The sequence below is a fragment of the Oncorhynchus nerka genome, linkage group LG17 (genome assembly GCF_034236695.1).
Source record: "Oncorhynchus nerka isolate Pitt River linkage group LG17, Oner_Uvic_2.0, whole genome shotgun sequence".
Classification (NCBI taxonomy): domain Eukaryota; kingdom Metazoa; phylum Chordata; class Actinopteri; order Salmoniformes; family Salmonidae; genus Oncorhynchus; species Oncorhynchus nerka.
In genome coordinates, this window is record NC_088412.1 from 47,888,676 (window position 1) to 48,032,854 (window position 144,179).

General features: G+C 44.2%; 1 protein-coding gene across 1 annotated transcript; it reads left to right on the top strand.

Moving 5' to 3' along the window:
• The first annotated feature begins 6,293 nt into the window (after positions 1-6,293).
• LOC115145346 (leptin receptor-like) lies at positions 6,294-93,976 on the top strand. The gene is made up of 20 exons (XM_029686846.2): positions 6,294-6,554; positions 20,021-20,078; positions 21,344-21,396; positions 24,551-24,796; positions 26,246-26,375; positions 33,408-33,589; positions 50,870-51,027; positions 51,260-51,404; positions 72,561-72,836; positions 73,578-73,674; positions 78,637-78,866; positions 84,577-84,728; positions 86,381-86,534; positions 87,344-87,426; positions 87,698-87,911; positions 89,072-89,278; positions 90,862-90,945; positions 91,501-91,603; positions 92,088-92,163; positions 92,838-93,976. The coding sequence occupies exons 2-20, from the start codon at positions 20,068-20,070 to the stop codon at positions 93,672-93,674; spliced, it is 3,438 nt and encodes a 1,145-aa protein (XP_029542706.2). The 5' UTR covers positions 6,294-6,554; positions 20,021-20,067; the 3' UTR covers positions 93,675-93,976.
• The last annotated feature ends 50,203 nt before the right edge of the window (positions 93,977-144,179 follow it).

Below are 144,179 nucleotides of genomic sequence, written 5' to 3' on the forward strand. Positions count from 1 at the left end.
GTGCTTTCATAAGGTTTTGAAGTAGCTCCTTGTCTTCCAATGGTGGCTCCTTGGGAGGAGCTGGTCCCAGTCTGCCGGGTCAGTCATGGTCAGTTCGTACTATCACGACTCAGGATAAAACCCAGACACAGGAAGCAGACAGTTATAATCTCAGAAAGTCTTTTAAAACAGGGGGCAGGCAAATGGCAGGTTAAGGGCAGGCAGAGGTCAGTAATCCAAGTCAGAGTCAATCAGGGACAGAACAGCAGGCAGGATCAGGGTCAGGACAGGCAGAATGGTCAGAACCGGGAAGACTAGAAAACAAAACTTGAGAAACAGAAAAAATGGGAAACACGATGGAATGACCTGACAAGGCAAGATGAACTAGCAACAGACAAACAAAAAATGCAGGTATAAATACAGAGGGGATAATTGGGAAAAATGGGAGACACCTGGTGGGGGGTGAAGACAAGAACAAGACAGGTGAAACTCGTTTTTATGTTATCCAGAGAGTTGGTGACTGCAACCATGTAGCTAGCTAGGTAAACAATGAACCATTATCCCAGCTCATGGTGTTAGTACCCTGCATGAATCTACAGGTAGCTAACCAACCAGGTTCAATGTTAGCTAGCTAGGTAAACAATGAACCATTATCCCAGCTCATGGTGTTAGTACCCTGCATGAATCTGCAGGTAGCTAACCAACCAGGTTCAATGTTAGCTAGCTAGGTAAACAATGAACCATTATCCCAGCTCATGGTGTTAGTACCCTGCATGAATCTACAGGTAGCTAACCAACCAGGTTCAATGTTAGCTAGCTAGGTAAACAATGAACCATTATCCCAGCTCATGGTGTTAGTACCCTGCATGAATCTACAGGTAGCTAACCAACCAGGTTCAATGTTAGCTAGCTAGGTAAACAATGAACCATTATCCCAGCTCATGGTGTTAGTACCCTGCATGAATCTACAGGTAGCTAACCAACCAGGTTCAATGTTAGCTAGCTAGGTAAACAATGAACCATTATCCCAGCTCATGGTGTTAGTACCCTGCATGAACCTACAGGTAGCTAACCAACCAGGTTCAATGTTAGCTAGCTAGGTAAACAATGAACCATTATCCCAACTCATGGTGTTAGTACCCTGCATGAATTTACAGGTAGCTAACCAACCAGGTTCAATGTTAGCTAGCTAGGTAAACAATGAACCATTATCCCAGCTCATGGTGTTAGTACCCTGCATGAATCTACAGGTAGCTAACCAACCAGGTTCAATGTTAGCTAGCTAGGTAAACAATGAACCATTATCCCAGCTCATGGTGTTAGTACCCTGCATGAACCTACAGGTAGCTAACCAACCAGGTTCAATGTTAGCTAGCTAGATAAACAATGAACCATTATCCCAGCTCATGGTGTTAGTACCCTGCATGAACCTACAGGTAGCTAACCAACCAGGTTCAATGTTAGCTAGCTAGGTAAACAATGAACCATTATCCCAGCTCATGGTGTTAGTACCCTGCATGAATCTACAGGTAGCTAACCAACCAGGTTCAATGTTAGCTAGCTAGGTAAACAATGAACCATTATCCCAGCTCATGGTGTTAGTACCCTGCATGAACCTACAGGTAGCTAACCAACCAGGTTCAATGTTAGCTAGCTAGGTAAACAATGAACCATTATCCCAGCTCATGGTGTTAGTACCCTGCATGAACCTACAGGTAGCTAACCAACCAGGTTCAATGTTAGCTAGCTAGGTAAACAATGAACCATTATCCCAGCTCATGGTGTTAGTACCCTGCATGAATCTACAGGTAGCTAACCAAGGTTAGCTAGTTAGCTCAAATTTGAAACGTGGCATATCTGAAAATGTAGCTAGTTAGACTATCTTACCCGTATACATCATGGATGGAAGCTTCTCCTTGTCACGGATGCCATGGTTGCCCTTAGTTTGAAGATGTAATCTGGAGACAGGTGTTTTCTCCATCTCCTCATACTCTATTTCCACTGATTTCAAAACTCGGTCCTTCAGAAAGTGGAAAGCAACACTTATGCACTAAGAACACCTGCTCTTTCCATGCCAGAATGGGGGAGTGCTCTGCTCTCCTTTTTCTGTAGTCCACGATCATCTCCTTTGTCTTGATCACGTTGAGGGAGAGGATGTTGTCCTTGCACCACACTGCCAGGTATCTGACCTCCTCTCTATAGGCTGTCTCATTGTTGTCGGTGATCAGGCCTACCACCGTTATGTCCTCGGCAAACTCAATGATGGTGTTGGAGTCGTCTTGGCCACGCATTCATGGGTTAACAGGGAGTACAGGAGGGGACTAAGATCGCACTCTGAGATGCCCCCGTGTTGAGGATCAGTGTGGCAGATATGTTGTTGCCTACCCTTACCACCTGGGGGGCGGCCCGTTTTTTGCAGAGGGAGGTGTTTAGTCCAAGTGTCCTTAGCTTAGTGATGAGCTTTGAGGGCACTATGGTGTTGAACGCTGAGCTGTAGTCAATGAACAGCATTCTCACATAGGTGTTCCTTTTGTCCAGGTTGGAAAGGACAGTGTTGAGTGCAATGGAGATTGCATCATCCGTGGATCTGGGTCTAGGGTTTCTGGGATGATGGTGTTGCTATGAGTTTGTGCACTGTTCAGAGGGTAAATGGGCAAGACAAAATATTTATGTGCCTTTGAACGGGGTATGGTAGTAAGTACAGGTGCACCGGTTTGCAATGCTGCTGGGTATTTCCTGTTCAATAGTTTCCTGTGTGTATCAAGAATGGTCCACCACCCAAATCAAATCAAATTTTATCACATACACAGAGTTAGCAGATGTTAATGCGAGTGTAGCGAAATGCTTGTGCTTCTAGTTCCAGCCGTGCAGTAATATCTAACAAGTAATCTAACAATTTCTCAACTACCTTATACACACTAGTGTAAAGGAATGATTAAGAATATGTACATATAAATATATGGATGAGCGATGGACGAACGGCATAGGCAAGATGCAGTAGATGGTATAGAGTATAGTATATGCATATGAGATGAGTAATGTAGGGTATATATAAAGTGGCATTGTTTAAGTGACTAGTGATACATTTATTACATCAATTATTCATTATTAAAGTGGCTAGAGATTGAGTCTGTATGTTGGCAACAGCCACTCAATGTTAGTGATGGCTGTTCAACACTCTCATGGCCTTGAGATAGAAGCTGTTTTTCAGTCTCTCGGTCCCAGCTTTGATGCACCTTGATGATCTTTTTGGCCTTCCTGTGACATTGTGTGCTACAGCTGTCCTTGAGGGCAGTTAGTTTGCCCCCGGTGATGCGTTGTGCAGACCTCACTACCTTCTGGAGAGCCCTGCGGTCGCATGCAGTGCAGTTGCCGTACCAGGAGGTGATACAGCCCGACAGGATACCTTCTGGAGAGCCCTGCGGTCGCATGCAGTGCAGTTGCCTTACCAGGAGGTGATACAGCCCGACAGGATACCTTCTGGAGAGCCCTGCGGTCGCATGCAGTGCAGTTGCCGTACCAGGAGGTGATACCAGGAGGCAGAAATGACAGAGATTTGCATACCTGGATTGTACAATATTTGTACATTATTCTTTTAAAAATTCTTTAAGCTCTGTCAAGTTGGTTGTTGATCTTTGCTAGACAGCCATTTGCGAGTCTTGCCATAGATATTTAAGCCCATTTAAGTCAAAACTATGACTAGGCCACTCAGGAACATTCAATATCGTCTTGGTAAGCATGAATAATTAATTAATTAGAAAAAATGTATAAAAACTTCATTCTACTTGGACATCATGGGGTATTGTGTGTAGGCCAGTGACATCATGGGGTATTGTGTGTAGGCCAGTGACATCATGGGGTACTGTGTGTAGGCCAGTGACATCATGGGGTATTGTGTGTAGGCCAGTGACACAACATCTCCATTTAATAAATGTTAACTTCAGGCTGTAACACAACAAAATGTGGGACAAATCAAGGGGTGTGAATACTTTCTGAAGGCACTGTACATCCTAATACCAGTCACTTTGTATGTATACACCTCAACCACTCCAGTACCCCTGCACATTGAATAAGGTACTGCCATTGACCTGTATATACTTGCATTCTCATGTTTCTTCAAGTTATATTGTGCTTCCTCTGTGTGTTTTTAAAAAAATGTGATGTTTTATTATTATCATCACTGCAAGAGCTCTCAAGTAAGAATGTCACTGTAGTGTTTTACACCTGTTGTATCCTGTGCATGTCGCGAATAAACGTAGAATCTTGAAACACACACACACACACACGCACGCACGCACGCACACGCACATGCACACGCGCACACACAGACACACAAAGATCTGTCAAAGTCAAACTTGACAATGCAACCACATCTGCTGACTGTTAGACAAGGAAAACATTTAGAAGATTTTGTGAAAAGGTGGAAAAAATAGTTTTGTGTCCTTACATGCAAAACAGTCTTTTGTTACACAAGGACTAGGCTCCAGGCGTCGCACTGTGTTTTACTGATAAAGCAGACTGTCATCTCTGTCAGGGAACAAACACCTACCTCTGCTTTGGCTGTGTGCCTCTCATACTGAATCGCCCAGGGAATTAGAGATGAATTATCCTAGATGAATTATTATTATCCACATGTAGTATCTAATGACTTTACTGCCTCACAGAGGACCAGGTAGAGGTAGGATATATTACCTATTGTGTACATTTGTCATGTGATCTGATATTTATCATGTTTATGTAACAGTATAACTTTAGTCCGTCCCCTCGCACCCTACCCCTACTCTCTGCACACAGACAACAGTCACCCACGAAGCATCGTTACACATCGCTCCACAAAAGCCACGGCCCTTGCAGAGGGGAACCACTACTTCGGGAGGGGGGTTTGTGTGTGCGTACACTGTGAGAAGATGCACTGTTCAGAATCATTTCTGTCTAATAAAAAGTATAATAAAACACCTGTTTGATCAAATAAATATGTTTCTAATCTGAAGAATTAGTCTACGGAGATCATATGAGATTGAAGAGATAAGCTTCATATTTTAGGCTGTGGGAACTTCTTCCCTCTCCTTTGATCTGTAGTCTACACTGTGCTTTTGGCCAGTTACTATGGTGAGAGAAACTAGTTTCAGGACTTCAACACTGATGAGAAATCTCTCTGACCAACTGCAGTGGCTCTTTGAGAGAGGAGTTGGGACAGAACCCTCTGTCCTCACTTTAAATCAGAACGGCTGGGACTGTCCATTCATGCCAGGCATTGAGACCCTGATATACACCCTGTCTGTCTATTTACTTTCGGATCCAGTGACACTACGGGGTCTGGGATGGACAGATTTTAAATGGGTTGTTCAGGTTGCTCAGGACTGAAATTCGACTTTGGTGAGCTATCCAGCTATCAGCTATCCACCTCCATAGTGCGAGGTTCATTTGTCAATTCCAGGCAGGGTTGTCTCTTGTTATTTTGCAGAGAACAGTACAACAGAGCCTGGAGACTGGTGTCCTTGCTTCTTCTTCTTCCCTGATCTTTGTTTTGGGTGACGCAAACATCAATGTAATCCTTCGGTTTATGCTTCATCCGACAATAATAGCTACAATAGCTATCCCCCAGGTTGTTTTTGGGAGAAGATTTGAAGGGAATTTCAAGGGAATATGATTAATATTATAGAATAATGTGATAAAGAACTATCACCTCAGGGTGGTAAACATTAGTCCATAAGCATGCATCCCTTTAGAAAAATATGGTAAAATATGAATTATTATTCCTGTCTACTATATGCCAGTTAGACTAACACAACTACCATGAATTACACGTGTAGACTATAGCTTTCAGCTACCCATTAACTACACAAAATACGAAATGTTTACTGAGGCTACAAACTTTCCATGAATCAGCTATGAAATTGTCCTATGACATCACCTTGAGGATGAGATCACTCCACTGATGTAAGGTAAATATAGGCCTAAACATAATGAACCTTTTTCCATTTTAATAATGTGACATCGTACTCATAAGCAATTTCATGATAATTGTTCCCGTTTTTAATGATTATGTTAATGAAAATGCCTATGGGGCAAAATTATATTAATACGTTGTATTTGTATTAGACAAATTTCTACTTAATTGTGATTTGTTAATAATGTTATGTTGTATTGAACATGTTTTTTTATTATAATAGTGCTTTTAATGCGTATTGCAAGTGTTATTATTTGGTGCGGGATTGTTCCGGTGACGGTATTGGCTCACGCCACTCCCTTCTCCAAATAGAGTATAGCGTTCGTTGTGGCGCCTTTCAGTAACTTTCATATCGGGTATAGGGGACAGCTCTGGTGAGACACACCGGACTTGAATGATAAGGAACTGTAGCTGCCTTCCAACAATGTTATAACCGTTCTTTTTTATACAGTCTATAACAATGTAACGTATTATCTCTCATTTGTATTTGTGATAGATCGAGGCAAACTATTGGCTACTTATAAAGACTCAAACTTCGGTATTTGTACCCTAGTGATTCCCGGACCGGATAACTATCGGTTACTGTGCGGGACAGTGGCGATTCAGAGAGGAACCAAGATATCAAGTAAGGAAAACTATTAATTATTTTTCACTTTGACATTTTTTTTGTGAGATATAGCCTAGACTACTATCCGCAACTCTCAAGATCACCACAACATACCATGAATATTTGTGGTCCAGGTGTGAGAACGCAAGCGGATCCTCATCTTGATCTCTCTTGAAGTCTCTCAACTGGGAAGAAAGGCTACTGCAGATTTGTTTCTGCTTATCCATAAAGTGTTTAAACAAATGCCTTTGTTTGAGTCTTCTCATTTATCCAGGCTGTTTGCCTATAGCCTACATATGCATAGGCCTACATTTATTTCTGGTTAAAGATTGCAAGTTAAACAAACTCTTATAGCCATTTGCAATTTCAAGTTTGAAGTTTTATTAGTCGTATGTACGGGATACACATGGTATACACGTCCACGAGTTGTTTACTTGCACGTTCATTTTCGACAATGCAACAATAATAATAAATAATAAAATATAAACAAAGTAAATATCCCAGTAGAATGAACATTTTTAGCATAAGTATAATACAGGAATGCACCATTTTTAGTCTTATCTTCAAATCAAATGTATTGGTCATATGAGATGGGTGATGCAATATGTAAACACAATTTAAAAGTGACTAAGATAACAGAATATTGTGGAGTTCAGTTTATGCGTATGAGATGAGTAATGCTAGATACGGAAACATGATTAAAGTGGCTAGTGATCCATTTATAAAAGTGGCCAGAGATTCCTAATCTATGTCTATAGGCATATCCTATAGCCTCTCATGTGCTAGTGATGGCTGTTTAGCAGTCTGATGGCCTTGAGATAGAAGCTGTTTTTCAGTCTCTTGGTCCCAGCGTTGATGCACCTGTACTGACCTCGCCTTCTGGATGATAGCGGGGTGAACAGGCCGTGGCTCTGGTGGTTGGTGTCCTTGATGATCTTTTTGGCCTTCCTATGGCATCGGGTGCTGTAGGTGTCCAGGAGGGCAGGAATGTTGTCCCCGGTAATGCGCTGGGCAGACCGCACCACCCCCTGGAGAGCCCTGCGGTTGTGGGCGTTGCAGTTTGCGGTACCAGGCGGTGATACAGCCCGACATGATGCTCTCAATTGTGCATCTGTAAACGTTTGTGATGGTTTTAGGTGTTAAGCCAAATTTCTTTAGCCTCCTGAGGTTTAAGAAGCTCTGTTGCGCCTTTTTCACCACACTGTCTGTGTGGGTGGACCATTTCAGTTTGGACGTGATATGTACGCCGAGGAACTTGAAGCTTTCCACCTTCTCCACTGCGGTCTCGTTGATATGGATGGGGGGGGGGGGGGTGCTCCCTCTGCTGTTTCCTGTAGTCCACTATCATCTCCTTAGTGAGAGGTTGTTTTCCTGGCACCACACTCCTAGAGCCCCCACCTCCTCCCTGTAGGCTATCTCATCGTTGTTGGTAATCAAGCCTACTACTGTTGTGTCACCCTCTCATATTTAGAGGAAGGGGGGATTGGGGAGCATGTGTTTAAATTGTGCAGTATTTATCGATCATAACAAGAGACTGGCAGCAGCAGTTGTGATGTGTGTGTAGCGTGTGTGTGTGTGTGTGTGTGTGTGTGTGTGTGTGTGTGTGTGTGTGTGTGTGTGTGTGTGGCAGTGGCAGTGGCAGTCGTTGTCGATGTCATTTATATTCCATTCACCCAGTTCAATGTAACATCGATAGGTTTAGGCCACTACATGATACTCATCATGAGGTTGCTACAACCTAGCCAATGAATGAAAGTTTACAACGTAGGTGCACATCTAACTGATTTAGGGTGTAATCATTAGTCCAAAAGTTGAAAAGGAGACTTTCCATTGGACAAAGTCATAGCAGCCACATAAAAAAACAGCATGATCACGCCCTCTCCTCTCACTTTTTCTCTTCGCTTGTGGACTTCAGTGCACGACAAATCAGCTGTCTGTGACCAGACTGTAAAACCTTTCTAAGCCATATCATGACCGCTAACTGCTACACATAGCCTGCATCGTTGTCACCATATTAACGTCATAGTCAACATAGCTACTTGAACTAATGTGTTAGTTAACATGCTACAATCATGCATTACAGTGTACGGTCAGAAATCAGTTTAGTAGTTGCACTGGTTGGCCCCGGTGGCAATAAATTAATAAAACCAAAAGCTTAACTTGACTTGGAAGAGTTCCAGTGTTGGATAGCCATAGCCAGCTAGCTAACATAGCATCCCTCTCTGTTTTAGCCAGGTGTTTGAGTAGGCTAGCTAATATAGCATCCATCTCTGTTTTAGCCAGGTGTTTGAGTAGGCTAGCTAACATAGCATCCCTCTCTGTTTGAGCTGGGTGTTTGAGTAGGCTAGCTAACATAGCATCCCTCTCTGTTTGAGCTGGGTGTTTGAGTAGGCTAGCTAACATAGCATCCCTCTCTGTTTGAGCTGGGTGTTTGAGTAGGCTAGCTAACATAGCATCCCTCTCTGTTTGAGCCGGGTGTTTGAGTAGGCTAAACTAGAAAGCTGCATCTGATAGCTAAGTGAAAGTGAAAGTAAAAACAAATACAACCAAATATATCTCTCTCTCTCTTGCTTTTCCTTAATTTGGAAGAAAGTTAGTTTTTATAAAAAATTGTGTAATAGTGAAACGTTAAAAGTTAACCTTTTTAGATAGAACTATACTAAATATATTCACGTCACCAAATAATTGATTAAAACACATTGCTTGTAATGAAGGTCTACTGTAACCTCAACAGCACTCTGTAGGGTAGAACCCTGATGTAGCCGGAGTACAGCTAGCTTCTGTCCTGCTCTGGGTACATTGACTTCAATACAAAACCTAGGAGGCTTGTGGTTCTCACCCCCTTCCATAGACATATACGGTAATTATGACAACTTCCGGAGGACATCCTCCAACCTATCAGAGCTCTTGCAGAATGAACTGACATGCTTATTGTCATTGGGGCCTGTGGTGTAACTGCTAAACTGCTCGCTAACTGTACACTGTACTGCATGATGATTGGTTTACTAACGCGTTAGTTCTAGTGGCTATGTTGACTTGACGTTAGCTAATATGGTGACAAAGATGTAGGCTTGTGTAATGGTTATAATATGAAGGTTTGGCTTGTACATTTTTTTCCCCGCCTGGTCACAGACTGCTGATGTGTTGTGCACTGAAGTCCACAAGCGAAGGGGAAAGGTGAGAGGAGGAGAGAGCATAGATGCGACAAGGCATTATCCAAGCTTACAGGGATCATGCTGTTTGTATGTGGCTGCTATGAATGTAAGGTTGTGCAGACATGGCGATACTCGTATTCATAATCGTATCTGTAAATTGACAGTTGATAGGCGGATCGGATGATCGTTGTGATCGGAAAAAATAGAAGCGCTTTAATGTGTTCCTAATGTTTTTGTCCGCACACACATAGCAGTGTGTAGAGGGTGGGTGTGTTTGTCTGTGTCTGTGTGCCAATCAGCGGGCTAACACGTTTGCTGTCACTCAGTTAGAATGCGCATTAGTTTAAAAAAAAAATCGGTACCCTTGCACCACTTGTTAGATATTATGCACGATGATAGCTTGACAGCAACATCCTTGCCATGTGATTTATCATAGTAACAGGAAGCAGCATTGTAAATGATAAGACTGAAAACATGCAAGGAAAAGCGATCGGGTGAATGTATGATGCTATAGTGGACAGAGAAATACAACTTCACTCTATCCAATCAGAGCAGCAGGATCAACTAGCCAGTTGAGTTATTTAGACCGTGCATGAATGACTCAAAGACAGTACGGTGTGGTTCAGAAACTCTGACTGACTGACTGACATGAGAAAGCTGCTTGTTGGCAACCGAAAATAACTCCCCCAGATCACGGATAATTACAAAAAATACTGGGATCTTAATCGTATCCAGAAAATGTTTTGTCCGACTTTCCGGCACATCCTGATATGAAAGCGAACTGTTCCTGCGTGTGATCAGGGGTGTATTCATTCTGTCGATTCGGTTGAAATACCTTCCTTAAACGGAAGCAAACAGAACAAAACGGCGATAAACATAACTGAATTGGTCCAACAGAAAGTCTGGTTTGCAACTGTTGGACTAATGGATACAACCTAGATCAGCCACAGTAGATGCAGGCAAGATTGTGCGAGGCGGTATTGAATATGTCACTGTCTGTCACCTTGATTACTCAAATTTCTCTCCACGCACCTACGTTGTAAAATGTTATTCATAGGTTAGGTTGTAGCAACAACATGATGGATGTAGAGAAAATTAGAGTATCATGTAGTAGCCTAAACCTATTGATATTACATTGAACTGTCTGAATAACCATACCATTTTTTTTTGCCTTATTACAACCCATGTTGTGATAGTTGTGTTGTTTGCTCTATAACCTGCTAGTTCATATACCTTGCCACTGTGATATATAGGCTTTAGGCTGAGACAAGTAAGACACATTGGCAGAATAAATTCAACCTGTGTTTCATCACAAAACCGGAGAGAAACATCTGTCTGGTGAAGTCCACAAAGCATATTGCATGTAACAAACAGTTACATGACTTACAGCATGGTCAAGCAAGTTCACCTTTCCGACATTTTCAGACTACTAATTAACTATTGATTTAGAACCATGGAGAGTTAGGCTGCCGCAAGTCGCAAAGAAAACGGGAGCTGCCTCCAATATTCCAGCACCATTAACTTTAACATTTCAACATCATCAACTCACCTCTGCTTAGTCTAATACAGTGACAACTAAAAGATACCAAAGAGAATTGAGTCCAATCAACATAAGCTAAATATGATGAATATGTCCATGGTACTGATGTGTGTGTGTGTGTGTGTGTGTGTGTGTGTGTGTGCTTGCAAGTAGAAAAAACATGTTGACTCAACCTACTTGTAGAGAAGCCAATGCCGTCCTCCTCTCTTTCATGTTGCCAAAACGGTCTATGACTCTGTCATATAGTACACACTTTTATTTGTTGTTGTCCTAGGCTACCTGGCTCAAATGCTTGCTCGCTAGCCTAACTTCCTTTCATGGGCAACGATGAGCCAGGTAGTTAACATTCATCTACTACATCTAGCCACATATTGAACTTCCATCCTCTTAGGCCAGAATCGCTGTCAAAATTGGCAGTATAATCATTGGCCAGCACGGAGAATTAAGTCAAGCCAAGTAAAGTTCAAATCCCATCTCCATCCATTGCTAATTTAGGAAAGGGGCCATTGTAGCTAGGCACTGCATCTCAGTGCTAGAGGTGTCACTACAGGCCCTGGTTCAGTGGTCTAAGGCACTGCATCTCAGTGCTAGAGGTGTCACTACAGGCCCTGGTTCGAAAAGATACATTATTTAATGTTTTGGCATCCATGAATACACGCCACTGAGGTACAGGGAATCAGTGGTCAGTTCCTCCATGCGTAAAGAATGTCTTGGAAGTCCCTTGAGAGGAGGGAACTCCTTTAGTTGAGAAATCAACCAGGATTTCCTCCCGGTGATGCAAGCCCCAGAACACAGAGTTTGGAACTGGTTCAACCCCTTGACTAATTGGGAAGTGGCAAAATTCCAGAGAGTTTTACTTGTGAGAAACCAAGATTACACTGTGACTCACTGGCTTGGCGGAGTAGGTTATTAAGCTATACTCCCAGGGGCATGCAATTGAGAGGCTGAGATTTGTGTGACAAAAAACAGGCTTCACACCTTTATAGGTTAATCTACACTGACATTCTGGCTCTGGATGAAATTCAATCAGCAACCAAAATTAGATTTGAGAGATTTGATTTGGCCAGTGGTCTATGAGTAAATATGCATGAGGTGCCTATTCCAATGTGGGCCACAAATCTAGATTAACATTCATTACTTTTCTTGGTAATTTGATTATTGGTGATAGGCCTACTGTCATATCTTGTTATTGTCACTTGCAGAGTACAACTTGTTTTGATATGTGATCTAATGAAAATGAGGCATGAGGCTTGTGTGTACCAGCACGGGTTGTCATTGAAACGATTCACTTTTGTTTTTAATGTAGAGCCTGATCGTGCCCAGTGCTTCCTTCTCATCATTATGCTGATAGTCGTTTGATATAACACACACACGCACGCACGCACGCACGCACGCATACACACACACACACACGTTGTTATATCTCACTGAATAACACCTAGGCCTGATTGTTATCGTTCAGTAACACAAGTCATTCCTATGGATGGTTTAGGATTAGGCCACTCAGCTCTCATCTGCAGGTGGTCACTTGGTAGAGCTGGGCAGCTGTCCATCGTACTGTATTGTAACCTAGGATGTTATTGTTTTGATCCAGAGAACCAATGAATGAATGGATGCAGTCGTTAATCTGTGTTCATGTTTGGAGTCATTTTCATGAATTCATTTTCATGAACTTGCATGCTAAGGGTAGGAGGCTATTGATGTTTGGTATGGGAATCAGGTTCCTAGACCAGGTGAAAACACCTTCTCAATTACTAAGTGGGTAGAATAGGGCCTAGCTCTGTGATCACCTTAGCTTCAGAAAAGACGAAGTAAACCACACACAACAATCCATTTACATTTACCATTTGGATGTGCTTGTTGAGGTAGTCTGATGACGGGCTCATCATATGCTGCGCCTTGACTGTAAAAAGCGTGCCATTTCCCCTACATACAAATTCACACAGACAAAGGTCGGACAAATATCTCATGCTACACACTGAAAACATGCTGCTGAATGTTTTACAGCATTTGTTGCCACTAAAAACATCTGATTGATTAGGCTGTATGTCACATTGGTCCCGAAAACACTGCAAACAGTTTGCGAATGCTATGACAGAGATTCATGTCCATTGTCAAAGCAGACCACGATTTGGCTACATGTTCTTGTCTCAGCCATATCCCCTGTAGCTCAGCTCATTACAGTAATATCTTTGTGCATATTTTCCCTGGCTCTTCCCAGTGTTATTAATCTTGAGTTATCATTCCAGAATGATTTGAGTCATCCATGGGCAGTCTAATTAACTTAACTGGCTAGTTTGCCTGTCTGTAAAGAGAAGGGAGGGCTGTACGTTGATCCTGCTGCTCTGATTGGATAGAGTGAAGTTGTATTTCTCTGTCCGCTCCGGGGGGTTGTAAAGGTGTGCGTGCGCGCTGGGGACCCCTGGTAATAGTTTGGGAATGAGCCTATGAATGATCGCAGCAGCGACAGGGGAGCTTACTTTTCGGAAGAGTTTGAGGTTCCTCATAGGAGGAAGAGGAGGATCATCCTCCTCAGTGAATTTCTGAGAAATAAAAATAGTGTAACATTAAAAAGTTACCCTTTTTAGAAAAAACTATACTAAATGTGTTCACATGTCACCAAATAATTGATCAAAACACTGTTTTGCAATGAAGGTCTACAGTAGCCTCAACAGCGCTCTGTAAGGTAGCACCATTGTGTAGCCGGAGGACAGCTAGTTTCCGGAACTCTTCTAAGGTAAGCTTTTGGTTTTATAAATGTATTGCCACTGGGGCCCACCTGTGTAACTGCTAGTAACAACATTTGAAGTTGGAAGTTTACATCCACTCCACAAATGTCTTGTTAACAAACTATAGTTTTGGCAAGTCGGTTAGGACATCTACTTTGTGCATGACACAAGTCATTTTTCCAACAACTGTTTACAGACAGATTATTTCACTTATAATTCACTGTATCACAATTCCAGTGGGTCAGAAGTTTACTTACAGTAAGTTGACTGTGCCTTTAAACAGCTTGGAAAATTCTATAATTATGTCATGGCTTTAGAAGCTTCTGATAGGCTAATTGACATCATTTGAGTCAATTGGAGGTGTACCTGTGGATGTATTTCAAGGCCTACCTTCAAACTCAGTGCCTCTTTGCTTCACATCATGGGAAAATCAAAATACATCAGCCAAAAAGAAAAATAATTGAGACCTCCACAAGTCTGGTTCATATTTGGGAGCAATTTCCAAACACCTGAAGGTACCACAATCATCTGTACAAACAATAGTACGCAAGTATAAACACCATGGGACCATGCAGCCGTCATACCGCTCAGGAAGGAGACGCGTTCTGTCTCCTAGAGTTGAATGTACATTAGTGTGAAAAGTGCAAATCAATCCCAGAACAACATCAAAGGACATTGTGAAGATGCTGGAGAAACAGGTACTAGAGTATCTATATCCACAGTAAAACGAGTCCTATATCGATATAACCTGAAAGGCCGCTCAGTAAGGAAGAAGCCTCTGCTCCAAAACCGCCATAAAAAAGCCAGACTATGATTTGCAACTGCAGATGGGGACAAAGATCATACTTTTTGGAGAAATGTCCTCTGGTCTGATGAAACAAAAATAGAACTGCTTGGCCATAACGACCATCGTTATGTTTGGAGGAAAAAGGGGGAGGCTTGCAAGCCGAAGAACACCATCCCAACCGTGAAGCACGGGGGTGGCAGCATCATGTTATGGGGGTGCTTTGCTGCAGGAGGGACTGGTGCACTTCACAAAATAGAATGCATCATGAGGAAAGAAAATTATGTGGATATATTGAAGCAACATCTCAAGACATCAGTCAAGAAGTTAAAGCTTGGTTGCAAATGGGTCTTCCAAATGGACAATGACCCCAAGCATACTTCCAAAGTTGTGTCAAAATGGCTTAAGGACAACAAAGTCAAGGTATTGGAATGGTCATCACAAAGCCCTGACCTCAATCCTACAGACAATTTGAGGCCTACAAACCTGACTCAGTTACACCAGCTCTGTTAGGAGAAATGGGCCAAAATTCACCCAACGTATTGTGGGAAGCTTGTGGAAGGCTACCCGAAAAGTTTGACCCAAGTTAAACAATTTAAAGGCAATGCTACCAAATACTAATTGAGTGTATGTAAACTTCTGACCCACTGGGAATGTGATGAAAGAAATAAAAGCTGAAATAAATCATTCTCTCTGCTATTATTCTGACATTTCACATTCTTAAAATAAAGTGGTGATCCTAACTGAGCTAAAACAGGGAATTTTTACAAGGATTAAATGTCAGGGATTGTGAAAAACTGAGTTTAAATGCATTTGACTAAGGTGTATATAAACTTCCGACTTCAATTGTATGTTGACTTGACGTTAGCTAATATGGTGACATTGATGTAGGCTGTATGTAGCGGTTAGCGTTTAAGATATGAAGTTTTGACTTGGAAAGTTATTTTTACCGGACACAGACAGCTGATGTGTTGTGTTCAGTCCACAAGCGAAGGGAAACGGTGAGAGGAGGAGAGTGCGTAGATGTGAGAAGGTGTTGTCCAACGATCAAAGGGATCATGCTGTTTGAACGTGGCTGCTACGAAAGTGAACTGTGTTTGCGTGTGATCCGGGGTGTATTCATTCCAATGATTCTGTTGAAAAGCATTTCTTAAATGGAAGCAAACAGAACAAAACGGCGATGAACATACCTGAATTTGTCCAATAGAAACTCTTGTTTGCAACTGTTGGACTAATGATTACACCCTAGATCAGATAGATGCAGGCAAGAGGTGATACTGTTGGACTAATGATTACACCCTAGATCAGATAGATGCAGGCAAGATACTGTTGGTGATACTGTTGCTAGATGCAGGCAAGGTGATTGTTGGACACCCTAGATCAGCTAGATGCAGGCAAGAGGTGATACTGTTGGACTAATGACACCCTAGATCAGCTAGATGCAGGTAAGAGGTGATACTGTTGGAGATCAGATCAGCTAGATGCAGGTAAGAGGTGATACTGTTGGACTAATGATTACACCCTAGATCAGCTAGATGCAGGCAAGAGGTGATACTGTTGGACTAATGATTACACCCTAGATCAGCAGGCAAGAGTGTGCAAGGCGGTATTGAATGCTCCAATGTCTGGCTCCTTGAGCACTCAAATTTCTATCCACCTCTGTACCAACAGTACGTTGTAAAATGTTATTCATGGGCTACATTGTAGCAATAACATCATGGGTATAGGGAACATTTTAGTATCATGTAGTAGTCTAAATCTGTCAATGTTACATTGAGCTGGGTGAATGGAATATGAATGACTGTCATCCAATATGCTGTAAAAGAAACAAGGCCGTGCTCATAAAAAAATAATCATCCTCCCTCATCTTTAACGGCCCCGACTTCCACTGTTCTTATAATGGTGTTTATTGAGATGTTTTCCTTTCTTAATACTTGCCTCCCGTGCCTACCTTGGCTTTCTGACACAGTACCCCTCAACACAATCCAGGGGTTGATGGAAACACTAGAAACTAAATGGAAGGCGCCTTTCAGACTGTTGTTGTGGTACTCAGCAGGAAGCAAAGCAAATTGGACCCACTCCAATTTGCCTACCTCTCCAACAGATCCACGGAAGATGCCATTTCCATCGCTTTTCACACGGCGGTAACACATCTGGACAAGAGGCACACCTATGTGAGAATGCTGTTCATTGACTTCAGTTCAGAATTCAACACTATTGTTCCCTCCAAGCATGACACCAAGCTCAGAGCCCTGGGTCTTGACTCCACCCTCTGCAGCTGGATCCTGGAATTCCTGACGGGCAGACCATAAACTGTGAATATTGGACCATAAGCTGTGAGGATTGGCAACAACACCTCCTACACACTGACTCTTACCAGGGCCCCGCCAGGGGTGTGTCCTCAGCCGTCTGCTGTACTCCCTTGTCACCCACAACTCCGTTGCTTTGCACAGCACCAACTCCATCATCAAGTTTGATGACGACACCACGGTTGTAGGACTGATAACCAAAAACGATGAGTCAGTCTATAGGGAGGAGGTAAGTGAACTGGCATTGTGAAGCCAGGACAAATACCTCGCCCTCAATGTTAGCAAAACAAAGGAGTTGATTGTTGACTTCAGGAAGCAGAGGGTGGAACATGCCCTGATCCACATCAACGGGATTGCTGTAGAGAGTAGAGGTCAACCGATTATGATTTTTCAACGCCGATACCGATTATTGGAGGACCAAAAAAAATCTGATACCGATTAATCGGCCAATTTTTATATATTTGTAATAATGACAATTACAACAATACTGAATGTACAATGAACCCTTTTATTTTAACTTAATATAATACACAAATAAAATCTATTTACCTCAAATAAATAATGAAACATGTTCAATTTGGTTTAAATCATTTAAAAACAGTGTTGGAAAGTAAAAGTGCAATATGTGCCATGTAAAAAAGCTAATGTTTAAGTTCCTTGCCCAGAACACGAGAACATATGAAAGCTGGTGGTTCAATATTCCCAGTTCTTCAATGTTCCCAGTTAAGAAGTTTTAGGTTGCAGTTATAGGAATTATGACACGTCAACTATTTCTCTCTATACCATTTGTATTTCATATACCTTTGATTATTGGATGTTCTTATAGGCACTTTAGTATTGCCAGCCTAATCTCGGGAGTTGATAGGCCATGAAGTCATAAACAGCGCTGTGCTTCAAGCGTTGCTAAGAGCTGCTCGGCAAACGCAGTAAAGTGCTGTTTGAATGAATGCTTACGAGCATGCTGCTGCCTACCACCGCTCAGTCAGACTGCTCTATCAAATATCAAATCATAGACTTAATAATAATAAACACACAGAAGTACGAGCCTTTGGTCATTAATATGGTCAAATCCTTTCAGTGAAATATATAGAACCATTCCGTATTGTGTTGAACAGGTGGCAACCCTAAGTCTAAATATTGCTGTTACATTGCACAACCTTCAGTGGTATGTCATAATTATGTAAAATCTGGCAAATTAATTACAGTCTTTGTTATGAAGAAACACAGTTTGCAACGAGACAGGCGGCCCAAACCGCTGCTTATACCCTGACTCTGCTTGCACTGAACGCAAGAGAAGTGACAACATTTCCCTAGTTAATATTGCCTGCTAACATGCATTTATTTTAACTAAATATGCAGGTGTAAAAAATATACTTCTGTGTATTGATTTTAAGAAAGGCATTGATGTTTATGGTTAGGTACATTTGTGCAACAAATTAGCTTTTTTCCACAAATGCGCTTTTGTTAAATCAACACCGTTTGGCGAAGTTGAAGTAGGCTGTGATTCGATGATAAATGAACAGGCACCACATTGATTATATGCAACGCAGGACAAGCTAGTTAAACTAGTAATATCATCAACCATGTGTAGTTAACTAGTGATTATGTTAAGATTGATTGTTTTTTATAACATTATAACGTATAACATGCAGTATAACATGCAGTATAACATGCAGTATAACATGCAGCCACAAGGTCCTTTTGACGCTGCACTCGCGTAACAGGTGGTCGGCCTGCCACACAGTTTCCTCGTGGATTGCAATGTAATCGGCCATAATCGGCATCCAAAAAGGCCGATTACCGATTGTTATGAACCCTTAAAATAGGCCCTAATTAATCATCCATGCCGATTAATCGGTCGACCTCTAGTAGAGAGTCAGCAATATTAAGTTCCTCGCCGTCCACATCACAGAGGACTTGACGTGGACAAAGAGGGTGCAACAGTGTCTCTACTTCCTAAGGCGTGCCACCCTGGGTCATCTCCAAATACTTTTGCTGCACCATCGAGAGTGTCCTGACCAGTTGCATCACGGCCTGATATGGGAATTTCTATGTTCACGACTTCAAGGCCCTCCATTGTGTGGTGTAGACAGCCCAGTACATCACTGGGACCGAGCTCCCACCCATCCAGGATGTCTACTGGAAATGGTGCCTGAGTAATACCCATCTTAAAGGAACCCACACACCCCAGCCACGAGCTGTTCACTCACATACTGTCAGGCAGACTGTTTCGGAGCATGAGGTCTCATACCAACATGCTCAGAGACAGTTTATATCTATTGTACTAGTCAGCAGACTGCTGAACACTTGAACTGGACTGACCACCTGCTCTGATTCTCATTACCTTAACACACATGCACTCACTCACGCACATACCCACACATATCCACACACACACAGACACATACATTCATGCTACACACACATCACAACTTCTGCTACCAGACTCTTGTTATGATTGCTAAATACTGCACAATTCAAACACTTCCTCCCCAATCTTCCCTTCCCCAAAACACGAGTAAATATTGGACAATTAATTGTGATTCCTATATTATACTGATGCTAAAATGTTTATTCTATTCTACTAAGCCATTTACTTTATGTTCATATTCATATTATATTTTATTATTTCTTATTGTTGTTGTTATTATCTGAGTCACAGTGACATGTCATTTTTTAATCAACATTATTTATTAAAGTACAGAGTAAAAATCCACTCAAAAACGATCCTTTGGTGTGTTTTCATTGGTCCACTGTTGATACGGTCCCAAAACATTTTGCATGTCAGCAGTCAAGTTTTGATGCGTTTTGCGTCATATGATTTTTTTGTGTGGATTTTTCCTTTAAAGATCAATGCACAAACAAGTCACTCTTGATCAGTCGGTCTGCTAAATTACTCAAATGTAAAATGTGTTGTGTCTTCCCAAATAGTCCCTAAGGTCCTCTCTACCTTTGCTCTCTCCTCAGTGAGAGTCATCACAACTGCAGTGGAGGCCATGCTCGCCAACTAACTCATGAATACAATGTAAGTATGATTGTGGAATACTGTGGTCGTGGTGTGGTCAATCAATCAATCAATCAATCAATCAATCAATCAATCAATCAATCAATTTATTTATAAAGCTCTTTTTACATCAGCAGATGTCACAAAGTGCTTTAAACAGAAACCCAGACTAAAACCCAAACAGCAAGCAATGCAGATGTAGAAGCAATGTGGCTAGGAAAAACTCCCTAGAAAGCCAGGAACCTAGGAAGAAACTTAGAGAGAGGAACGAGGCTCTGAGGCGTGTCCGGTCAAATGTTCATAGATGACCAGCAGGGTGAAATAATAATCACAGTAGTTGTAGATGGTGCAACAGGTCAGCACATCAGTAGTAAATGTCAGTCGGCTTTTCATAGCCGAGTATTCAGTGGTAGAGTAGAGCGAGAGAGTTGGAGGGAGAGAGAGGAAGAGGGTCGAAACAGCAGGTCCGGGACAAGATTACGGTTCTATAGCCACAGGCAGGACAACAGGCAGCACGACCAGGTGGACTGGAGACAGGAACAGCCAGAAGTCGTCAGGCCAGGTAGTCCTGAGGCTCAGGTCCTCCGGGAAGGGAGAGAGAGCGAGAGAGAGATGGGAGAATTAGAGGAAGCATACCGAAGATCACACAGGACACCAGATAAGACAGGAGAATTACACCAGATAGGACAGACTGATCCTAGCCCCCTGGCACATAGACTATTGCAGCATAGGTACTCGGGGAAACTGTGGCCCCGTCCAAAGATACTCCCGGACAGGGCCAACCAGGCAGTATATAACCCCACCCACTTTGCCAAAGGGATATCAACAGACCCTGAGACGAGGCCGAGTATAGCCCACAAAGATCTCTCCCACCGCACTAGCCCGAGGGGATGCAAAACCGGACAGGAAGGACACATCAGTGACTCAACGTTGTGACTAAAGGCCCTGATGAAGCTCAGTGACACTGCTGACTTTAGTACCTACTGTAAAACACTCTCCTGTGAAACTAGTTTTGGGTTGAGTTAGCATTGGGTTGACAAGACTCTCTCTGCTTTCCTCTCTTCATCTATCTCTCTGTCTCTCTCTTTTATCGCATGTTCTCTAACTTGTCTTTCTTTATTCATCCATTTCTCACCTGTACATCTTTCCTGATCCCCCTTCCCTCTCTAAATTCCTCCCCATACCATCTCTCATCACTTACAGAACATTTTAAAACATTTGATCTCTCCCTCCCTCCCTCGCTCGCTCTCGTTCCCTCTTCCTCCTCTCTCTCTCTATCTCTGCAGGATCCTGTCTGCAATGCTAACATTCCTGGTGCATATCCTCATCATCTACCGTGGTGAGTTGAGTTCCTTCCCCATTAGAAGAATCATAACAATCTCACTTGCGTCCATCCACATTACCACCCCTACAACCTCCATGGGCAGATTCCTTCGCGTAGACCGAGAGAATCTGCCAAGACTGAATGGGATGCCTTAGATCAGAGCAGCATTAGTTCCGGATATGGCGAAGGCAGTGCTTAATCTGCTTTGCCTCGAGTGCTTTGTGCGTGTGCCCACACGGATCGTAAAGGGGGTTCTGCCTGTAATCGCACAATTTCACTCACTCTACCCTGGAATAATGAATAGCAAACATTTCAGAAGCAACGCCACATGCAGTTACATGTTACGTGTAGTTCCCTAGCGGCTTTTCGCCAGAACTAGGCCTAGCCATGTCAGCAAATAGAGTACGGTGCACTTGTATTCGTATACACAGAAACACAGGGCCTCTTCCTATACTTTCACATCCACTACACCAGGGTTTCCTAAACTCGGTCCTCAGGACCCCATGGTGTGCACGTTTAGTTGTTTTTACCCTAGCACTACACAGCTGATTCAAATAATCAACTAATCATCAAGCTTTGATCGTTTGAATCAGCTGTGTAGTGTTAGGGCAAAAAAAAAACACAAAAAATGACGTGGTTCCCGAGGACATAGTTTGGGAACGCAGCATCACACACTATCACGCCCCTTAGCTACTTACAACACAGTCCACTATTGCCAAAAATCAAAAGGGCCATTGAATGTTGCATTTCATTGGTGTGACACTGTGTGATGTAAGTAGAAGTGCACTGTTCTCTGCGGTTACCCATCCTTTTAATGTTGGACGTCATCTAATGTGTAAGGAAACAATTATTCTAATGGGTGGAATGAATCATAGTCTTGGAGGAGCCTGCAGAGGTTTGGATTTGTTGGGCAGAGGGGGTCTGGTGGGATGGAGGATGGTGAGGATAGTTGTTGTCATTCTCTTCCTTCGTCAGGGGCGGCAGGTAGCCTAGTGGTCAGAGCGTTGGACTAGTAATTGAAAGGTTGCAAGCTTGAATCCCCTGAGCTAACAAGGTGAAAATCTGTCGTTCTTCCCCTGAACAAGGAAGTTAACCCACTGTTCCTAGGCTGTCATTGAAAATAAGAATTTGTTCTTGACTGACTTGCCTAGTTAAATAAATGTAAAACAAATATCAAAAATACTGTAATGTCTCCCGGAGGCATTGTATCCCTATGACGTGCCTTCATATTGTGCCAATCACATTGTTTCACCTGTTTAAATAGGACCGTGTTCAGTATTTACAGTTGAATTCGGGAAGTTTACATACACCATAGCCAAATAAATTTAAACTCAATTCCTGACATTTAATCCTAGTAAAAATTCTCTGTCCTAGGTCAGTTAGGATCACCACTTCATTTTAGGAATGTGACATGTCAGAATAATAGTAGAGAGAAGGATTTATTTCAGCTTTTATTTCTTTCATCACATTCCCAGTGGGTCAGAAGTTTACATACACTCAATTAGTATTTGGTAGCATTGCCTTTAAATTGTTTAACTTGGGTCAAACGTTTCGGGTAGCCTTCCACAAGCTTCCCACAATACGTTGGGTGAATTTTGGTCCATTTCTCCTGACAGAGCTAGTGTAACCAAGTCAGGTTTGTAGGCCTCCTTGCTTGCACACACTTTTTCAGTTCTGACCACAAATCTTCTATAGGATTGAGGTCAGGGCTTTGTGATGGCCACTCAAATACCTTGACTTTGTTGTCCTTAAGCCATTTTGCCACAACTTTGGAAGTATGCTTGGGGTTATTGTCCATTTGGAAGAAAGTGCACCAGGCCCTCCTGCAGCAAAGCACCCCCACAACATGATGCTGCCACCCCCGTGCTTCATGGTTGGTATGGTGTTCTTGGCTTGCAAGCCTCCCCCTTTTTCCTCCGAACATAACGATGGTCATTATGGCCAAACAGTTATATTTTTGTTTCATCAGACCAGAGGACATTTCTCCAAAAGGTATGATCTTTGTCCCCATGTGCAGTTGCAAACCGTTGTCTGGCTTTTTTATGGCAGATTTGGAGCAGTGGCTTCTCCTTGCTGAGCGGCCTTTCAGGTTATGTCGATATAGGACTCGTTTTTTATTGCGGATATAGATACTTTTGTACCGGTTTCCTCCAGCATTTTCCCAGGGTCTTTTGCTGTTGTTCTGGGATTGATTTGCACTTTTCGCACCAAAGTAAGTTCATTACTAGCAGACAGAATGCGTCTCCTTCCTGAGCGGTATGACGGCTGCGAGGTCCCATGGTGTTTATACTTGCGTACTATTGTTTGTACAGATGAACGTGGTACCTTCAGGCATTTGGGAATTGCTCCCAAGGATGAACCAGACTTGTGGAGGTCTACAATTCTTTTTCTGAGGTCTTGGCTGATTTCCTTTGATTTTCCCATGATATCAAGCAAAGAGGCACTGAGTTTGAAGGTAGACCTTGAAATATATCCACAGGTACACCTCCAATTGACTCAAATGATGTCAATTAGCCTATCAGAAGCTTCTAAAGCCATGACATCATTTTCTGGAATTTTCCAAGCTGTTTAAAGGAACATTCAACTTAGTGTATGTAAACTTCTGACCCACTGGAATTGTGATACAGTGAATTATAAGTGAAATAATCTGTCTGTAAACAATTGTTGGAAAAATGACTTGTGTCATGCACAAAGTAGATGTCCTAACCAACTTGCCACAACTATAGTTTGTTCGCAAGAAATTTGTGGAGTGGTTGCAAAACAAGTTTTAATGACTCCAACCTAAGTGAACTTCAACTGTATCCTTAAGCTATAGAATCCCTCTGGTAAAGACTGAGGTTACCAGAGTTTATTCTACCGATGTTCTCTGAACAATAGTATTGCCTTTTTATAATACTTTTACCAACTTCATGAACATGTCTTGAATGATTGATCTTTTTAATGTATCATTATTGTCAATTTACGTCAATGACCTCCATTTAAATATTTTTGATTCTGCCTAGGAACAAATGCTATTGTAACGGTTGGAAATAAATATTGTGGGGATGGAATACCATGTGAAGAATCAAACCCATAACTCTGGTGTTACCAGCATCATCATGCCACAGCTTCTGCCCTGTGTCTGATGTCATTTCCTGTCAACCATGTTAACTTCCCATTTCTGCCTAAGGTGTTGTGTCTGTGGAGCCTATGCAAGAATCCCCCCATGGAGATGTTCTAGACCTCCCCTGGCAGACAGAGCTCTGCTGTGCCTCACCCCCAGCCCAGCTTCATCATGGGGGAGAGGGAGAGGACGAGGGGTCTGCGGGGTCCAGGAGGGCACCATCTGATCCGGGACACCCACACACACCCCAGTGCCTCTTTAGGAACTCCACAAGCACACTAATACCTCCCCAGGAGACAAATCCCAGTGGAGGTTAGAGTCATGCCCTGCATTAATGACATTACAGTTACCTGGGTGATAGTTCTCTCTGTTAGTCTTGGGCCCGTATTCACAAAGGATCGTAGAGTAGCAGTGCTGAGCCAGGATCAGTTCTGCCTTTTAAATCATAATGAATAGGAGTGGGGACCTGCTCCTTAATCAGCACTCCTCCGCCTACGTAGAAATTCCATTAAAAATCTGCCGTTTCCAGCTACAATAGTCATTTACAACATTAATGTCAACACTGTATTTCTGATCAATTTAATGTTATTTTAATGGACAAAAAATGTGCTTTTCTTTCAAAAACAAGGACATTTCTAAGTGACCCCAAACTTTTGAACGGTAGTTTATACCGGAGGTACACAATACCTGCGTCAGACAGAGTTATTCTGATAATGAATGAATGAATAACATCTTCCCATTCACTGTGTTTAATTCATCAAAGTGGATCCTGAGATAACGTTGGCCAGATTCAACGACTATTTTTCAGAATATATTCCATGGCGCTTTTGCTATGACTGTCCTAATTAGGTGTGGGTTTATTATTTATTTAACTAGGTGTGTGTGTGTGCGTGTGCGCGCTTGGGGTTGGTGAGCTCATACACTATATATACAAAAGTATGTGGACACCCCTTCAAATTAGTTTATTTGGCTGTTTCAGTAACTCCAATAACTGTTCGTAGGGAGCTTTATGAAATGGGTTTCCATGGCCGAGCAGCAGCACACAAGCTTAAGATCACCATGCGCAGTGCCAAGCGTCTGCTGGAGTGGCGTAAAGCTTGCCCTGCCTTTGGACTCTGGTGCAGTGGAAACGCGTTTTCTGGAGTGATGAATCACGCTTCAACATCTGACAGTTCGACTGATGAATCTGGGTAACGTGGATACCAGGCGAACGCTACCTGCCCGAATGCTAAGTGTCAATTGTTAAGTTTGGTGGAGGAGGAACAATCGTCTGGCGCTGTTTTTCATTCTAGACAATTCTGTGCTTCCAACTTTGTGGCAACAGTTTGGGGAAGGCCATTTCCTGTTTCAGCATGACAATGCTTCTGTACACAAAGCGAGGTCCATACAGAAATGGTTTGTTGAGATCTGTGTGGAAGGACTTGACTGGCCTGCACAGAGCCCTGATCCTCAACCCCATCGAACACCTTTGGGATAAATTGGAACGACAACTGCGAGCCAGGCCTAATCGCCTAACGTCAGTGCTCGACCTCACAAGTCACCGCAGCAATGTTCCAACATCTTGTGGAAAGCCATCCCAGAATAGTGTAGGTTGTTATAGCAGATAAGGGGGGACCAACTCCATATTAATGTCCATGAATTTGGAATGAGACGTTTGACGAGCACGTGTGCACATACTTGAGGTCATGGAGAGAATATTGGGTTTTACAGCGACCAGACAGACAGTCTTGATGCAAACATGCTAATTAAATCTCTCTCCAGCCACCTGTTGGGACATCCTGTGTCGTGTCGATGAGACTTGGGAAAATGTCATATGTGATCTAAAGCACCGCGCCACTTCTTCAGACACCTCCACTCCTGGGTTGGTGACAATTTGCTTGCAGCGCTTGGTGTGAGTATCAAGTTCAATTTAAAGTCCAGTGTTACTAGATTTCTATTAAATATGACCTATAATATATATATATATATATTTTCACTGATCAGTTACTATAACTTGCTGCTCCTCTCTAGAGTCTCTCTCCTCTTCCATTACTTTTTGTTATCCCTGTCTAGTGTTGGCCTTGGCCCAAAAACCTACCTGAGGCGATAAGAGCACAGGTGGATGTTTGAGCTGTGTGTGTGTGTGTGTGTGTGTGTGTGTGTGTGTGTGTGCGTGTGCGTGTGCGTGTGTGCGTGCGTGCGTGCTATGAGCCTATTCATCTCCCACAGCAGGGTTAAGCATGTGTGTGTAGGTGAATCTACTGCGGTGCAGGTAGCAGATCAATTATCGGCTGGTTGATAACACACCAGCACCAGGAAAACTGGGATTGCTGGCACCGTGCTAAATAGACAACAAGAACACACTACTGTTGTCACTCAATAAGCCTATGATACAGTCATTCAAACAGGATCATTTTGTTCCATACTCAAACGGTATATGAATTGTGTTTGATGTTTTAATGTTTGAATAGTTCAATGTCAACTTGTCAATCAATCAGATGTATCAGCAGTTGTCACAATGACTGTGTTAACAAAGGTAGCCCAATTGGTCTTTTGGCTAATCAGATCAAATATTTTGCTTATAATTGGGCAAAAGATCAGAATCGGGCTGCCTGTGTAAATGCAACCAAAGTGCTTTTACATACTCATTGCTTTCATGTGGATTGCACCTAGCCTGGTCTCAGATGTTTGTGCAATCATTTCAAACATGGCATGACAAGGAATTTCACATGATAGCACAAATAGATCTGGGACCAGGCTAGGTTGCACCCTGACCTGTGATTTGTCTATGATTTCCACACTACACTAGCCTATTATCTTTACTGTATGAATGTATATTTATTTAGGCTGACATTTGTGATGAGAACATGTTTGCGTCCCAAATGGCACCCTATTCCCTATGTAGTGCACTACTTTACAGCTGAAGTCGGAAGTTTACATACACTTAGGTTGGCGTCATTAAAACTAGTTTTTCAACCACTCCACAAATTTCTTGTTAACGAGTTTTGGCAAGTCGGTTAGGACATCTACTTTGAGCATGACACAAGTCATTTTTCCAACAATTGTTTTCCAGACAGATTATTTCACTTATAATTCACTGTATCACAATTCCAGTGGGTCAGAAGCTTACATACACTAAGTTGACTGTGCCTTTAAACAGCTTGGAAAATTCCAGAAAATGATGTCATGACATTAGAAGCTTCTGATAGAATAATTGACATAATTAGAGTCAATTGGAGGTGTATATGTGGATGTATTTCAAGGCCTACCTTCAAACTCAGTGCCTCTTTGCTTGACATCATGGGAAAATCAAAAGAAATCAGCCAATAATTGTAGACCTCCACAAGTCTGGTTCATTCTTGGGAGCAATTTCCAAACGCTTGAAGGTACCACATTCATCTGTACAAACAATGGTACGCAAGTATAAACACCATGGGACCATGCAGCCGTCTTACCGCTCAGGAAGGAGAAGCGTTCTGTCCTAGAGATGAACGTACTTTGGTGCGAAAAGTGCAAATCAATCCCAGAACAACAGCAAAGGACCTTGTGAAGATGCTGGAGGAAACCGGTATAAAAGTATCTATATCCGCAGTAAAAACAAGTCCTATATCGACATAACCGGAAAGGCCGCTCATCAAGGAGAAGCCACTGCTCCAAATCTGCCATAAAAAAGCCAGACTATGGTTTGCAACTGCACATGGGGACAAAGATCATACTTTTTGGAGAAATGTCCTCTGGTCTGATGAAACAAAAATATAACTTTTTGGCCATAATGACCATCGATATGTTTGGAGGAAAAAGGGGGTGCAACGCTCCAGGTGTCGTGGGTGTGGAGTCAGTACCCCACCCCCCCTTGGGTCTCCTTGGAGCGCTGTACCCATTCCTCCACCGCAGGAGCCTCGGTCTGCCTCGGATGCCATGGTGCCAGGACCGACTGGTTCCCCAACACACACTGAAAAGGGGACACATTAGTAGAGGAGTGGCATAGTGAGTTCTGGGCCATTTCAGCTTTCAGCCCAGGGAATGCATCTCGCCCACTCCCCTGGCCGATCCTGGCAATACGACCGCAGAAACCTACCCACCTCCTGGTTCACTCTCTCCACCTGCCCATTACTCTCGTGGTGATAACCGGAGGTCAGGCTGACCGAGACCCCCAAACGCTCCATGAACGCCCTCCATACTCGGGACGTGAATTGGGGGCCCTGATCAGAAACGATGTCCTCCGGCACCCAGTAGTGCCGAAAGACGTGGGTGAAAAATGCCTCCGCAGTCTGTAGGAGACGGCAGGACTTAGAGAACCGATCCACAATCACCAGAACCTTGGTGTTCCCCTGAGACGGGGGAAGATCGGTCAGGAAATCTACGGATAGATGCGACCATGGCCATTGTGGAACAGGGAGGGGTTGTAACTTCCCTTTAGGAAGGTGCCTAGGAGCCTTACTCTGGGCGCACACCGAACAGGAGGAGACATAAACCTTAACGTCCCTAGCCAAGGTGGGCCACCAATACCTCCCCCGAAGGCTCCCCACTGTCCTCACCACCCCAGGGTGACCCGAGGAGGGTAGGACGTGAGCCCTACACTGCATTACCATGTCCAGTGGAACCGTGGTCTCCCTGACCATCCCTGACCCTAATGGCCGGCTATCTAGGGAGTGCACGGGAAAGGGAGAATCTATCGGCACCAGCACCAACCCTTAACTTAAGGGCGAGTCTGCGATCCATAAAGTTCCCAGCTGCGCCTGAATCGTCTAGCGCCCTATGCTGGGAAGAGGGAAAAAAGTTAAGACAAACATGTGGCCAACAGGGGGTTCTGGGTGAGTTTGATGCTGACTCACCTGGGGTGATCGAGAAGCGTTCCGCCTGTCATCTCTACTCCCAGACGGACCCCCCCAGCCTCCTCCTCCGGTACCCCTCGGGACGGCCCCTCCCAACTCCATCGGAATGGGAGCGGAGGGGCTGGGTGGTGGAACACACAGGACCCTCTCCGAACGCCCGCGGGCAGCCAGTAGATTGTCCAATCGGATGGACATCTCGATTAGCCCATCCAGGGAAAGAGCAGTGTCCCGACATGCTAGCTCCCTGCGGATGTCCTCCCGGAGACTACACCTGTAGTGGTCGATAAGGGCCCTGTCGTTCCACCCAGATCCTGCTGCCATGGTCCGGAACTCCAGCGTGTAATCCTGGGCGCTCCTCTTTCCTGCCTGAGATGAAATAGTCGTTCTCCCGCCGCTCGGCCCTCTGGAGGGTGATCAAACACGGCACGGAAGCGGAGGGAAAACTCTTGGTAGTGCTCTTTTGCTGAGTCTGGACCATTCCAGACTGCGTTCGCCCAGTCCAGAGCACGACCCGTGAGGCAGGAGATGAGGACATTCACCCTCTCCGCTCCCGAGGGAGTGGGTCTGACGGTGGACAGGTATAGCTCCAGTTGGAGTAAAAAACCCTGGCACCCCACTGCCGCTCCATCATAAGCCCTCGGGAGCATCAGACGGAGAGCGCTGGAGTCAAGAGATGGGGAGTCCGGAGCCGGGGGTGCCGAAGGTAGAGAGAGGAGATCACTCCTCTCCCATCGGTCCATTCTCTCCATAATTTGATCCATAGCCGATCCGATGGAGGACGGTGGTGTGGTGGAGAACCCATTCCTCCATCGATGGGAGAGGGTTGGCCGCTGCTCCTGCTGACTCCATTTTCAGGTGCGGGATTCTGTAACGCTCCGGGTGTCGTTGGTGTGGAGTTAGTCGCAGGAAACAGAGAGTTCAATACTGTGCTATTTAATGCACTCACGCAACACTGGGTGCTCAAAAACAAATGCCCCAAACACGGGGGACAAAAACAGTACAGCAGAAATACACGACCAGGAACAAACACAGGGGACGAAAACAGTACAGCAGAAATACACGACCAGGAACAAACACAGGGGACTAAAACAGTAACAGCAGAAATACACGACCAGGAACAAACACAGGGGACGAAAACAGTACAGCAGAAATACACGACCAGGAACAAACACGGGGGATGAAAACAGTACAGCAGAAATACACGACCAGGAACAAACACGGAGGACGAAAACAGTACAGCAGAAATACACGACCAGGAACAAACACAGGGGAAAACAGTACAGCAAAATACAGGAACAAACACAGGGACAAACAGAAATAAATACACGACCAGGAACAAACACAGGGACAGCAAAATACAGTACAGCAGAAATACACGACCAGGAACAAACACAGGGGACGAAAACAGTACAGCAGAAATACACGACCAGGAACAAACACAGGGGACGAAAACAGTACAGCAGAAATACACGACCAGGAACAAACACAGGGGACGAAAACAGTACAGCAGAAATACACGACCAGGAACAAACACGGAGGACGAAAACAGTACAGCAGAAATACACGACCAGGAACAAACACAGGGGACGAAAACAGTACAGCAGAAATACACGACCAGGAACAAACACAGGGGACGAAAACAGTACAGCAGAAATACACGAAATACCAGGAACAAACACGGAGGACGAAAACAGTACAGCAGAAATACACGACCAGGAACAAAGCAGAAATACAGGGAACAAACACAGGGGACGAAAACAGTACAGCAGAAATACACGACCAGGAACAAACACGGAGGACGAAAACAGTACAGCAGAAATACACGACCAGGAACAAACACAGGGGACGAAAACAATAACAGCAGAAATACACGACCAGGAACAAACACGGAGGACGAAAACAGTACAGCAGAAATACACGACCAGGAACAAACACGGGGGACGAAAACAGTACAGCAGAAATACACGACCAGGAACAAACACAGGGGACGAAAACATTAACAGCAGAAATACACGACCAGGAACAAACACAGGGGACGAAAACAGTACAGCAGAAATACACGACCAGGAACAAACACGGAGGACGAAAACAGTACAGCAGAAATACACGACCAGGAACAAACACAGGGGACGAAAACAGTACAGCAGAAATACACGACCAGGAACAAACACGGAGGACGAAAACAGTACAGCAGAAATACACGACCAGGAACAAACACAGGGGACGAAAACAGTAACAGCAGAAATACACGACCAGGAACAAACACGGAGGACGAAAACAGTACAGCAGAAATACACGACCAGGAACAAACACGGGGGACGAAAACAGTACAGCAGAAATACACGACCAGGAACAAACACAGGGGACGAAAACAGTAACAGCAGAAATACACTTCCAGGAACAAACACAGGGACGAAAACAGTACAGCAGAAATACACGACCAGGAACAAACACGGGGGAGGAAAACAGTACAGCAGAAATACACGACCAGGAACAAACACGGGGGACGAAAACAGTACAGCAGAAATACACGACCAGGAACAAACACGGGGGAGGAAAACAGTACAGCAGAAATACACGACCAGGAAGAAACACGGGGGACGAAAACAGTACAGCAGAAATACACGACCAGGAACAAACACAGGGGACGAAAACAGTAACAGCAGAAATACACGACCAGGAACAAACACAGGGGACGAAAACATTACAGCAGAAATACACGACCAGGAACAAACACGGGGGAGGAAAACAGTACAGCAGAAATACACGACCAGGAACAAACACGGGGGACGAAAACAGTAACAGCAGAATACACGACCAGGAACAAACACGGGGGAGGAAAACAGTAACAGCAGAAATACCAGGAACAAACACGGGGGACGAAAACAGTAACAGCAGAAATACACGACCAGGAACAAACACGGAGGACGAAAACAGTACAGCAGAAATACACGACCAGGAACAAACACAGGGGACGAAAACAGTAACAGCAGAAATACACGACCAGGAACAAACACGGGGGATGAAAACAGTAACAGCAGAAATACACGACCAGGAACAAACACAGGGGACGAAAACAGTAACAGCAGAAATACACGACCAGGAACAAACACGTTCGTCTACTTCATACACGAAGGTTACAATAATTAATCATTAATTAAAGAAACAGGCTGTCTAATAAAGCCCAATTACTAACTAACAGGTGCTAACAATAAACATACAAGGAGGGAGAGGAAAGAAAATCAGTGGCAGCTAATAGGCCGGCGACGACGACCACCGAGCGCCACCCGAACGGGAAGGGGAGCCACCCTCGGTCGGACTCGTGAGGCTTGCAATGCGAGGAACACCATCCCAACCCTGAAGCACGGGTGTGGCAGCATCATGTTGTGGGGGTGCTTTGCTGTAGGAGGGACTGGGGCACTTCACAAAATAGATGGCATGATTAGGAAATAAAATTATGTGGCTATATTGAAGCAACATCTCAAGACATCAGTCAGGAAGTTAAAGCTCGGTCTCAAATGGGTCTTCCAAATGGACAATGACCCCAAGCATACTTCCAAAGTTGTGGCAAAATTGCTTAAAGACAACAAAGTCAAGGTACTGGAGTGGCCATCACAAAGCCCTGACCTCAATCCTATAGACAATTTGTGGGCAGAACTGTAAAAGTTTGTGTAAGCGAGGAGGCCTACAAACCTGACTCGGTTACACCAGCTCTGTCAGGAGGAGTGGGCAACAATTCACTTCAGTATTGTGGGAAGCTTGCGGAAGTCTACCGGAAAAGTTTCACCCAAGTTTAACAATTTTAAAGGCAATGCTATCAAATATTAATTGAGTGTATGTAAATTTCGGACCCACTGGGAATGTGATGAAAGAAATAAAAGCTGAAATAAATAATTATCTCTACTATTATTGTGACATTTCACATTCTTAAAATAAAGTGGTGATCCTAACTGAGCTAAAAGAGGGAAGTTTACAAGGATTAAATGAATTGTGAAAAACAGAGTTTAAATGTATTTGGTATGTAAACTTCCGACTTCAACTGTAGGGAATACCATGCCATTTGGGACACAGACCTGGTTTAAGTAAGACCTGTTCCCTGTCTATTTCAGATCACAGCCTGACAGTGAGGTAAACACCACGCATGGGACTGACAGCATGGACTGTGTGGGAAAGGATTCCATCACCTGTTCTATCGTCATCCTCGCGGTCAGCAGTATCGTCGTTGTAACAGCCAACGTGTCAAACACCACAGCAGGTCCCCTGATAGTTCTCATCGTCCCTCCGCGTCTCGGTAAGGAGTGGTAAATACATCTGATCCCTCCTTCACCCTCTTGTCTGAAGATGATAGAGGATGTTAATTGCTTTAATGGCCAGGTGGCTTATCTATCTGGACCTCAAATTCAGAGGCTAAAGGATATTGCTTAAACCTTTTTTTCATTAGTCCACTGTTGATACAATCCCAAAATGTTTTTCATGTCAGCAATCAAGTTATCAAGATATAGAACTTACAAAAAGCAAATTGTCATGATCATCATGATGTGGCAAGTGACAATTTGCTTTTGTATTTGATCGTTTTTGAATTGATTATTCCTTTAACCTTTTCATATATGAGTTCCAAATGTGTCTAACGGTCGCCCCAGCATGAGTTTTTCTTTATGATCGTGATGTCAGAATGCACTCGCTGTTCCAAAATGTGATTGTTACGCAACAGGACAGAACCTGCGCTGTGCTCAAACTAAGACACACGCTGCCTGCCAATTATCTATAGACTATATTTCAACTTGTCAATTTGAAATGATTTTCTTAGAGGATTTAATTGAGTTGTGTTCCACCTTCTCATCATTTCACATAGAAGTAGCCCATTTCACTGTTGCAGACAATTTATGTGTGAGGCTTTACCGACAACTTCTCTCTTCGATGAGAGCAACAACAAACCTCCCCAGTGTTTCCCCAGATCATGTATGCAGACATTTGCTCAGTCTGGCACAAACTTTTTCCACCTGGCACATCTCCTGGCTGATGTTCGCATTGCCTTCATTGTTGTTTACAAGTAATAACTTAGGACATGTGTGCGTTCCAGTCAAAGTAAGTTCCTTATTTTATGTATATCGTGTTGTCGTTTCTACTTTAGCATACTGTATGTATAGAGCATAATGTATTTACTGTTTTATTCACATTTATTCAGATTTTTTTTTATTGTAATGGACACGTATGATGTGTGTAAAATACTTTTATGAAGGTTGTGCTGATTATGATGAGCTAATGCTAAGCTATTTGCCAGCTGGGTGTGTTGACATTATACAATGCATTCTGGGTGTCACGTAAACGTCTGTCAGACCAAAGATATTATAACAAATGTGGTGAGGGATGGTTCACTCATCTTTCGGAGTAAACTTCCGGAAGTGAATTTAGAGAAGTGAATGATGGTAGACGACACACCCCCTTTCAACATGCATACTGAAAAAAGGCCAAACTCATCTTGTCTCCTCTTGTCTTGGTTGACAAAACAAACATGGCGGCGCATACAAACTACCCATCGTCGGAATAATTTACATTTTTAGAAAGTGTTTGACTCAATTATTTCGATCAATGGTGAGCTCACCTGTGATTTGATGAATTATAAATAGTAATTTCTATTAGCTAATTCATATTATGGTTTCTGTCAACTGAAAGTTAGCTAAATATGACTGCTTGTGTTAGGTCAATATTTTTGCCATCGGTACTATTGGCCAACGTGCAAACACTGGATAATAAAGTGGACGAACTAAAAACACTTATATCCTACTAACGGGACATTAAAAACTGTATTATCTTATGTTTCAACGAGTCATGGCTAAACGACGACATGAATAACATACAGCTGGTAGGTTATACACTGTATCTGCAGGATAGAACAGCAGCCTCTGGTAAGACAAGGGGTGTCGGTCTATGTATATTTGTAAACAACAACTGGTGCACGATATCTAAGGAAGTCTCGAGGTTTTGCTCACCTGAGGTAGAGAATCTCATGATAAGTTTTAGAGCACACTATCTACCCGAGAGAGTTTTCATCTACATTCCTTGTAGCTGTCTATTTACCACAACAAACCAATGCTGGCATCCAGAGATGGCGCTCCTAGTGGCCGGGGACATTAATGCAGGGAAGCCTAAATCCGTTTTACCTCATTTCTACCAGCATGTTAAATGTGCAACCAGAGGGAAAAAACTCTAGACCACTTTTATTCCACACACAGAGACTCATGCAAAGTTCTCCCTCGCCCTCCATTTGGCAAATTTGACCATAATCCTGATTCCTGCTTACAAGCAAAAATTAAAGCAGGAAGCACTAGTGACTTGGTCAATAAAAAAGTGGTCAGATAAAGATGATGCTAAGCTACAGGACTGTTTTGCTAGCACAGACTGGAATATGTTTCGGGATTCGCATTGACGAGTACACCACATCAGTCACTGGCTTCATCAATAAGTGCATCAATACGTGCATCGATGTTGTCGTTCCCACAGTGACTGTACTTACATACCTCAACCAGAAGCCATGGATTATAGGCAACATCTGCACTAAGCTAAAGGTTAGAGCTGCCACTTTCAAGGAGCGGGACTCTAACCCGGAAGCTTAAAAGAAATCCCGCTATGCCCTCCGACTAAACATCAAACAGGCAAAGCATCAATACAGGACTAAGATCAAATCGTACTACACCGGCTCCGACGCTCGTCGGATATGGTAGGGCTTGCAGACTATTACAGACTACAAAGGGAAGCACAGAGGAGAGCTGCCCAGTGACACGAGCCTACCAGGCGAGCTAAATTACTTCAATGCTCGCTTCGAGGCAAATAACACTGAAACATGCATGAGAGCATCAGCTGTTCCAGACGATTGTGTGATCACACTTTCCGGAACCGATGTGAGTAAGACCTTTAAACAGGTCAACATTCACAAGGCCGCAGGGCCAGACGGATTACCAGGACGTGTACTCCGAGCATGCGCTGACCAACTGGCAGGTGTCTTCACTGATATTTTCAACCTCTCCCTGTCTGAGTCTAATACCAACATGTTTGAAGTAGAGGTCTACCGATAACAATTTCTCAACACGATACTGATTTATTGGAGGACCAAAAAACGCCGATACGATTAATCGGCCAATTTTTATATATATATTTGTAATAATGACAATTGCAACAATACTGAATGAACAATGAAGCCTTTTATTTTAACTTAACATAATACATGAATAAAATCTATTTAGTCTAAAATCAATAATGAAACATGTTCAATTTGGTTTAAATAATGCAAAAACAAAGTGTTGGAGAAGAAAGTAAAAGTGGAATATGTGCCATGTAAAAAAGCTAACGTTTAAGTTCCTTGCTCAGAAAATGAGAACATATGAAAGCTGGTGGTTCAATATTCCCAGTTCTTCAATGTTCCCAGTTAAGAAGTTTTAGGTTGAAGTTATTATAGGAATTATGACGCGTTGACTATTTCTCTCTCTACCATTTGTATTTCATATACCTTTGACTATTGGATGTGCTCATAGGCACTTTAGTATTGCCAGCCTAATCTCGGGAGTTGATAGGCTTGAAGTCATAAACAGCGCTGTGCTTCAAGCGTTGCTAAGAGCTGCTCGGCAAACGCAGTAAAGTGCTGTTTGAATGAATGCTTACAAGCCTGCTGCTGCCTACCACCGCTCAGTCAGACTGCTCTATCAAATATCAAAACATATACTTAATTATAATAAACACACAGAAGTACGAGCCTTTGGTCATTAATATGGTCAAATCCTTTCAGTGAAATACAGAACCATTCCGTATTGTGTTGAACAGGTGGCAACCCTAAGTCTAAATATTGCTGTTACATTGCACAACCTTCAGTGGTATGTCATAATTATGTCAAATCTGGCAAATTAATTACAGTCTTTGTTAGGAAGAAACACAGTTTGCAACAAGCCAGGCGGCCCAAACTGTTGCATATACCCTGACTCTGCTTGCACTGAACACAAGAGAAGTGACAAAATTTCCCTAGTTAATATTGCCTGCTAACATGCATTTATTTTAACTAAATATGCAAGTTAAAAAAAATATACTTCTGTGTATTGATTTTAAGAAAGGCATTGATGTTTATGGTTAGGTACATTTGTGCAATGAATGTGCTTTTTTCGCGAATGTGCTATTGTTAAATCATCACCTGTTTGGCGAAGTTGAAGTAGGCTGTTATTTGATGATGCTGCGGTTATTCCGGTTATTGCATTCTACCCAGTCCTACCGCCTAACACACAGACAGTGAGACAGACCTGCCCATGAGCCACTTGAGATAGAAGATGTTTTTCAGTTTCTCGGTCTCCGCTTTGATGCACCTGTACTGACCTCGCCTTCTGGATGATAGCGGGGTGAACAGGCAGTGGTTCGGGTGGTTTTTGTCCTTGATCTTTTTGGCCTTCCTGTGACATCGGGTGGTGTAGGTGTCCTGGAGGGCAGGTAGTTTGCCCCTGGTGATGCGTTGTGCAGACCTCACTACCCTCTGGAGAGCCTTACAGTTGTGGGCGGAGCAGTTGCCATACCAGGCGGTGATACAGGCCGACAGGATGCTCTCGATTGTGCATCTGCAAAAGTTTTTGGTGACAAGCCAAATTTCTTTAGCCTCCTGAGGTTGAAGAGGCACTGTTGCGCCTTCTTCACCACGCTGTATGTGTGGGTGGACCATTTCAGTTTGTCCGTGATGTGTCCCCCGAGGAACTTAAAACTTTCCACCTTTTCCACTACTGTCCCGTCGATGTGGATAGGGGGCTGCTCCCTCTGCTGTTTCCTGTAGTCCACGATCATCTCCTTTGTTTTGTTGACGTTGAGTGTGAGGTTATTTTCCTGACACCATACTCCGAGGGCCCTCACCTCCTCCCTGTAGGCCGTCTCGTCGTTGTTGGTAATCAAGCCTACCACTGTTGTGTTATCTTCAAACTTGATGATTGAGTTGGAGGCGTGCATGGCCACTCAGTCATGGGTGAACAGGGAGTAGAGGAGAGGGCTGAGAACGCACCCTTGTGGGGCCCCAGTGTTGAGGATCAGCGGAGTGGAGATGTTGTTTCCTACCCTCACCACCTGAGGGGCGGCCCGTCAAAGTCCAGGATCCAGTTGCACATGGCGGGGTCGAGACCCAGGGTCTCGAGCTTAAGGGCTTGTAAAGCATTTCACTGTAAGGACTGTCCAAAAATGATTTTTGTTAGTGAATTCGTCATGACATACTTGATTGGGTTGATTGGATTGGGTTTTGAATTCGACAATTCTCAGTTGCCCACTAACACGGAATCTGAAGCTGTGGTTATTGCGTCCTACCCAGTCCTACCGCAGAACACACAGACAGTGAGACAGACCTGCCCATGAGCGCAAGTGGATCTGACTTTGTTTGCATAAGACAACACGTTGCACATTTTTTACTTGAGAAATACTACACCCTACACCTTTGCTATATGTTAACCTCAAATGAATGACAGATTTCTTGAGTTATCTTAGATTCATTCTTACTATTTTGAGGAAGTAATACTGGCTTTGTTCCTTTGGTGTCTCATGCGGGACAAACATCAGTAACTGGCAAATCAAACCACAACCCCAAGACTGAAATTGAATTTTTCTTAATGAGCAACAGAGAAACACGTGGAATCGGTGCGTTCATTTTGCAAAGTACCAGCGTGCTGTCTGGCAGGCTGGCACTGTTTATTATGTAGGCTAGCGGTATCTAGGGAGCCATTTGGACCATAATGAAACTAGAGAGTTATTGACTAACTCCCGCTTGGAGTTTGCCAAAAGGCACCTAAAGGACTCTCAAACTATGGGAAACACGTTTCTCTGGTCTGATGAAACCAAGATTGAACCCTTTGGCCTGAATGCCAAGCTTCACGTCTGGAGGAAACCTGGCACCATTCTTACGGTGAAGCGTGGTGGCAGCAGCATGCTGTGGGGATGTTTTTCAGAGGCATGAACTGGGAGACTAGTCAGGATCGAGGGAAAGATGAATGGAGCAAAGTACAGAGAGATCCCTGATTTAAAACCTGTGCCATAACACACAGGACCTCAGACTGGGGCAAAGGTTCACCTTCCAACAGGAAAAAAACCCTAAGCAGACAGCCAAGACAGTCCAGGAATGGCTTTGGGACAAGTCTCTGAATGTCCTTGATTGGCCCAGCCAGAGACCAGACTTGAACCCGAATGAACATCTCTGAAGACACCTGAAAATAGCTGTGCAGCGACGCTCCCCATCCAACCTGACAGAGCTTGAGAGGATCTGTAGAGAAGAATGTGAGAAACTCCCCAAATACAGATGTGCCAAGTTTGTAGTGTCATACCCAAGAAGACTCGAGGCTGTAATGGCTGCAAAGGGTGCTTCAACATTGTACTGAGTAAAGGGTCTGAAGATGTAAATATGTTATTTCAGTTTTTTATTTGTAATAAATTGGAAAACATTTCTATAAATCTTTTTTGCTTTGTCATTATGGGGTATTGTGTGAAATATCAGGAAAACAATTGATGAAGAAAACAATTTAATCAATTATAGAATAAGGCTGTAACATAATAAAATGTGGAAAAAGTCAAGGGGCCTGAATACTTTCCGAAAGCTCTGCATCTCAATTCTGAATAGTCCCCTTCGTGTCCAACCAACATGAAGGTAATTGACATTCATTCCGTAATCTACAGTAAAAAGTTATTTCACATTCACAGCCTGTTTATTGAGACATGAATGTATGAGAGTGCTAATTTATTTTATAATGAAACACAGAAAATAATAAAAGATAATGCTAATTAATCCATTCTCTCTTTCTGTCGGCTAGGCGGTGACATTGTCATTATAATACTCAATTATCCCCCCTGCCAATCATCATCAACGCGTCTCATAACGATGACATGTCTCGTTTCCATTTCATTCGATGGCCTACAAACAACGCCTGTGTCAAGTCAATCACTGGGAGGAAACACAAGCAACTCAAATGAACAAAGCTGTTTAAATACCAGGCAGAGAAATATGTTTAATTGTCAATTTAAATGCTGTTTAAATACCAGGAAGACAGTGTTGTGTTCGTGACCACCTAAAGCGAGATCAAGACCAAGGCCGGAACGAATCAGGTCCAAGTCAAGACCAAGACCGGAGGGTGGGTGAGACTGAGTCAAGACCAAGGCCGGAACGAATCAGGTCCGAGTCAAGACCAAGACCGGAGGGTGGGTGAGACTGAGTCAAGACCAAGGCCGGAACGAATCAGGTCCGAGTCAAGACCAAGACCGGAGGGTGGGTGAGACTGAGTCAAGACCAAGACCGGAACGAATCAGGTCCGAGTCAAGACCAAGACCGGAGGGTGGGTGAGACTGAGTCAAGACCGGAACGAATCAGGTCCGAGTCAAGACCAAGACCGGAGGGTGGGTGAGACTGAGTCAAGACCAAGACCGGAACGAATCAGGTCCGAGTCAAGACCAAGGCCGGAACGAATCAGGTCCGAGTCAAGACCAAGACCGGAGGGTGGGTGAGACTGAGTCAAGACCAAGGCCGGAACGAATCAGGTCCGAGTCAAGACCAAGACCGGAGGGTGGGTGAGACTGAGTCAAGACCAAGACCGGAACGAATCAGGTCCGGGTCAAGACCAAGACCGGAGGGTGGGTGAGACTGAGTCAAGACCAAGGCCGGAACGAATCAGGTCCGAGTCAAGACCAAGACCGGAGGGTGGGTGAGACTGAGTCAAGACCAAGGCCGGAACGAATCAGGTCCGAGTCAAGACCAAGACCGGAGGGTGGGTGAGACTGAGTCAAGACTGAGACCGGGAGGAGGACGAGAGTTACGAGACTGAGTCTCGACCAATACCAGAAAAATGCGAGTCCAATTCAAAACCGTCACTGTAATTTTGTCAAATTGTCACCATAATAAGAGTTCAAAATGTCCAGTATTTCTGTGTTCATATTTCAGAACAACATATGGATTCTTTAGACATTCAAAATGGGGGGGGAAATGCTTTCTGAGGGCAAATAGAGCCACTCTACAAATGTTTACTAAGCCTAACACAGCCTTCTACGCTTTTAGAGAAAGGCTAAGGATTTATAAAATAATACAAATAATAGTTGTTTTTATTTTTATCTTCAATTATGTTTTGATTTAATCTTATTTAATCCAATTAGGATATTTTCTTTGGTTTTCTCTGGGGAGATAAATCTAGCTAGCTAAGTCAGCCATTGGCTAGGCCTTCAGAAGCTTGATAGAAGGCACGTGTCATTCAACTGCATTAGTGCAACATTTTGGAGTAACAGTGGAATCAACCAATCACATTGGCTTGTAATGGGTGGGACCGTTTTTACAAAAACGTATGGAAACTTCTGCCTTCTCGAAGGCCGACAGATCACTGTGCAATAGCGAGCATTAGTTTTCCCACGGTCTAGCTAGCTAGATTTTGTTTTAGGCTAGTTTGCAGTGGCTGCATCAGATGTTATCGAAGAGGATGTTGTTTCTAATTGGTTAGCGTCTCCCTTTTCAGCAAGTTTAAATTATCATCATCTGGTGAGTGGAACTGTGCTTTTTATTGCAGCTCTCATCCTGTTATTAGCTATGTCCAATCAAAATAACTTATACTACATGACCAAAAGTATGTGGACACCTGCTCGTCGAACATCTCATTCCAAAATCTGGGCATTAATATGGAGTTGGTCCTCCCTTTGCTGCTAAGAGTCTCCACTCTTCTGGGAAGACTTTCCACTAGATGTTGGAACATTGCTGCGGGGACTTGCTTCCATTCAGCCACCAGAGCATTAGTTAGGTTGGGCACTGTTGTTGGTCCTGGCTCACAGTTGTGGTCGGCATTCCAATTCATCCCAAAGGTGTTTGATGGTGTTGAGGTCAGGGCTCAGTGCAGGGACAAACCATTTTTGTATGGACCTCGCTTTATGCACAGGGGCATTGTCATGCTGAAACAGGAAAGGGCCTTCCCCAAACTGTTGTCACAAAGTTTGAAGCACAGAATCATCTAGAATGTCATTGAATATTGTAACGTTAACATTTCCCTTCACTGGAACAAAGGGGCTAGCCGGAACTATGGAAAAACAGCCCCAGACCATTATTCCTCCTCCACCAAACATTACAGTTGGCACTACGCATTCGGGCAGGTAGCGTTCTCCTGGCATCTGCCAAACCCAGATTCGTCCATTGGACTGCCAGATGTTGAAGCGTGATTGTTTACTCCAGAGAACGAGTTTCCAATGGCGGCAAGCTTTACATCACACCAGCCGACTCTTGGCATTGCGCATGGTTATATTAGGCTTATGTGCGGCTGCTCGGCCATGAAAACCCATTTCATGAAGCTCCCGACAACCAGTTCTTGTACTGGCATTGCTCCCAGAGGCAATTTATAGAGCTCTGTAGTGAGTGTTGCAACCGAGAACAGACGATTTTTACGCGCTTCAGCACTCATCGGTCTCGTTCTGTGAGCTTGTGTGACCTACCACTTAGTGGCTGAGCCGTTGTTGCTCCTCAACGTTTCCACTTCACAATAACAGAGTTTACAGTTGACCGGGGCAGCTCTAGCAGGGCAGAAATGTGGAAATGTGGAAATGTGACTGGTTAGAAATGTGGCATCCTGTGACAGTGCCACGTTGAAAGTCACTGAGCTCTTCATTAAGGCCATTCTACTGCCAATGTTTGTCTCTGGAGATTATTTGGTTGTGTGCTCGATTTTACACACCTGTCAGCAACGGCTGTGGCTGAAATAGTCAAATCTACTCATTTGAAGGGGTGTCCACATACATATATATTGTGTGTGTGTGTGTGTGTAAAACATTGTTGCGTTTGTGTGCTAAACGTGTAATGTTTTTTTGCTATCGGAAGTAATAGTTGTACATTTCAGTTGAGAAATTCTTATCCTAATTGTTGTATTTTTGTATTCTTATGATTGGGACCTACTGGCTTATTATGTCCAGGTGAACAGGCTGCTGTCTTTCCATCGGCCCTATGCAGTGGTGTAGTGGGTCTGGCTTATTATGTCAGAGTGAACAGGCTGCTGTCTTTCCACCGGCCCAGTGGTGTAGTGGGTCTGGCTTATTATGTCTGAGTGAACAGGCTGCTGTCTTTCCACCGGCCCTATGCAGTGGTGTAGTGGGTCTGGCTTATTATGTCAGAGTGAACAGGCTGCTGTCTTTCCACCGGCCCAGTGGTGTAGTGGGTCTGGCTTATTATGTCAGAGTGAACAGGCTGCTGTCTTTCCACCGACCCTATGCAGTGGTGTAGTGGGTCTGGCTTATTATGTCCGAGTGAACAGGCTGCTGTCTTTCCACCGGCCCTATGCAGTGGTGTAGTGGGTCTGGCTTACTATGTCCAGGTGAACAGGCTGCTGTCTTTCCACCGGCCCTATGCAGTGGTGTAGTGGGTCTGGCTTATTATGTCCGAGTGAACAGGCTGCTGTCTTTCCATCGGCCCTATGCAGTGGTGTGGTGGGTCTGGCTTATTATGTCAGAGTGAACAGGCTGCTGTCTTTCCACCGACCCTATGCAGTGGTGTAGTGGGTCTGGCTTATTATGTCAGAGTGAACAGGCTGCTGTCTTTCCACCGCCCTATGCAGTGGTGTAGTGGGTCTGGCTTATTATGTCCAGGTCTGTCTTTCCACCGGCCCAGTGGTGTAGTGGGTCTGGCTTATTATGTCCGAGTGAACAGGCTGCTGTCTTTCCATCGGCCCTATGCAGTGGTGTAGTGGGTCTGGCTTATTATGTCAGAGTGAACAGGCTGCTGTCTTTCCACCGGCCCAGTGGTGTAGTGGGTCTGGCTTATTATGTCTGAGTGAACAGGCTGCTGTCTTTCCACCGGCCCTATGCAGTGGTGTAGTGGGTCTGGCTTATTATGTCAGAGTGAACAGGCTGCTGTCTTTCCACCGGCCCTATGCAGTGGTGTAGTGGGTCTGGCTTATTATGTCAGAGTGAACAGGCTGCTGTCTTTCCACCGGCCCTATGCAGTGGTGTAGTGGGTCTGGCTTATTATGTCTGAGTGAACAGGCTGCTGTCTTTCCATCGGCCCTATGCAGTGGTGTAGTGGGTCTGGCTTATTATGTCAGAGTGAACAGGCTGCTGTCTTTCCACCGGCCCAGTGGTGTAGTGGGTCTGGCTTATTATGTCTGAGTGAACAGGCTGCTGTCTTTCCACCGGCCCTATGCAGTGGTGTAGTGGGTCTGGCTTATTATGTCAGAGTGAACAGGCTGCTGTCTTTCCACCGGCCCAGTGGTGTAGTGGGTCTGGCTTATTATGTCTGAGTGAACAGGCTGCTGTCTTTCCACCGGCCCTATGCAGTGGTGTAGTGTGTCTGGCTTATTATGTCAGAGTGAACAGGCTGCTGTCTTTCCACCGGCCCTATGCAGTGGTGTAGTGGGTCTGGCTTATTATGTCTGAGTGAACAGGCTGCTGTCTTTCCATCGGCCCTATGCAGTGGTGTAGTGGGTCTGGCTTATTATGTCAGAGTGAACAGGCTGCTGTCTTTCCACCGGCCCTATGCAGTGGTGTAGTGGGTCTGGCTTATTATGTCCGAGTGAACAGGCTGCTGTCTTTCCATCGGCCCTATGCAGTGGTGTAGTGGGTCTGGCTTATTATGTCTGAGTGAACAGGCTGCTGTCTTTCCACCGGCCCAGTGGTGTAGTGGGTCTGGCTTATTATGTCTGAGTGAACAGGCTGCTGTCTTTCCACCGGCCCAGTGGTGTAGTGGGTCTGGCTTATTATGTCTGAGTGAACAGGCTGCTGTCTTTCCACCGGCCCTATGCAGTGGTGTAGTGGGTCTGGCTTATTATGTCCAGGTGAACAGGCTGCTGTCTTTCCACCGGCCCTATGCAGTGGTGTAGTGGGTCTGGCTTATTATGTCTGAGTGAACAGGCTGCTGTCTTTCCACCGGCCCTATGCAGTGGTGTAGTGGGTCTGGCTTATTATGTCAGAGTGAACAGGCTGCTGTCTTTCCACCGGCCCTATGCAGTGGTGTAGTGGGTCTGGCTTATTATGTCTGAGTGAACAGGCTGCTGTCTTTCCATCGGCCCTATGCAGTGGTGTAGTGGGTCTGGCTTATTATGTCTGAGTGAACAGGCTGCTGTCTTTCCATCGGCCCTATGCAGTGGTGTAGTGGGTCTGGCTTATTATGTCCGAGTGAACAGGCTGCTGTCTTTCCACCGGCCCTATGCAGTGGTGTAGTGGGTCTGGCTTATTATGTCCGAGTGAACAGGCTGCTGTCTTTCCACCGGCCCTATCCAGTGGTGTAGTGGGTCTTGTTTGAAGGAAAGGCGCCCTGTGTGAAACATCCTTTTTTCCCTCCATTTTTCTTTGGAGGGTGTGGTTACACTTTAATTCAATTGAGCAAAACAAATGCCCTCCAAATTGATACAAATCAGCATGATATCATTCTGTCAGGTAGGTCTACATTGCAATCAACATATAATTGGGAAGGTTTTTTGGGACAGCCTTTAGAAATGTCCATGCAAACAGAGCATGATGAATGCAAATAGCCTACTAACCAATACTAAAGACGAAACCTTTTCAATACCTGGTTTGCATACCCATTGTTGGCTTAGTTAGCATTTACTGGTAAATATCATCAGTTGAAACGTCTTTCCTACCTATCTGCTCCATGCAACAACCAGTTCTTGCTGCCTGAAGATTATATTCTGCTGAAACTAGGCTATGTGTGCTGTGTGCATGTGAATGCAATTCACGCGCTTTGTGATTGTGTAGCCTACTTTGTGCATGATTTCTCTATTGTACTACATTATTAATATGTTGTATACCTTCACTACACTACGTTGATATGCAACAGAAAGGATTATTAAGTGAGTATAGGCATTGCCAGCTTACACCTGCGTATAGCCTCCACTACACCACTGGCCCTTTAGTGTTTTACAAAAACTCTCCTACATTTCATTTATTTGATTTAACTAGGCAAGTCAGTTAAGAACAAATTCTTATTGACAATGATGGCCTACCCCGGCCAAACCCTAACCCGGACGACGCTAGGCCAATTGTGCGCGGCCCTATGGGACTCCCAATCACGGCCGGATGTGATACAGCCTGGAATCGAACCAGGGTCTGTAGTGACGCCTCTAGCACTGAGATGCAGTGCCTCATGTATTTTGGTTACTATCCTTTTAGCATCACGAGCCTGTCACACTAAAAGCCTAGGTCCAATAGGTTCACCACTGCACAAACATGTCTAAAATAGATATAAAGACTGTTACAACTTCCCCCTGTCTCTCCTTACTTCCCTGCCAGCTAGTCAAGGAAATTCGGACAAAGTTTGAGGATATTTTTCAATGAAAGTAAAGGACAGTAATGTTACGAGTAAAGTAGTAATCCCAGGTTTCAAATTGTTAAGATGTTAATTTTTCGGGAATGCAGCGCATGTCTCTGGCCTGGTGAAGTCTTTTATGCGCTGACTGAATGGAACCTGAATTTAGGAGTTTTTTACTCCGCTGGATGGGCGCTCACTGTCCAAGACCGAGTCACGACCAAGTAAAAATGTATCCACCGAGACGAGCCTGAGACACTCACTCAATATGTAGACCGGGACTTTGTCTCGAGTACTGCAACACCACAGGAAGATGAACTCAGCAAAAAAAGAAACGTCCTCTCACTGTCAATTGCGTTTATTTTCAGCAAACTTAACATGTGTAAATATTTGTATGAACATAACAAGATTCCAAAACTGAGACATAAACTGAACAAGTTCCAAAGACATGTGACTAACAGACATTGAATAATGTGTCCCTGAACAAAGGGGGGGTCAAAAGTAAGTCAGTATCTGGTGTGGCCACCAGCTGCATTAAGTACTGCACTGCATCTCCTCCACATGGACTGCACCAGATTTGCCAGTTCTTGCTGTGAGATGTTACCCCACTTTTCTACCAAGGCACCTAGCCCTTAGCCCCTAGCCCTTACCGTCCGATCCAACAGGTCCCAGACGTGCTCAATGGGATTGAGATCTGGGCTCTTCGCTGGCCATGGCAGAAAACTGACATTCCTGTCTTGCAGGAAATCGCGCACAGAACGAGCAGTATCGCTGGTGGCATTGTCATGCTGGAGGGTCATGTCAGGGTGAGCCTGCAGGAAGGGTACCACATGAGGGAGGAGGATCTCTTCCCTGTAACGCAGTGTTGAGATTGCCTGCAATGATGATGTGGTCTGTGGCACACCGCCCCAGACCATGACGGACCCTCCGCCTCCAAATCAATCCCGCTCCAGAGTACATGCCTCGGTGTAACGCTCATTCCTTCGACGATAAACGCGAATCCGACCATCACCCCTGGTGAGACACAACTGCAACTCATTAGTGAAGAGCACTTTTTGCTCTCCTGTCTGGTCCAGCGACGATGGTTTTGTGCCCATAGGCGACGTTGTTGCCGGTGATTTTTGGTGAGGACCTTCCTTATAATAGGCCTACAAGCCCTCAGTCCAGCCTCTCTCAGCCTATTGCGGACAGTCTGAGCACTGATGGAGGGATTGTGCATTCCTGGTGTAACGCGGTTGTTGTTGCCATCATGTACCTGTCCCGCAGGTGTGATGTTCGGATGTACTGATCCTGTGCAGGTGTGCAGGTGTTGTTACACGTAGTCTGCCACTGTGAGGACGATCAGCTGTCCGTCCTGTCTCCCTGTAGCGCTGTCTTAGGCGTCTCACAGTATGGACATTGCAGATGTGGCCAGGGCAATAAATTGCAGTCCTCATGCCTCCTTGCAGCATGCCTAAGGCACGTTCATGCAGATGAGCAGGGACCCTGGGCATCTTTCTTTTGGTGTTTTTCAGAGTCAGTAGAAAGGCCTTTTTAGTGTCCTAAGTTTTCATAAATGTGACCTTAATTGCCTACCGTCTGTAAGCTGTTAGTGTCTTAATGACTGTTCCACAGGTGCATGTTCATGAATTGTTTATGGTTCGTTGAACAAGCATGGAAAAGTGTTTAAACCCTTTACAATGAAGATCTGTGAAGTTATTTGGATTTTTACGAATTATCTTTGAAAGACAGGGTCCTGAAAAAGGACTGAGTTTTGCTGAGTTTACATCTTATTGTCAAATACCAGGAAGAAATTGTGAGAGGCTCTCTTCTATAAACTATAACTCTACTCTGCCCTGTTAATGGATTGCGATTTCAGTGACTAAATCAATTTTGAGGTATTAATTTTCCTGACATGAGCATGGCCTTATTGATCGGTAATCAGTATACGTCCAGAGACCATAAAATATATTAAATACATTTTTTCCCATCATCAATCTACACATTATACGCCATAATGACAAAGCAAAAACAGGTTTTTAGACATTTTTGCTAATTTATACAAATGTACATAAGTATTCAGACCCTTTACTCAGTACTATATCAAAGCACCTTTGGCAGCAATTACAGCCTCAAGTCTTCTTGGATATGACGTTACAAGCTTGGCACACCTGTATTTGGGGAGTTTCTCCCATTCTTCTCTGCAGATCCTATCAAGCTCTGTCAGGTTGGATAGGGAGCGTTGCTGCACAGATATTTTCAGGTCTCTCCAGAGATGTTTGATTGGGATGATGTCTCTGGCTGGGCCACTCCTGTGTTGTCTTGGCTGTGTGCTTAGGATTGTTGTCCTGTTGGAAGGTGAACCTTCACCCCAGTCTGTGGCACTGAGCACTCTGGAGCAGGTTTTCATCAAGGATATCTCTGTACTTTACTCTGTTCATCTTTGCCTCGATCGTAAGTAGTCTCCCAGTCCCTGCCACTGAAAAAACATCCCCCACCATGAGGCTGCCACCAACATGCTTCACCGTAGGGCTGGTTTCCTCTAGATGTGACGCTTGGCTGTCTTGTGTATTTTGGCTTCCTCTGGCCTTCAATGCTGCAGATGTTTTTGGTTACCCTTCCCCAGATCCAATCCTGTATCGGAGCTCTACGGACAATTCCTTTGACCTCATGACTTTTTACATTTTTAATTTAACCTTTATTTAAATCATGTACAATCAATTGAATTTACCACAGGTGGACTCCAATCAAGTTGTAGAAACATCTCAAGGATGATCAATGGAAACAGGATGCACCTGAGCTCAATTTCGAGTCTCATAGCAAAGGGTCTGAATACTTATGTATTTTCACTTCGTCATTATAGGGTATTGTGTGTAGATTACTGAAGTTCTTTTTTTCATCCATTTTAATTAAATGGATTAAAAAGCATTTTGAAAATCTACGCCTGGTAACCCGTTCGATCACCAGGCGCATAATGAACAGAGAAGAGCGGACTCTGTCGTTTTTCACCAGGTGCCAAACAGTGCAATGAACAGAGAAGAGCAGACTGTCGTTTTTCAGGAACATTTTCTCAAAACGTTCCAAAATGACCAGTGGTGCCCCCCTTAGGCAGAACCCGGGTGGGGGGTGCTCACTACCCAGAATAAGGCGGCTGTAATGTAACAAAATGTGGAAAAAGTCATGGGGTTATGACAACTGGCACTGTATGTTTCTGCTGATTTCATTATCTGGCTGCCCTGTATGAAGCCTCTGGGACTCTATAACCAATGCAGTTATCAGGGACAATCAATGTGTCTCCAATGGCTGTTACATTACTGTATGTGCCTGAGGCCATTGTTGACGCTGTATTATAGAGATATATTCAGTTAACACTATTAACATTTCCCTTTGCTGTGGGAATTGTGATTGAATCAATACAATATTAGCCACCTCCAATGCAACATACCGAAAACAAAATGAAGTATGCAAGACTTATTATGAAAAACTAACTATACAAGAGATTCTGTTGTCGGCAGAACGCATCGGAGTAGGATTCTATTGCATTGACATGCAGGACTCTACACAGACCTATGCGCCATAACCAATAAGAACTGCAGTAGGCCTATATGCAAATAGACCATTGGCATATTTGGATCTGTGCCATTCACTTTGAACTGGACTGTGTTTACAGTTTGAGCGTTCGTGAGTAGTAGCGCTTGTTTTGAGATCTGTGCCATTCACTTTGAACTGGTCTGTGTTTACAGTTTGAGCGTTCGTGAGTAGTAGCGCTTGTTTTGAGATCTGTGCCATTCACTTTGAACTGGACTGTGTTTACAGTTTGAGCGTTCGTGAGCAGTAGCGCTTGTTTAAAGACACATGTAGCAACCTGTGCACGTTTGCACATTTGTTCATATCCTTTTCTAGTTAGTGGGTAATTAGCCCAGTTAGAGATCATTTGTAGTCTGCAATGGGGGAGTGATTGTTTCCTACAAGAGCACAAAACGTGTACATTTCTAGACATCTTTGAAAATATATATTTCTTTGTCTTAAACGGGCAGTGTTGTATTTTGAGAGAGGCTTTGAACAAGCTAAAGTAGCTAATAGGCAGAGGGTAGCACTACATGACCACTGTTAAAACTAACTGAAAGCTGGCACCGCCTCAGTGTTCACGGTAAACACGCACCGGAAGTTGCACAAGTTTGCGCTCCGCAGACAAGACATTTGCTCAGTGATGAAAACAGTTAGAGGGAACAATGTGTCGGCATATTGGATGGCATTACGATGATGATGTTACATAGTTTGGAGGATGGTGATGATGCTCTGGCTAACAATGATGATTTATCTGGTGTGTGTTTTATACAGGTAAACCAAGCCCACCAGTGAACCTAACACACACCCAGAACGCAGAGGGAGAGCTAGTTCTGAGCTGGAGCAACCCACAGCCCCATGCCAGCCCTGTCCCACTGAGCTATGAGGTCCGATACATTACCTCCCACAACACCTCTAACCCCAACTGGAAGGTAAGAACACACTGGCCTCAAACACAATATCTAAGTACAGGTCCTACAACAAATACAGACAAACATCATTTATCAGAGAACAAGAGCAAACACGTTAAGTGACATTCTTAAGACCACTCATATTTTATTAGTCATATTCTTAGTCATCCCAATGGCATTGTGTATTTGTGTCAAATTCTGCATTTGCAGGCAGAGTAACATCTTGTTTCTCTCCACTATTCCTCTTGCTCAGCATGTGGAGGTGACTGGAGACCAGTGGGTGTCTCTGACTGGATTGAGGGCAGGTCTGCACTACATTGTACAGATCCACTCTCACCACCCTGCTCTGCCCCACCTGTGGAGTGACTGGAGCCAGCCACACCACATCTACTTGGAAGGTGAGACCCCTGCCTGCACAGACACCCTTAACATAGAGTTAACTTATATTTGAGTCATTTATCAGACGCTCTCATCCATAGCTTCTTACAGGAGAAATTCGGGTTAAGTGCCTAGTTCAAGGGCACATCGACAGATGTTTCACTTAGTCGGCTCGGGATTCAAACCAGCAACCTTTCAGTTATTGGCCTAACGCTCTTAACAGCTAGGCTACCTGCCGCCATACTCCACTCATACTCCACTTACATCTACTTGCATAGTAACACCTCTGCCATGCTCTACTTACAATAAACATACAGATATTCAGATATATTCCCTTCACATACAGTATACTACACCGTAAGACCTCTGGCTGTACAGCAATGTACACATATTGTAACGGTTTTGACTTGAGGTTATTATTTATAGGGGTGCCAGGTAGGTTGTGCCTACCAGAGAAAACATTGGTTTCTCCTTTTGGTTTGGGAGGGAACGAGTCCCATCTGGTCCGTCAAGTCTACACCAATACAAAGGACTTATGTAAAAGTCAGGATGGAAATAAACTTTTCATAAACCCTTAAAACATTGGAAAGAACTTCAAAAACAACTATTCTTTTGCGTGGGTTGTATTAACAACATCAATGATTACACACACATATAATAATATAACACAATGAGTTCTGGTTCCTCCAGAAATGTCCTGTACCTCAGGCCTAAAAAGAGTCCAGCCCGGTAAAGGAGTTCAGTGAACTCAAGTGACTTTTGTCACGCAATGTTTGTCCGTTCATTCCGTGTAGCGTAAACCCAGTATACAATCAATATAACAATAATTTTACCACAGAACTTTAAAGCGTATCAACTCTTACTAAGTCCTCAACTACAACTAACTACATAAATCACAGTATACATCACATCAAAACAAATGAAATACCGTATACAAAAAGGACGCAAAGAGTGGATCCGATCCTGGGTAAACTCTATTAGGCTACAAAACACACGTTTAACGGCAACAAAACAACGGAATAGAGAAGCTTCGGAACTGAGGGTTGAACACATCCTCATTCATGTCGCAGCTGATGCTGGCTATTTAATTGGGAATTAAAGGGAAAGCGCCCTATTGGAAGGAGCTGCACTGAGACGGTTCAGAAAAATTCGGGGCCGTAACAATATGCTTATCTTTACTGTTTGTCTGAACCTTTTCACATGTATCAACAAAGGGGTGTGATTATTCTACAGGGGTCCTTGCAGCTCAAACCAGTGTGATTAGAAAGCTAATTTAGAACGTCCAGTTTGGACGCAACAGTCAGCTTTTAAACTAGCCACTTTTGCACAAACACAGTCCTTACAAAGTTCTGTCCTGAATGTGACCAGTTTTTTGGGGGGATGCTATGTTCAGACATTCACAGAAGTAGCTACAGCATAACACAATCATCCAACCCGGAAAATGTAGGCTATATTAGTCCTAGCGCTAACTGAGGAAAGATTGGCATGACACAAGCGGTCACATTTAGATAACTCTCGGCTGTCAGAAACCACAATATGAATAAGCTAATAGCAATTACTATTTATAATTCATCACAGGTGAGCTCACCATTGATTGAAATAATTGAGTAAAACACTTTCTTGAAATCGAGAGTAATCCGAAGATGGGTAGTTTGTGCGTGCCGCCATGTTTTTTTTTGTTGCATCAACCAAAGATAATAAGAGCAGACAAGATGAGACAAGATGGTCTGTTTGCAGTATGCATGTTGAAGGGGGTGTGTCGTCTACGATCATTCACTGCCCTTCATTCACCTCCGGAAGTTTACCTTTCACCTATAACATCTTTGGTCTGACAGACGTTTACGTGACATCCAGAATGCATTGTATAATGTCAACAAACATGGCACCACACATAGCTGGCAAATAGCTTAGCATTAGCTCATTATAATCAGTAGAACCTTCCAAAAAATATTTTACACACATCATAGGTGTCCATTACAATCTATGCAATAATTGGAATGCATTACTTGTCACCAGTACTTGAAAACATGTGAATAGAACTGTAAATACATTATACTCTATACATACAAAATATACATACATATACAGTATGGTACAGTAAAAACGACAACACAATACAGAAAATATGTTACTATTTGTAAGGAAAACAAGAAGGAAGGCAATGTGAGCACCAGACAGAAAATGGTCCAATTCGTGCAAGCCTGCGGAAATGCCTGCATACTTGATCTGCGGAAACATTGATGAAGTGCTTGGGCTCTCCTTGAAGAGAGTTTGTCCAGCTCAGTAAAGCCTCAAACATAAATGTGCGCAACACTGAAATGGGCTACTTCTATGTGAATTAATGACGAGGTGGAACACACCTGAATTCAAACTGTTAGAAAATAAAACATGTAAAAAATGATTTGAAATTGACAAGTTGGAACATAGCTTATAGATATTTGGCAATCAGCGCATGTTAACTGTACTATCAGCGCATGTTAACTGTACAATCAGCGCATGTTAACTGTACTGTTGCGTAACAATCACATTTTAGAACAGTGACATCACGTGCATAAATCAACTCACCCTGGGGGCGACCGGTAGAGATATTTGGAACTCAGGTTAACCTCAGGTTAACAAAACATCCACAGTAACTTAGAAAGTGGTTACTGGCAAGCAGAAACGAGTTTTTCTAAGTTACAGATCATCTAACTAGGCAGTGTACATCTAGGGTTGGCTTTCCCACTGTCTTTTGTCATGGGTTTAGTATTGAGCATGACACTTAGGTGTATGAAAGAGGTTGTTTTCAGTGGACAGCTACTACCTGCACTCAAGTCCATTTTCCTCCCTCTACTTCTCCCACTCATCTACAGAAGCCTGATTGAATGTTTCTGAAATTGACGCAGTAGGAGTGAGAGAGTCTGCAGGCGAGCTACTCTGGCACAAAGGCATCAACACTTGTGTCACATCTCTAGATGGTAGCAAGTTGCTTGTTATTCCAGTAAACTAAAAGCGTGCTTCCCAAAAGGGGACCTATTCTGTACATAGTGTATTACTTTTGATCAAAAGTAGTGCACTTTATATGAACACCAAAGGCAAACCAATTGAACTTGCTTCTGCTTATGTTATGTCAAAAAATCAGAGTTGAGGTTAGAGGTCAGAGGTTCAATTGATGTCTGTGGCCCACCCATGATTGAAACAAAATAATAGAATTAGCCTCTTTGTCCGTCAAGTTTTGTTATTCTGGTGATAAGAGGAGACTTTTAATGAAGTCAAAATCAATTGTCCTGTGTGTGTGTGTGTGTGTGTGTGTGTGTGTGTGTGTGTGTGTGTGTGTGTGTGTGTGTGTGTGTGTGCGTGTGTGTGTGTGTGTGTGTGTGTGATTCAAAACACATCCTAGGGGGAGATAGGGTAAAAGACTGGGACACCAAAGCAAACCAATTGAACTTGCTCATCTGCTTATGTTATGTAGGAAACAGAGTTGAGAGGTTAGAGGTCAGAGGTTATCTCCAGGGTCAGTGGCTGTTCACCCATGATTGAAACAAAATAATATGCTTTTTCCATAGCACACTTTAAGAGGAGACTTTTTAATGAAGTCATAAATCATCTGTGGTTGACAGATTGTGTGGGCACAAACACACCTAGCTATTATAGTATTAAGACTGGGATAGGTCTGTACCTGCTGCGTACTCTACTGTTAGTGACGATGAATGATTCATAGATAGGCATTGCATTTCCATGCACTCAATATAGGGGGACTGGTCTAAGGCGCATAGGTCTAAGGCACTGTATCGCAGTGCTAGAGGAGTCACTACAGACCTGAGTTCGATCCCGGCCGTGATCGGGAGTCCTCAATTAAATATACACTGGATTAGGGGAGGGTTTGGCCGGAGTAAACAGATTTGAAAAACAATTTATTTATGTTTGAACTGTGAAGTTACCGCATGAAATGTCAAATATGAGGACAGGATCAGAATGGAGCAGAGTGGAGATGGGGATCAGAATGGAGCAGGGTGGAGATGAGGATCAGAATGGAGCAGAGTGGAGATGAGGATCAGGGTGGAGATGAGGATCAGAATGGAGCAGAGTGGAGATGGGGATCAGAATGGAGCAGGGTGGAGATGAGGAGCAGGGTGGAGATGGGGATCAGAATGGAGCAGGGTGGAGATGAGGAGCAGGGTGGAGATGAGGATCAGAATGGAGCAGGGTGGAGATGAGGATCAGGGTGGAGATGGGGATCAGAATGGAGCAGGGTGGAGATGAGGAGCAGGGTGGAGATGAGGATCAGAATGGAGCAGGGTGGAGATGAGGATCAGAATGGAGCAGGGTGGAGATGAGGAGCAGGGTGGAGATGGGGATCAGAATGGAGCAGGGTGGAGATGAGGAGCAGGGTGGAGATGAGGATCAGAATGGAGCAGGGTGGAGATGAGGATCAGAATGGATCAGGGTGGAGATGAGGATCAGAATGGATCAGGGTGGAGATGGGGATCAGAATGGAGCAGGGTGGAGATGAGGATCAGAATGGAGCAGGGTGGAGATGAGGATCAGAATGGAGCAGGGTGGAGATGAGGATCAGGGTGGAGATGAGGATCAGAATGGATCAGGGTGGAGATGGGGATCAGAATGGAGCAGGGTGGAGATGAGGATCAGAATGGAGCAGGGTGGAGATGAGGATCAGAATGGAGCAGGGTGGAGATGGGGATCAGAATGGAGCAGGGTGGAGATGGGGATCAGAATGGAGCAGGGTGGAGATGGGGATCAGAATGGAGCAGGGTGGAGATGGGGATCAGAATGGAGCAGGGTGGAGATGAGGATCAGAATGGATCAGGGTGGAGATGGGGATCAGAATGGAGCAGGGTGGAGATGAGGATCAGAATGGATCAGGGTGGAGATGGGGATCAGAATGGAGCAGGGTGGAGATGAGGATCAGAATGGATCAGGGTGGAGATGGGGATCAGAATGGAGCAGGGTGGAGATGAGGATCAGAATGGATCAGGGTGGAGATGGGGATCAGAATGGAGCAGGGTGGAGATGAGGATCAGGGTGGAGATGAGGATCAGAATGGATCAGGGTGGAGATGAGGATCAGGGTGGAGATGAGGATCAGGGTGGAGATGAGGAGCAGAATGGAGCAGGGTGGAGATGAGGATCAGAATGGAGCAGGGTGGAGATGGGGATCAGAATGGAGCAGGGTGGAGATGAGGATCAGAATGGATCAGGGTGGAGATGGGGATCAGAATGGAGCAGGGTGGAGATGAGGATCAGAATGGAGCAGGGTGGAGATGGGGATCAGAATGGAGCAGGGTGGAGATGGGATCAGAATGGAGCAGGGTGGAGATGGGGATCAGAATGAGGATCAGGGTGGAGATGAGGATCAGAATGGAGCAGGGATGGAGATGAGGATCAGAATGGAGCAGGGTGGAGATGGGGATCAGAATGGAGCAGGGTGGAGATGAGGATCAGAATGGAGCAGGGTGGAGATGGGGATCAGAATGGAGCAGGGTGGAGATGAGGAGCAGGGTGGAGATGAGGATCAGAATGGAGCAGGGTGGAGATGAGGATCAGAATGGAGCAGGGTGGAGATGGGGATCAGAATGGAGCAGGGTGGAGATGAGGATCAGAATGGAGCAGGGTGGAGATGAGGATCAGAATGGAGCAGGGTGGAGATGGGGATCAGAATGGAGCAGGGTGGAGATGAGGATCAGAATGGAGCAGGATGGAGATGGGGATCAGAATGGAGCAGGGTGGAGATGAGGATCAGGGTGGAGATGAGGATCAGAATGGAGCAGGGTGGAGATGAGGAGCAGGGTGGAGATGGGGATCAGAATGGAGCAGGGTGGAGATGAGGAGCAGGGTGGAGATGAGGATCAGAATGGAGCAGGGTGGAGATGAGGATCAGAATGGAGCAGGGTGGAGGTGAGGAGCAGGGTGGAGATGAGGATCAGAATGGAGCAGGGTGGAGATGAGGATCAGAGTGGAGCAGGGTGGAGATGGGGATCAGAATGGAGCAGGGTGGAGATGAGGATCAGAATGGAGCAGGGTGGAGATGGGGATCAGAATGGAGCAGGGTGGAGATGGGGATCAGAATGGAGCAGGGTGGAGATGGGGATCAGAATGGAGCAGGGTGGAGATGAGGATCAGAATGGAGCAGGGTGGAGATGAGGATCAGAATGGAGCAGGGTGGAGATGAGGATCAGAATGGAGCAGGGTGGAGATGAGGATCAGAATGGAGCAGGGTGGAGATGGGGATCAGAATGGAACAGGGTGGAGATGAAGAGCAGGGTGGAGATGAGGATCAGAATGGAGCAGGGTGGAGATGAGGATCAGAATGGAGCAGGGTGGAGATGAGGATCAGAATGGAGCAGGGTGGAGATGGGGATCAGAATGGAGCAGGGGTGGAGATGAGGATCAGAATGGAGCAGGGTGGAGATGGGGATCAGAATGGAGCAGGGTGGAGATGAGGATCAGAATGGAGCAGGGTGGAGATGAGGATCAGAATGGAGCAGGGTGGAGATGGGGATCAGAATGGAGCAGGGTGGAGATGGGGATCAGAATGGAGCAGGGTGGAGATGAGGATCAGAATGGAGCAGGGTGGAGATGAGGATCAGAATGGAGCAGGGTGGAGATGGGGATCAGAATGGAGCAGGGTGGAGATGGGGATCAGAATGGAGCAGGGTGGAGATGAGGATCAGAATGGAGCAGGGTGGAGATGAGGATCAGAATGGAGCAGGGTGGAGATGAGGAGCAGGGTGGAGATGGGGATCAGAATGGAGCAGGGTGGAGATGAGGATCAGAATGGAGCAGGGTGGAGATGAGGATCAGAATGGAGCAGGGTGGAGATGAGGATCAGAATGGAGCAGGGTGGAGATGAGGATCAGAATGGAGCAGGGTGGAGATGAGGATCAGATTGGAGCAGGGTGGAGATGGGGATCAGAATGGAGCAGGGTGGAGAAGAGGATCAGAATGGAGCAGGGTGGAGATGAGGATCAGAATGGAGCAGGGTGGAGATGAGGATCAGAATGGAGCAGGGTGGAGAAGAGGATCAGAATGGAGCATGGTGGAGATGGGGATCAGAATGGAGCAGGGTGGAGATGGGAGAGCCAGATGGATTATATTTTTGGAATCGGCTGAACTTTGAACATTGAGATCTTTAAAAAATGATAGAGACAAAGCCTTGAATAGAAAGAGTTTGTAAAAAGCCAGAAGGGCTTTGGAATGTGTTTGACGGAGGAGAGGAGAGCGATGTGTTGATATAGGGGAGACAGATGGACATCTGTGAGTCAGGAGGTGAGGTCAGTTCCCCTAAGGGAGTGATCAGGGTTGCTATCTGGTTACCTTCTTTCCTGTGGAGCTATAAACTGTAAGGAAGAGGAGTGTCTTTAGTAGGATGTATATAAACTGTGATGTCTGACATTTTTTGCTGTCTGTTTTTAGCTGTACAGAACCTTTGGGAAGAATAAACCTGGATAAAGCTTCTCTAGTGTCCGTGAGTTATTTACTCTGAAAAATAAGAACCCAACCATATTAAGATAATATTAGTTAATGAATATGAAGGGGACATTATTTAGTTCTTCGTCAAAGGGCTGATTTGTATTTTAGTGTAGTGTAGTTAATCTCCCTTTCTCTCCTATCTCTCTCTCTCTCTCTCTCTCTCTCTCTCTCTCTCTCTCGCTCTACCTTCAAACCTCCACTGCTAAACAATACTAAATAGCTAATCAAATGGCTACCCGCTGCTGCCCCTGTCTATTACCTATCATGTTGCTTAGTCACTTTAGCCCTACCTACTTATATGTACATAGCTACCTCCATGACCTTGTACCCTTGCACATATACGCGGTACTGGTACTCCCTGTACACTGAGTTTACAAAACATTAAGAGCTCTTTCCATGACATAGACTGACCTGGTGAATCCAGGTGAAAGCTATGATCTCTTATTGATGTCACTTCTTAAAATCCACTTCAATCAGTGTAGATGAAGGGGAGAGACAGGTTAAAGAAGGATTTTTAAGCCTTGAGACAAGTGAGACATGGATTGTGTATGTACAGTGCATTCGGACAGTATTCACACCCCTTGACTTTTTCCACATTTTGTTACGTTACAGCCTTAATCTAAAATGTATTCAATTGTTTTCCCCTCATCAATTTACATACAATGCCCCATAATGACAAAGCAATAACAGGTTTTTAGACATTTTTGCAAATTTCCCAAAAATAAACAACTGAAATATCACACTCTTTACTCAGTACTTTATCAGCCTTGAGTCTTCTTGGGTATGACGTTACAAGCTTGGCACACCTGTAATTGGGGAGTTTCTCCCATTCTTCTCTGCAGATCCTCTCAAGCTCTGTCAGGTTGGATGGGGAGCATCGCTGCACAGATATTTGCAGGTCTCCAGAAATGTTTGATTGGGTTTAAGTCTGGGCTCTGGCTGGGCTACTCAAGAACATTCAGGGAACATTGTCCCGAAGCCATTCCTACGTCGTCTTGGCTGTGTGCTTAGGGTTGTTGTCCTGTTAGAAAGTGAACCTTCGCCCCAGTCTGAGGTCCTGAACCCTCTGGAGCAGGTTTTCATCAAGGATCTCTCTGTACTTTGCTCATCTTTCCCTCGATCCTGACTAGTTCATGCCTCTGAAAAACATCACCACAGCAGGTTTGGTGTCAGGTTTCCTCCAGACGTGACGCTTGACATTCAGGCCAAAGAGTTCAATCTTGGTTTCATCAGACCAGATAAACTTGTTTCCCATAGTTTGAGAGTCCTTTAGGTGCCTTTTGGTAAACTCCAAGCGGGCTGTCATGTGCCTTTTAATGAGGAGATGATTCCATCTGGCCACTCTGCCATAAAGGCCTGATTGGTAGAGTGCTGCAGAGATGGTTGTCCTTCTGGAAGGTTCTCCCATCTCCACAGAGGAGCTCTGGAGCTCTGTCAGGGTGACCATCGGGTTCTTGGTCACCTCCCTGACCGAGGTCCTTCTCCCCCGATTGCTCAGTTTGTCCAGGTGGCCAGCTCTAGGAAGAGTCTTAGTGGTCCCAAGCTTCTTCCATTCTTCCAGGACCTTCAATGCTGTAGAAATGTACAACTCATGTTTGGTATAGTCAGTGTTGAAGCCATGTTATTTTTACTCATTGTTATCCACTGTGTATTTATTCCCTTTGTCACCATGACATGTTTTTCTTTAATTCTGCGTTGTTGAGAAAGGACCTGTAAGGAAGCATTTCACCTGTTGTTTATGAATCATGTGACAAATGAAGTGTACTTCTATTTCTCAACCACTCTTTTATTACTGAGGTCCCATTTTCCCTGAGTAAGACTATTACATTCAGCTAGTCACCCAGGCTATGGCCCCTTACCTGTCAGTCAATATATTATGTCTGCTCATGGATGAATAGCAAATAATTTAAACTGGAAGTTTGTGATCATATTCCAGAAGCAGTTTTGCTTCTGTTCTTTCAGACTATGTCTGGAGGCTGGGTACTGCTACATGCTTCTGTTCTTTCAGACTATGTCTGGAGGCTGAGTACTGCTACATGCTTCTGTTCTTTCAGACTATGTCTGGAGGCTGAGTACTGCTACATGCTTCTGTTCATTCAGACTATGTCTGGAGGCTGGGTACTGCTTCTGTTCTTTCAGACGATGTCTGGAGGCTGGGTACTGCTACATGCTTCTGTTCTTTCAGACTATGTCTGGAGGCTGGGTACTGCTTCTGTTCTTTCAGACTATGTCTGGAGGCTGGGTACTGCTACATGCTTCTGTTCTTTCAGACTATGTCTGGAGGCTGGGTACTGCTACATGCTTCTGTTCTTTCAAACTATGTCTGGAGGCTGGGTACTGCTACATGCTTCTGTTCTTTCAGACTATGTCTGGAGGCTGAGTACTGCTACATGCTTCTGTTCTTTCAGACTATGTCTGGAGGCTGAGTACTGCTACATGCTTCTGTTCTTTCAGACTATGTCTGGAGGCTGAGTACTGCTACATGCTTCTGTTCTTTCAGACTATGTCTGGAGGCTGGGTACTGCTTCTGTTCTTTCAGACTATGTCTGGAGGCTGGGTACATGCTTCTGTTCTTTCAGACTATGTCTGGAGGCTGGGTACTGCTACATGCTTCTGTTCTTTCAGACTATGTCTGGAGGCTGGGTACTGCTACATGCTTCTGTTCTTTCAGACTATGTCTGGAGGCTGAGTACTGCTACATGCTTCTGTTCTTTCAGACTATGTCTGGAGGCTGGGTACTGCTATATGCTTCTGTTCTTTCAGACTATGTCTGGAGGCTGGGTACTGCTACATGCTTCTGTTCTTTCAGACTATGTCTGGAAGCTGAGTACTGCTACATGCTTCTGTTCTTTCAGACTATGTATGGAGGCTGAGTACTGCTACATGCTTCTGTTCTTTCAGACTATGTCTGGAGGCTGGGTACTGCTATATGCTTCTGTTCTTTCAGACTATGTCTGGAGGCTGAGTACTGCTACATGCTTCTGTTCTTTCAGACTATGTCTGGAGGCTGAGTACTGCTACATGCTTCTGTTCTTTCAGACTATGTCTGGAGGCTGGGTACTGCTTCTGTTCTTTCAGACTATGTCTGGAGGCTGGGTACTGCTACATGCTTACATTTAAGTCATTTAGCAGACGCTCTTCTTTCAGACTATGTCTGGAGGCTGAGTACTGCTACATGCTTCTGTTCTTTCAGACTATGTCTGGAGGCTGGGTACTGCTACATGCTTCTGTTCTTTCAGACTATGTCTGGAGGCTGAGTACTGTGACATGCTGCTGTTCTTTCAGACTATGTCTGGAGGCTGAGTACTGCTACATGCTTCTGTTCTTTCAGACTATGTCTGGAGGCTGAGTACTGCTACATGCTTCTGTTCTTTCAGACTATGTCTGGAGGCTGAGTACTGCTACATGCTTCTGTTCTTTCAGACTATGTCTGGAGGCTGAGTACTGCTACATGCTTCTGTTCTTTCAGACTATGTCTGGAGGCTGGGTACTGCTACATGCTTTTGTTCTTTCAGACTATGTCTGGAGGCTGGGTACTGCTACATGCTTCTATGTCTGGAGGCTGGGTACTGCTACATGCTCTTTCAGACTATGTCTGGAGGCTGGGTACTGCTACATGCTTCTGTTCTTTCAGACTATGTCTGGAGGCTGGGTACTGCTACATGCTTCTGTTCTTTCAGACTATGTCTGGAGGCTGGGTACTGCTACATGCTTCTGTTCTTTCAGACTATGTCTGGAGGCTGAGTACTGCTACATGCTTCTGTTCTTTCAGACTATGTCTGGAGGCTGAGTACTGCTACATGCTTCTGTTCTTTCAGACTATGTCTGGAGGCTGGGTACTGCTTCTGTTCTTTCAGACAGGCTGCTTGCTGTTCTTTCAGACTATGTCTGGGCTGGGTACTGCTGTCTGGAGGCTGGTACTGCTACATGCTTCTGTTCTTTCAGACTATGTCTGGAGGCTGGGTACTGCTTCTGTTCTTTCAGACTATGTCTGGAGGCTGGGTACTGCTGGACATGCTTCTGTTCTTTCAGACTATGTCTGGAGGCTGAGTACTGCTACATGCTTGTCTGGAGGCTGAGTACTGTTCTTTCAGACTATGTCTGGAGGCTGAGTACTGCTACATGCTTCTGTTCTTTCAGACTATGTCTGGAGGCTGAGTACTGCTACATGCTTCTGTTCTTTCAGACTATGTCTGGAGGCTGGGTACTGCTTCTGTTCTTTCAGACATGTCTGAGGCTGGGTACATGCTTCTGTTCTTTCAGACTTGTCTGAGGCTGGGTACTGCTACTGCTTCTGTTCTTTCAGACTATGTCTGAGGCTGGGTACTGCTACATGCTTCTGTTCTTTCAGACTATGTCTGGAGGCTGCTGCTACATGCTTCTGTTCTTTCAGACTTGTCTGGAGGCTGAGTACTGCTACATGCTTACAGACTATGTCTGGAGGCTGAGTACTGCTACATGCTTCTGTTCTTTCAGACTATGTCTGGGCTGGCTGAGTTTTGTTCTTTCACTATGTCTGGAGGCATGCTTCTGTTCTTTCAGACTATGTCTGGAGGCTGGGTAGTACTGCTTCTGTTCTTTCAGACTATGTCTGGAGGCTGGTACTTTCAGACTATGTCTGGAGGCTGAGTACTTCTGTTCTTTCAGACTATGTCTGGAGGCTGAGTACTGCTACATGCTTCTGTTCTTTCAGACTATGTCTGGAGGCTGAGTACTGCTACATGCTTCTGTTCTTTCAGACTATGTCTGGAGGCTGAGTACTGCTACATGCTTCTGTTCTTTCAGACTATGTCTGGAGGCTGGGTACTGCTACATGCTTTTGTTCTTTCAGACTATGTCTGGAGGCTGGGTACTGCTTCTGTTCTTTCAGACTATGTCTGGAGGCTGGGTACTGCTACATGCTTCTGTTCTTTCAGACTATGTCTGGAGGCTGGGTACTGCTACATGCTTCTGTTCTTTCAGACTATGCTTCTGTTCTTTCAGACTGGTCTGGAGGCTGGGTACTGCTACATGCTTCTGTTCTTTCAGACTATGTCTGGAGGCTGAGTACTGCTGGAGGCTGGGTATGCTTGCTGTTCTTTCAGACTATGTCTGGAGGCTGGGTACTGCTACATGCTTCTGCTTTCAGACTATGTCTGGAGGCTTTCAGAGACTATGTCTGAGGCTGAGTACTGCTACATGCTTCTGTTCTTTCAGACTATGTCTGGAGGCTGGGTACTGCTACATCTTCTGTTCTTTCAGACTGTCTGGAGGCTGAGTACTGCTACATGCTTTCAGACTATGTCTGGAGGCTGAGACTATGTCTGGAGGCTGAGTACACATGCTTCTGTTCTTTCAGACTATGTCTGGAGGCTGGGTACTGCTACATGCTTCTGTTCTTTCAGACTATGTCTGGAGGCTGAGTACTGCTTCTGTTCTTTCAGACTATGTCTGGAGGCTGAGTACTGCTACATGCTTCTGTTCTTTCAGACTATGTCTGGAGGCTGGGTACTGCTTCTGTTCTTTCAGACTATGTTGGAGGCTGGGTACTGCTGCTTCTGTTCTTTCAGACTATGTCTGGAGGCTGGGTACTGCAGACTATGTCTGGAGGCTGGGTACTGCTACATGCTTCTGTTCTTTCAGACTATGTCTGGAGGCTGAGTACTGCTACATGCTTCTGTTCTTTCAGACTATGTCTGGAGGCTGAGTACTGCTACATGCTTCTGTTCTTTCAGACTATGTCTGGAGGCTGAGTACTGCTACATGCTTCTGTTCTTTCAGACTATGTCTGGAGGCTGGGTACTGCTTGACTTCTGTTCTTTTCAGACTATGTCTGGAGGCTGGGCTACATGCTTCTGTTCTTTCAGACTATGTCTGGAGGCTGGGTACTGCTTGCTTCTGTTCTTCAGACTATGTCTGGAGGCTGAGTACTGCTTCATTCTTTCAGCTTGTATGGAGTTCTTTCAGACTATGTCTGGAGGCTGAGTACTGCTATATGTTTCTGTTCTTTCAGACTATGTCTGGAGGCTGGGTACTGTTCATGCTTCTGTTCTTTCAGACTATGTCTGGAGGCTGAGTACTGCTACATGCTTCTGTTCTTTCAGACTATGTCTGGAGGCTGAGTACTGCTACATGCTTCTGTTCTTTCAGACTATGTCTGGAGGCTGAGTACTGCTACATGCTTTCAGACTATGTCTGGAGGCTGAGTACTGCTACATGCTTCTGTTCTTTCAGACTATGTCTGGAGGCTGAGTACTGCTACATGCTTCTGTTCTTTCAGACTATGTCTGGAGGCTGGGTACTGCTTGCTTGTTCTTTCAGGTCTGGAGGCTGGGTACTGCTTCTGTTCTTTCAGAGTACTGCTACATGCTTCTGTTCTTTCAGACTATGTCTGGAGGCTGGGTACTGCTACATGCTTCTGTTCTTTCAGACTATGTCTGGAGGCTGGGTACTGCTACATGCTTCTGTTCTTTCAGACTATGTCTGGAGGCTGAGTACTGGTAGACTATGTCTGAGGCTGAGTACTGCTTGCTTCTGTTCTTTCAGACTATGTCTGAGGCTGAGTACTGCTACATGCTTCTGTTCTTTCAGACTATGTCTGGAGGCTGAGTACTGCTACATGTTCTGTTCTTTCAGACTATGTCTGGAGGCTGAGTACATGCTTCTGTTCTTTCAGACAGGCTGGGTACTGCTTCTGTTCTTTCAGACTATGTCTGGAGGCTGGGTACTGCTACTTCTGTTCTTTCAGACTATGTCTGGAGGCTGGGTACTGCTACATGCTTCTGTTCTTTCAGACTATGTCTGGAGGCTGGGTACTGCTACATGCTTCTGTTCTTTCAGACTATGTCTGGAGGCTGGGTACTGCTACATGTTTCTGTTCTTTCAGACTATGTCTGGAGGCTGGGTACTGTACTGCTACATGCTTCTGTTCTTTCAGACTATGTCTGGAGGCTGAGTACTGCTACATGCTTCTGTTCTTTCAGACTATGTCTGAGGCTGGGTAGGCTGGGCTGGGTACTGCTACATTTCTGTTCTTTCAGACTATGTCTGAGGCTGGGTACTGCTACATGCTTCTGTTCTTTCAGACTATGTCTGGAGGCTGGGTACTGCTACATGCTTCTGTTCTGGCTACATGTTGTTCTTTCAGACTATGTCTGGAGGCTGAGTACTGCTTGCTTCTTTCAGACTATGTCTGGAGGCTGAGTACTGCTACATGCTTCTGTTCTTTCAGACTATGTCTGGAGGCTGAGTACTGCTACATGCTTCTGTTCTTCAGACTGTCTGAGGCTGGGTACTGCTTCTGTTCTTTCAGACATGTCTGGAGGCTGAGTACATGCTTCTGTTCTTTCAGACTATGTCTGGAGGCTGAGTACTGCTTGCTTCTGTTCTTTCAGACTATGTCTGGAGGCTGGGTACTGCTACATGCTTCTTTCAGTTCTGGAGGCTGGGTCAGACTATGTCTGGAGGCTGGGTACTGCTACATGCTTACTTTAAGACTATTCTAGGCTGACGCTCTTCTTTCAGACTATGTCTGATGCTGCTACATGCTTCTTTCTTTCAGACTATGTCTGGAGGCTGGGTACTGCTACATGCTTCTGTTCTTTCAGACTATGTCTGGAGGCTGAGTACTGCTTCTGTTCTTTCAGACTATGTCTGGAGGCTGAGTACTGTACATGCTTCTGTTCTTTCAGACTATGTCTTGAGTACTGCTGTTCTTTCAGACTATGTCTGGAGGCTGAGTACTGCTATGCTTCTGTTCTTTCAGACTATGTCTGGAGGCTGAGTACTGCTACATGCTTCTGTTCTTTCAGACTATGTCTGGAGGCTGAGTACTGCTTGCTTCTGTTCTTTCAGACTATGTCTGGAGGCTGGGCTACTGCTTCTGTTCTTTCAGACTATGTCTGAGGCTGGGTGCTTCTGTTCTTTCAGACTATGTCTGAGGCTGAGTACTTGCTACATGCTGCTGTTCTTTCAGACTATGTCTGAGGCTGAGTACTGCTACATGCTTCTGTTCTTTCAGACTATGTCTGGAGGCTGAGTACTGCTACATGCTTCTGTTCTTTCAGACTATGTCTGGAGGCTGGGTACTGCTAGACTATGTTCTGTTCTTTCAGACTATGTCTGGAGGCTGGAGTACTGCTACATGCTTCTGTTCTTTCAGACTATGTCTGGAGGCTGAGTACTGCTACATTCTGGGTTCTTCTGTTCTTTCAGACTATGTCTGGAGGCTGAGTACTGCTTACATGCTTCTGTTCTTTCAGACTATGTCTGGAGGCTGAGTAGTACTGCTTCTGTTCTTTCAGACTATGTCTGAGGCTGGTACTGTACTTTCTGTTCTTTCAGACTATGTCTGGAGGCTGGGTACTGCTACATGCTTCTGTTCTTTCAGACTATGTCTGGAGGCTGGAGTACTGCTGCTTCTGTTCTTTCAGACTATGTCTGGAGGCTGAGTACTGCTACATGCTTCTGTTCTTTCAGACTATGTCTGGAGGAGGTTCTTTCAGACTATGTCTGGAGGCTGCTACATGCTTCTGTTCTTTCAGACTATGTCTGGAGGCTGGGTACTGCTACATGCTTCTGTTCTTTCAGACTATGTCTGGAGGCTGGGTACTGCTACATGCTTCTGTTCTTTCAGACTATGTCTGGAGGCTGGGTACTGCTTCTGTTCTTTCAGACTATGTCTGGAGGCTGGGTACTGCTACATGCTTCTGTTCTTTCAGACTATGTCTGGAGGCTGAGTACTGCTACATGCTTCTGTTCTTTCAGACTATGTCTGGAGGCTGGTACTGCTTGCTTCTGTTCTTTCAGACTATGTCTGGAGGCTGAGTACTGCTACATGCTTCTGTTCTTTCAGACTATGTCTGGAGGCTGAGTACTGCTACATGCTTCTGTTCTTTCAGACTATGTCTGGAGGCTGAGTACTGCTACATGCTTCTGTTCTTTCAGACTATGTCTGGAGGCTGAGTACTGCTACATGCTTCTGTTCTTTCAGACTATGTCTGGAGGCTGGGTACTGCTACATGCTTCTGTTCTTTCAGACTATGTCTGGAGGCTGGGTACTGCTAGGTCATTTGTTCTTTCAGACTGTCTGAGGCTGGGTACTGCTACATGCTTCTGTTCTTTCAGACTATGTCTGGAGGCTGGGTACTGCTATGTTCTGTTCTTTCAGACTATGTCTGGAGGCTGAGTCTGGAGGCTGGGTACTGCTCTTCTGTTCTTTCAGACTATGTCTGAGGCTGAGTACTGCTACATGCTTCTGTTCTTTCAGACTATGTCTGAGGCTGAGTACTGCTATGCTTCTGTTCTTTCAGACTATGTCTGGAGGCTGAGTACTGCTACATGCTTCTGTTCTTTCAGACTAGTCTGGACTGATACTGTACATGCTTCTGTTCTTTCAGGTCTGGAGGCTGAGTACTGCTACATGCTTCTGTTCTTTCAGACTATGTCTGGAGGCTGGGTACTGCTACATGCTTCTGTTCTTTCAGACTATGTCTGGAGAGGCTGCTACATGCTTCTGTTCTTTCAGACTATGTCTGGAGGCTGGGTATGCTTCTGTTCTTTCAGACTATGTCTGGAGGCTGGGTAGTACATGCTTCTGTTCTTTCAGACTATGTCTGGAGGCTGAGTACTGTACATGCTTCTGTTCTTTCAGACTATGTCTGGAGGCTGGGTACTGCTACATGCTTCTTTCAGACTATGTCTGGAGGCTGAGTACTGCTACATGCTTCTGTTCTTTCAGACTATGTCTGGAGGCTGAGTACTGCTACATGCTTCTGTTCTTTCAGACTATGTCTGGAGGCTGGGTACTGCTACATGCTTCTGTTCTTTCAGACTATGTCTGGAGGCTGGGTACTGCTACATGCTTCTGTTCTTTCAGACTATGTCTGGAGGCTGAGTACTGCTACATGCTTCTGTTCTTTCAGACTATGTCTGGAGGCTGGGTACTGCTACATGCTTCTGTTCTTTCAGACTATGTCTGGAGGCTGAGGTACTGCTACATGCTTCTGTTCTTTCAGACTATGTCTGAGGCTGGGTACTGCTACATGCTTCTGTTCTTTCAGACTATGTCTGGAGGCTGAGTACTGCTACATGCTTCTGTTCTTTGGAGGCAGACTATGTCTGGAGGCTGAGTACTGCTACATGCTTCTGTTCTTTCAGACTATGTCTGGAGGCTGGGTACTGCTACATGCTTCTGTTCTTTCAGACTATGTCTGGAGGCTGAGTACTGCTACTGCTTCTGTTCTTTCAGACTATGTCTGGAGGCTGAGTACTGCTACATGCTTACATTTAGACTATGCTTCTGTTCTTTCAGACTATGTCTGGAGGCTGAGTACTGCTTGCTTCTGTTCTTTCAGACTATGTCTGGAGGCTGGGTACTGCTAGACTATGTCTGAGGCTGAGTACTGCTTCTGTTCTTTCAGACTATGTCTGGAGGCTGAGTACTGCTACATGCTTCTGTTCTTTCAGACTATGTCTGGAGGCTGAGTGGGTACTGTACTGCTTCTGTTCTTTCAGACTATGTCTGGAGGCTGAGTACTGCTACTGCTTCTGTTCTTTCAGACTATGTCTGGAGGCTGAGTACTGCTACATGCTTCTGTTCTTTCAGACTATGTCTGGAGGCTGAGTACTGCTACATGCTTCTGTTCTTTCAGACTATGTCTGGAGGCTGAGTATACATGCTTCTGTTCTTTCAGACTATGTCTGGAGGCTGGGTGCTTCTGTTCTTCACTGCTTCTGTTCTTTCAGACTATGTCTGGAGGCTGAGTACTGCTCATGCTTCTGTTCTTTCAGACTATGTCTGGAGGCTGGGTACTGCTACATGCTTCTGTTCTTTCAGACTATGTCTGGAGGCTGGGTACTGCTACATGCTTCTGTTCTTTCAGACTATGTCTGGAGGCTGGGCTACATGCTTCTGTTCTTTCAGACTATGTCTGGAGGCTGGGTACTGCTACATGCTTCTGTTCTTTCAGACTATGTCTGGAGGCTGGGTACTGCTACATGCTTCTGTTCTTTCAGACTATGTCTGGAGGCTGGGTACTGCTTGCTTTCTTTCAGACTATGTCTGGAGGCTGGGTACTGCTTCTGTTCTTTCAGACTATGTCTGGAGGCTGGGTACTGCTTCTGTTCTTTCAGACTATGTCTGGAGGCTGGGTACTGCTACATGCTTCTGTTCTTTCAGACTATGTCTGGAGGCTGGGTACTGTCTGGATGCTTCTGTTCTTTCAGACTATGTCTGGAGGCTGAGTACTGCTACATGCTTCTGTTCTTTCAGACTATGTCTGGAGGCTGAGTACTGTTGCTTCTGTTCTTTCAGACTATGTCTGGAGGCTGAGTACTGCTACATGCTTCTGTTCTTTCAGACTATGTCTGGAGGCTGGGTACTGCTACATGCTTCTGTTCTTTCAGACTATGTCTGGAGGCTGAGCTACTGCTTCTGTTCTTTTCTTTCAGACTATGTCTGGAGGCTGAGTACTGCTACATGCTTCTGTTCTTTCAGACTATGTCTGGAGGCTGGGTACTGCTACATGCTTCTGTTCTTTCAGACTATGTCTGGAGGCTGAGTACTGCTTCTGTTCTTTCAGACTATGTCTGGAGGCTGAGTACTGTGACATGCTGCTGTTCTTTCAGACTATGTCTGGAGGCTGAGTACTGCTACATGCTTCTGTTCTTTCAGACTATGTCTGGAGGCTGAGTACTGCTACATGCTTCTGTTCTTTCAGACTATGTCTGGAGGCTGAGTACTGCTACATGCTTCTGTTCTTTCAGACTATGTCTGGAGGCTGAGTACTGCTACATGCTTCTGCTACATGCTTCTGTTCTTTCAGACTATGTCTGGAGGCTGGGTACTGTCTGGAGGCATGCTTCTGTTCTTTCAGACTATGTCTGGAGGCTGGGTACTGCTACATGCTTCTGTTCTTTCAGACTATGTCTGGAGGCTGGGTACTGCTACATGCTTCTGTTCTTTCAGACTATGTCTGGAGGCTGGGTACTGCTACATGCTTCTGTTCTTTCAGACTATGTCTGGAGGCTGGGTACTGCTTCTGTTCTTTCAGACTATGTCTGGAGGCTGGGTACTGCTACATGCTTCTGTTCTTTCAGACTATGTCTGGAGGCTGGGTACTGCTACATGCTTCTGTTCTTTCAGACTATGTCTGGAGGCTGAGTACTGCTACATGCTTCTGTTCTGTCAGACTATGTCTGGAGGCTAGGTACTGCTTCTGCTACTATGCTTCTGTTCTTTCAGACTATGTCTGGAGGCTGGAGTACTGCTACATGCTTCTGTTCTTTCAGACTATGTCTGGAGGCTGGGTACTGCTACATGCTTCTGTTCTTTCAGACTATGTCTGGAGGCTGGGTACTGCTTACATGCTTCTGTTCTTTTCAGCTACATGCTTCTGTTCTTTCAGACTATGTCTGGAGGCTGGGTACTGCTACATGCTTCTGTTCTTTCAGACTATGTCTGGAGGCTGAGTACTGCTTCTGTTCTTTCAGACTATGTCTGGAGGCTGAGTACTGCTACATGCTTCTGTTCTTTCAGACTATGTCTGGAGGCTGGGTACTGCTTCTGTTCTTTCAGACGATGTCTGGAGGCTGGGTACTGCTTCTGTTCTTTCAGACTATGTCTGGAGGCTGGGTACTGCTACATGCTTCTGTTCTTTCAGACTATGTCTGGAGGCTGAGTACTGCTACATGCTTCTGTTCTTTCAGACTATGTCTGGAGGCTGGGTACTGCTACATGCTTCTGCTCTTTCAGACTATGTCTGGAGGCTGGGTGCTGCTACATGCTTCTGTTCTGCCAGACTATGTCTGGAGGCTAGGTACTGCTACATGCTTCTGTTCTTTCAGACTATGTCTGGAGGCTGAGTACTGCTTCTGTTCTTTCAGACTATGTCTGGAGGCTGGGTACTGCTACATGCTTCTGTTCTTTCAGACTATGTCTGGAGGCTGGGTACTGCTACATGCTTCTGTTCTTTCAGACTATGTCTGGAGGCTGGGTACTGCTACATGCTTCTGTTCTTTCAGACTATGTCTGGAGGCTGGGTACTGCTACATGCTTCTGTTCTTTCAGACTATGTCTGGAGGCTGGGTACTGCTACATGCTTCTGTTCTTTCAGACTATGTCTGGAGGCTGGGTACTGCTACATGCTTCTGTTCTTTCAGACTATGTCTGGAGGCTGAGTACTGCTACATGCTTCTGTTCTTTCAGACTATGTCTGGAGGCTGGGTACTGCTTCTGTTCTTTCAGACTATGTCTGGAGGCTGGGTACTGCTACATGCTTCTGTTCTTTCAGACTATGTCTGGAGGCTGAGTACTGCTACATGCTTCTGTTCGTTCAGACTCTGTCTGGAGGCTGAGTACTGTGACATGCTTCTGTTCTTTCAGACTATGTCTGGAGGCTGGGTACTGCCACATGCTTCTGTTCTTTCAGACTATGTCTGGAGGCTGGGTACTGCTTCATGAAATTGACTTCCTCGGGTTACTTTAAAAATACATCTTTGACATAGATTTCCTTCTTACCGTGGTCCTTTAACTTGCAGAAAGAAAGAAAAAAATGTGCCACCTGTTGCCATGGTAACTAATTAGGTTGCTGCATGCAACAACAAATTTAGACAACTCAGTCAGGGTATCAAGTCAATCACGATGCTCTCGCAGAAAAATACTTCAACTGTCAACTGCCAGTCAGTTGATCTTGCTTTTCTAACTGAATTCCCTTTGCTTGGCTTCAGATGTGACATATCTCCCTGAGAGAGTGGCGGCCAGCCTTGGAGACAGTGTGACTGTGCACTGCGTGTTCAACGACCGCAGGGTGAACGCCAGCACGGCAGTCTGGTTTCTGAACCTTGACCGCCTTCCACAGAGCCAGTACACTGCTGTCAACGACCGTGTCAGTAAGATAACGGTTCAACCGTCTGAGCAGAAACTGTACGACATCCTGCGTTGCTGCCAACCTTCAGGGGAGAAGTATAGCTGTAACTACCGCTACGCAACGATATACATTAAAGGTGAGCTGGGATGGATGGATGGATGGATGGGTAGATTAAGTCCTGTAGGGTTGGGATTGGAGAATGGTTAGGCTTAGACTTCAGGAAAACGATGGGTCATGGGATTAAGGGATCAACAGTAATATACAGTATATATGTATGTATGTATGTATGTGTATATATACTGTATATATATATGTGTGTGTGTGTGTGTGTGTGTGTGTGTGTGTGTGTGTGTGTGTGTGTGTGTGTATACCAGTCAAAAGTTTGGACACACCCACTCATTCAAGGGTTTTTCTTTATTTTTACTATTTCAACATTGTAGAATAAGAGTGAAGAAATCAACACTGTGAAATAACACATATGGACTCATGTAATAACCAAAAAAAGTGTTTAACAAATCAAAATAGATGTAATATTTTAGATTCTTCAAAGTAGCCACCCGTTGCCTTGATGACAGCTTTACACACTCTTGGCATTCTCTCAACCAGCTTCATGATGTAGACACCTGTAATGCAGGTGTTCCTTGTTAAAAGTTCATTTGTGGAATGTCTTAATGCGTTTGAGCCAATCAGTTGTGTTGTGACAAGGTAGGGGTGGTATACAGAAGATGGCCCTATTTGGTAAAAGACCACGTCCACATTCATGTGTTTGTTATGACCCCTGTCTGTCTGTCAATGGGCTGTGGTCATGTTTCAAGCTCAAGGTTCATATTGATGTCAGGGTAAGGGTTTCACTCTTCTATTGGTGTCTGTGTTTCAGATCCGGTCATAGATATCAGCTGTGTAACCAATGGGGATCTGGACAGCATGACCTGTAGGTGGAACAACGTCCAAACTAAAATCAACTTCCTGTCCAGGTCAATACTACTTTTACTTACAGCATTGGACCACCTACACAAACATACACCTGTAAAACCTACACATATAGCTTAATACTTGTACATACTTGTACATACACCAGTAAAACCTACACATACACAAGTAAAACCTACACATACACGTGTATACTTGTATATACACTAGTAAAACCTACACATACACGTGTATACTTGTATATACACTAGTAAAACCTACACATACACTTGTATACATGTATATACACCAGTAAAACCTACACATACACTTGTATACATGTATATACACCAGTAAAACCTACACATACACATGTATATACACCAGTAAAACCTACACATACACTTGTATACATGTATATGCACCAGTAAAACCTACACATATACTTGTACATACACTAGTAAATACACTTACAAGTGTACTAGTGTATGTACAAATATATGTGTAGGTTTTACTGGTGTACTGTATGTACAAGTATACAAGCTGTATTGTTACAGTGACCGTTGGTTATCTTATGAGTCCAATCAATCAAAGAGTCATTGTAATACAAGCCCAGCATGGAATACAGCACAACATTACTTTTGATTCCTGTGCAATATTGACACCTTTTCGGTGTCTCTGCGTGGTGTCTCTGTGTTGTATTCCTAAGAAATACGGGACAGGAACTGGTTCAAGATCGTAGAACAATACAGAATGGATTTAGACCCCTCAAGCAACTCAAATGACTGTATGTAATTATTGGTAAATTGCCACGATTTCAAAACTAAGGCAGTGAATGGAAGTTTAGACTTGCATAACAAAGAGCTATGGCATCATAGGGAAAACATACCCGTAAGGAGATAAGGCGTTTTCACCCTGAAATACTTTGTGTGTGTGTGTGTGTGTTACTACCCTCGTGGGGACCAGAAGTCCTCACAAAGATATTTTTATTTTATTTTTTTATTTCACCTTTATTTAACCAGGTAGGCTAGTTGAGAACAAGTTCTCATTTGCAACTGCGACCTGGCCAAGATAAAGCATAGCAGTGTGAACAGACAACACAGAGTTACACATGGAGTAAACAATTAACAAGTCAATAACACAGTAGAGAAAAAATGGGCAGTCTATATACAATGTGTGCAAAAGGCATGAGGAGGTAGGCGAATAATACAATTTTGCAGATTAACACTGGGGTGATAAATGATCAGATGGTCATGTACAGGTAGAGATATTGGTGTGCAAAAGAGCAGAAAAGTAAATAAATAAATAAATAAAAAAACAGTATAAAAACAGTATGGGAATGAGGTAGGTGAAAATGGGTGGGCTATTTACCAATAGACTATGTACAGCTGCAGCGATCGGTTAGCTGCTCGGATAGCTGATGTTTGAAGTTGGTGAGGGAGATAAAAGTCTCCAACTTCAGCGATTTTTGCAGTTCGTTCCAGTCACAGGCAGCAGAGTACTGGAACGAAAGGCGGCCAAATGAGGTGTTGGCTTTAGGGATGATCAGTGAGATACACCTGCTGGAGCGTGTGCTACGGATGGGTGTTGCCATCGTGACCAGTGAACTGAGATAAGGCGGAGCTTTACCTAGCATGGACTTGTAGATGACCTGGAGCCAGTGGGTCTGGCGACGAATATGTAGCGAGGGCCAGCCGACTAGAGCATACAAGTCGCAGTGGTGGGTGGTATAAGGTGCTTTGGTGACAAAACGGATGGCACTATGATAGACTGCATCCAGTTTGCTGAGTAGAGTGTTGGAAGCCATTTTGTAGATGACATCGCCGAAATCGAGGATCGGTAGGATAGTCCGTTTTACTAGGGTAAGCTTGGCGGCGTGAGTGAAGGAGGCTTTGTTGCGGAATAGAAAGCCGACTCTTGATTTGATTTTCGATTGGAGATGTTTGATGTGAGTCTGGAAGGAGAGTTTGCAGTCTAGCCAGACACCTAGGTACTTATAGATGTCCACATATTCAAGGTCGGAACCATCCAGGGTGGTGATGCTAGTCGGGCATGCGGGTGCAGGCAGCGATCGGTTGAAAAGCATGCATTTGGTTTTACTCGCGTTTAAGAGCAGTTGGAGGCCACGGAAGGAGTGCTGTATGGCATTGAAGCTCGTTTGGAGGTTAGATAGCACAGTGTCCAATGACGGGCCGAAAGTATATAGAATGGTGTCGTCTGCGTAGAGGTGGATCATAGAATCGCCCGCAGCAAGAGCAACATCATTGATATATACAGAGAAAAGAGTCGGCCCGAGAATTGAACCCTGTGGCACCCCCATAGAGACTGCCAGAGGACCGGACAGCATGCCCTCCGATTTGACACACTGAACTCTGTCTGCAAAGTAATTGGTGAACCAGGCAAGGCAGTCATCCGAGAAACCGAGGCTATTGAGTCTGCCGATAAGAATATGGTGATTGACAGAGTCGAAAGCCTTGGCGAGGTCGATGAAGACGGCTGCACAGTACTGTCTTTTATCGATGGCGGTAATGATATCGTTTAGTACCTTGAGCGTGGCTGAGGTGCACCCGTGACCGGCTCGAAACCAGATTGCACAGCGGAGAAGGTACGGTGGGATTCGAGATGGTCAGTGACCTGTTTGTTGACTTGGCTTTCAAGACCTTAGATAGGCAGGGCAGGATGGATATAGGTCTATAGCAGTTTGGGTCCAGGGTGTCTCCCCCTTGAAGAGGGGGATGACTGCGGCAGCTTTCAATCCTTGGGGATCTCAGACGATATGAAAGAGAGGTTGAACAGGCTGGTAATAGGGGTTGCGACAATGGCGGCAGATAGTTTCAGAAATAGAGGGTCCAGATTGTCAAGCCCAGCTGATTTGTACGGTCTAGGTTTTGCAGCTCTTTCAGAACATCTGCTATCTGGATTTGGGTAAAGGAGAACCTGGAGAGGCTTGGGCGAGGAGCTGCGGGGGGCGGAGCTGTTGGCCGAGGTTGGAGTAGCCAGGCGGAAGGCATGGCCAGCCGTTGAGAAGTGCTTATTGAAGCTTTCGATAATCGTGGATTTATCGGTGGAGACCGTGTTACCTAGCCTCAGTGCAGTGGGCAGCTGGGAGGAGGTGCTCTTGTTCTCCATGGACTTCACAGTGTCCCAGAACTTTTTGGAGTTGGAGCTACAGGATGCAAACTTCTGCCTGAAGAAGCTGGCCTTAGCTTTCCTGACTGACTGCGTGTATTGGTTCCTGACTTCCCTGAACAGTTGCATATCACGGGGGCTATTCGATGCTATTGCAGTCCGCCACAGGATGTTTTTGTGCTGGTCGAGGGCAGTCAGGTCTGGAGTGAACCAAGGGCTGTATCTGTTCTTGGTTCTGCATTTTTTGAACGGAGCATGCTTATCTAAAATGGTGAGGAAGTTACTTTTAAAGAATGACCAGGCATCCTCAACTGACGGGATGAGGTCAATGTCCTTCCAGGATACCCGGCCAGGTCGATTAGAAAGGCCTGCTCACAGAAGTGTTTTAGGGAGCGTTTGACAGTGATGAGGGGTGGTCGTTTGACTGCGGCTCCGTGGCGGATACAGGCAATGAGGCAGTGATCGCTGAGATCCTGGTTGAAGACAGCGGAGGTGTATTTGGAGGGCCAGTTGGTCAGGATGACGTCTATGAGGGTGCCCTTGTTTACAGAGTTAGGGTTGTACCTGGTGGGTTCCTTGATGATTTGAGTGAGATTGAGGGCATCTAGCTTACATTGTAGGACTGCCGGGGTGTTAAGCATATCCCAGTTTAGGTCACCTAACAGAACAAACTCTGAAGCTAGATGGGGGGCGATCAATTCACAAATGGTGTCCAGGGCACAGCTGGGAGCTGAGGGTGGCCGGTAGCAGGCGGCAACAGTGAGAGACTTATTTCTGGAGAGGGTAATTTTCAAAATTAGTAGTTCGAACTGTTTGGGTATGGACCTGGAAAGTATGACATTACTTTGCAGGCTATCTCTGCAGTAGACTGCAACTCCGCCCCCTTTGGTAGTTCTATCTTGACGGAAGATGTTATAGTTGGGTATGGAAATCTCTGAATTTTTGGTGGCCTTCCTGAGCCAGGATTCAGACACGGTAGTAAAACAATGAACATCCGGAGAGTTGGGGACATTTTGCTGGTCCCCACAAGGAAAAAGGCTATTTTAGAATTAGGGTTAAAATTAGTGTTAGGGGTTATGATTAGGGATTAGGGTTAGTGTTAGGGGTTATGATTAGGGTCAGGGATTAGGGTTAGGGGTTAGGGTTAGGATTAGGGTTAGGGCTTAGGTTTAGGGGTTAGGTTTAGGGGTTAGGGTTAGGGGTTAGGTTTAGGGTTAGGGTTAGGTTTAGGATTAGGGTTAGGTTTAGGTTTAATGTGACTCTGTACCATTTGATTTTGAAGTAGGCTATTTAACAAGACCTACATGATGATATGCGGCCGCTGTGTTACAAAACAAATGGCTTTTTCTCTAATCTATTGATGATCAGATACTTCCGTTGTAAGGTGCTCTGTTGCGCTCACAGTTGTTAGTCAACTTAAGCACTGTTACAAACTTAGACTCCCTTTTCTTACGGTAGCCTATTTAGAAATCAAAATGTCTCCGGTGCCGCTGGGCTAATTGGTGTTCTTGCCATCAATTACACTGTGTGACCTATTTCTTGATCGACTCATATCAACATCTCTGCACATTAGCGGTGGGGTGGGCTAACTAAATAAAACAGAATAGGCCTAATTAAAAGAACAACGATGAAAGGGAAAAAAAATGCTGTCCAGAGCTGAGTGGTACCAGAGCGAAGTTGGAGGGGGAGAGAAGGCCGACACTCCCCAAAAAATGTTATCTGGTCCTCACTCTACTCTGCTCAAATCCTCTGTTTCGGCTTAAGGTTAGGTAAGGGTTATGGTTAGGAGTTAGGAAAATAGGATTTTGAATGGGAATCAATTGTTTGGTCCCCACAAGGATTGTAAAATGACCGTGTGTGTTTGTGTGTGTTTGTGCGTGTGTGTTTATATTCTCCAGGGTGGCCGACCTATCCTGCGATGTCATGGAGGAGGCGGAGGCAGAGGAGGAGGTGGGCGGGGCAGTGGGTGTGGTCAGACAGGCGGTGTGTGTATCCAGCAGATCTAGAGAAGTGAAGAGCTGCACTCTGCAGCCAATCAGAGTGACTTCATGCTACAAGCTATGGATGGAGGCCAAGACAGACAATGGCACGAGGTCACATCCTGTCTACATCACACCTATGGACCACGGTGAGTTAAGACATGTGCAGTATAGGAATTCCAAGTTTCAAGTTTATTCGCCACGTGCACAGGATGCAACAGGTGTAAAACAGTACAGTGACATTTTTACCTTGAGCTCTTTCCCAACAATGCAGTGACGGTAATAATATAGATTATAATAAAATAACACACAAGAAGTATGATAAAGTTTGAAGAAACCTGCTCTTGATGGTGCAGCTGTAAAAGTTCCTGAGGATCTGAGGGGCAAATCGTTTCAGCCTCCTGAGGAAGAGGAGGCCTTGCTGTGCCTTCTTCATGATTGTGCTGCTGTGAGAGTACCATGTTACGTAGGGACAACAATGGAAATAAGTCTGACTTTTTGGGGATATCCATGTGTTGTTTTTAAAAAAGTATGTACTGTCAGTATGTTTTTTTAGCTTGCAAATAGAATCAATCAAGTCAGCAGTAATGTGGACACAGAGGAACTTGATCTTCTCCACTGCTGCCCCATTGATGTGGATGAGTGTGCACCCCCCTGTTTCCTGTGGTCCACAGGGAGTACAGGACGGAGCAAAGCACACACCACTGGGGGGCTCCCCGTGTTGAGGGTCAGTGTGGCGGATGTGTTGTTGCTTACTCTCACCACCTTGGGTCGGCCCGTCAGGATCCAGTTGCAGAAGGAGATGTTCAATCCCATGGTGCCAAGCTTGAATACCGCCCGGCCTGAGGCCTTGCGAGCGTTGACCAGATTAAAAGCCTTACTCGCGTCGGAGAGCAAGATCATCCAGTCCTCTGGGGCCTGCGGGGAACCTGAGTAACAGTGGTCTAGGACTTTATCGCCCCTAATGGCGAAGGAGACGTGTTGATAGAAGTTGGACATCACGTGTCTTAGTGCATGGTTTCGTACTTGTTTATAGCCTACGTAAGGGACGTGAGTGGCATTTCCCATATCAAATCAAATCAAATGTATTTATATAGCCCTTCGTACATCAGCTGATATCTCAAAGTGCTGTACAGAAACCCAGCCTAAAACCCCAAACAGCAAGCAATGCAGGTGTAGAAGCACGGTGGCTAGGAAAAACTCCCTAGAAAGGCCAAAACCTAGGAAGAAACCTAGAGAGGAACCAGGCTATGTGGGGTGGCCAGTCCTCTTCTGGCTGTGCTGGGTGGAGATTATAACAGAACATGGCCAAGATGTTCAAATGTTCATAAATGACCAGCATGGTCGTATAATAATAAGGCAGAACAGTTGAAACTGGAGCAGCAGCACGGTCAGGTGGACTGGGGACAGCAAGGAGTCATCATGTCAGGTAGTCCTGGGGCATGGTCCTAGGGCTCAGGTCCTCTGAGAGAGAGAAAGAAAGAGAGAATTAGAGAAAGCATATGTGGGGTGGCCAGTCCTCTTCTGGCTGTGTCGGGTGGAGATTATAACAGAACATGGCCAAGATGTTAAAATGTTCATAAATGACCAGCATGGTCGAATAATAATAAGGCAGAACAGTTGAAACTGGAGCAGCAGCACGGCCAGGTGGACTGGGGACAGCAAGGGGTCATCATGTCAGGTAGTCCTGGGGCATGGTCTGAGGGCTCAGGTCCTCCGAGAGAGAGAAAGAAAGAGAGAAGGAGAGAATTAGAGAACGCACACTTAGATTCACACAGGACACCGAATAGGACAGGAGAAGTACTCCAGATATAACAAACTGACCCTAGCCCCCCGACACATAAACTACTCCAGCATAAATACTGGAGGCTGAGACAGGAGGGGTGAGGATTTCCATATTGCAAAAGTACGGTCCCTTACTAGACGTCCGTGGGGTTTAATAAAATAGGACTACGGCCTCAGGTCGATCCCCAGGGCCTGGTCTTCCGGGAAATCATCAAATAAAGTCTCTCGGACATTTGATTTCTGTTTTATAGAATGTAACATTTTGGGACATTTTTACACTGTACTGGAAAATTCCATGGCTGCTTATTGCAAATGGACAAAACATCCCCAAAACGGACATGGCCGTTTCTCCTAAACGGAAAATACTTAGAGGACGAAACTCAGTGAGCACAGGTTTGGCCAAATGGACTTTTAGCCCAGAAACAAGATGGCCTTCATGGCCTCAGTGCGTTTTGAGTTAAGGCCCATTTTCTGGGATTAAAGGTCAAAAATGGTAATACACCGCTAATTTGTCCACTTCACGTCAAAGTACATAAACCTACGGTGTAAGGATAAAAAGAACCAGCCATTAACTATCGTAATTTACGAGAAATCGTTCAATGTCCGTTTGGTGATGGTTAAAGAAATGTTTTTTTGTTTTAACGTTAGAGATCCAGTTGCGGCGTGTTCAGACGAATCCGTTAAGGCAGGTTTCGGAGCTCTACGTGATTTCTGTGATTTTCTGAACTCACACACACACACACACACACACACACACACACACACACACACACACACACACACACACACACACACACACAGTCAATAGGGAGTGACACAGTGTGAGGCTTACAGACACACAGAGCCTGCAATAGTTACCTGCGTTGGACCTATCGAACCTAGAGCTCTGAAACATTATATACATGTTCTAGTGCTTAAGCCGATAGTGCACTGTGAGTTAGGTGGCTCTAGAAGGTTCTCAGGCCGAGGAAAAGCCTCGTCCATTTGCAATGACTTCCATTCATTTTGAACATTGTGAAAATTATGACATTTAGAAAAGTCCCAGAATCCCAACACTGTGTGCATTGAAACCGCCTCAGCCCATAGAGACGGACCCTAAGCTTATGTCCGATAGCTCTTTCAGGGACCCCGTAGCAATATTCGGAAAAAGTGCATTTTCAGCACTAATCTGAACGGGTTGCCAGGAACAATTGAAAAAAAAAAGTTTTTTAACCAGTTGAAGCTAGGGGGGCGCTATTTCATTATTGGATAAAAAAACGTGCCCGTTTTAAGCGCAATATTTTGTCACAAAAAGATGCTCGACTATGCATATAATTGCCAGCTTTGGAAAGAAAACACTCTGACGTTTTCAAAGCTGCAAAGATATTATCTTTGAGTGCCCCAGAACTGATCTTACAGGCGAAACCAAGATGCAACTTCAACCAGGAAATGAGCAGGATTTTTGAGGCTCTGTTTCCCATTGTCTCCTTATATGGCTGTGAATATGCTGTGAACGAGCGTATGCGCTCTGCCGTTCCTCCAAGATGTCTGCAGCATTGTGACGTATTTGTAGGCATATCATTGGAAGATTGGTCATAAGAGACTACATTTGCCAGGGGCCTGTCCGGTGTCCTTTGTCTACGTCGGTGCGTAACTCTCAGCGGCAAAAATTTTACGATGCGATACAGAGAGCGAAGTATCGTTCCTGGAAGTGTGCATCATTGAAAATGTGAAAAACATATGTGAAAAACACCTTGAGGATTGGTTCTAAACAACGTTTGCCATGTTTCAGTCGATATTATGGAGTTCATTTGGAAAAAAGTTTGGCGTTTGGATAACTGAATTTTCGTGTTTTTTTGGTAGCCAAACGTGACGCACCAAACGGACCGATTTCTCCTGCACAAAAAATCTTTCAGGAAAAACTGAACATTGCTATCTAACTGAGAGTCTCCTCATTGAAAACAACCCGAAGTTCTTCAAAGGTAAAAGATTTATTTGAATGTTTTTGCTGGTTTTTGTGAAAATGTTTCCTGCTGATGCTAATGCTAAATGCTACGCTAGTTATCAGTACTGTTACACAAATGCTAGTTTGCTATGCTTGAGAAGCATATTTTTGAAAATCTGAGATGACAGTGTTGTTAACAAAAGGCTAAGCTTGAGAGTTAGCATATTAATTTCATTTAATTTGCGATTTTCATGAATAGTTAACGTTGCGTTATGGTATTGAGCTTGAGGCTATGATTACGCTACCGGATCCGGCATGGCTCAGCGCAAGAAGTTAATGCCTTTAGGGGGGTGCAAGGGGTCCATGGCCGGGTAGGGAGCACCCCGCACCTGGGCCCATCCATCATTTTGGACGTTTTCCAAAAATCTTTTTTTTTAAATGAGAGTCCCACTTCTCTCTCACTGCACCAATGAGCGATGGAGAACCATTAACACTGCTCGTCTATCCCGAGTTCAACAAGCCAGTCAATTGGGCATTTCTGCAGTATATTAGACAATGTCCAATTCGTGATGGTAAACACTCATTATAAGACATTGCAAATGGACAGTTTACATTTGTCCATTTCCAATGTATTTAATGGGGGATTTTCCATTACTATATGGACAGACTGAAATCTACGAGAAATTCTTACTTCCTATGACTTTCTATGATCAAACATGACACATGACAAATAGACCTTATAGGTTGATTCAGGGCTTAACATAGTGATATATATCATTTGGTCAGTATAAATGGCATTTGGACATTTCTCACGCCCCTTTGACATGGTTCACTGACTTTTGGGTTTGGAAGCCGACTTCCTATGATCATATATTGCAAATGAACAAAATATAGGCCTTATGGACAAACTCAATAAAATAAGGCAAATGTATGTCCATACGGTTACTACACATGTATAATTGACAAATACTATTTTTTTTGTAATCGAAAACATTCCAAAATCACTTTTTTAGGTTTTAAAATGTTAGATTTTTTTTATTTTTTTTATTTTTAATTTCACCCTGGGGACCTGACTTAGTGACCATTTGCCATATGAAAATCTACGGTGGAACACGCTCGCCATTTTTGGGGTTTGACACTTGCCATGTTCCACTTGCAGTATAGTTTTGGTGAACTGCTGTCCATTTGAGTGGTATTTGCAATTGTGCATATAGTTCACACAATGCCAATAAGTTGGCATTCATTTTTGTCCATTTTATGGGGGTCTTCCCTTACCTTGTACAGTTTGTCAAGTGCCAGCTTGTTGTTGTCCTAAGGTGGGATATATACAGCAGTCATGATATCAGATTAAAACTCTCAGGGGGTAGAAGGGTCGGTGTTTGACCATCAGGTATTCCATGATGGGTGAACAATAGGTCGAGACTTCAACTGCGGTAGAGTCTGCACACCATTTGTTGTTGATGAAGAGAAACCCCTCCCCTATGTATTTCCCTGAATCCAATGTCCTGTCCACTCAGTGAATGGAGAATCCATAGAGTTGGATAGCCATGGGGGATATCTTGTCTGAAAGCCATGTTTCAGAAAAACTGAGAATTTTGCAGTTATGTGAGTCCCGTTGGTAGGAAATCTGCGATTGGAGGTCATCCATCTTATTATCAAGTGACTGTTGGCCAATAGAATGGAGGGAAGTGGTGGCCGCTTTTCCCTAATCCTTAGTCTCACCAGGACGCCCTCTCTCCGGCTCTCTTCTCTTATTTGCCAGGGTTTCGTCTTGGGTAGCCTGAATATTTGGTCGGTACACAAAAAGCCAAAGTCGAAATTGAATCAGGAATTGAGGTTAGTCCTGGTCGATCCTAAGAAATTCTAGCGGATACATTTAGTGCAAAAAAAGTTACGATTTAAAAGCCAAAAGAATCACAAAATAGAAAAGTTGGGTCGGAGTTCACAAGACGATACAAGACGGTAGGGCGCCATCTTTAGATGTTCTGGTCTTTCTTACATTTATGTTCTTACCTGTTGTGGCTTTTAGGAACCTACAGCAGCATTGTGTCAATAATAATAAGTCCTTTAAAAAATATACATGTATAGTGGTCAGTCTGCTTGACCATGCAAGATAATGACTGTCCTCTCCATCTCATCTCCCCCTCCAGTGAAGCCCCACCCTCCCTCGGGCCTTGAGGCAGTGAGCATGCCAAGTGGGGTCCTGAGGCTGGCGTGGGTGCCCCCAGAACTGCCCCTCTACGATATGCAGTACCAGGTTCGCTATGCCCTCTCCACTGGCAAGGCCCATCCATTCTGGCAGGTACGTAAGACTCTGGCCATAGGGCTCTGGTCAAAAGTAGTGCGCTATGTAGGGAATAGGGAGTGTGCCATTTCAGATGCAGCCTTGAGCTTATCCAGAGTGGCAGGGAGGGAGCAATGGGTGCAATCGCCTGGCATCATGAGCATCAGTTGGTCGGACTAATTGAGTCTATTTGTTATCTACTATCTCTCTGATCTGACAGTGGCATTATTGCCCTAACTGGTAGTGGTACACTCTGACATGTGGTGGCAGACTGGCAGGTAAATAAGGGGCAACCACACAGAGACTGAAGCTGTTTCTGAAATGGCACCCTATTCCCTTCACACACTTTTTTTTACCAGAGCCCTACACTGCAAAAAGTGAAATCTAAACAAGCCTATATATATGCCAATAACTGTCACGTTCGTTATAACGAGGAGATTTGAATACATCCTTCTTTTATTAACGGAGAAACACTAAACAAACAAAAGTGACGCTATTTAAACAACTGCTGAAACAGACAACTACACAGACAATAACCCACAGATAAACCAAGGAATATGGTTCCCAATTAAAGACAACGATAAACAGCTGCCTCTGATTGAGAACCAATCCAGGCAACCATAGACATATAAACCACTAGACTAGAAAACCCCCATGACATACAAAACCCCCATAGACATACAAAAAAAATCTAGACATACAAAAACCCCTAGACAATACAAAAAACTCTAGATATACAAAAAACCCTAGACAATACAAAATCCAAACACACTGCCCTTGTCACACCCTGACCAAACCAAATGATAAAGAACACAAAGACAACTAAGGTCAGGGCGTGACAATAACAGCTCGTTTTCAGTTGTCCCCCCCCCCCCCCCCACTCGGACCACTCTCAGACCTAGCTAAGTGTTTTAATTGAAAACAAATCACAGTAAGGTACTTCATCGTTACCCAGAAATGATTTGATATTGAAATAAAGACCCATTTATTTGATATTGAGCTAAGTTGCATTGGACCTTTTAAGGTCAAATATCTTGACAATTTGACACATTTTTGCATTATGCATTTTTTTTAGGTTAAAATAATAAATGATCTGCCAATGACATTAGATCATTTAAGATCATTTTTTAAAAGTGAAATATCACTCAATATAATATATTTAGGCTTGCTTACATTTCACATTTTGCAGTGTATGGACCCTCATGCCCTCATGTAGGGAATAGGGTACCATTCTGGATGCAACTTGAGCCTCAGATGGTTGGCATAAATGAGTCTGTCTCTAATCTGGGGGTGGCATCATTGCCCAAAAGGATATGAAAAGGAATAGGCCTACCTGATTAAAACATTTTTCTTTCGAAAATGTGCTCACTTTTTTGCTGAGCACAAGAAATATTCTTGGAAATATTCCTGCCATTTTAAAATGCTCCTTCGCTTGCTCGGGTCACATAACATTCATATCTATTAAGACCTCTATTTCCCTAAAATTATTTTGCTTTTGAGTTGATGGATAAATATGTAGCTGTTTATGCCGGATATCGAAGTTCAATCACTGGAAAATATATTTTCGGATAGGATAGGATAGACTTTAACGTCCCTGAGGGGAAAATGTTTCACATTATCGTGGGATATGTGATTTAACATGTGCTTTTTAATTGGGATGTGTACTGCAGGTACTGGCTTCTCAGGCAGAGTCGTGGGCTGAGGTCCCTGAACCAGATGTATGTACGGTGTACAACGTGCAGGTCCGCTGTATGCATATCAACAGGTCTGGGACCTGGAGTGACTGGAGCCACACTCTATACACCACCCCTCACAACAGCAGAGGTGTGTACAGTATGTCTTCGTTTCCTCTATGTCATTGAAACTGCATTTGTACAATTTAGTCTCATTGAAGAAAAACAATCTATTCAACAAGATAACATGTATTGTACATAACAGTTTTGACAACGTTGCTTTGACAAAACGCATCAGCAATACACTTTTGAGGGGAATTAAACTGCTGTCTTGAAAGTTCTTTTATAATTGCGCCAGCACAGCACAACTATCAAGTCTGACCTACTGTGTATGTAGAGCACATTAACTCTCACAACCACAATGGATGGGTCATTTCAAACCCGTCATTATCCATGGTTTGTTGTGTGGTATAAGCTCTTTCTGACCCTGATCTAACAGTGACCTTGCGTGGTGTCTGTCTAATCGCTGTTATTGAGTGCTACAGCCAGCACTTTAATATGAGCTTCTCTGATGTTTAGATCTGATAGAAAATTAAAGCCTCAGGACATAGGTACATAAACACACACACAGAGCGTGCACACACACACACACACACAGAGCGTGCACACACACACACATAAGCGTGCACACACACACACAGAGAGTGCACACACACACACACACACAGAGAGTGCACACACACACACACAGAGCGTGCACACACACACACAGAGCGTGCACACACACACACACACACACAGAGCGTGCACACACACACACACACAGAGCGTGCACACACACACACACAGAGCGTGCACACACACACACACACAGAGCGTGCACACACACACACACAGAGCGTGCACACACACACACACACACACACACAGAGCTGTAATATCTATGTTCTGTTCTCTCAGCTCCTGACCAGGGTCCTGATTTCTGGCGAGTGTTTCAGGAGGATCCAGCTAGGAACCAGACTAACGTCACTCTTCTCTTCAAGGTACAGTCCATAGCCTACAGAGAACACATTAAAGATTGCACAATATGTGGTTTAAACGTCAACATCAAATAGTTACATTAATTGAACAGGTGTGTGAAGTTGCCTCCTCCTTTCTACAACATTATTGTCTGTAGTTTAATCCGAAAAACCTATTCAGTTGGCTTCCCCAACACTTGTCTTGTTTTGTCTGATCAAATAGTATAAGGAAGTAGCACATTGGATAATTATTCCTCATTAGAGTCTTTGATAGTCTCTAAACTCTTCCCCATAGCATTTCCCCATAGTGGAGCCAACCTACTGTGTGGAGGGCCTTGTAGTACAGCACCAGGCCTCTGGGGGCACTGTGACTGAGGAGCGGATAGGCCTGGTGTCCTCCTACCGCTTTGAGTGGCGAGAGGAGGTCCACTCTGTGACGGTCAAGGCTCAGAACAGCCAGGGATACTCCACTAGGAACATCAACATGACTCTGGAGAGACACCCAAAACGTAAGGGAATGTACTTGTATAGGGCTGAAGAATTGTTACACCCAATACACAGATTACTAGTCAGTCAATTAAGAGTTACTAGTTGGAAACAGATACAGTGAGGAGAACAAGTATTTGATACACTTTAATTAATACAATGTGATTTACAGACCTCTACATGCTTTGTAAGTAGGAAAACCTGCAAAATCGGCAGTGTATCAAATACTTTTTTCCCCCACTGTATCTGAAAATACCATTTTCTTTGAAAATCTTTAAGAACTTGTTGTTTGTTTTCACGTTTATTTTTATTAGTTGGTGTTTTTGGTTCATGCCATGTACGTCAGTTGAAATGCTAGGTGTGCTGCCATTACAGTCATCAGGGAGACATAGCAGGCATGTTAATGTCAGTTAAAAGCCTGAGAGTGGACTAAAAGCCATTATCTCTGGCTTGGGATGTCGTCTTCCTAGGTCTAATAGCTGTTATGGAATTGATTGTAAAATGGAGCTCTTCTCAGCACAGGTCTCTGTGACACACCGGGATGTTTGTGTGTTTTGTGTGTGTGTGTTCTCCTGTTATTCATATTTTCATTAATAGCTAATTAGTTGAGAGGAAACCATTAACTGTGACACAAGTAGTGCTGGTCCTATTAGGTTTCCTATTGAAGAAAAGAAAACTGACTACGAATGGGCCCAAAATAAAAAGCTGCTGAACAGTTTATTTTATAGTCAAGGACAGGAGGGGAACACTCATCATTATGCTAATTCCCTCGCATGTCAGAAGTAGCAGAAAACACACAGTAGTAGAAGAAGAGTAACAGAAAATGTTAGACACGGACAGAAAATATAAACATGTTATTATCTTTCTTTTTCCCTCTCTCCCTTCCCTCTTCCTCCCTCTCTCCCTCCCTCTCCCTTCCCTCTTCCTCCCTCTTCCTCCCTCTCTCCCTTCCCTCTTCCTCCCTCCCTCTCTCCCTTCCCTCTTCCTCCCACTCTCCCTTCCCTCTTCCTCCCTCTCTCCCTCCCCTCTTCCTCCCTCTCTCCCTTCTCTCTTCCTCCCTCTCTTCCTTCTCTCTTCCTCCCTCTCTCCCTTCTCTCTTCCTCCCTCTCTCCCTTCCCTCTTCCTCCCTCTCTCCCTTCCCTCTTCCTCCCTCTCTCCCTTCCCTCTTCCTCCCTCTCTCCAGGCCAGTGTGTGCGTTCGTTCTGTGTGTCCCGTGTGAACAGTAGTTGTGTGGTCCTGTCGTGGTCGCTGCAGCCCAACAGCAGTGTACCGTGTTCCCTGGTCGTAGAGTGGTCGGGTGAGAACCACCAGAACAGACAGGGTCAGACCACAGTGGGCAGGGAGAGGTGGACCAGGGTCCCCCCTACTGACCAAGTCTTCTACCTACATGGTACGTTCTCATGTCGCTCTTTCTCATTCCATAACAATAATGAGGCTATATACAGGGGGAACCAGTACCGAGTCGATGTGTGGGGGTACAGGTTAGTCGAGGTCATTTGTAAAGTAACTATGCATAGACAGTAAACAGCAGTATAAAAACGTTTTAAAAAAACAAACATAATTAGCAAATAAATGAATTAAAAATCCTACAATGTGATTTTCTGGATTTTTTTTCTCATTTTGTCTGTCATAGTTGAAGTGTACCTATGATGAAAATTACAGGCCTCTCTCATCTTTTTAAGTGGGAGAACTTGCACAATTGGTGGCTGACTAAATACTTTTTTGCCCCACTGTATACACTCCTCAATGCCATTGGACGAATCCCAGAACATATTCTAGTCTGTGCTATCAAAACAGTCCTGTAGCGTAGCATCTGCTTCTTCTGACCACTTCCGTATTGAGCGAGTCACTGGTACTTCCTGCTTTAGTTTTTGCTTTGTAAGCAGAAATCAGGAGGATATAATTATGGTCAGATTTGTCAAATGGAGGGTGAGGGAGAGCTTTGTATGCGTCTCAGTGTGTGGAGTAAAGGTGGTCGAGAGTTTTTTTTCCCCTTTGGTTGCACATGTGACACGCTGGTGGAAATGAGGTAAAACGGATTTAAGTTTGCCTGCATTAAAGTCTCCGGCCACTAGGAGCACCGCTTCTGGATGAGCATTTTCTGGTTTTTACAGCTTGTTGAGTGCGGCCTTAGTGCCTGCATCGGTTTGTGGTGGTAAATATACGGCTACGAATAATATAGATAGTGTGGTCTGCAGCTTATCATGAGGTAATCTACGTCCGGCAAGCAATACCTCGAGACTTCTTTAATATTAGACACTGCGAATCAGCAGTTAATGACAAATAGGCTCACACCCACGCCCCTCGTCTTACGAGACGTAGCTGCTCTGTCCTGCCGATGCTGGTGTCGTCGTTGGTAAAACACAAGATATTACAGTTTTTAATGTGCCGTTGGTAGGATAGCCTTAATCGTAGATCGTCCAGTTTGTTTTCCAATGTTTGCACGTTGGCCAATAATACGAAGGGAAGTGGTGGTTTACCTACTTGTTAGGGAATTCTTACAAGGTACCCAATCCTCCTCCCCCCTTTCTTCACGTTGGTGATGGGGATTTTGGCCTTGTCTTGACAAAGCAGTATATCGGTCATAATAGACGGTCGAAGCAACATTATGTACAAAATTAGTTATAAACAATGCGAAAAAATGAACAAAATAGCACAGTTGGTTAGGAGCCGTACAACGGCAACCATCCCCATTGTATTGTAAACGACGCCATTGTATTCTCTCTCTGGGTCTCCTTTTCTTTCGCAACACCCAGTTCCATTTAACATTTTCATTCTAAATGGATCTAGAATGGCCTAAATAAACCCACACAACCACTGCAGGACAATTGATATTGTCAAATTGAGGTGAATATTTCAGTCCACTTTGAGAGATTGTTGGCTGTGAATATCTGGCGCCCTCTAGTGACAGTACAACTTCATGCTTCAGTCTGACTAATCTGAGCATCTCTGTTCTCTGCCTTTATTTTCCAGGTGATTTCTATGGCTCTGAGGAGTATGTGTTCATCTTGTATCCAGTGTTTACAGATGGAGAAGGAGAGCCAGTGTATACCAAAGGTAAGCTCTACCTTCAGGGATGAATACAACCAATACAATCCACCCTTGCACCAATATTTCTGAAGGCTACAAATGGTATTTTATTTGTAACGTACACGTGTTTAGCAGATGTTACTGTGGGCGTAGCAAAATGCTTGTGCTTCTAGCTCCAACAGTGCAGTAATATCTAACAAGTAATATCTGCCTAGTGGTTAGCTTGTTGGGCCAGTAAACGAAAGGTTGCTGGATCAAATCCCTGAACTGACAAGGTAAAAATCTGTCGTTCTGCCCCTGAACAAGGCAGTTAACCCACTGTTCCCTGGTAGGCTGTCTTTGTAAATAAGAATTTGTTCTTAACTGACTTGCCTAGTTAAAAAAATGTTTTAAATTGACCAGTGTTCCATTATTAAAGTGGCCAGTGATTTCAAGTCTATGTATATTGGGCAGTAGTACATAAGTACATTATATGTACATTGCAGCGTATCCCTTAGGGATATGTATTTATTGACGGTCCTCTGAATGTGATCCAATATGGATTGATTGATAGCCTTACCATGGGGTTGTCCTGTCCTCCAGCCTTTAGGGGGGCCAACGCGGGGCCTGCTGCCCACATGCTGAGGATGATCATCGCTTTCCTTGCCATTGTCCTCTTCGTCACCCTGGTCATATCCCAAAACCAGTAAGATTATATCTCATATAAGTGATCAAACACTTTGTTTACTGCTCAATAGCAGTGGTGTATTCTGTTACATAAGGACATTACTCAATAAGTACATAACAGATACTATGTGTAGTGGGTCTGTCACTAAGAAAGAGAGGACCTATGGTTTTGGCCTCTGGGTAGGTGGTGAAGACTAAAGTGGTCATTCTAGGTGGTGATTATTGATCTGAGGAATGTTGTCAGACACACTGATTAGGAATGTAATTAGAGTCTACATGACATTTCAACAATGGAAAGAATGTCCTGAGGGTTCAATTACTGTCGCGATTGGCTGAATGTGTTCTGACGAAGAGGGAGACATGGAGAAAGGGGGTGTGAGAGGGGGCAGAGAGAGAAAGGGGAAAGGGAGAGATAGGTAGATGAAAGAGAGAGAGAGGTTTTTGGATTGGAGACTGAGAGACTCCCTGCCTTGTTGTTAACTCCTATTCTGTCTGAATCACAGCATGAAGAAATTCATGTGGAAGGATGTTCCCAACCCAGGCAACTGTTCCTGGGCCCAGGGGGTGGACTTCAGGAAGGTGAGATGGACAACAAACCCATTTACTCTTGAATATAATCATACTATCTCTAAATAGCAGCGACCATGAAAAACACAGCACATTTACCGCAACACTCTATATACAAATGTAGGATCTTCATTTGAGCTTGTTGGATAAAACAGGAAAATAATACTGCAGCAACAGGAAATGTGAATTATAATTCATGGAGATTTTTGTAGGGGTTGATACAAAAAGGAAAAATCAAGTCTGAAATGTCAAAGTGGAAATGACGAACTTCAGAAGCCTTTTAAAAGTTCTCTTGCAACATGGTGATCCAATTAAGATCACCTGTAGGGAAAGGGGGATACCTAGTCAGTTGCACAATTGAATGCGTTCAACTGAAATGTGTCTTCCGAAAATGTAACCCTGAATCAGAGAGTTTCTGTGGGCTGCTATAATCAACATCCACTTCTTCGTGGCCCGGGGAACAGTGGGTCTTGCTCAGAACAACCGATCTTTGCCTTGTTAACTCAGGGATTTGATCCAGCAACCTTTTGGTTACTGGCCCACACTCTAACCACTAGGCTCCCTGTAGGGCTGCTATTTAGATCAACTATTCTATAAACTACATGAACTCTATAGCTTACTTATGGCAGTTGGCAGGCCAGGTTACCTTGCTGTGTTCCTAACTACTGTTCTGTGGTCCTGTCCAGGCTGAGACTATGGAGCAGTTGTTCCGCCAACCAGAGGGCCTGCCAGCCTGGCCACCACTCCTCATCTCAGAGACTATCTCCCAGGCCACCATCGTAGAGAAGACTTGTCACCCAGCCCCAGACAAGGACAGCATCCTGATCCCAGCCTCCACCCCATCCCTCTTGGACTTAGAGGTGCCTGAGGTCCTAGAGGAGGAGGAGACCCCCCAGCCCCCAGATCTCCCCAGGAGAGTGGAGAGCTCATCCCAGTCGACAGTGACCTATGCTATGGTCCTGCTCTCAGATGACCCCTGCTGGCGCTACAAGCAGAACGGCAGCCTCAGCCGCTCCAGCGACGAGGGCAACTTCTCCGCCAACAACTCGGACATTTCCGGCTCCTTCCCCGGAGGCCTGTGGGAGCTGGAGAATTCCCATTCCCGAGCCGGAGAGTCGGACCTGGACCCACAGTGTTCATGCTCTTACAATTATGTGGAGGAGTTTTCTGAGACGTCGGAACAGGAGGATGAGGCCCTGGGAGGAGAGAGGGATGGGGGGATAGAGGAGAAGGACCTGTATTACCTGGGAATGGGCTACCAGGAGGAGAGTGAGGAAGAGGAGGAGGAGGAGAAGAGGGAGGAAAACACAGAGGCTATGCTGCTCAAAGAGGCGGTGGTTCTGCGGAGAGAGGGCTCATCCATTGAGTCCAACCCTCTACTTGGGTGTCGGGACTCTATGTTTAGTGAGTCCAGTGACAAGGCGGCGGTGGTAGGGATAGGGATGATTTCTGTCCCCCTCTACCTTCCCCAGTTCAGAACTGCTCCCTCCAGGCCACTCAAAGCACAGGGCAGCACCCCCTAGCTGTAAGACCTGGTACTGCCTAATGTTTTACTCTAATGCTGCTGTTTAGTCCCTCCGGAGGGACAGCACTCAGGAGAGACATAGACAATATTCCGTGGCCGGTGTTCAGCCACTGAACCTTGGCTGTGTCTTAGATGACACCCTATTCCCCATATCGTATAGTGCACTTAGATCCCTATGGGCCCTGGGCAAAAGTAGTGCACTTGTATCAGAAATTTAGAAGACAGGGACAAGGTGTCCGAGGGGGCTAGGCTTACTAGGTGCTAAGCCTCTGCCCACATCATAAGGAATAGGGTGCCATTTCATAAGCATGCTCCCTCCCTGTCTACAGTGGCACACTGCTACACTGCACCTTCAGTCCACAGAAGGCCAGCTCTATCAGAGCAGAGGAGAGGAGACTCCTTTATCCAGTGCTGCACACTTTCAGGAACTATTATGCTGTGATGAAGGGAACGTCATTAAAAAAAGAGAGAAAGGGAATGGCTGCTCTGAGCGCAACACAGGCACGTGATAGGATCTTGTCTCAAAGCAGCACTGAATAGTTTGACTGGTGGCACACGAATGATGATCATCATTGATGGCTGGTGAATTTGGATGCTTTTGGAACATTTACCGTAACTGTTGTGGAGCGTTCAGATCGGCACTTGCGCTGACTGAAACCTCAAAAAAATGAATGTCGCTTTTCTTCGTTGTTTGCACTGTATTTGAAACTGTGTTACGAAATGTTTAAAAAAAAGTATTTTCATTGCGTGCCATTTGCTATTGAAAAAGCTATTGCTAGGTATACATTTGATGGAAGAATGTACATTTTGAATAAAATGAAGATTATCCCTTGCTGTAGAAGGCAGAATGATATTTAATGTGTGTCGCGGTCCCTCGTCTATTTTTCGCGGTCAAAAGTAAATATGTATGGCCGCGACTTTCGACTTCTTGAGAACGGGTGAACAAGTTGAAGGTTGTCCGCGCTGAGAAATATAAAATACAAAAAGCATTTTCTCTTCCACCGTTACCAAGGCTATCGGTCACTCAGAGAGCAGAGGAGGTAAAAAACAGGTTAGGGTTGCAGACGGACAGTTCTAGGAGATCCAGGAGCTGCCATCCTGAACCATTATATTGACTTAGTCACCTGTGGAATGATATAATAACATCATGTGATTGTTGGAGGCTGTAGGCTTCTCACAGACCCAGGCTGTAGGCTTCTCACAGACCCAGGCTGTATGCTACTCACAGACCCAGGCTGTAGGCTACTCACAGACCCAGGCTGTAGGCTACTCACAGACCCAGGCTGTAGGCTACTCACAGACCCAGGCTGTAGGCTACTCACAGACCCAGGCTGTCAGACCCAGGCTGTAGGCTACTCACAGACCCAGGCTGTAGGCTACTCACAGACCCAGGCTGTATGCTACTCACAGACCCAGGCTGTAGGCTACTCACAGACCCAGGCTGTAGGCTACTCACAGACCCAGGCTGTAGGCTTCTCACAGACCCAGGCTGTAGGCTACTCACAGACCCAGGCTGTAGGCTACTCACAGACCCAGGCTGTAGGCTACTCACAGACCCAGGCTGTAGGCTACTCACAGACCCAGGCTGTAGGCTACTCACAGACCCAGGCTGTAGGCTACTCACAGACCCAGGCTGTAGGCTACCACAGACCCAGGCTGTAGGCTACTCACAGACCCAGGCTGTAGGCTACTCACAGACCCAGGCTGTAGGCTACTCACAGACCCAGGCTGTAGGCTTCTCACAGACCCAGGCTGTATGCTACTCACAGACCCAGGCTGTAGGCTTCTCACAGACCCAGGCTGTAGGCTTCTCACAGACCCAGGCTGTAGGCTTCTCACAGAACCAGGCTGTAGGCTTCTCACAGACCCAGGCTGTATGCTACTCACAGACCCAGGCTGTAGGCTTCTCACAGACCCAGGCTGTAGGCTACTCACAGACCCAGGCTGTAGGCTACTCACAGACCCAGGCTGTAGGCTACTCACAGACCCAGGCTGTAGGCTACTCACAGACCCAGGCTGTAGGCTACTCACAGACCCAGGCTGTAGGCTACTCACAGACCCAGGCTGTAGGCTACTCACAGACCCAGGCTGTAGGCTACTCACAGACCCAGGCTGTAGGCTACTCACAGACCCAGGCTGTAGGCTACTCACAGACCCAGGCTGTAGGCTTCTCACAGACCCAGGCTGTAGGCTTCTCACAGACCCAGGCTGTAGGCTTCTAACAGACCCAGGCTGTAGGCTACTCACAGACCCAGGCTGTAGGCTACTCACAGACCCAGGCTGTAGGCTACTCACAGACCCAGGCTGTAGGCTACTCACAGACCCAGGCTGTAGGCTTCTCACAGACCCAGGCTGTAGGCTACTCACAGACCCAGGCTGTAGGCTACTCACAGACCCAGGCTGTAGGCTACTCACAGACCCAGGCTGTAGGCTACTCACAGACCCAGGCTGTAGGCTACTCACAGACCCAGGCTGTAGGCTACTCACAGACCCAGGCTGTAGGCTACTCACAGACCCAGGCTGTAGGCTTCTCACAGACCCAGGCTGTAGGCTTCTCACAGACCCAGGCTGTAGGCTACTCACAGACCCAGGCTGTAGGCTACTCACAGAACCAGGCTGTGCCTCGAACCTGCGGGAATGACATTACAGTGAGCAGCAGACATGGGTGAGGTGGCTGGGCTGTCACTCTTGTGTTTAGAAAGCCAGAGTTCAAGTGGAAGTGAAGGCCCTAGCTCCTGTAATACAATAAAACGGGCAGCATTCCTGATTGAGTTTGCTAAGATGAAACCGATTGGATTGGATTGAATCGGGGGGGGGCTTCATCCCTAAATGTCACATTATTTCCTACACCGCGCACTAGTTTTGTAGTTCAATATGTAGGGAATAGGGTGCCATTTGGGATGCATAATGTGCTCCCTTTTCCGGAGTCTGCCAGGCCCAGAGGGTTGTGAGGACACTAATTCTCTGTTGACACCTTCGCACCTTATTATTTCTATCATTCCCTCACCACCTTTTTATAACCGGGGAAGCGGCCATGTTGTCGCCATATTGTTATTGGGTTCTACTAGCTAGGGCTCTGTTTGAGGGATGATGGAAACATTTCAGATTACTATCTCAATAACACTTGCCTTGGATCAGGTATTCCCAAGGTACGCGCAATGCCATCGGGGGTACGCCAAATTAAAATGTGATTCACATGCAGACATTTAGAAACGAAACATGACAATTTGAAAAATAAGCCACAGGAGATTTTGGAGCGAGAATAAAGACGACTTTCGAGTAGTAAGACGTGTAATAAAGCAACAGGTACCATTAATAATAAGGGGTTAGAAGTGTCTTATATGGTGAGCTACCGAGTGGCTAGGACAGGCAAGTCCATACTATTGTGGAGGACTTGATTCTTCCTGCTGTTGCGGATATGTCTGGGGGAAAAAGGCCCCCCCAAAAATATACAGACAACATCTTCATCAAACAGCAGTTTAACGACGCATCAGTGACATGGCAGGAGATGTTTTTAAATAATTACTGCTTCGCATACAAGCCAGTGAATTATATGCCTTTACAGCTGGATGAGTCAACAGACTTGGCGGGCCTGGCACAGCTCCTGGCATATGTCCATTACCTTTATGGGGGGGTCAATTAAGGAAGACGTCCTCTTCTGCAAACCACTGGAAACCAGGACAACAGGAGAGGATCTTGTTAAAGTACTGGGCAGCTTTGTGACATCAAATGGACTTTGGTGGTCAAGATGTGTTGGTATCTGTACTGTTGGTGCAAAAGCCATGACAGGGAGACATAGTGGAGTGGTAATGCGTGTGCTAGCAGTTGCTCCCAACGCCACTTGGGTACACTGCAGCAACCACCGAGAGGCTCTTGCTGCCAAGGGAATGCCTGACAGCTTGAAAGATGTTTTGGACACTACAGTGAAAATGGTTAACTTTGTTAAAGCAAGGCCCAAGCAAGGCACCTGAACTCTCGTGTATTTTCTGCATTATGCAATGATACGAGCAGTGACCATGTAACGCTTTTACAACATACGCTGGTTATCAAGGGGCAAAGTATTGACACGTTTATTTTTTTAAAATTGAGAGACGAGCTTAAAATGTTTCTTTATGGACCATAATATTCACTTGTCTGACCGCTTGCATGATGACGAGTTTCTCACACGACTGGCCCATCTGGGTGATGTGACACTGATGCCTTTTGCAACCACTGTGCCTACGTGAGAGTGGATTCTCGGCCCTCACTAGCATGAAAATGAAATACAGGCACCGACTGTGTATTGGAAAATGATTTAAGACTGAGACTCTCTCCAATACAACCCAACATTGCAGAGTTATGTGCATCTTTTCAAGCACACCCTTCTCATTAACCTGTGGTGACTTATTCACAAGTTTTGATGAACTAAATAAAGAGCAAAATGATTGATTATTATTATATTATTATTTGTCCCCTGGTCCTATAAGAGCTCTTTGTCACTTCCCATGAGTCGGGTTGTGACGACAACTCACACTCATTCTTATGTATGGCAAAAAAAACAACATTTGAGAGTGCACTGACCCTGGTGTTAGAGGGGGTACGCAGCTGGAGGTTGAATGTTTGAAGGGGTACAGGACTATAAAAAGTTTGGGAACCACTACCTTAGATAAAGGATAAATAGAACTTTGGTTTAGAAGTGGGGGAGACAATGTTGTTGTTTTTTAATTTAATTTGATCCATTTGCCTTGTTTGTATCACATTCTAATGATTAAACTGGGGGGGGGGACAAAAAGCCATTTCTGAATGTGGGGGTACATGTCCACAGAGAATGTTGCGGCCCTGAATAGAAAAATTCATCAAACGGACGAGCTTGTGATGGAACCATGAGCCTTCTTTATTGACTGTGAGAGGCAGGATAGCATGGGGAATAATTGCCCATTCATGTAGAGTAGCTAGCTCCTTACTGTCCATTCACAAAGCTATCTCAAATCAAATTGGATTTGTAACATACACTGAATACAACCTTGAAATGCTTACTGATGAGCTTTGAAGGCACTCACTATGATGTTAAACGCTGAGCTGTAGTCAGTGAACAGCATTCTCACGTAGGTGTCTCTTTTGTCCAGGTGGGAAAGGGCAGTGTGGAGTACAATAGAGATTGCGTCATCTGTGAATCTGTTGGGGCGGTATGCAAATTGGAGTGGGTCTAGTGCTTCTGGGATGATGGTGTTGATGTGAGCCATGACCAGCCATTCAAAGCACTTCATGGCTACAGACTTGAGTACTACGGGTCGGTAGTCATTTAGGCAGGTTACCTTGCCATTCTTGGACAGAGGGACTATGGTGGTCTGCTTGAAACATGTTGGTATTACAGGGATAGGGATAGGTTGAAAATGTCAGTGAAAACACTTGCCAGAGTGCATGCTCTGAGTACACGTCCTGGTAATCCGTCTGGCCCTGCGGCCTTGTGAATATTTATCTGTTTAAAGGTCTTACTCACAATCGGTTACAGCTAGTTCTCTCATGCATGCTTCAGTTTTGCTTACCTTGAAGCACGCATAGAAGTAATTTAGCTCATCTGGTAGGCCCGTGTCACTTGGCAGCTCGCGGCTGGGTTTCCCTTTGTAGTTCGTAATAGTTTGCAAGCCCTACAATATCTGACGAGCGTTAGAGCCAGTGTAGTAGGATTCAATCTTAATCCTATATTGCCTGTTTGATAGTTCGTCTGAGGGCATAGCGGGATTTCTTATAAGCGTCCGGGTTAGAGTCTCGCTCCTTGAAAGCAGCAGCTCTACCCTTTAGCTCAGTGCGGATGTTGCCTGTAATCCATGGCTTCTGGTTGGGGTATGTACATACAGTCACTGTGGGGATGAAGTTATTGATAAGCCGGTGACTGGTGTGGTACACTCCTCAATGACATTGGATGAATCGCTGAACATATTCTAGTCTGTGCTAGCAAAACAGTCCTGTAGCATAGCATCTGCGTCATCTGACCACTTCCGTATTGAGCAAGTCATTGGTGCTTCCTGCTTTAGTTTTTGCTTGTAAGCAGGAGTCAGGAAGATAGTATTATGGTCAGATTTGCCAAATGGAGGGTGAGGGAGAGCTTTATACGCATCTCTGTGTGAAGTAAAGGTGGTCTAGATTTTTTTTCCTCTGGTTGCACGTTACATTCTGGTAAATATTATGTAAAACGGATTTAAGTTTTCCTGCATTGAATTCACCGGCCACTAGGAACGCCGCCTCTGGATGAGCATTTTCTTGTTCGCTTATGGCGGAATTCAGCTAATTGAGTATGTCTTAGTGCCAGAATCGGTTTGTGGTGGTAAATAGTCAGCTACAAAAAGTAAGGATGAAAACTCTCTTGGTAAATAGGGTGGTCTACAGCTTATCATGAGGTACTCTACCTCAGGCGAGCAAAACCTTGAGACTTCTTTAATATTAGATTTCGCGCACCAGCTGTTATTGACAAATAGACACAGAACACCATCCCTCGTCTTATCCCTCGTCTTACCATGCATGCGGAAGAGAATAAGATCCCTGACGCTCTGTCTGAATGTTAACAGGTCTTCGTAGAGGTGGCATCACATGTTCAAAATTGGTGTGGCAAAATGTGTGTCTTTTCTGGGGCTTGGAGTTTTTCCTGATCTCATGACCTGGTCAGGTAAAAATATATACTGGCCTGGACATAGTGTAGTTTGTAAATGCATTGGGGTCATGCATGGCCCGATGGCACAGTCAATGATGTGGCACGCAACCATTGGATGAGGCATGCAACGTCTGAGCAGGGGAACACAACCCTACAATATATCTAGTGGCGCTGCAAGCAAATGGTTTGGCGCAAAAAAACGAAGGAATCAAGCGACCACACAACTATCATGTTATTATCCATTCATGCAGTGATCAACAATCAACATAGATGAGAACATAACATCTCTCAATAAATCGTTTTAATCTATAACTTGTTTTATTTTTTTTCAAGGTGATGGATAGTAGTTTGCGATAGAGTCCTTCCTCTCTTTCTCTCTTAGTAACACAGCGACCATGGATGCATGAGATGCTTAAATCTCTTTCACACAGAACAAGAACAGATCATCGCTGAGAGGGAAGAGAAACGGTGAAGTCAGTTTGGCCTATGTAGCTTACAGAAGCTCTGTCCCGCAACTCCCCTAAAATCCAATGGAGCCGCTTCACAGGTTAAATGTTGTAAAGTGCTTTAGGATCTTCCTGATGATGAGGAGAGTGGGGAAGTAGGGAAGACAGGGGTAGTCTCTCTGGGTGAAGTAAGTAAGGCAGGCTGAGCTGGGGAAGTAGTTTTTAGAAATGCTAGCACGACTAAAAAGGAATGGGGTGCAGTCGTATTCCAAAAAAGAAAGGGCATCTCCCTTCTCTGTGTAGCTCAGTCGTGGCGCTTGCAACACCACAGGCTGTGAGTTTGATTCCCATTGGGACCACCCATACGTAAAAATGTATGCACACATGACTGAGTTACTTTGGATAAAAGTGTCTGCTAAATGGCATTTAGAATGTATTCAGATCCCTTCATCTTTTCCACGTTTATTCCTTATTCTAAAATGGATTAATTATATAAAAATCATCATCAATCTACACACAATACCCCATAATGACAAAGTGAAAACAGGTTTTTAGATATTTTTGCAAATGTTTTACAAATAAAAAACAGATACATTATTTAAATAAGTATTCAGACCCTTTGCTATGAGACTTGAAATTGAGCTCAGGTGCATCGTGTTTCCATTGATCATCCTTGAGATGTTTCTACAACTTGATTGGAGTCCACCTGTGGTAAATTCAATTGATTGGACATGATTTGGAAAGGCACACAGTGGACAGTGCATGTCAGAGCAAAAACCAAGCCATGAGGTCGAAGGAATTGTCCATAGAGCTCAGAGACAGGATTGTGTTGAGGCACAGATCTGGGGAATGGTACCAAAACATTTCTGCAGCATTGAAGGTCCCCAAGAACATAGTGGCCTCCATCATTCTTAAATGGAAGAAGTTTGGAACCACCAAGACTCTTCCTAGAGCTGACCGCCCAGCCAAACTGAGCAATAGGGAAGGGCCTTGGTCAGGGAGGTGACCAAGAACCCGATTGTCACTCTGCCAGTGCTCCAGAGTTTCTCTGTGGAGATGGGAGAACCTTCCAGAAAGACAACCATCTCTGCAGCACTCCACCAATCAGGCCTGTATGGTAGAGGGGCCAGATGGAAGCCACTCCTCAGTAAAAGGCACATGACAGCCTGCTTGGCGTTTGCCAAAAGGCACCTAAAAGACTTTTAGACCATAAGAAACAATATTCTCTGGTCTGATGAAACCAAGATTGAACTCCTTGGCCTGAATGCCAAGCGTCACATCTGGAGGAAACCTGGTACCCTCCCTACAGTGAAGCATAGTGGTGGCAGAATCATGCTGTGGGGATGTTTTTCAGCGACATGAACTGGGAGACTGGTCAGGATCGAGGGAAAGATGAATGGAGCAAAGTACAGAGAAATCCTTGATGAAAACCTGCTCCAGAGCGCCCAGGACCTCAGACTGGGGCGAAGATTCACCTTCCAACAGGACAACGACCCTAAGCACACAGCCAGGAGTGCAGGAGTGGCTTCGGGACAAGTCTCTGAATGTCCTTGAGCGGCCCAACCAGAGCCCGGACTTGAACCCTATCGAACATCTCTAAAGAGACCTGAAAAGAACTGTGCATCGACGCTCCCCGTCCAACCTGACAGAGCTTGAGAGGATCTGCAGAGAAGAATGGGGGAAACTCCCAAAATACAGGTGTGCCAAGCTTGTAACGTCATACCCAAGAAGACTCTAGGCTGTAATCACTGCAAAAGGTGCTTCAACAAAGTACTGAGTAAAGGGTCTGAATACTTATGTAAATGTGATATTTCAGTTTTTTTGTTTTTAATACATTTTCTAAAATGTATAAAAACCTGTTCTTGCTTTGTCATTATGGGGTTTTGTGTATAGATTGATGAGGATTTTTTTCGTTGCTGAATATGGCTGTGACGTAACAAAATGTGGAAAAAGTCAAGGGGTCTGAATACTTTCCGTGTGCACTGTACACATCAACAAAACACGTGACTGTTGTTCTGCCCTGGTACCACAGGGTCATAAACCCAAGCTCCAAGAACCATCTGTGAACTTTCTATTAGGTTCCAGGAGCTAGCCATGGCATAGCACAAGTGTGATCTATGAATATGCAGTGGTAGCATGTGCAAGAATAACAGGCTATACAATAACCATCTCTAAACTAACATACTATGCATAAATACTCGTGCAATTTAGGCAATGCTGGCACAGACAATATAAACAACATGCAGATGTTGTATCTGAAATGTAGCTGCATGTTACAAACAGTACTGTACGCACACCTCCAAATGTTAGAAATGTAGCTTACATGAAGATGTCTGAAACAAACACACCTGCTGCTACTGGCTTATATATGTGTTGTGCTAACTTCATCTCTCTGGAAAAGATGGCGACTTAATCTTCTTCCTCGTCCTCTCCTCTCCATCCAACTCCTAACAAAAGTATCAAACATCTTTTGCTGTTTGAGTTTTAAAACAGATTTCGTGACGTATCTGATTCTGGGAACTTGCAGAAACAGTATAAAGTACAACAGAATAAACTAGTTTTTGGGCCACATTGATTTAGCTTTAGAACTAAGTTTGCATTTTTAAACTCAAATACTTCTAGCAAGTTGAACTCAGTCAATGAAAAGTCATTTGTACTTCAAATGTTTAGGTGGTACTGGCTGAACTAAACGAGAAGGAAGACACATCAACTAAATCTTTTACATTTATAACAACAAATGAACATTTTAGCCAGCATACTCTACCGCAGGTCCATTTTTTGGACTGTGGGTTTATGTGCATTGCGTGATAGGTTGATTAATCTTATGCTACACAAAGATAAATAACATACATTTTTCTAACAAATCCAATGATTAATTTCAATTTTTTTGCATCTGTTACTGAAATGATTGTTCCAATTTTTTCCAGAAATCTCGGTTGGAAGATTCCTGAATAACCTCGAACCAGGATATTTTTGGGGGGGACAGTTGCTGGAATTTTGCAGCCCTACTTGCAGACCTGATGTGGCCTGTACACCATGAGTTTCAGGCCACTGTATTAGGATCAAGCTAGGCCTCAAAATAAGGCCTTATGATGTAATGTATTGTCATAAAGAGTTGAATTATAATGATAATATTCACCTAGGAACTCACTTGGGGAAGGCCAAAGGACAAAACATATACGAATTCAACATGTCCCTGTCACTAACAAATACAATCATAGGTGGTATAACTCTACAATTCACTCAATAAGACCAATTTACATTGGAGGCATGGCTTAGTGGGGGCGTTACTCAACATATTCAAGCTGACACTCAAATCTGGACCCCGTACAGGGTCACAGTGACTCTTATCAGTTTGAGTAAAGACCTCAAAATCACTTTAAGTAACTGTACTCAGATATATTAAGAGCAACGGGTTTCCTCAAAAGTATTGAGTAATGACAGCCATTGTGGTTTACAATGTACAGTAGATTGCTCTTGAACCTCCATGTGTGAGGTTCCGTGTGTGTGTGTGTGTGTGTGTGTGTGTGTGTGCGCATACATGCTTATGTGTATGTCTGTGTGTATGTACTTCACATACATGAGGGATGATCGAATGCAAGACAGGTCGTGCTTGGCTAACGGTTAGCTTCATTAAAGACAGGTCGTGCTTGGCTAACGGTTAGCTTCATTAAAGACAGTTAGCTTGGCTATTAGCTTCAAAGACAGGTCGTGCTTGGCTAGCTTTAAAGCTTCATTAAAGACAGGTCGTGCTTTAAAGACAGGCTAACGGTTAGCTTCATTAAAGACAGGTCGTGCTTGGCTAACGGTTAGCTTCATTAAAGACAGGTCGTGCTTGGCTAACGGTTAGCTTCATTAAAGACAGGTCGTGCTTGGCTAACGGTTAGCTTCATTAAAGACAGGTCGTGCTTGGCTAACGGTTAGCTTCATTAAAGACAGGTCGTGCTTGGCTAACGGTTAGCTTCATTAAAGACAGGTCGTGCTTGGCTAACGGTTAGCTTCATTAAAGACAGGTCGTGCATGGCTAACGGTTAGCTTCATTAAAGACAGGTCGTGCATGGCTAACGGTTAGCTTCATTAAAGACAGGTCGTGCATGGCTAACGGTTAGCTTCATTAAAGACAGGTCGTGCTTGGCTAACGGTTAGCTTCATTAAAGACAGGTCGTGCTTGGCTAACGGTTAGCTTCATTAAAGACAGGTCGTGCATGGCTAACGGTTAGCTTCATTAAAGCGGATCACCCGTTCATGCAGTTAATATATATTGAACAGCAGTGGGTGAGAGTGAATGAACAGGCAGGGACAGCTAAACGGCTCAGTAATGACACCCACAGAGATGGCGATTACCTGGCTATAGGGCTGAGAGGGAAAGGGAGATGGGGAGAGGAGGGAGAGGAGCGATGGAGATAGGACAGGCATAGAGGTAAGAGGGGAAAGAGGGGGAGAGAGAGAGAGAGAGAAGGATGGAGAAAGAGCATGGTTCTTCCTAGGTTCCTGCCTTTTCTAAGGATTTTTCCTGGCCACCGTGCTTCTACATCGGCATTGCTTCCTCTCTGGGGTTTTAGGCTCGGTTTCTGTATAAGCACTTTGTGATAACTGCTGATGTACAAAAGGCTTCATGAATGCATTTGATTGATTGATTGATTGATTGATTGAAAGAGACAGGAGAAGGTGAGTGAGAAAAGGAGGGAATGGGAGAAGAGGAAATGGACATAGAGAGAAAAATAGAGAGGAGGTGATGCTGTGTGTGTGTGTGGGATGTTGGGAGGGGGGTGTGGGTGATGGGAAAGAGAGAGAGGGAGAGAGTAAGGGAGTGATAGGGAAAGAAAGTGATAGAATGAAGTAGAACAACCGGAAGTGATGAAGAGAGGTCAGAAATGCTTTAGAACGACTTTTGTGATTACCTCAGTGACCCTAGACTCATAGTCCCTGTCCTGTTGTCACGGTCCACCGAGTGCACACACGCACACGCACACACACACACATACCTGTGGCTCAGTGACCCTAGACTCATAGTCCCTGTCCTGTTGTCACGGTCCACCGAGTGCACACACACACACACACACACACACAGGCTGTCTGTGTGTAAGTAAATGAGTAGGGCTGTGTTCCTGCTCTAGCGGGTCAGAGTGACCATGACTAACTACCTCATCACACAGAGGGAATGCCCCCATCACCATGGAGATGTGTCAAGATTGCCTGTTGATGAGTGAAGACCCCCTCGCCCCCTCCACTCCACTCACATACACACACACCCCTCATCATACACTCCAATCTGGTTGATATGTTTATGCGTGTGTGTGTTAATGCTCAGAAATGTGATGGGTGAGGTAAAGTGTCAACATTCCAGTGTCCTATCCTCTTCCTAGTTCTTGACTTTCTCTGGCAGAATGTTAAAGTAGTGGATTGATATGCACCCCGTGTCTCCAGCACTCTCTCTGTCACTCAGACAGACCCAGGGACCCAGGCATCAAAGCAGCCTCTCAGCCGCCCTGTATAGATAGACCCGGGATCAGTTGACTCTTAGTTCTAGATTCAATCAGATCAAGCATTAACCTGAGATAGTGTCACGCCTGCTCAAGGGCGCCAGACGGCCCATCATATCGCACACCTTTCACCATCGTTACATGTATCAGAGCTTCATGCGATACACCTGGACTCCATCACATCTTTGATTGCCTCCCCTGTATCTGTCACTTCCTCAGTTTCTTCCCCATGTCGGGATTTATGTTGTTTTGTTCCCCCTGTTCAGACGCTGTCCTTGTTTTGTCTGTTATTTATTAAATATTCACTCCCTGTACTTGCTTCTCGTCTCCCAGCATCTGTCCTCAGACTGTAGACACCAATATTGGAAGCATCAGGGAGGTTTTTTTGGGGGGGAGGGGGGTTGGTGATGCCGTGTCCGGGTGCCGCTGCCAAAGGAACTGGTGGTGCCTCAGCTGGCTCGAGAGGTTTTCTTGCCTCGGTTGGCTCGGCAGGCTCCCAATCCACGTCATGCCCCAGCCGGCTCTTCGGGCTCCCACCCCTCTGCCGGCTCATCAGACTCCAATCTCACGTCATGCCTCATCCGGCGCGTCGGGCTCCCGCGTCTCGGCAGGCTTGTCGGGCTCCCACGCCTCAGCCGGCTCGTCTGGCTCCCACGCCTCGGCCGGCCCGTCAGGTTCGCCCCTTAGAGGGGGGAGGTACTCCCGCTCCCCCTCTCTGGCGCTCTCTGGCCTGTAGGGTTAGTGAATCAGGCGGCCCATCATTACGCACGCCTGTCACCATCGTTACGCGAGTCAGCGCTCCATCACGTCTTTGATTGCCTCCCCTGTCACTTGTTTAATTCCCCTTGTCCAGACCCTGTCCTTGTTTAATTCCCCTTGTCCAGACCCTGTCCTTGTTTAATTCCCCTTGTCCAGACCCTGTCCTTGTTTAATTCCCCTTGTCCAGACCCTGTCCTTGTTTTGTTTCATGTCCGTTATTTATGAAATATTCACTCCTTGTACTTGCTTCTCGTCTCCCAGCGTCTATCCTCACAGACAGCAGACAGCAGCATAGCGGCTGTTCTAGCGGTGTTGGAGGTGGAATTGCATTGGAGCCGTCAACTCGGTGAGCAGCTGCTCTTGCGATCATTGTAACAAATCAACACCTGCCCCACTCGAGTTAGAAGTCCAGAACAAGAAAGTGTAGGCTATATAGAAGTAATTACACTCAAATGGAAAAATCATTCAAACAAAATGAGGATTTCTACCAGCCTAATTGAGGTATAAATTACATCTCACATTCCAGTGTTCGAACTTGTATAAAAAGGCTGTATGGGATTTCTCCTAATGCGACTCAGTGCAGCCAATGTCAATTTCTGCTTTAGATATAATGCCAGGAGGTGCTTGTGAATTTGATAGCTCTAACGCAAACACTGCCCAACCAACCTCTATGCGAATGTCGGCTAAAGCGGATCTGATTGAATAGAGCCTGTAGGGTTAGTGCATGTAAGGTTTTGGTTGTCTCACAGACTCAACTCTGACCTAGGGTCAGTCCCTACTGCTCAGAGGGATAGTCATACAGATTGAAATGGGATGGAAAAGCCAGTAGCAGCAGGTGTGTTTGTTTCAGACATCTTCATGTAAGCTACATATTTTGCATTTCATTTGGCGGATTTAATCGTGCCTGCAAGGTATGTACTTTACGTTTTTTGGTGAATAAGACTAGGGATTCAGTGGAGAGACTTGAAGGAAAGCTCATCTGAGTCCTTGTCATATAAATGTGTTTGTGTTCAAATAAATGCATTCCTCTGTTTGTGATGGTGGATCTGCTATGGTGCTTTGGCAGCCGATACGTATGACGCTTGATTTGCATCCCTATATTTAGACATGGAGACGGAGATGAGAAGGAGATGCAGAGGAATCCTTCCAAATGCTCAGCAAGAGTAAGATTGCTAGAATGGGAATGAGGCACACCTGTTGTGTTAGTGCGCTGCATGCTATCGTAATATTGATGCAATGGGGACCAGAATGGTAGTCCAAACATCCAGATTCCTGAAAAGCTGAGGGGAAATCTCCCATAGAGAGCTGAAGTGTTTGTGTATTGTGTCATTTCCTGTATTATGTAAGTGATAATGCCCGAGAAGCCTGTATTCGGAGGGTATATTGGCATGGGTGTTGTTAGGCCTGAGATGAAGTTGAGGGCCCGCAAACAGTGTGTCACGTTCTGACCTTTATTTCCTTTGTTTTGTATTTATTTAGTATGGTCAGGTCGTGAGTTGGGTGGGCAGTCTATGTTTGTTTTTCTAGGTTTTGGGTATTTCTATGTTTCGGCCTAGTATGGTTCTCAATCAGAGGCAGGTGTCATTAGTTGTCTCTGATTGAGAATCATACTTAGGTAGCCTGGGTTTCACTGTGTGTTTGTGGGTGATTGTTCCTGTCTCTGTGTTTTGCACCAGATAGGGCTGTTTTGGGTTTTCACGTTTCTTGTTTTTGTTAGTTTGTTCATGTGAAGTGATTTATTAAAACATGAATCAAAATAACCACGCTGCGCTTTGGTCCGCCTCTCCGTCAATGGAAGAAATCCCTTACACAGTGCCAATAGATCCTCCGAACACCAGCGTCAAGGGCATTGTCATTTTATACAACAGGTTACCAACGTATTCAAATGATGATGTACATATTTTCATTAAACAGTGCAGCCAGAATAACGGCAGCGGAGCCGCGTTTGCATTTGTTTAAGCTGTTTTCTACTGACATTTACTGACATTTATTTGGATACATCAATAACATTGCGCGATTTCGCCTGGCATAGAACATGTGCTCCCTCGTCAGGACACTGTTGTTCAGAGGAGCCAGCCAACAACACAGCTAACACAATCACTTCAAACTGAAGCTGGAAAGACTGCAAACTAGTTGCATTTTGTTTAGTTTTTGTCACACCCTGATCTGATTCACCTGTCTTGTGCTTGTCTCCACCTCCCTCCCCAGGTGTCTCCCATCTCCCTCCATTATCCCCTGTGCATTTATACCTGCGTTTTCTGTTTGTCTGTTGCCAGTTCGCCTCGTCCCGTCAAGCCATACCAGTGTGTTCCCGTGTTTCCTGTGCTCTAGTTTTGGTTTTTCTCTGATTTGGATTTCGACTCTTTGCCTGCCTCAATTTACCTTCTGCCCTTTGGCAGGGTTAACCCTAACCCTAACCCTTTATAATAAACTCTGAGACTCGTACTACCCGCCTCCTGTGTCTGCATCTGGGTTTTAGTCTGAGTCCTGATATTTTTACCTGTTTCCTATTGATATTTCTTTATATATCCATAAAATGATGCCAACTGATTCATGATTTTGACTGGCTGAGAAAAGCTGTCTGCCTGTCTATCTCGTCCCGACATGTTCAATACTACGGGAAAGCTGGAGATAGAATTTTAAATATTGAAACAATGTTGAAAATGACGGAGAGACAGACAGCAAGGTTTACACAAATCTCTGTTGTTGAAAACCAAATGCTACTCTAAAAGAAATGGGAGATAATGTCTAGATGCTTTTTATAGTGGAGATCTGGCTGGGTTGGTGAGACAGTGGATTGCGCAGTGAGATGGAACAGAGTAAATAAGCATTTCAACTTCATAGCTATAACCGGTGGTAACTTGTTGAATTGACACCAGTTGGTATGCGGTTTTAACCAATCAGCATCCAGGATTAGACCCACCCTTTGTATAAATATGAGAGAGAGAGAGCTCTCGTGGGAACAATGTGAGCTTGATGAGTCATGTCTGGAGGTCATGCTGCTTGGGCTGGTTGTTACAGCGAATGATCAACATGCAGAATTAGACGTTCATCCACAATCTCCAAACGTCAAATTTCTAAGTTGCTCCAAACGTCAACTTTCTAAGTGTAGGGTTAAGTTTAGGTAGTCATTCCAAATGGTTACGGTAAGGTTTAAGGTTTGGGATATGATACACATTTTTAAAAGAAACCAATGTCCATGACTGGGGTCGAACACATAACCTTGTCATGGGATTATGCCGATCCAAGATCCCGTCCACAATGCCCTAGTAAACCCACGCCTACTTGATGGTAATAGCGCTCAATGTTGCCATGGTGTTTGAACACATTTCCCCTCAGGACATGGATAGACGTCCAATTCCGACATCTATCTTGAACGTTCTCCCTGGAATGATAGCGGCTGGATAAGTGTAGCCTCGCAGCACGCCTCGCAGCACGCCTCGCTAACACAAAGATGAGTAATATCAGATCTGACGGTGTGTGTGTTTGTGCCTGTGAAAGTATGCATTTAAGTGGTTTGTGTGCTAAGAACCATATGCAGGCTGACCGTGTGTGTATTTTAATCCCTGTGCCTAAAAGTGTGTGTTACCGACAAGAGTGTGAGTATGTATTGAGACGTATTAGCTTAAGGAAAGCAGAGTGTCTCAGAGTCAGACTGCCATACTGAGAGAGCCAGACATAGGCAGAGACAAGCCCAATGGCTGCAGCCTGCTGATTAGAGCTCTATTGCCTCATGGCATTTACTTATGACCTAAGGGATGCCGTGCATTTAACCTGACAGTTAGCCAGTGTGATATAACACCTTCGCTTTCACGCTCTCTCTCTCCCACTTCTGACCAAGTCCTCTACCTACAGTACATGGTTCTTGCTCTCTCGCCCCTCTATCTCCATTTCTCCCCTCACATATGTTTACATTGCCAAAGCAAGTGAAATAGACAATCAAAAAGAAAGAGTAAACATTAGAAACATTACACAGTGCACAGTGCAGGGCCCTACCCTTCCGCAATCCCTTGCCCCAATAAACACACATTAGATAATTTTCGAGCTCTGTGTTTTATTTCTGTAAAGGAAGAGCGCTCTACAAATGCAAGTGAATACTGGAGAATAAACACATGCTGGCATCCATATTTTGGTTTAATTATCCGGTCTTAAACCAAACAAAAGCTCTGCTTTGATCTTAAACACAATTTCCATGTATTTTTCCACCCTTCCTGTATATAGTTAGGCTACTGGTTTGACATCGACTCTAGGGGGTTAAAATAGAACAAAAGCAAAGTAAAAGCACAATAACACAAACAAAGATCCACATTCCTACTACATATAACAAGTTTACACCCCCCCCCCACCACCCACCACCCACATACCCCACCACCACCCACATACCCCACCACCACCACCCACATACCCCTCCACCACCCACATACCCCACCACCACCACCCACATACCCCACCACCACCCACCATCCACATACCCCACCACCACCCACATACCCCACCACCACCCACCATCCACATACCCCACCACCACCACCACCACACATACCCCTCCACCACCCACATACCCCCACCACCACCACCACCACCCACATACCCCACCACCACCACCCACATACCCTACCACCACCACCCACATACCCCACCACCACCACCCACATACCCCACCACCACCCACCACCCACATACCCCACCACCACCCACATACCCCACCACCACCACCCACATACCCCTCCACCACCCACATACCCCACCACCACCACCCACATACCCCACCACCACCCACCACCCACATACCCCACCACCACCACCCACATACCCCACCACCACCACCCACATACCCCACCACCACCCACATACCCCACCACCACCACCACCCACATACCACACCACCACCCACATACCCCACCACCACCCACATACCCCATGTGAATTGAAATACAAAATAACATATTACAGTAAATTCTTAGTCGTTCAATAGATTCTATGAATTCATTTCTCAAAATAACTATTTAGGAAGTTTTTGTAACTTTCTGTAAAGGAGCTCCAGGACTTCACTGCCCTGGAGCTGTTTTTCCCAGCTCTCTTTGGGTTTTGGTGATCTATACAGTACGTGGCCTTGATTCTGCTCTTTGATCATATCCAATGATTCATACGACACAGAGCGGTTGGTCTTTCAGAGTGGTGATTTTTATGAAAAGGGATGATTCTTTTCTACATTTCCTTCTACATTTGAATGCATTATGTAATTCTATGGAGGACCACTCGTAGCCATATTGTAGAACCATTCTGGCTGCCTTATTTTTTGCTATCTGTAGTCTCTTTAGGTCACCAACACTTGCATTACTCCAGACAACAGAGCAGTAGTCAACTATGAATGAGAGCTTGTGAGATTTGTTTTAGAATTTACTCAGGCAGACAGTGCATTCAGAAAGTACTTTTCCACATTTTGTTACGTTACAGCCTTGTTCTAAAATTGATTTAAAAAAAAGAAATGTCATCAATCTACACACGAAACGCCATAGTGACAAAGCGAAAACAGGTTTGCAGAAATGTTTGCAAATGTATTAAAAAGATTCTTACAGAAATACGAAATACCTTTTTACATAAGTATTCAGACCCTTTGCTATGAGACTCGAAATTGAGCTCAGATGCATCCTGTTTCCATTAATCATCCTTGAGATGTTTCTACAACTTCATTGGATTCCACCGGTGGCAAAATTCAATTGATTGGACATGATTTGGAAAGGTAAACACCTGTCTATATAAGGTCCCACAGTTGACAGTGCATGTCAGAGCAAAAATCAAGCAATGAGGTCTAAGGAATGGTCCTTAGAGCTCCGAAACAGGATTGTGTCGAGGCACAGATCTGGGGAAGGTTACCAAAACATTTCTGCAGCATTGAAGGACCCCAAGAACACAGTGGCCTCCATCATTCTTAAATGGAAGAAGTTTGGAACCAACAAGACTCTTCTTAGAGCTGGCCGCCCGGCCAAACTGAGCAATCAGGGGAGAAGGGCCTTGGTCAGGGAGGTGACCAAGAACCCGATGGTCGCTATGACAGAGCTCCAGAGTCCCTCTGTGGAGATGGGAGAAACTTCCAGAAGGACAACCATCTCTGCAACACTCCACCAATAAGGCCTTTATGGTAGAGTGACTAGACAGAAGCCACTCCTCTGTAAAAGGCACATGGCAGCCCGCTTGTAGTTTGCCAAAAGGCACATAAAGGACATAAAGGACACATAATGAGAAACAAGATTCTCTGGTCTGATGAAAACAATATTGAACTCTTTGGGCTAAATGCCAAATGTCACGTCTGGAGGAAACTTGCCACCATCCCTACGGTGAAGCATGGTGGTGGCAGCATCATGCTGGGGGGACATTTTTCAGTGGCAAAGACTGGGAGACTAGTCAAGATCGAGGGAAAGATGAACAGAGCAAAGTACAGAGAGATCCTTGATGAAAACCTGCCCCAGACCGCTCAGGACCTCAGACTGGGGCGACGGATCACCTTCCAACAGGACAACAACCCTAAGCACACAGCCAAGACAACACATGAGTGGCTTCGTGACAAGTCTCTGAATGTCCTTGAGTGGCCCAGCTAGAGCCCGGGGTTGAACCCGATTGAACATCTCTGGAGAGACCTGAAAATATATGTGCAGCGATGCTCCCCATCCAACCTGACAGAGCTTGAGAGGATCTGCAGAGAAGAATGGGAGAAACTCCCCAAATACAGATGTGCCAAGCTTGTAGCGTCATACCCAAGAAGACTTGAGGCTGTAATCCCTGCCAAATGTGCTTCAACAAAGTACTGAGTAAAGGGTCTGAATACTTATGTAAATGTCATATTTCAGTTTTGTATTTTTTATAAATTTGCAAAACTTTCTAAAAACGTGTTTTTGGTTTGTCATTATGGGCTATTGTGTGTAGAATGATGAGGGGAAAAAAACAACTGAATCCATTTTAGAACAAGGATGTAACGTAACATAATCTGGAAAAATACAAGGGGTCTGAATACTTTCCGAATGCACCGTATAAATCCCAATCCTTCTGAGCATAGAGGAGGTGCCGATGATTTTGTGTCATGTGAGTTGTGTCATGTGAGTTGTGTAATGTGTGATAACCAAGAGAGACTGTTGTTTAGTAACCACCAGCCTCTGAAGCCCTAAGGGTGTCCCGCCAACTGTCAGCTGTAAGGAGTGTAGTGTCTTCCTTCTCCTTTTGATATATCTTAGCATCACTTTGGGTTTGTTTGTATTTATTACTAATTTGTTTTGGGTTATCCAATTTGAAAAATGTATCATGTCAGCTACAAGAACCTCTTTCAGCTGCCTTACAGAGTTGCCTGTTACATAGACAGTGGTATCGTCAGCAAACATGGTTGCCATAGAATTGGAGAGCACCAGAGGGAGATCAGTTGTCTACAGCAAGTTCATACGAGGTCTTATGTAGCTGCCTTGTGGTACACCACAGTCTACAGAATGAAGTTCAGAATAGAACCCCTTTATGAACGCAAACTGCTTCATGCTGACAAGATAGGACTGTAACCATCAAAAATGAGGTGTGATCAAATCCATAGTGACACAATTTCATCAACAGTATATCATGATCAACAATGGCAAAAGCAGCACTAAAATCAAGAAGCAGCACACCCACAAGTTAACCTTGGTCATGTGACCTGAGCCATTGATCTGTTAAATCAACCAGAGCTGTTGCAGTCGACTGATCCTTACTGTATGCATTCTGGGAGGCTGTGATAATTGTATTTTGCTCTATATACTCCCATATATGGTTAATTGATTCAAAATTGTACTCAATGATGACAGTAGGCTAATTGGTCGACTGTTTGATACCATAAAAGGTCATGTTCTGTCTTTTGGAATTGGACACAATTTGACATGCTTCCATTCATGAGGAAACTCCTCAATCCTTGGAGTAATGACAGGTAACAAAAAAAAAGAATTGTAACTAAATATAGGGTGCTGCTAGCTCTCGAAACCCCTTCTTCTCCATATGTGGGTTTTTTAGCCATTACATTTGCCCACATTTGGGTAAGTGTAAACTACAATTCCAACACTGTGTTTTAATGCTTAGAAATGTCAATAACCACGACTTTCTAAATGGTTTTCATAACATATGTGATATGCCCCTTTTCTTTCATGCCAGCAAGAAATAATCTTTAAATTAAAAAATATACACTTACTGAAGCAGGTTTGCACAGACTGCGTATGCTTCCAGTTGACAAACTACACTTCCTCACCAGTTAGCTTACACACACACAGGTGTTCAGAGCATGCCATATTGCTAATTAGCACAAGTGGTTGCTTCTGTCTTCCATAAACAAGCTCTCTAACATGGAGATATTGCCGTGTGGGAAGACTAACCCTAACCTATAACGGTGTGGAGTAATTTACCTTTTGTTTTTTGAAAATAATATATCTTCATATCTTGCTGATTAGAAAGATGCGTTCCTTATTTTTCCAAAACAGTACAGCAAGCGCCGGGGCTCTAAACAAAACTCCCGCGGTCAGAAGATACTATTGTCATTAGGCACTAAAGAAGTCAGCATCTATGAATGGGGTAGGGTGCAGCTAGTCAAAGTTGTTTGTTGTCAATGAGATCGAGCCCAGGTGACTTGTCCTCAGGTAAGCACATTTGTGATTTGATCACTTCATCAGTTGATACCTGTGGTAACGTGAAACTGCAGGATTTTGATGACACGATTTGTTCAGTAGAATAAAGAATGTCCCTTTCATTGACAGTAGAATAAAGAATGTCCCTTTCATTGACAGTAGAATAAAGAATGTCCCTTTCATTGACAGTAGAATAAAGAATGTCCCTTTCATTGACAGTAGAATAAAGAATGTCCCTTTCATTGACAGTAGAATAAAGAATGTCCCTTTCATTGACAGTAGAATAAAGAATGTCCCTTTGACATTGACAGTAGAATAAAGAATGTCCCTTTCATTGACAGTAGAATAAAGAATGTCCCTTTCATTGACAGTAGAATAAAGAATGTCCCTTTCATTGACAGTAGAATAAAGAATGTCCCTTTCATTGACAGTAGAATAAAGAATGTCCCTTTCATTGACAGTAGAATAAAGAATGTCCCTTTCATTGACAGTAGAATAAAGAATGTCCCTTTCATTGACAGTAGAATAAAGAATGTCCCTTTCATTGACAGTAGAATAAAGAATGTCCCTTTCATTGACAGTAGAATAAAGAATGTCCCTTTCATTGACAGTAGAATAAAGAATGTCCCTTTCATTGACAGTAGAATAAAGAATGTCCCTTTCATTGACAGTAGAATAAAGAATGTCCCTTTCATTGACAGAATAGAATAAAGAATGTCCTTTCATTGACAGTAGAATAAAGAATGTCCCTTTCATTGACAGTAGAATAAAGAATGTCCCTTTCATTGACAGTAGAATAAAGAATGTCCCTTTCATTGACAGTAGAATAAAGAATGTCCCTTTCATTGACAGTAGAATAAAGAATGTCCCTTTCATTGACAGTAGAATAAAGAATGTCCCATTCATTGACAGGATGACTCATATTCTGTATGAGATTTTTTTACCTTATTTTCTAAATAATCTGCTAAATTATTAGCCATGTCAATAGGTTTAGTTTTATTTCCCCATTTACTTCCACACTAGATAGAACAGATGCACTGGATGTGCCCAGGAGGCCTTTTACAGTATTCCAGACTGATTTGGGATTGTTTTTAGACACTTGTCCCAGTAGATAGAGAGGCCAAACGGAAACAGCCCAGTCATCATATGCTGTTAATTATTTCCTTCCACTTCCCTCAATAGACTGACTGCCTGACTCCCTATATGTGACTGACCGCCTTGATTCTGTCTCATGCAGGAACATTTGAAAGGGTGTTTTTTTTACATTGGGTAAAAGAGACACACAGCTACAAAATGGTATATCATACACTGCATTTGAGGAACAATGGGAAAGTAATTCTGCTTTGAACGTTGATAAACTTGTAACGTCACTTTTTGTGAAAATTGCCTTTTAATGTTTTGGTAGCTACTGGAGAGCTCTTCTTTGTCTATACCCATTCAGAAAGCTCTTAAGCTTTCGCCCCCACCCAAACTCTGATCATTATACTCACCCTCGCAGAGCTGGTTAGGCTGTTTTCATATTATCCAGATCGTTGGTTACTGTAACTGTGCCGCTGGAAAAAATGGAATTACACTTTTTTGTCTACGTTTACTGACACCGTTTACTGACACCTTTCAAAGATTTGTTCTAGTTCTGTTTGTCTATTTCCTTTTTGCTGAACTCCAAGCTGGCTGTCTGCGATACTCTGTTGGATTGTCTCTAGCATCTCCAGTTTCGCCAGCTTTTTCGATAGACTCCAGCACGTCCCTAGCACCGTCCACAGCCTCCATGCTGAAAGACTGTCCTTCAACGGTGGAGTCCGATGAAGGAGACTGTCACTTCTTGCAGGGCGGGCATATGACAGAGCTTGCACGGATGCTGCCTTTTCATGTCCAACAGGGCCTGCAAATCTCTATATGATTTGCCTAATTAAATAAAGGTGAAAAAAAAACAAATGTTAGAGTTCTCACCTTCCTTCCCAGTGTGTGTCAGTTTAACAAGGAAAGCAGAGAGATATGATATAATATGATTTCTGCCCTATGTATAGACACACAGACTGTACATTTAGATACATGACCACACACACACACACACACAGAGCCCTGCTGTAATTGCCTGAGGTGAGTCCTTTCTACCATCTCAACAGACCGAGGGGATTTGAAAGGGTCTCCCAGGCCTTCCGTTAACATCTTGCCATCACATTCAGAAAATGTTAAGCCTTTAATGCTTTAAGTGCATGACTCTGCAACAATGCTAGCGGATGCTAGAGGGAATTCCCATGTGCTGGCCTAATGAGGGGTAAGTTGTGTTGTGTGTGTGTGTGTTGTGTATAATGAATTAAGATGCATGTCCGTCCTGTCCAGTGATGGAAAAAGTACAGAATTGTCATACTTGAGTAAAAGTAAAGTTACCTAAATAGAAAATGACTCAAGTAAAAGTCACCCAGTAAAATACTATTTGAGTAAAAGTCTAAAAGTATTTGGTCTTAAATATACTTACGTATCAAAAGTAAAAGTAAGAGTCCTTATATTAAGCAAACCAGACGGCACAATTTTCTTGTTTTTCTTATTTTTACGGATAGCCAGGGGCACACTCCAACACTCAGACATAATTTACAAATTAAGCATTTATGTTTTGTGAGTCCGCCAGATCAGAGGCAGTAGGGATGACCGGGGATGTTATCTTGATAAGAGCTTGAATTTGACAATATTCCTGTCCTGCTAAGCATTCGAAATGCAATGAGTACTTTTGAGTGTCAGGGAAAATGTATGGAGTAAAAAGTACATTATTTTCTTTGGGAGTGTAGTGAAGTATAATATACATTCACTTCACTTCACTCATCTATTTATATTAATCAATAAAGCCTGTAGTACAGACTACAGAGGATTTCTAGTGGTGGAACTAAGATTAATATCTGCATTCAGACCAGGCTACCACACACTGCTACAGTGTACTAGTGCTTTTTCTCCCATTCTCTCTCTGTGTTTGTGTGTGCGTGTGTATAGAAGAATAGTAAACAAACAAACATTTGACCAACTAGGGACATTTTGTTAGTCCCCACGAGGTCAAAAGCTATTTCTAGGGGGTTTAGGGTTAAGTCTGAAAATTCTAAAAGTCCGAAAAGTCTAAAAGTCTGACAATTCTAAAAGTCCGAAAAGGTTAGAATTAGTGTCAGGGTTAGAATTACGTTAAGGGTTAGGAGCTAGGGTTAAGGTTAGGTTTTTGGGTTAGGGTAAGATTACGGGTTAGGTTTAGGGTTAGGGGAAATAGGATTTTGAATGGGACTCAATTGTGTGTCCCCATAAGGTTAGCTGTACAAGACTGTGTATGTGTGTGTGCACGGGCTAGTACAACCTTCCCTGTTCTCTTCTGCTCCAATCCAGTGAAAGCTCACAGTACACAAGTCTTAAATGGGTTAGTGATCATGGGAACAGAGTCATGAGGAGTAATCACTGCAACATGCCCTTGTGACACTCAGTTACACGCACGCACACAGAACACTGACATCTCTTTCCTGTTCATCTTAGGAGATGTTACAAACTTGATACCCATCCCCCTTCCTCCCTCTACCAAGTCTTCCTCTCTTTCTGTCCATCTTCCATCTCTCCTTCCTTCTCTCTGCTTCTCTCATTCCATGGCTGTCATCCGCTGTTCCAAGCAGACGTGTGTAGTGTCTTAACTGGGCCTGAGGACAATCACACACACACACACACACACAGAGGCCCTCTGTCCGGCTGCGTCACAGTGGTCCGGCTGTCTCTGTCTCTATCTTCTCACAGGGCTGTCAGCGGTCATGTGAGCAGAGTGTGTGTGTGTGTGTGCGCGTGTGAAATGTGACGCACCTTGCTCGGACCAAACAATATGTCCAACCATAAAACAACGACATCAATATGAAAAAAAAGAAAGAGCTGCAAAATCTGGACCCCTACAAATCAGCCGGGCTAGACCATCTGGACCCTTTCTTTCTAAAATTATCTGCCGAAATTGTTGCCACCCCTATTTTACTAGCCTGTTCAACCTCTCTTTCGTGTCGTCTGAGATTCCCAAAGATTGGAAAGCAGCTGCGGTCATCCCCCTCTTCAAAGGGGGGGACACTCTTGACCCAAACTGCTACAGACCTATATCTATCCTACCCTGCCTTTCTAAGGTCTTTGAAAGCCATGTCAACAAACAGATTACCGACCATTTCGAATCCCACCATACCTTCTCTGCTATGCAATCTGGTTTCAGAACTGGTCATGGGTGCACCTCAGCCACGCTCAAGGTCCTAAACGATATCTTAACCGCCATCGATAAGAAACATTACTGTGCAGCCGTATTCATTGATCTGGCCAAGGCTTTCGACTCTGTCAATCACCACATCCTCATCGGCAGACTCGACAGCCTTGGTTTCTCAAATGATTGCCTCGACTGGTTCACCAACTACTTCTCTGATAGAGTTCAGTGTGTCAAATCGGAGGGTCTGCTGTCCGGACCTCTGGCAGTCTCTATGGGGGTGCCACAGGGTTAAATTCTTGGACCGACTCTCTTCTCTGTATACATCAATGATGTCTCTCTTGCTGCTGGTGAGTCTCTGATCCACCTCTACGCAGACGACACCATTCTGTATACTTCTGGCCCTTCTTTGGACACTGTGTTAACAACCCTCCAGGCAAGCTTCAATGCCATGCAACTCTCCTTCCGTGGCCTCCAATTGCTCTTAAATACAAGTAAAACTAAATGCATGCTCCTCAACCGATCGCTACCTGCACCTGCCCGCCTGATCAACATTACTACTCTGGACGGCTCTGACTTAGAATACGTGGACAACTACAAATACCTAGGTGTCTGGTTAGACTGTAAACTCTCCTTCCAGACCTACATCAAACATCTCCAATCCAAAGTTAAATCTAGAATTGGCTTCCTATTTCGCAACCAAGCATCCTTCACTCATGCTGCCAAACATACCCTTGTAAAACTGACCATCCTACCAATCCTCGACTTGGGTGATGTCATTTACAAAATAGCCTCCAATACCCTACTCAACAAATTGGATGCAGTCTATCACAGTGCCATCCGTTTTGTCACCAAAACCCCATATACTACCCACCACTGCGACCTGTACGCTCTCGTTGGCTGACCCTCGCTTCATACTCGTCGCCAAACCCACTGGGTACAGGTTATCTACAAGTCTCTGCTAGGTAAAGTCCCCCCTTATCTCAGCTCGCTGGTCACCATAGCACCACCCACCTGTAGCACGCGCTCCAGCAGGTATATCTCTCTGGTCTCACCCCCAAAACCAATTCTTTCTTTGGCCGCCTCTCCTTCCAGTTCTCTGCTGCCAATGACTGGAACGAAAAATCTCTGAAACTGGAAACACTTATCTCCCTCACTAGCTTTAAGCACCAACTGTCAGAGCAGCTCACAGATTACTGCACCTGTACATAGCCCACCTATAATTTAGCCCAAACAACTACCTCTTTCCCTACTGTATTTATTTATTTATTTTGCTCCTTTGTACCCCATTTTTATTTCTACTTTGCACATCCTTCCACTGCAAAACTACCATTCCAGTGTTTTACTTGATATATTGTATTTACTTTGCCACCATGGCCTTTTTTTGCCTTTACCTCCCTTATCTCACCTCATTTGCTCACATCGTATATAGACTTGTTTATACTGTATTATTGACTGTATGTTTGTTTTACTCCATGTGTAACTCTGTCGTTGTATGTGTCGAACTGCTTTGCTTTATCTTGGCCAGGTTGCAATTGTAAATGAGAACTTGTTCTCAACTTGCCTACCTGGTTAAATAAAATAAAAAAAATATGATTATTTAGCTCATTCTCGATTCATTCTGTAACATTATTCACTAAATCCAAATTCTAAATATATATGGATTCATGACATTTCCCAGAAATTGAATTTAAGGTGATTTTTTTCACACGTTGAGCTTACTTGCAGTGAAAACAAAATTACTTGAAAATCTCACTTTTACATGTGGAATTGCAGATTCACATGTGCAGTTGAAATAATATTATTCTCCTCACTTGTGAAAAGATGGTGTTAACAGGTTGCAGTAGCAATGTTTATTTTTTATCTTAGTTTTTTTTAAATGAAACTGTGGCAGGGAGTAATAGTGTACTGGAGTAATAGCGTACTGGAGTAATAGTGTACTGGAGTAATAGTGTACTGGAGTAATAGTGTTTAATCTATCTGGTGCAATCCTCTTGTGCCTTCAAACTACTTCAAACTCTGGACCTCGAAGCCAGTTCCAATGCATTTTGTTGTTGTTGTTCTAATCAGTGACTGACTTAGACCTGGGACACCAGGTCTGTGCAGTGTATTATCAGGTAGAACAGAAAACCAGCAGACGCCAGACATTGTAAGTGCTGAATACCCATAATGCTCTAGTGAGTGAGTTATTTTTCTGCCATTAAAATCAAGCAAAACTTCCGAGTCGAGAAAAGTCGAGAACCAAATTATTAGTATTGTAAACAAAAATAATGATATTGAAAACAAAACATAAACCCAAAAGTATTGAAAACTAAACAAAATATTGTAAGGAAATTACTCAGAAATGCGAGGGGAAAAAATAATTGTAAATGGTGTGCAAAAAAAATAAATAATTATAATTATTGTTTTTAACGACAATGCAATTCCCCTCATCTTTGGTTATGTTGCCATGGCCTTTGCTGTCGCTGCTTTTTTTTCCAGGTGCAAATTTTGGCACATTCATTCCAGCAAATTCCAGAAAGCGCGATCCACTGCATTTAACCATGGTCTGGGAATATGACTGAATATAAGCAGTGTAGTTATTCCCTCCGCAAGGTAATCAAACAAGCGAAATGCCACTACAGGGCCAAGCTGGAGTCGCAATTCAACGGCTCAGACACGAGATATACTGTATGTGGCAGGGTCTACAGGAAATCCCGGACTACAGAAAGAAAACCCGCCACGTCACGCTTCCAGACAAACTAAACACCTTTAACCACTTTGAGGATAATACAGTGCCACCGTCATGGCCCTCTAACAAGGATGCGCAGACCAGCTGGCTGGTGTGTTTATGGACATATTCAATCGCTCCGTATCCCGGTCTGTTGTCCCCACATGCTTCAAGATGGCTACCATTGTTTCTGTTCCCAAGAAGGCAACGGTAACTGAACTAAATGACTACCAATCACTTTTGTCACCAACTTACTGGCCACCCTAGACTCACTTCAGTTTGCATACCACCCCAACAGGTCCACAGACAACGCAATCGCCATCACAGTGCACAATCCCATCTGGACAAAAGGAATACCTATGTAAGAATGCTGCTCATTGACTACAGCTCAGCATTCAACCCCATAGTGGCCATGCACGCCTCCAACTCAATCATCAAGTTTGCAGACGACACTACAGTGGTAGGCTTGATTACCAACAACGACGAGACGGCCTACAGGGAGGAGGTGAGGACTCTCGGAGTGTGGTGTCAGGAAAATAATCTCACACTCAACGTCAACAATACAAAGGAGATGATCGTGGACTTCAGGAAACAGCAGAGGGAGCAGCCCCCTATCTACATCGAAGGGACAGCAGTGGAGAATGTGAAAGTTCCTCGGCGTACACATCACAGACAAACTGAAATGGTCCACCCACACAGACAGTGTGGTGAAAAAGATGCACAATCGATAGCATGCTGTCGGGCTGTATCACAGCCTGGTACAGCAACTGCACCGCCATCAACTGCAAGGCTCTCCAGAGGGTGGTGCTGTCTGCACAACGCATCACCAGGGGCAAACTACCTGCCCTCCATGACACCTACACCACCCGATGTCACAGGAAGGCCAAAAAGATCATCAAGGACATCAACCACCCGAGCCACTGCCTGTTCACACCGCTACCATCCAGAAGGCGAGGTCAATACAGGTGCATCAAAGCTGGGACCGAGAGACTGAAAAACAGCTTATATAAGAAGGCCACCAGACTCTTAAACAGCTACCATCCAGATGGCGAGGTGCATCAAAGCTGGGACCGAGAGACTGAAAAACAGCTTCTATCTCAAGACCATCAGACTGCTAACCAGCAATCACAAACTCAGAGAGGCTGCTGCCTACATTGAGACCCAATCACTGGCCACTTTAATAAATTCATCACTAGTCACTTTATACAATGCCACTCTAAATAATGCCACTTTAATCATGTTACAATAATAATAATGAATATCTTACATTATTCATATCACATGTATATGCACTATTTTATACCATCTATTGCACCTCGCCTATGCCGCTCGGCCATCGCTCATCCATATACTAACATGTACATATTCTCATTCACCCCTTTACATTTGTGTGTATTAGGTAGTTGTTGGGGAATTGTTAGATTACTTGTTAGATATTACTGCACTGTTGGAACTAGAAGCACAAGCATTTTGCTACACTCGCATTAACATCTGCTAACCATGTGTATGTGACAAATAAAATTGTATTCGATTTTTTTTCCTGCGGGAATTTTTTCTGCTGCGTGCAATCAGATGACTTTGGGATGAAAATATTTTTGTTGTCCCACATATTATTTGTAAACGTTTGTATGCGTTAGCCTATTTATTGTATTAAAATGACATATTTTTCACATTATTCACACATTTAGAATTCGCTGCTTCAACTTCAGTAGAGAGCGTGAGAGCTCAAGTGTGCCTAGTGTGTGTGGTCTCACTGAAATAGAGTAGGCTGCCCACATGGGCGGAGAATCACATGGTAGTTAACTTGAATATGAAATTAACAGTCTCTGTAAATAAATATTGATAATGGAAAGAAGTGGAGGGCGCTCAAACAACATGAGTTGAATTGCAATCAAAAGATGTAATCATCATGGAAAAGGAAAAGTCACAATGTGCACATAGGTTAGGCTCCTATGGTGAGCGAGTGTTGCATCTATTAATTTACAATAATTATTGATTACCCATTTATTTGTCTCTGCCTGCAAATCATCCTCCTAAAAACTAGGCTATATCCTATAGGACTATGCAAAACGTAGCAAGTGTCACTGCCATAATTCTTGCTGTTTCCAGTTCAGTAGCCATACCTGTGAGATCAGGTGTGCATGTGGTCAGATGACGCGGATGCTACGCTACAGGACTGTTTTGCTAGCACAGACTGGAATATGTTCCTCGATTCATCCAATGGCATTAAGGAGTATACCGGCTTCATCAATAAGTGCATTGACGACATCGTCCCCACAGTGACCGTACGTATATATCACAACCAGAAGCCATTAATTACAGTCAACATCCGCACCGATCTAGAGCTGCCACTTTCAAGGAGAAGGACACTAATCCGGATGCTTATAAGAAATCCCGCTATGATCGGCAGAAGAACCATCAAACAGGCAAAGCTTCAATACAGGACTAAGATTGAATATGATGCTCGTTGGATGTGGCAGCGCTTGCAAACGATTTTGGACTATAAAGGGAAACCCAGCCGCGAGCTGCCAATGACGCGAGCCTACGAAATGAGCTAAATGCCTTTTATGCTCACTTCGAGGCAAGCAACAATGAAGCATGCATGAGAGCACCAGCTGTTCCAGACGACTGTGTGATCACACTCTCCATAGCCGATGTGAGCAAGACCTTTAAACAGGTCAACATTCACAAGGCCGCAGGGCCAAACAGATTACCAGGACGTGTACTCAGAGCATGACAAGTGTCTTCACTGATATTTTCAACCTCTCCCTGACCGAGTCTGTAATACATATATGTTTTAACCAGACCATCATAGTCCCTGTGCCCAAGAAAGCGAAGGTAACCTGCCTAAATGACTACTGCCCCATTGTACTCACGTCGGTAGCCATGAAGTGCTTTGAAAGGCTGGTCATGACTCACATCAACGCCATCATGCCGGAAACCCTGGACCCACTCCAATTCGCAGACCGCCCCAACAGATCCACAGATGACGCAATCTCAATCACACTCCATGCTGACCTTTCTACCTGGACAAAAGGAACACCTATACTTTTAATTGACTACAGCACAGCGTTCAACACCATAGTACCCACAAAGCTCATCACTAAACTAAGGACCCTGTGACTAAACACCTCCCCCTGCAACTGGATCCTGGACTTCCTGACAGGCTGCTCCCAGGTGGTAAGGGTTGGCAACAACACATCTGCCACGCTGATCCTCAACACTTGGGCCCTTCAGGGGTGCGTGCTTAGTCCCCTCCTGTACTCCCTGTTCACCCACGACTGTGTAGCCAAGCATGACTCCAACACCATCGTTAAATTACTGACGACACAACAGTGGTAGGCCTGATCACTGACAGTGATGAGACAGCCTATAAGGAGGAGGTCAGAGACCTGGCAGTGTGGTGCCAGGACAACAACCTCTCCCTAAATGTGAGCAAGACAAAGGAGCTGATTGTGGACTACAGGAAAAGGTAGGCCGAACAGGCCCCCATTAACATCGACGGGGCTGTAGTGGAGCGGGCCGAACATGCCCCCATTAACATCGACGGGGCTGTAGTGGAGCGGGTCGAGAGTTTCAAGTTCCTTGGTGTCCACATCACCAAGAAACTATCATGGGGTCCAAACACACCAAGACAGTCGTGAAGAGGGCACGACAACACCTTTTTATTTATTTTTTACTTTATGTTCTTTATTAAATATTTTCTTAACTCCAGTTCCACTTGAACTGCATTGTTGGTTAAGGGCTTGAAAGTAAGCATTTCACGGTGTCTTCACCTGTTTTATTCGGCGCATGTGACTGTGAAGCCTATAACGTTAGAGTTGTTAATTAGTGTGTCTGTGTGAAAAGTAGGAAATTAGCTAGGCAAACCCATGGTTTCATCGTTTGATTCAGGTCTAGTGTGATTGAGGAAAAAACAATAGCTAACATTAGCCAACTTTTGGCCAGCTCTCTCTCTAACGGTACATCAACTGGCGAAAGCTACCCAAGTTAATTTACTTCTGAAATGGGACAAAACAAAGGCTACAAAACATTTCCATACAAACAACAGCTGTTAGATAGTAATACTAACTGCCTCATATCGCTATCTGACAGATATCTAGAGGCTAGAGCTGACCTGGTAGCTACTACTAGCTAGCGTAGCTTATACCACCTCATATCGCTATCTGACAGATAACTAGAGCTGACCTGGCTGTGGTAGCTACTACTAGCTAGCGTAGCTTATACCACATATCGCTATCTGACAGATATCTAGAGGCCAGAGCTGACCTGGTTGCTACTATTAGCTAGAGTGGCTTATACATTTACCTCAGTCGTGAGGAGATGAAACATTAGCTAACATTACTGTACATGTCAGTCACAATACTAGCTCAGCACTGCGAATAAACACTAGTTAATTTTTTTTCTGTTAAGTTAAACAGAAGTTACTTTGCCAGCTACATCAGTCAACTAAAGAGTAGCTAAAGAGTAGCTAGTGTTTGCTCTACTTACTATTAAAACTCTGTGAAAGAGTGCAGCACATACACACTGAACTATGCTCAACTCTCCTTTGCTGGTTCAGCCAGCCTTCCAGAAGCTTTGCCTCCAACCAGCATGTCAGCCCTCTCTGTGGTGTCTTCCTGGTCCTAAATCAATCCATTGTATCGTAATGCAATTATATATATATATATATATTTTTACATTTCAGAATGTGGTGGGGACATGACTCTCATCCCCAGTTAAAATTTCGCCACTGGCAGCATACATAAAGTGCCCATCTATACATCCCTTGCCATTTCCATGTGACAAAGACTATGGGCTTTTCAAATACATTCCTGCTCGAATTCAAGGAAAGACTGATACAGACCAAGTCGTTAACATGTCACGCTGGAGAGCGACATAGATGAGGAAGAGCCAGATGAGATGATGACCACGCTCGGTAGAGTAGCCTATTCATTCGTTTATTCTGCGCGCTCGGTTGGTCCAGAATAATCTACTGTACGGTGAGGGAGTGAATGCCGATTTAAGAGATATTTTTTTGAGAAGCTCATCGGAAACTATCTTCCACTCCATTTTTTAATAAGAACGTCGTAAATTGTACAATTCTTGAAATTAGTTCGAACCTTAGAATTATTGTCTGGTGACAGACAAGTCACTCCATCAAGGAGGTGCTGTAGCGGTTGTCCCTGAAAGAGATGCCCTAAAAACGTTTTTTAGCTGGACAATTCTAACCGAACGAGGTTGGCTCAAGGAGGAGGACACACAATAGCGCGCCGCGAAATTAACCGCGTGGCTAACAAAAGAAAACAGCCTTGGTTTTTGACACTTTCGCGGTTTACAGAAATTCAAGTGTTCAGCAAGACCCCTTTGTCAACCCATGAGAAAATAGTGGATTCGCTTTTTTAGGTAAGGTGCACCTGAGCGCAGGTTGTAGTTTGTCTAATTCTGTTGTGTTGTTATGCTATTGATGGATAAGACTAATAATAATGTTAAACAACACCAACATGCATTAGGTTCTGATATGTATGGGAGTTGTGGGATTTCCCTGTAGCGAAAATCCAATTGATGTGTTATTTATAATGGCTAGGCTATAGCCTACTGATAGGCACTTGGATTGAGTAACACGAATGGTTGGCTACGTGTATCATTTTTCAAGTATGTGACGATTCGATTGATAAAAAACAACAACAAAAAAGACATCATTGTTTATTTTGAAATAAACAATCATATTTGTAACTAGTGACCTAGACTAAATTATAGGCTACATTGTGCAGGCTACATTTCAAGACGTTATTTTTTTTGTCTTAGTTAATGTAAACCAATTTGACTTAGGCAGGATACATGGCAGGGTAACTAACCTATTTGACTTCCAATGGGTTAATAACTGAAAAAAGTAATGCCTTCAAAGCAGAAAACTGACAGATAACGGACACCACTGACGTGATAATGAAATCACAATAGTTGTACAGGTGCGCTCTCTCGATCAGTGACTGGGTATTTTCATTTTAGGGGTCCCTCTGACACACTTTGATATTCTCCTAGGTCTGTCTGGATAAGGACAAGAATGAGAGTGACACTGATATGAAATAGCCTGCAGTAGCCTGCATATTCAGCCTAGACTCTAGAAGAGTCTCTCTCTGTTTCTTTCTGAAGCCAGATTAGTTTTAAATCCAGGGCCAACCTCCTAAACTGAAAAGAAAGAAAGAAAACGCGGTCACACTTTACATGAAGTTGCACAGATACCATATAGCTAAATATAATGTACATTTCTTTATGAAATGTATTGTTAAGTGGTAATATACTAGTAAATCATTTCCTTCCATTAAACTGATATTTTATGAATGAATGATTCATGTCTATATTTACAGAGCAACTACATGTCATACAGGGATCTGAAGCTTCCTATGTCCATTAGAGGTTGCAAGACATGTTTTGCATCTCCCTTACCCTTGTGTTGAGCTGACAGTGTTAGTGAGATAGTGGGTCTGGTCTGAATGATTAGGGGACATAGGCTTGTGAATGAACCCTCCCTGGGCAAACAAGCCTGTCTGTCCTGATGCCATTTGACAGTTATATCTCTGGTGCCTCCTCTTCTTCACTTTCTTCTCACTCATCTCTCTCCCTGGTTCGCCCAGCCCTCTCCGTCACCCTCTTTCCATCACAGTACATCCATTCTATTACCCCTCACCTTCAAATACCTCTGCGTCTTTTCATCATTGTCACTCCCTTCTTTCTTCCATCCCTCTCTGAGAACACATCACTTTGTCTTCCTTTCATTTCATCCCCAAATCCAACCCTTTTAGAGTGTGTCCATCGATCAGACAACTCAGTCTCTCTCTCTCTCTCTCTCTCTCGCTCTCGCTCTCTCTCTCTCTTTCTCTCTCGCTCTCTCTCTCTCTGTGTGTATGTGTGAAGTATAGTAAAAACACATGGATCAATAAGCAGCGTTGTAAGTGGACTCTGAGAGAAAAGGTATAATATTCAATACCTAAGCTCGAGAAATCAATTAATCTCAATAGTCCTGCAATCATAGTATTTACAAATATTAAATCAACATTTGCTCATTTTTTATTAGCCAAAATATTGTATTCGCCAAAATGGTTTGAATGGTTCGCAGGCTCCCTGTGGCAAGATTTTGATGGGATGGGTGTGGTACGTGTTATGTTCGTCACTGTTTTCGGACCAGGTGGGACAGATTTTGTAGAGAGTTGTTCCGTATGCTAGTTTGCAACATTGTAGAAAATGGAAGAAGACTTGGAGGAAAAACTGAATTCGGTTTTGCCAGAAGTGTGGTCCATACACAAAATCAAGTCAATGAAGGCATTTACAACTCCTCTGCTTGAACTCTCTACTAAATTAAAAAAAATATTGGCATGTCTACCTACAGGCTATGGTAAAAGTTGAGTGTATTAAGTGTGGCCGACATATTTATTGAAATTGAAAGTGGCGCAATCGATTGTAATTGTAGTTTCTCCTCTGGTGTCAATGATCGAGGATCAGGTTCATGTTCTGAACTCTCAAGGAATCTCCACCTCATTTAGGGTGTCCATCATGTCAATGATGCTGTCAATGAGATCCCTACTGTGGTTCAATGGTGAGTTATTTGTGTGTAAAAGCATATTTTTTGGGCTAAGTTGACTAAAACTGTCTGAGAGATATTAGGTGGGGGTGTGCTATGTGGGGAGAGAGGGGGAAGGTGGGGGTTTGCTATGTGGGGAGAGCGGGGGAAGGTGGGGGTTTGCTATGTGGGGAGAGAGGGGGTGGGGGCATGTGATTATTGCCATGTGTGTGTTGCCCTGCTATTATTTGACAAGTAAAACAAGTGTCTGATGGTTGAAACATGCAAATTCTTTGATCAGTTGTATTTCTGTATGTTTGAATATATATCACTTAATTGTTGGACCTTCTCTTAAAATTACACTCCTTTAAATGAACACAAAGGCCATGAGCTACATTCGACATGACACATTTGTCATTGAACCAGTATTATTTTGTCCTTTATTATGACAACTAATGTATATTTTCTTGTTTTTATCACATTTCCTATTAAATGGTAAGGCAGCTTTTCGGAAGTGGTGTGGAATGGTTGGCGACCTGCGGTCGCTCTTTCCATTTTCAGACCTGGCAGTCACAGCTACAGCTTTCAAGGCTACAAGGAAGAGCATAATGAAGCACCTGGGCGTTCGGCGAGGTGGTGAAAAGTCCTGACAGGGACAACATCAGACTGGCAATGAAGAAGGTGTCGTCTGACCCTGTTGAGACATTGTCATGGTTGGTCAAAGAGTTGGCCTGAAAGGGGCCTGAGACCCCAAGGACTGTCATATACTGTAAGAGAAGTAAAGACTGTTCTTTGCTGTACAGCAAGGTTTCTCAGCGTTTCTTTGGGGAGAATTCGGTGCATCGAGCAGGAGTAGAGGACACACGGGAAACCAGTCTTTTTGACATGTACCACTCAGAGACACCCGAGCACATACAACTGCACATCATATCCGGTCTTGGAAGATAAGTAAATCTAATCTTCGAGTTGTGATGGCTTCTTCAGCACAGGGAATGGGGGTGGACTTTTAGGGTGTCCATCATGTTGTCACCATATGGACCACTTCAAGACATTGAGCCCCACATGCTGGCATACGGAAGAGCGGGGAGGGACGGCACAAGCTCATGTTCACTTATCGTGTACAATGGAAGGCAGCTTGTTGGAACTTTGGACAAGATGAGAATGTATGTGTCAAACAGTACGAGCTGCAGGTGGGTGAAAGTGTTACATATTTTTAAAGATGTCACGCAACCAATATATATACTCAAGTATAGAGTAGGCCAACATGTGACCTGTCACCCATAGTTAGTTAGTTCCTAATGAGCATTAAAGATTTGTTCTAACACTCATTTTCAGTTCTATAAAGTATAGAGTAGGCCAACATGTGACCTGTCACCCATAGTTAGTTAGTTCCTAATGAGCATTAAAGATTTGTTCTAACACTCATTTTCAGTTCTATAAAGTATAGAGTAGGCCAACATGTGACCTGTCACCCATAGTTAGTTAGTTCCTAATGAGCATTAAAGATTTGTTCTAACACTCATTTTCAGTTCTATAAAGTATAGAGTAGGCCAACATGTGACCTGTCACCCATAGTTAGTTAGTTCCTAATGAGCATTAAAGATTTGTTCTAACACTCATTTTCAGTTCTATAAAGTATAGAGTAGGCCAACATGTGACCTGTCACCCATAGTTAGTTAGTTCCTAATGAGCATTAAAGATTTGTTCTAACACTCATTTTCAGTTCTATAAAGTATAGAGTAGGCCAACATGTGACCTGTCACCCATAGTTAGTTAGTTCCTAATGAGCATTAAAGATTTGTTCTAACACTCATTTTCAGTTCTATAAAGTATAGAGTAGGCCAACATGTGACCTGTCACCCATAGTTAGTTAGTTCCTAATGAGCATTACAGATTTGTTCTAACACTCATTTTCAGTTCTATAAAGTATAGAGTAGGCCAACATGTGACCTGTCACCCATAATTAGTTAGTTCCTAATGAGCATTAAAGATTTGTTCTAACACTCATTTTCAGTTCTATAAAGTATAGAGTAGGCCAACATGTGACCTGTCACCCATAGTTAGTTAGTTCCTAATGAGCATTAAAGATTTGTTCTAACACTCATTTCAGTTCTATAAAGTATAGAGTAGGCCAACATGTGACCTGTCACCCATAGTTAGTTAGTTCCTAATGAGCATTAAAGATTTGTTCTAACACTCATTTTCAGTTCTATAAAGTATAGAGTAGGCCAACATGTGACCTGTCACCCATAGTTAGTTCCTAATGAGCATTTTGAATATCTCCCATTTCTCCTTCACTGGACTTCAATAAATAAGATTTGGAAACATCAAAGTTTAGTGGATTGTAAGACTTTATTGTAAATGAACTTGTAGATGCCTTTTTTTTGGGATGAAATAAGCAACAATCAAGTGTACTACTATAAACTTTACACAACTTTTAAAGTGGGAAAGTGCAGGCTTTTCCCCCAGTGTTGGCCCAGAGAATTGGCTATAGCAGTTGTTACTGCTCATACGGTGCTTGTACGGTGTACACATCACTGTGTACATTTCACGTCTTCCTATATAACGTTTCAGACAGCAGGAAGCATGTTAATAGTACATCAAATTGTATTGGTCACATACACATGATTAGCAGATGTTATTGTGGGTGTAGCGAAATGCTTGTACTTCTAGCTCCAATAGTGCAGTAATATCTAACAAGTAATATCTAACACATTACACAACATATACACACAAATCTAAGTAGGAATGAATTAAGTTATAAACATATGGACAAGCGATGTCAGAGCGGAATGGACTAAGATACAGTAGTATAGAATACAGTATATACACTGTACATATGCGATGAGTAATGCTAGATATGTAAAGATTATTAGTGACTATTGTTCCATTCCTTAAAGTGGCCAGTGATTTCTAGTCTATGTCTATAGGCAGCAGCCTCTAATGTGCTAGTGATGGCTGTTTACCAGTCTGATGGCCTTGAGATAGAAGCTGCTTTTCAGTCTCACATTTCTGAAAAATAAAAATAAACCTTATTTACATATGTATTCAGACCCTTTGCTATAAGAATCTAAATTCATTTCTGGTGCATTCTGTTTCCATTGATCATCCTTGAGATGTTTCTAAAACTTGATTGGAGTCCACCTGTGGTAAAATATCTCACTGATCATCCCTAAAGCCAACACCTCATTTGGCCGCCTTTCGTTCCAGTACTCTGCTGCCTGTGACTGGAACGAACTGCAAAAATCGCTGAAGTTGGAGACTTTTATCTCCCTCACCAACTTCAAACATCAGCTATCCGAGCAGCTAACCGATCGCTGCAGCTGTACATAGTCTATTGGTAAATAGCCCACCCATTTTCACTTACCTCATTCCCATACTGTTTTTATACTGTTTTTTTTAATTTATTTACTTTTCTTCTCTTTTGCACACCAATATCTCTACCTGTACATGACCATCTGATCATTTATCACTCCAGTGTTAATCTGCAAAATTGTATTATTCGCCTACCTCCTCATGCCTTTTGCACACATTGTATATAGACTGCCCATTTTTTTTCTACTGTGTTATTGACTTGTTAATTGTTTACTCCATGTGTAACTCTGTGTTGTCTGTTCACACTGCTATGCTTTATCTTGGCCAGGTCGCAGTTGCAAATGAGAACTTGTTCTCAACTAGCCTACCTGGTTAAATAAAGGTGAAATAAATAAAAAAAAAAAAAAATTGAACATGATGGGACATGATTTTGGAAAGGCACGCACCTATCTATATACGATCCCACAGTGGACAGTGTATTGTCAGAGCAAAAACCAAGCCATGAGGTTAAAGGAATTGTCCGTAGAGCCCCGAGACAGGATTGTGTCTGGGGAAGGGTACCAAAAAATGTCTGCAGCATTGAAGGTCCCCAAGAACACAGTGGCCTCAATCATTCTTAAATGGATGAAGTTTGGAACCACTAAGACTCTTCCTAGAGCTGGCCACCCGGCCAAACTGAGCAATCGGGGGAGAGGGGCCTTGGTCAGGGAGGTGAGCAAGAACCTGATGGTCACTCTGACAGAGCTCCAGAGTTCCTCTCTGAAAGGGGCCTTTAGAAAGTGGGAGAAACTTCTGTGACAGCCTGAAAAAGACCTAAAGACCATCTGAAGCATGGTGGTGGCACATCATGCACCAAAAAGGCACATCAGGCCTTTAAAGCCACCTAAAGACTCTCAGACCTATGACGGTGAAATGTGGTGGCAGCATCATGCTGTCCTCAGTAAAAGGCACATGACAGCCTCAGTAAAAGCCACAAAGACAGCCTGCTTGGTGGTGGCAGTTTGCCAAATGACAGCCTGCTTGGAGTTTGCCTAAAGGACTTAAATACATATCACCTAAACAATATTATCTGGTCTGATGAAACAAAGATTTAACTCTTTGGCCTGAATACTAAGTGTCACGTCTGGAGGAAACCTGCCACCATCCCTACGGTGAAGCATGGGGGCGGCAGCATCATGCTTTTGGGATGTTTTTCAGCGGCAGAGACTGGGGGACTAGTCAGGATGGAGGGAAAGCTGAACGGAGCAAAGTACAGAGAGATCCTTGATGAAAACCTACTCCAGACCGCTCAGGACCTCAGACTGGGGTGAAGGTTTACCTTCCAACAGGACAACAACCCCAAGCAAACAGCCAAGATAATGCAGGATTGACTTCCCGACAAGTTTCTGAATGTCCTTGAGTGGCCCAGCCAGAGCCCGGACTTGAACCCCATCGAACATCTCTGGAGAGACCTGAAAATAGCTGTGCATCGACGCTCCCAATCCAACCTGACAGAGCTTGAGAGGATCTGCAGAGAAGAATGTGAGAAACTCCCCAAATACAAGTGTGCCAAGCTTGTAGCATCATACCCATGAAGACTTGATGCTGTAATTGCTGCCAAAGTTGCTTCAACAAAGTACTGAGTAAAGGGTCTGAATACTAATGTAAATTCATTTTTAAAATTTTTAAACAAACGTTTCTAAAAACCTGTTTTTGCTTTTTCATTATGGGGTACTGTGTGTAGATTGATGAGTAAAGTGTTTATCCATTTTAGAATAAGGCTGTAATGTAACAATGTGGAAAAAGGGGTCTTTCTTACTTTCTCTACTTTCCAAATGGACTGTATTTAGGCTTGCCATAACAAAGGGGTTGAGTACTTATTGATTCAAGACATTTCAGCTTTTCGTTCTATAAACATAATTCCACTTAAACACTATGGGTTATTGCGTGTAGGCCAGTGACACAAAATCTCAATTTAATCGTTTTTAAATGCAAGTGGTAACCCAACAAAATGTGTACAAAAATCAAGGGGTGTGAGTACTTTCTGAAGTCACTGTAATTAGCCTGCGAATGGGCTAGCTAACCAACTAGCTCAGCATTTATCAAGCCTAGCTAGCTAGATTCTCTCACTCAATAGCTTACCATGCCTTTATGACCAACTCGACATTCCTCTTGCCAATCTCAGTGGACTCATTTTTGCCTGGTTCCGTCTCTTGGTCTCCTTCTAGGTTCAAAACTCTATGGCTGTATTCTGGTGCTTCATTGTCAAAAGAAACACACTCTTAACACATCCACCTGTGCAGCCAGGCAGTGAAGTAGTCTCGTAAAGGATGTGATCATGCAATATTGCCACTCTACACTTGAGACAGTAATCAATGAAATAAATTATTTAAAAAATGTATAAACTTAAGACAGACCAAGTGAAGGGGAACAAAGTTCAACCTTGGATTTGGAGGTTTAAATATATCCCTCTGGTGGCCGAGTTGACTTATTTTAAGAAATGCCATTGGTTTGTGGAGAAAATGTTTAAAATTGTTGATAGGCTAATGAGGAATAATTCCTGCTACTTGGTTGAGGTTAGCATAGGGCTAAATATCCCAGGTTATCTAATGGGCACAGCTAAGATGTAGCATTTTATCACATGCAACTACAGCAGTTAATTTAATTGTGCAATCTTTAAACTTAGTCTAAAACTTTAACTGTTCTAATGGCCCCATTTTGTTTTTTAAAGTCTTTGTTTGTTTATGAGTCTGGATGTGTTTTATAAGTCTGGATGTACACAGCAAATAGGGGGGGGGGGGGGTACAGTGTCTTTTTTTGGTTTTATTGAACACATTACTGTGAACCATCAATCATTTCCAGATATTGAAAGCAGCATTGGATATGTTTTTCCTTCTTCTTTTCTCTTGTGGGAGAAAATCTTCCTCAATGTGTTTATGTTTCAGCTTTTACTCAGATTTGTCTGATTGCATGATATCGCCAACTGGTCATTCTCACGTGCACATTTAGAAGAGAATGCATGGGGAAAATGCACCACGAATCAAGGTTATCAGAAATCCACACGGACACACCTAGAGGAATTGCTGCAGCAAATCAACAGCACATCAATGTCTGCGGTTGTCAAGGGGAGAGATGAGAGAGAGAAAAGAGGGAGGGGAGGTGGACATGAAAAGCCATTTAGTAAGTGTGTGATTTTATAGGGTACATGGTGTCTTACAGAACAGGTGCAACTTTCTTTCCTCTGGGAAATTCAGAGAAAAATAATACATCTGTTTTCTTTAGCCCTCCGACTGTTCCTGTTTTTAACTCAGAGCTACTTAATCGCTGCAATTTTCTCACTATGTTTTCCACCATATTAGTGAAGCTCCCCTGAGCACCTTACTCCTAGCCCTGTCTGACTCTTGTCTGTCTGCCTTCCTTCCTGCCTGTCTGACAGAAAGTAACAGGGTGTCAGAGAAAGAGAAACATAAAAGCGGCCGAGAACAACAAAGAGAAGGAGAGACTAAGAACGAGCCAAGGACAGGGACATTGAGATTAGGGCCGACCCCATTTAGTCGAGCAGTTGTAAAAATCTAGAATTGTTTTGGCAGATCTTGATTGATCTGTCTCAGTGGACTAATCCATTGCGGAGGCACCGGGGATGGCACACCAGTATCACCAGTAGTACATTTACCATTCATTCCTGTCATTTCTCATCTACAATGTTTGTTTGGTTACCATCATTTGTGTTAATGCATTCAATATATTATTATTACAGTCTTTTACTGTTCTAATTGTCAGAGTGGACATGTTTGAAGAGGGTACAACCTAGGCTACACTTGTGAGAAACAAGTTTTTGTTTATTTCATTCTATTTACAAGTTGTCAATTCTTTCATTATGTTGTTTTTCGGAGCGCCCCTGTCAATGTTGAGTAAGGACGCGCACCTGATTACGCATAGAAGTAGGCCTAGGCTACCTAGCCTGTGTGCAAATGTAGGCTTTTTAATGTGCCCATTTGGGGATCTGATACTATTTCTGATTGTCTTAACACACCACCACTAAAGAGCTTCTCAAAGTTTTTCTTCACCTCAAAATAGCAAGTAAACAAAGATGGTTTTTACATCCATTGAGAATGACAATAGTTCCTCAATGTAGCCTATTTGAAAGATCTTTCCAGTTCTCTCCGTTTTGATAACCACTCTGTGTGTTCGGTAAAAAAATGTAATGCGCTGATTTGGTGGAAACATCATGAAATAGGCCTACCTGATTACTCAGCCTACAGCTGTGTCTATCCGGAGCTCAGGGCTAGGGAAACTCTGAGGGTATAGGATATTTAAATACAATGTTGCAAGTTTGTTAGAGCAAGCTTCCAGGCTGGACCAAGTTGATAGTTGATACAATGTTTCAAGTTCCTTGCAGAATGTGATTTATTTTTAATCAGGATATTTTCTACCTTCAGGCTGCAATGTTTTTATATTGTTGGCTTTATGTAGGCTATTTTTTACATAGTTGGCAATGGAAATAAGTTACTTTTAGATTTGTATAATTTTCATTTAGAGTTAGATGGAATTGTTATGAACCACACAACAATGATTTTGAGATACGAAAATAAATTAAACTGTTCCACAAACATTTGCATATGTTAATCATCACTGGCACGCAGATCAGTAGAAATGGTAAGATAAATTGGCACTCCAAATGGAAAAGGTTGCCGATGTAGTTATCTCAGAAAACTGTCTCTCAAGCCTCATCCATGCCAGAATAGGCACTCATTCTGTCCCTTTCACCTGCTAGGTGTCACTCACAGTGTGCATCCCAAATGAGTGGGACCTTGTCAAAGGTAGTGCACTTCAGGGGGGTGCCATTTGGGACGCAGGCACACCAAGTCTGCTGTGACAGAGCGACTTACGGGAGCAATTAGGTTTAATTAAGTGCCTTGCTCAATGGCACTTCAACACATTCGTCACCTAGTATGCTCAAAGATTCGAACCAGCGCCCTTTCAGTTAGTGGCCTAATGCTCCTAACCACTAGGCTACCTGGCCCCTGATGTGTCCTGCTAGGTGTAGTATTTGTCAACATGTCAGAGACAAGGTATTGCAATCGCAGCCCCAGACATCTCTGCCACTTACGCCCAGAGGGAAAGGTCAAATATTGACACAGCACAGCTCTGTGGTTCCCACATCAACAGGCACCAAAGTGACGTTTACACGCTAGCTCAAAGTAAATGAATGCTTACAATGACATTTAGGCTACAGATGTAGGATCTTAACTTGACCTATATTGTCACAGCAAAAATAATCCTGCAGCAACAGGATTTGAATGTTTAGGCCATAATCTTGCTTGATTGGTGGTTAGGCTATTAGCTGGCCAAAAGCAGGCTACATGAAAAGTGCAATACTGTTAACATAACCATGTGTTAGTGTGGCTTTTCAGTGAATTTCTATCAATAAAAAAGCTCATCTTCCTGTGGTACAGACATTTTTTACATCCTTAGTGTCTATACACAATTGTACAGTTTTGAATTGCATTAGTATGTTTTGGATCCATATTGACTTTTGATCTCTATGAAATGTCACATGTAGTAATAGAGAATTCTCTTCTCTGTCTGCACACTATTTAGAGTTAGGTTTAGAATTCAAGTGTCACTCCACAATAATATAGTAGTTGACAATACAAATTGCAGATTTTAAAAGCAATATTCTGGACCAATCAAATAGAGTTTTGATGTCACAGGGTTATTTCATCTCACATCCGAGCTCACTTCATATTCCAACAGGAAATATATCCAATCTCAATCCAATCAGGGATCGTCACCTTCAATGCAAAAAAAACAACAACATTCATTCAGAAATGGTCATTTCCTGTGTGTGTGTCACCCACTGGTGTGGGTGTGTGTCTTATGTAAACCGATTTGGAGGTTTGGCAGGCAACACCCAGGAAAGATGTTTATTTAGTCTTAAACCGTCACACAGGGTTATATAAATGTGCCGTCATCCATCGTGTAGGTTTTTTAAAGCACCTATGTGCTTCAGACATCTGTGTGGTTGAAAGTAGATTAGCCATGTATGGACTCTGACGCAGAAGTACTGTAGGATTAATTCATAGCATGAAATCATGTTCCAAAAATAAATGAAATCATGTTTTTTTCCTCATCCATTCCTGAAAGGAGAAAATCATTGTGTCTGTGTGCTCTATAATTTGTGGTGATCAATCGGTGCATGTTTCATACGCACTGCCTCTAATTCGGATTTCTTTGGTGAAACGATTGCTTTGCAATGTCATATCATTCTTTTTTTATTGAGCACGTGTTGCTTCTGCTGCAAACCAATATGGACAAAAGCGTAATCTAATATTGTATTATACTACATGGAAACTGTAATATTACACAGACAACCAGCTAGACCTGGTATAGCCAGCTTCTTCTGTTCTTAGGAGGCTTTTGTTGGTGTAGCGGTTGATGGTCCATGATAATGATAGTTGGTTGAGTCATGACTACTGGATTATGTATTATAACAGATCCCTTCAGAGATTGGATTACAGTTGGATATTACACCCAGCCAGCTCGAGCTACTGTAGGCTAGCTGGCCTCTTCTAGTCTAGTAGGAGGTGCTTCTGATGGCATTACTGTTGATGGTCCATGATAATGTCTTTGTTGATGTATTCTAACAGATTCCTTCAGGATCACAGCGGTGACGTTAACCTTGTTTGAAAAGTACACATAAGACCCAGTCTAAATCGGCTCTGAAAACAGGGGCTCCGTAGTTCTTTAGTTTGGGCTGTACTCTACCCTCCAGATGGGCTGTACTCTACCCTCCAGATGGGCTATACTCTACCCTCCAGATGGGCTGTACTCTACCCAGCAGTGCTGAGGACATTACAGTGTGCACAGAATTTCTGACAATTATTAGATCAATGTACCTGCTGTCATGACCTAACCAAATAGACAACCTTTCTGGGGGTCATGTGAAGTTGGGGTGTCTGCTGGCAGCTGTTATGAAATATCGATGTAGGCGTTTCATGGTAACACTTTACGCTACAGTCCAAACACAACTGGTATTTTTTTTGGTATATACTGAAAACAACCTGGTAACAAACAGTCATTTTTTATAACAATTTCAAAGATCGATGAATCGCAAATGAAGTCATTGTTATCCATTTAACCTTCTGCCATGTTTACCATAGTGTTAAGTTTACTTCTGTCGAAGGAGAGGAGGACCAAAATGCAGCGAGGTTATTTCCATACATCTTTAATAAAAGATAAACACGAACAATAAAAACAATAAACGTGAAAAACCTAAACAGCCTTATCTGGCGCAAACAAACACAGAGACAGGAACAATCACCCACGAAACACTCAAAGAATATGGCTGCCTAAATATGGTACCCAATCAGAGACAACGATAAACACCTGGTCTGATTGAGAACCACTCCAGGCAACCATAGACTTTTCTAGACAACCCCACTAACCACAATCCCATAACCTATAAAAAAAAACCTAGACAAAACACACCACATAAATAACCCATGTCACACCCTGGCCTGACCAAAATAATAAAGAAAACACAAAATACTAAGACCAGGGCGTGACACATAGTATGTACTGGAGCACAATATCAAGCATAGCCATATGCATGATTAGACTTAAGTCCTCAAGGTATATTTATTTATTTATTTCACTTTTATTTAACCAGGTAGGCAAGTTGAGAACAAGTTCTCATTTGCAATTGCGACCTGGCCAAGATAAAGCAAAGCAGTTCGACAGATACAACGACACATGGAGTAAAACAAACATACAGTCAATAATACAGTATAAACAAGTCTGTATACGATGTGAGCAAATGAGGTGAGAAGGGAGGTAAAGGCAAAAAAAGGCCATGGTGGCAAAGTAAATACAATATAGCAAGTAAAACACTGGAATGGTAGTTTTGCAATGGAAGAATGTGCAAAGTAGAAATAAAAATAATGGGGTGCAAAGGAGCAAAATAAATAAATCAAATAAATACAGTAGGGAAAGAGGTAGTTGTTTGGGCTAAATTATAGTTGGGCTATGTACAGGTGCAGTAATCTGTGAGCTGCTCTGACAGTTGGTGCTTAAAGCTAGTGAGGGAGATAAGTGTTTCCAGTTTCAGAGATGTTTGTAGTTCGTTCCAGTCTATGCTGTAGCATAGTAGAGAAAATGAAAATCCTTCCATTTTAAAGGCCCTGTTCAGTCAAAAACACAATTTGCATTTGTTTTATATGTAAACTCAGCAAAAAAGAAACGTCCTCACTGTCAACTGCGTTTATTTTCAGCAAAATTAAAATGTGTAAATATTTGTATGAACATAACAAGATTCAACAACTGAGACATAAACTGAACAAGTTCCACAGACATGTGACTAACAGAAATGGAATAATGTGTCCCTGAACAAAGGGGTGGGGGGGGGTACAAATCAAAGTAACAGTCAAGTTTCTGGCCACCAGCTGCATTAAGTACTGCAGTGCATCTCCTCCTTACCCCACTCTTCCACCAAGGCACCTGCAAGTTCCTGGACATTTCTGGGGGTAAAGGCCCTAGCCCTCACCCTCCGATCCAACAGGTCCCAGATGTGCTCAATGGGATTGAGATCCGGGCTCTTCGCTGGCCATGGCAGAACACTGACATTCCTGTCTTGCAGGAAATCTCACACAGAACGAGCAGAGCAGTATGGCTGGTGGCATTGTCTTGCTGGAGGGTCATGTCAGGATGAGCCTGCAGGAAGGGTATCACATGAGGAAGGAGGATGTCTTCCCTGTAACGCACAGCGTTGAGATTGCCTGTAATGACAACAAGTTCAGTCCGATGATGCTGTGACACACCGCCACAGACCATGACGGACCCTCCACCTCCAAATCGATCCCGCTCCAGAGAACAGGCCTCGGTGTAACGCTCATTCCTTCTATGATAAATGTGAATCCGACCATCACCCCAGGTGAGACAAAACCACAACTCGTCAGTGAAGAGCACTTTTTGCAAGTCCTGTCTGGTCCAGCGATGGTGGGTTTGTGCCCATAGGCGACCTTGTTGCCGGTGGTGTCTGGTGAGGACCAAACAACAACAGGCCTACGAGCCCTCAGTCCAGCCTCTCTCAGCCTATTGCGGACAGTCTGAGCAGCAAGTGGCTGGAGTTGAGACAGAATGTTGGCAGCAGCCACTCAATGTTAGTGGTGGCTGTTTAACAGTCTGATGGCCTTGAGATAGAAGCTGTTTTTCAATCTCTTGGTCCCTGCTTTAATGCACCTGTACTGACCTCGCCTTCTGGATGATAGCGGGGTGAACAGGCAGTGGCTCAGGTGGTTGTTGTCCTTGATGATCTTTATGGCCTTCCTGTGACATCGGGTGGTGTAGGTGTCCTGGAGGGCAGGTAGTTTGCCCCCGGTGATGCGTTGTGCAGACCTCACTACCCTCTGGAGAGCCTTACGGAGCATTTGCCGTAACAAGCGGTGATACAGCCCGACAGGATGCTCTCGATTGTGGATCTGTAAAAGTTTATGAGTACTTTTGGTGACAAGCCAAATTTCTTCAGCCTCCTGAGGTTGGCCACGCAGTGGTGGGTGAACAGGGAGTACAGGAGAGGGCTCAGAACGCACCCTTATGGGGCCCCAGTGTTGAGGATCAGCGGGGTGGAGATGTTGTTACCTACCCTCACCACCTGGGGGCGGCCCGTAAGAAGTCCAGTACCCAATTGCACAGGGCGGGGTCGAGACCTAGGGTCTCAAGCTTGATGACAAGTTTGGAGGGTACTATGGTGTTAAATGCTGAGCTGTAGTAGATGAACAGGAATCTGACATAGGTATTCCTCTTGTCCAGATGGGTTAGGGCAGTGTGCAGTGTGGTTGCGATTGCGTCGTCTGTGGACCTATCAGGGCGGTAAGCAAATTGGAGTGGGTCTAGGGTGTCAGGTAGGGTGGAGGTGATATGGTCCTTGACTAGTCTCTCAAAGCACTTCAGGATGCCGGAAGTGAGTGCTACGGGGCGGTAGTCGTTTAGCTCAGTTACCTTAGCTTTCTTGGGAACAGGAACAATGGTGGCCCTCTTGGGCCTGCAGCCCTGTGAGGGTTAACATGTTTAAATGTTTTACTCACGTCGGCTGCAGTGAAGGAGAGTCCACAGTTTTGGTAGCAGGCCGTGTCAGTGGCACTGTATTGTCCTCAAAGCAAGCAAAGAAGTTGTTTAGTCTCTCTGGGAGCAAGACATCCTGGTCCGCGACGGGGCTGGTTTTCTTTTTGTAATCCGTGATTGACTGTAGACCCTGCCACATACCTCTTGTGTCTGAGCCGTTGAATTGCGACTCTACTTTGTTTCCATACTGACACTTAGCTTGTTTGATTGCCTTGCGGAGTGAATAGCTACACTGTTTGTATTCGGTCATGTTTCCGGTCACCTTGCCCTGGTTAAAAGCAGTGGTTCGTGCTTTCAGTTTTGCACGAATGCTGCCATCAATCCACGGTTTCTGATTTGGGAATGTTTTAATAGTTGCTGTGGGTACAACATTGCCGATGTACTTGCTAATAAACTCGCTCACCGAATCAGCGTATTCATCAATGTTGTTGTTTGACGCAATACGGAACATATCCCAGTCCACGTGATCGAAGCAATCTTGAAGTGTTGAATCAGATTGGTCGGACCAGCGTTGAACAGACCTGAGCACGGGAGCTTCCTGTTTTAGTCTCTGTCTATAGGCAGGGAGCAACAAAATGGAGTCGTGGTCAGCTTTTCCAAAAGGAGGGTGGGGGATGGCCTTATATGCGTCACGGAAGTTAGAATAACAATGATCCAGGGTTTTTACCAGCCCTGGTTAAACAATCGATATGCTGATGCAAT

Coding starts and splice junctions, on each gene's coding strand:
- LOC115145346 (XM_029686846.2), top strand. Junction 78,867..84,576: donor CATCACACCTATGGACCACG/GTGAGTTAAGAC, acceptor CTCCCCCTCCAG/TGAAGCCCCACCCTCCCTCG. Junction 91,604..92,087: donor CTGGTCATATCCCAAAACCA/GTAAGATTATAT, acceptor TCTGAATCACAG/CATGAAGAAATTCATGTGGA.